Raw genomic sequence first — 121,896 nt, 5'->3', positions numbered from 1 at the left:
ACCTTGTAGGAAAGAAAAGGGGTCAGTGAGGTAAGGGGAATATGACAGTTCCGCTGTCAAGGCCTGTGGGCAGTTTTTGAGAACTTATGCTTTGAATGAAAAGGGGACCCAATCTAGGATAAAGAAGGGCTGAGAACGTTTCAGAGTACTACTCTGGCTTCTCAACCAGGGATGAGTTATAACAAGAAGAACAGAAGGCAAGAGGCACGCCAACAATCTGAGAGAACCACGAGAACACGGGGCAGGGCTCAAACAGTGTAAACTCGGAGAAGTGGCTGCATTTTAGGTTATGTTGAAGGGAGAGCAAACAGCATTTCCTGGTGGGTTGGGCTGTGAGAACAAAAAAATCAATGGTGACAAAACTGTTTTGGCTTACGCAGCTGGAAGAATTATGCTGCCACCAACTGATGAGAGGACAGACAATGGAAGGTTAGTTCAGTGTTGGCTATGGGTTAAGGTACTATCTAGGGCAGTGACATGTGGGTTTCATGGTTGAAGTTGGCGTGGTCGGGGGGGCTGGTCCCAGATGGGGCATATAAAATGAAAAGGTCACTCACTACACGTGAATGGAACCTAAAGGAAACACAGAGAACAGAAGCAATACCTGTCAGTGGATAAAGGATTTTCCAAGGGAATGGACAGTATAGAAATGGAAAGAATCTCAGGTGCTTCTCAGGAAATTAAATGGCCTGAAGTGGGGAAAATAAAATTGGCAGGTATTACTTTGTGAAAGACAGATTAAAAACAAGCAAATTATAAACATAATTTAAAGATAGAATTTATTCTCTGATGGTTTAGTCATGCAAACTGTACATAAAAGAAAATAGTACAGTTTGTGTAACATTGCAAATATAAGGACTCAAAATGCTAGGTACAGAAGTAGTGTGACATCCTGGAATTCAAAATGTACTTTTGTGTGTGTGTGTGTGTTTATACAACTAATAATGATTTTTATTTGCTGAGTACAGACTGATTTACAACGAGAGCTTTGTCAATCATGGTAAGTTCGTTAACCGTTACATGACTTCTCACATCTATGTACTTCTACTTTACAGTTACAAGAATCTGTTACCAAAGAACCAAAGCTTACACAAATTGGAAGATGAAAAAAAAAAGTCAAGAGGGTGCAGAAAGTGAGACATGGAGGCTTCGACCAACCTTATCCATCTACAACAAAAAGAGCTTGTTTGGAGAATTCATGTTTTGTGCCTTTGAGACCAACTCCTTAGCATAACTATGACAAAAGCATGATTAAAACTGATTACTTTAAGTATGAGATCAGGTCAAAGTAATAGACACAAGTAGAATCAGCAACCAAAATGCACTCATTTTTAATAAGCCAAGTAATAAAATTCCTCTTATCTTCATACTTAAAAAGTCCTGAAGTGTCATTTATATAATTTGCATGTTTCCTCGTCTGGAACTGAGGCGGGTGGGATGGGCATGCCCCTGAACTCTGAAGGGGACTCCGCACAGGCTTTGGAAATGTCAGTCTCATTAACGATGGCGCTGAGACCATGGCAATAGTGCAGCATGGATGCAGAACAGACTACACGGCTTACTATACACACGGCACAGGTATTTACAGAGTGGAACCCTGCTGCAACGCCAGAAGTTGCTACTGGGTAGGACTCATGACTATTTTACAAAGTTTTCTTACACACAGCTACTACTTTTTAAATTTTTATGTTTAACAATTTAGTCTATTTAAAATATTGTACTGTATTTTTAACATAACTGCAGAATAAAAATAGATAATGGCACATGAGAAAAGTCAGTATTCCACAGATGACTGGATCATGAGCAAAGTGTGACTACAATCATCTCATCAGGACAGCTACATCACGGAATGTTAGTTATCCAAGCCTGCACAGTAATGGCATCTGAAACTGCAATCATCTACTGCCAGCATCACACTGAAGGCATCGTTAAACATTCAAGCAAGTATCATCGCTGGCATAAACTAGTGGAAGATGCACACATACGCACACTCATTCTCACTCACATTCCCACACTATAATTACATTGTTCTAAAGATAGATACTGATTTTTTCCACGAGAAACATTATCAAAATTGGCTACTAAAAGATGACAGTGCTTTCACAAGAATAAGTACACGTTAGCTCGCAAGTACAACAATGGGGAAACAGTCTTAAAATTTCTAAGTCATAATTTTAGGCTTTTCTGGCAACCACATTACACTTCATTATGCATAAACTTCTCACTTTGTTACCTGAAATCTGCAAAACAAAACAAAACAAAACAAAAACTACATGTAACAACAGAAACCCAAACAAAACAAACCCCAAATGACAAGAGCAAATCTAAAAAATTACTAGTCTGATAACCCTGTATCATACATCATATAATTTCATAGTTTTCAGTCTCAAGAACACAGGTTTAAAATACTGAATTTAAGACTTAAAAAATCAAGTCATTTTTGAAATGCTCAAGATTCCAAAATTTTTGTTTACATAATCTTAAAAACATTGTAGGGCGCTGAATGACCTTGATTACTCTAAAAATGTGCACACAGCACAAAATGTCTTACCATACTTTTACTCACTTAAAAAAAAGTGTTTCTAATATTCTTCCTTTTGCATAATGTGCAAAATAAAAGGCAAAAAGATTAAAAGGAACTTTCTTTCTCTTCCCTAGTGCCTTACAACTTTGTTCCTATTACAAAGTCAATAGGGATTCTGCAGAACTTTGGTATAAATGATAACAAGACTACCACCACAGCTCAGGTTGAAGGGTGGGCAAAGAAATGAAGTGGGAAGAGTGATTCAGTTAACACCCCCATTCATTAAACACCACTAAATCAAAGTGAAATAAACCACAATGAATTATGATACAATTTACACATTGAGCACAGAAAAAAAAAATCAATAAATCTAACAATATATATATATAAAAAGCAAAATCAGTCTTCCAGAGACTAAAAACTTATTCAGTCTGATCATCAACTGCTGCTATACCAACTCTAGAACAAAATTTAACTTCAAGTACAAAAAAAAAAAAAAAAAAGAAAGAAAATTACAACCACAGATTTCGCATAAATGCAAACTGGTCTTTCCTTGATTTCCCTTTGAAGTCACTAATAAGTATCTAAAGCTGTTGCGCACTTCAGGTCTTTAATCAACTTCCTGAGGGCTGTGACTGGGAGGAAGGAGCCATGACGATCTGTGAAAGTGCAGGCTCCGTGCTCTGGTCTGCCATCTGGGTGAGGACTGAAGTGGCCACAGCTTCTGCCTTTGGCGCTGAACTGACCCCATTGGATGTGCTGACGGAGCTGTGCTGGATCGCTTCTGTGTGCGGGCTGCTTGGCACGGAAAGGTCTTCTGAACTGTCATCTTTATCAGCAGCTGAGTGGTAAAAAGAAAACTACAAGTATTGACAAAGAAGCATTATTGAGTCCACACACACAGCTGGAGGGTATTTTATGGTATTGGTTATCCAGGACAAGCTGCACAACTGAAATAACTGAATAGTGCCTGCAGTCAGGACGGAGGCAACTGCGTCAGCCAACAGGTTAAGTGAAGGCAGAGCTGCATATCATGAGACCATCATGTTCATACTTGTTAAATAGGGTCAAAGAAAATGAATCAGAGCCACGTGTGCTGGTATATGCATTTAATTTCTGCACTCAGGAGGTAGAAGCAGGCAGATCTCTGAGTTCAAGACCAACCTGCGCTATATAATGAGACCTGCCAAAAAACTAACAAACATACAAATCAACCTATAAAAAAAGAGGCAGGATGAGGTGGTGGTATATATCTATAATCTTAGAACTCTCCAGAGGCAGACACAAAAGGATTGCAAGTTTGAGGATAACCTGGGCTACACAGTAAGACTTTGTCTTAGTACAACAAGAAAGTGAGGTAGGCCTTTGGAATATAGCTGCTCCGAGACAAAATCAAGCATGGGCTGAGCAACACCTTTAACAAAGTAGTCTACTCCTTTACCCGCTGCCCTGATTAAAAGATAAAAACAATTCTTAACCACACAGATAAATAAAATGACTCTTACATACAAACTGTATTTTCAATACTTTCCTCTGCATTTACCAGAATTATATTTTTTCTTCCTGAATTTTCATCTATTGCAATAATGGATGATTACAACACCTCATTCTAATGATGCGCACACATGAGAATAAGTAATGGTTAAAGACTAGCGGTCACTGCTGTTAGAACTATACAAATTAACTGCAATTCAAATACATCTTCATACAGAACTTAAGATACTGAAGCTGAAGACATTCAGGAAAGAGCATTCTAATTATTTGTGGAAACAAATCTGCAATATTTAGATCTGAACAACAAATCTCTTACATCTTTATTTTAGTAGACTAGAGTTTTATTTGGTGAAAAATCTGAAATTCAACAAAGATAAATATTTGCCAAATTTGCAAGTTCTAGGTACAAGGAAGACATGCTCAGTGTGGTCCCAGCCCTCTTTTCCATTGAGAACATTGTCAATGACACCATCCTTCCCTTTTTCACAGGTGGTCACTCTTCAGACATCTCTTTAATCTGCTCCTTATGTTTTTGGATTTATCACAGTGGCATATAATCCCTAAATGATACAGCTTAGTTTTGTCTGCAGCTACATAGCAAAAAATACCATCATACTAGATACATTCTTCTCATTGTTCCTTCCTTCTTTTAGGTTTTTAAAACAGGGTCTTATTGTGTAGCTCAGGATGGCCTTAAACTCATGGCCAATCATCTTGCCTCAGCCTCCTAGGTGCTGGGATTACAGGTGTATGATGACACGCCCAATTTGAATGTTTTCTTTTCCATGACTTGTTTTACTTGCATTAAAAGTAAGTTTTAGGGGCTGGGGAGATGGCTAACAGCACTGGCTGCTTTTCCAAAGGACCTGGGTTCAATTCCCAGCACCCAGATGGCAGCTTCCAACTTTCTATAACTCCAATTTCAGGGGATCTGACACCCTTATACAAATGCAGATAAAATAAAAAAATAAAAAAACTAAAACTAAGTTTTAGTTAAGTGTTTACAAAGTCTGCAGGCTTCCTAGTAGATGTGAGAATGCAGGCCAGAGTACTTACTGATGGCCAAATGGACCGTATAGGACAAGCAGCCCATGACTTGCTATGTAAGGGTAGACAGTGAATGCCTTGTGCAGTGAGAAATACTCGGTAAGTATAATGAATATAAATAAAATTCCTCATTTTGAGGATTTTCTCAACTACAGTAATTCTTGTAGGATTTATACACCAGCCTCACATCCAGGTACTTTTGAAAAGCAGATTTTAAAATATATTAGTGAGAAGAAATCCTATCTTTTCCATAATGTGCTGTAAGTGCAAAAATGTTTCCCTGAATCAAATCTGATCTCAAATTACAATTAAAAATCTCAATCCGAACTCTTAAAAGAATGTATGAATCAGAATACTGTAAACAACAATGGGTACTGTAAATACTTATAATTTTATTTTTCTGCCAATCTAGCAGTCACATTTAAACAAAATACTGGCAATGACAGTTCAAATGGAGAGAATACTAAAGAGCTGTTATCTATTTCACTACTATTCTTCAGCAAAACAACAGGCTAACCTTTGTCTGAATGCTAGGTTCTAGAAAAACATCACCTCTCAAAGACAAGGAGGCTGACTGGTAATATAAGAAAAAAAATATGAGAAAATGACTCAAAATGAAACAGTAAAGGAGCACTTATCAAAGACCCAAAGAATTGGCTAAGGTACATCTTTAGGCAGTATAAAGAACTATAGTTAAAAATAGGTAATTATAATTTGTGTATATAAAATACTTTTGCAATGAATTATACCTACACCTATGTCTCGCTCTAGGAGCTGAGGGGAGAAAAAGACCAGAATAATCAAAACAGTAGAAAAGACACAAGCTGAACTCAGAGAACCACTTTCACCTTAAAGCACATCAGAGGTTTGAAAATTCAAGTGCTCTCCCCCTCTGATGTGTCTGAGTTCAAGTGTGTGTGTGGAGGCCAGAGGACACTTTCTGGGAGTTGGTTCTCTTCCCAGCTTGTAAACATGGGGTGTCCTTTCTTGTTTGTTATGTCAACTACAGACGAGCAGGCTGTAGCTTCCAGATGGCTCTTCTGTCTCCTTCTCCAGAGGCTTAATAACTGCATCCCACTTTTTTATGTGGCTCCAGCGACAGAACTCAGGTCATCAGGTTTGGACAGCACATGCTTTGCCTGCTCAGCCATCTCGTAAGGCTGGTAATCCAAAGCTTTATAAAGTTCTTTACCTATGTTTATGCATATTTTCAACACTAAGCTTTCCTTCCTTTCACAATTATATAGCGAACAACACAATTTTAATTATATATGCTCATATAAAAAGAATATGAATTCATGACGATGAGATCATGAACTTATGTATTGAAAGTGCATTGTGATATTTTTTCAATCAGGTTTCATATTATTTAACAATCAGGGTGGTTTATACTCAGTTTTCCATAACTGACAGGTTTCCTGGGGTACAGTACAGAACCTTCAGTACTGAATCTCTAGGCAATGTTTCAACTGAGACCTTGCGACTGTCAGTACTGCCACTTTTACCTAAGAGATTTGTAGTAACTTTAAAGTTTCATTAAATTGAGCTTTCTTTCACAAATATTTTAAAAGATTTAGCTAGCCGGCAGTGCAGCTTACCAGCACTGATTCTGTGTGCTACACTCAGAGTTACAAATTTGTTGTTCAAAATTTATTTGCTTAATATCTACTAGTACCTTGACTAGCGACAAAAATCAGATTATTTCAAAATTTAAAATAGAATTTTGAGATGGACATGGTGGTGCACATCTTGTCTCAGCATTCTGGATAGGTGAATCTCTAAGTTCAAGGATAGCCTGGTATACAACAGAGTTCCGGAATAGCCAGGGCTACACAGAGAAGCCCCATCTCAGAAACAAAACAAAACAAAACCCAATAAATAAAGCTGAAATTTAAATTCTCAACTAATTAGATCATCTGAATTACTAATTAGTAGCAAACCTAACTACCTTCTAAGCAAAAATCTCTCTTTCATTTTCACAAGTGAAGAGAGTGTTTGTTTACTAAGAATTTATGAACGGAGGTTTTCAGTCATTTTACTCAACAACAGGTAGATACACTGACAGTTCTGATGGTTAAAATTGTGTAAAACAATCATTAATCATTGGTTTGCATATATTGCCTGCATAATAATTAAAATAGTAACAAATAGTAAATATAAAAGTAATAAATGATTTAAAAACTTAGAATATTTTCAATTACATATAATGTAAGAGTTAATTTCCTTCTAATTCCATAAAATCATTCATATATTTCCCTTTACACTATCAAAATCTAAGGCAGCTTTCTTGTTGTATAAAATCATACATGCATAATGTTGACTTCAGCAGCAACTATAGGAAATTAAGCTGTTAAACCAGATGGAAACCGAAATGGTCTCATCCCTACAGCAATTGCTGTTATTATAGGTCCCAACCATATTTCTACATGGTTCCAATTTACTCCGCAATGTGTTTCACTGTCCTGTCAAAATGACTAGATATCAAATAACAGAGATTTATATGCTCAAAATGGACAAAAATCAGTATTCTAAATATATATGGCAATTGAGAGTAGCTATGTCTACTGAATCTTTCAAATTAAAAAATATTGCTCATTTTGATGAAACTGCTTACAATTGACTACAAGTAAAGATGGTAGCCATTAAGTTTTATTGTAAGTACCTGAGGAACTGTTTACATCCAACACAAAATGTTTTCTTCTTTTGAATTACTGACATTGGCAAATTAAAATGAAGTGGATACATATGGTTGAAACAATCTTCACATTTACAACTTTCCTGAAATAGCACTAAATCATAAAAACAAAAGGCTGTGGGTTATGTATTATGAATGTTGCCTAATGTGTGCCTAGCTCTGTTATTTGTTAAAAATTTGTGTGTGACGGACAAAATTGGCCATTTTCTCCAGAGTAACAGCTGGTTCCCACACTGAGCGTCTTGTCAAGAAGGACATCAGAGAAAGGAAAATGCACAATTAACCTCTACAGAGCTGGGTACACAAGAATCTCATTTTAGGAGGGGAAAACATTTGGAAGGAAATTTATAAATACATAATTTCAATACACTTCTGTTTTTGCACTTTCATGACTAACGTGACAGGACACATTAATGCTCACAACCATACAAATACCATCCAATGCTGACATTACCTAAGGAAGAATAACAGGATATGATACCATAATTGGATACGATATGGTTTGATGAAGACAGGTGATTAAAAAAATCTCATTGTTACAAAACAGGACAGTAAAGGAAAAACTGTTCGGCTCTGTCAACCCAAGACAAAGTGTGCCGTCCTGTGACTATAAATGACTGCTGACAGTACAAAGCACACTTAGACAGGCTGGTTAACCAACTGTGAGCCACACTAATGCCTGCAAGAAAAGCTCAACATAGGAAAATTCTTCCCACCCCAGGCTATAATAATCTTGCAGAAATTCTGATATTTAATCCTAAGTACTCGAACTGCAACCTTCATCCCTGTTTGTTTTCCTGTCAGCTCTGCTCGCTCTGGCAGCCTACAGCTGGAGGTAATGGAACATTACTCACTATGATAGCCAGACTTCTTCTGCATGGCGGTTACAGGGCAATCTTTATGAGCCAGAAGAAGCTGTTTCAGCTGTGCCACTTCATTTCTCAGCAGGGTGACTTCGCTCTGAAGAAGAAACAACTCATATGCCTTACCAGCATCAGATAAAACATATTTTACTATTTAAAGAGAGTGAGGCTTGGCTTAAGGTATAATAAGTGGATCTTCTTGGCAGAACAATAAGGGACATATGCTGTTTATATAAATTTAATCAGTATATACCAGTTTTATGTTTTAGCATTCATATAGGTCTTTTAGCTTAAAAAGCTAAAATCATATAAACTTTATAATTGGTTAGCCTAGCTCACTATTTGCCATGGAAATTCCTATGCATTACAGGTTACTCACTGAAGGTCATTATTGCAAATATGTTACATGCTTTTTTGATTATTTGAAAACTTGAAAATGTCAACAATCAATGAATTTTCATTGATTACATTCATCTTTTCTTTTTTTAATTTATTACAATTTATTCACTTTGTAGCCCAGCTGTAGCCCCTCCCTCATCCCTTCCCAGTCCCGCCCTCCCTCGTTCTGTTCCTTCCATGCCCCTCCCCCAGTTCACTGATAGGTGAGGTCCTCCTCTCCTTCCTTCTGACCCTAGCCCATCAGGTCTCATCAGGGCTGGCTGCATTGTCTTCCTCTATGGCCTGGTAGGGCTGCCCCCCCTCCCCTCAGGAGGAGATGATCAAAGAGCAGGCCACTGAGTTCATGTCAGACAGTCCCTGTTCCCCTTACTAAGGCACCCACTTGGGCACTGAGCTGCCATGGGCTACATCTGTGTGGGGGTTTTAGGTTATCTCCATGCATGGTTCTTGGCTAGAGTATCAGTCTCAGAAAAGACCCCTGTGCCCAGATTTTTTTGGTTCTGTTGCTCTCCTTGTGGAGCTCCTGTCCCCTCCAGGTCTTACTATCTTTCCCTTCTTTCATAAAATTCCCTGTACTCTGCCGAAAATTTGGCTCTGAGCCTCAGCATCTGCTTTGATACCCTCTGTGGTAGGCTCCTGTCCTACTCCCTGTTTTCTCCCTCTTCCGATGTCCATCCCGTTTGCCTTTCTGATACATTCGCCTTTTAAAAATGAAAAATTCATCCTGGAAATGCAATTAAGCAAGTTTATAGTTTAGGAACATTTATTCAAGAATCATGGCTCGTTATACTTTTAAGGGGGGAATGTTCCCAGCCCCTTTGTTTTGTTTTGCCTTTTTGAGACAGGGTTTCTCTGTGTTGCCCTGGCTGTCCTGGACTCACTTTGTAGACCAGACTGGCCTCAAACTCACAGAGACCTGCCTGCCTCTGCCTGTCCCAGTGCTGGGATTACAGGCGTGAGCCACCCTTGGATCTTTATACTCATTGCTGAGTACTATGCTGGGCACCAGAACCAATGAAAGTGAATGTACTGTTAAACAGATTTGTTGCCTGTGACATACACATCTAAATTTAAATGTTATTTCAGTGGTGTCTCCTTTATTTCTTACAGCAGAATGAGTACATCAGCCTTTGTTTAGGATGCATTAATTTACTAAGTTCCACACCAAAGTTTCAAATTGAACAAATCTACCTAATTACTTTGGTTTAGCCCTATATACTAAAAAGTAGAAACTAGTGATAATTACCAACACTCATGAGTTAGAAATATTATGGGTTTAATAAATTAGTAACATTAAAAAAATCATTATACATGTTTCTTTTCATTTGGACTTTGATTAACTAACCATGAATCTCAAAGTATTAATAATAACCAGAAAGCTGAATATAAACTATTTTTAGTGGATTACTCTTTAGGCCTTCCTAAGTGACTGACAACAGAAACAAAACCATGAGAACAAAAGTCAAACAATCTGGGGCTGGTAAAATGGCTCAGTGGTTAAGAGCACTGGCTTCTCTTCCAGAGGCCCTGAGCTCAATTCTCATCAACCACATGGTGGCTCATGACCATTAACAGAAACTGATGCCCTCTTCTGGCATGCATGTGTACATGCAGACAGAGTAGGCATACATTAAAAAAAAAAATCGTCAAGCAATCTGAAAAGCAAGTGTGTGGAAGTAGTTTTCCACACCCCAACAACACTGGCAACATATTAAAGCACAAAACACAACTTTATACTAGTATAACCCTAAACAGTAAAAGGTTAGAGTACACTTAGAATATTGTATTTCAGAATAGGTGGTGGGACTGGAGAGATGGCTGAACCAATTAAGAGCACTGGCTGTTCTTCCAGAGGACCAGGGTTCAATTTCCACCATCTACATGGCAGCTCCAATTGGAGGGAAAAAACGAGGAGAGAGAAATATAAATAAATTATAATCTCAAATATTTTTAAAAAGGGTTTATTAAAAACAACAAAAAGATACACTTAAGTCACTTTGTTAATATAAATATCTGAAAATGTAAGCAATATCCTAACAGGTTTGGCAAAGAACAGTTTTTGTGGTTTACATGTAAATGTATGTATCAATGTTTCTTTCTCTCTCTCATTCTCCCCCTCCCCCCCAAGACAGAGTTTCTCCATATAGCCTAGGCTGTCCTAGACTCACTTTGTATACCAGGCTGGCCTCGAACTCACAGAGTCCATTTGCCTCTGACTCCCTGAATGCTGGGATTACTGGCGTTTGCCACTGCACCTGGCATATAATATATCATTTTACTTAAAAGAGAAAATAGGGTGCTGGAGAAATGGCTCAGAGGATAAGAGCACTGATTGCTCTTCCCAAAGGTCCTGAGTTCAATCCCCAGCAACCACATGGTGGCTCACAACCATTTAAACATGAAATCTGGTTCCCTCTTCTGGCGTGCAGGTGTACATGCTAACACACATTGCATAAGTAATAAATAAATAAATCTTTAAAAAAAAAAGAAAAAAAAAAGAGAAAATAAATGTTATTCTAAGAAGCCATGGAAGTTTCTGAGTAAATTCATTTGTCAGGATGATAATAATACTTCTTACTATATCCTAGTATACATTTGGAGTTTTGGAGTTTGTCCTTTAGTTAAGTCTTGATCAGTTTTTTTCAAATTACTGGTTAGATGGTTAAAAATAAGTTTTATAAAAGACAATCTATTTGCCCTAAAATAACCAAATCAACAAGCAAAATGCAAGAAGGGCTAACGGATGTCTGTCTCATATATGAAAGCTTGCTATAAAATTTAGCTTGGGTAAGTGCTGTACAGGATGATTTTCTAAGCATTTAAACAGTTACATTTGATTGATTTAAGCAGCAGGTATCGTGCCCTCTTACTCATATAGGAAGATTCACTTAAAACTGTGAATGGATACTCAACAGACTGATCTAATCACACATTCACAACGTCAGCTACTTGAAAAGCTGAGGCAGGAAGATCTTGAGTTTGAAGCAAATCAGAGTAATTTAGCTACCCAAGCTAAAGTTCCAAAATAATAAAGGGGGTACTAGTGGTAGAGTAGTGAGGCCCCAACTTCAATATCTAGTCCTGTTTAAAAAACAAACAAACAAAAAAGCAAAACCACCTATATTAATAAACTACAATTTATTAATATTAATTTCTAATTAATTGTTAGTTCAAAAGATAGTAATGGAGAATATACACAACGTCAAAAGCGAAATGATGAAAACAGGAAAGAAAGAAAAAGGAATAAAAACAAAGAATGAAAGAAAGGAAGCAGGAAATAGAAGAGAAGGAAAGAAACACATCTGGTGCTACCTGATATATCACATGAAGTCCTAAGAAATATATCTGAGGCACATCGGCAGGGCAATATGAACTCATATATTCTGCCACTGGCCAAATTGTACCTGTTCTGTGGATAATTAGAATCCTTCAGTTTTTAAAGCTGTCTATTTGAAAACTGCCACTGAAACAACTTTATGGATAATATAAACCAAACCAAAAGCCCCACAAAGTCCCCAAAATGGTGATATTTTCAAATTTTCTGAACTTTATAAAGTTCAAGCAAGGTAATTATGGTGTTTGTGTACCACACAAACAGTTAGACATAAAATTTCTTCATTGTGCCAGTACTGAAAGTTTGGTATTGCTTCAATGTCAGCATTTACAAGGTTTAGGAAACCAGTTTACTAATGAGTCCACATGCAGTAAAGATCATGTCCTAAAGTCTTTGATATTCATCTTGAGAGAAATGGAAAAACCATGCTCCTAGCCAGGTGGTGCTAGCACACACCTTTAACCCCTAGCACTCAGAAGGCAGAGGTAGGTGGATCTCTTTGTGTTTGAGGCCATCCTGGTCTTCAGAGTGAGCTCCAAGAGACAGCCGGAGCTATACAGAGAAATCCTGTCTCGAAAAACCACATGCACGCATGCACACATGCACGAAACAACAACTGAACACACAAAAAACGGTTCCTAACTAATAAATAGAAGTAAACTGTGTTTATTCCCATACCTGCAGCTGGCCATTTAGTGAACTCAAGTCTTCTGCTTTCTTTTCTAAGGACTGAACCCAGACTTTTCTTTTTTGTCTGCATCTTGAAGCTGCTGCTCTATTTCGTTCTAGAAATTTCCTCCTTTTCTCATCAGGATCTTCATTAGCTGCTCTTCTTCGACGGCCACTTGTGTTTTGGGTCTGTGGAGTTGTGTGAGCTGGAGAAGCCTGTGACAACATGGAGATAAGCTTGTCACATGAGTGTGTCGTGAGTGAATTAACACGGGCAAAGCACAGTGTAACAAGGAGTGTTGCTAGGTCGACGCTGGGCACCTTGATGGCATCGGCACTCTGGAACAAGATGAAAAGCACCTTGTGGCTGAATCCCTTTCAAATAACTACGGCAACCTACAGTGAGTGTCTTTCTCATGGTCTGTGTATTTTTTTACTGTCCTGTTAAAGGAATTCTGCTATATTCATACATCCATACCTTGCTCAGTCAGAGAAGATTCCTTCTGTAGGAGATTGGGGAACAAATACTGAAACCCACAGCTGCACAGTAAAACTTTGATAAACTATGTTCTTTTTAAACAGATTACATGTCATTCAATTCTTTGAAAACTACTCACTATAAGTTTATAACTTTTTTCAATTGTTTTGAAATAAATTTATTAATTATGCCAGTTTCACTAAAAGTTATTTTTACAATACTAGTTATTTTTTTTCAGGTAAGGAAAACCCACAGAAGCCTTGATTTTCACTAATGGGCCAGCTTGGCTATCTCTGTTCAGCCCAGGACATGAATGAGACCATATAGTGTACAGGACTGATGTTAGGTTATGTTAGGTACCTGTCTTAAAAATCCCAAATGGTGCCACACAATATGGCAGTGTGGGAGACAAAAAAAAAAAAGTTCTGAGGGACGAGAACTTCTGACCAGTAGCATATGACCCAAAAACATAACCCTGAAAAATTATTACCTATTATTATGTATATGGCATGATCAAATACATGTGTTTTTACAAATACAAGCTCAAGATGGGCTCTACAGGCAAATCATCCAAGTATTTCTTTCCCTTAAAATACAAAATAATCATTTAGCCCCTTTGTTCAAATACTCAGTACTAAGAATTTATACAGCATTAGGACTGGATATGGCTCAGCAGGAGAGATAATCTATCTTGTTTGAAGTACTGGATCCAATTTTTATCAACACAAAACAATTGTCAAATTAAGATATATTTATAGTATATTCACAAGCTTACAGACTAAGTATACAAAGAAGTCACATAAGCTTTATTTTCCCTTTAAGGATAACCAGAGTGGTAAATGAGGAAGGCAGCACACATACCGGAGTTTCTGTAGTGGAGGTGGCTGGCTGCTGCAAGGACTGTGGGCGAGATTCTTCTGGCTGCGTCCTAAGCAACCCACTGCTATGACCTTTTACAGTATCACCGTTGGTAACTGGAGGGTGTTGCTGGGTCAAAGCAGCTTTCAATCTCTGAAATGCAAATACCACTTTTAAAAAAAATGGTTCCTGTGTTACACACTAATCCTACTCTTAGCATACTTTTTGACTAACACAAAAGACAGTGTTTATCAAGGAACACACGAATACATTGGGCTTTTAAATTTGCTTTCATTTATTTTACTTCACTGGATTACAATGAATATCAACATGACAAACTGGGACTTTGAAAAGTTTCTCCGACACTCTGTCCGGCAGAACAACAGGACTTTACCCTATGCCCATACCCCTATCAGGCTATGCCCAGATTCTAAGATTTAATTCTCTTCTTTTCCAGACTTGGATCTATCTGATCTCTGCTTTTAGGCTTTTAGTGTTAGCTAGGATGATAACCTGATGTTCCATTCTAAAATGTATTTTTTTTTGTGTGTGCGGTATACACTCAGAAGTCAACTTTTGAGAGTAGGTTCTTTCCTTCCACCATGGATTCCAAAAGTCAAACTTTAAACTGAGAGCTATCATAGAGATCTGATGTTGCATTTTTTTTAGGGCAGTAAAAGAATATGTCATACTAAAGAACTCAAAATGTAAATCTATGGTCCTCTCCCTCCTTAGTAGAAAGACCACCTCCTCCTTCACCTTTTAGGATTTACTTATATGTATGTTTGAGTGCCTACATGTATGTATGTACATAGTGTTATATGCCTGGTACCCATAAAAGACAGAAGAGGGTATTGAATGACCTAGAATGGAGCTACAGGTGGCAGGCTGTGAGCTGCCATGTAGGTGATGGAAGCTAATCCAGGTCCTCTGCCACAGAAGCAAGTGCTCTTAAGCACTAAGCCATCTCCCCAGCCTGATGAGATCTATTTATTCTTCTTTATTTTGCCAGTAACTGAATTAGACCCCAGGAACTTTGATCATATGACAGATCCAGTGTTGGAATAATGCCTTAGGTATTATTGATACATTTCTTTATGAAGATACAGTTTGAGCACACCTTTAAAAACTATCCCTGGGGAGATGAAGAGAGCTCAAGACCAGCCTGTTCTTCACAGGGGGTTCCAGGTCAGCCAGAGCTACACAGTGACACCCTTTCTTTCCTTCTTTCTCTTTCTCCCTCCTCCACACACCAAGAGAAAAGACTGAATGAACAAGACAAGTTTATTCTGTAATTAGTTGCATGCAATTTATCTTATCTACCAATCAGATAATAAGCTCTTTAAGAGCAGAGGTTGTCTTATATATTTCTCTGTATTTTTTTTAGCAACTAGTTCATTGATTAATAGAAACATGATTAATGAGGGAACTTCAGTGACCTAAAAGACCTGAAGCCATTATCACTGACATTGCTCTTACTAAAACTCAGATGTAGGCCTTAAGCCCCAAATATCTGAGTCAGAGATACTTTTATCTATCCACCCACCCTTCTAAGTACTACAAAATGAATTTAGGGCTTTGTGAATGCTATGCAACCATTCTAACATTGAGGCATACCTCGGCCTCTACATTTTCTTATAAGACTTAGGTATGTATCTGGAGAAAAAAGTTATCTATACATGTGTGGCTCTGTTGGTGTGCAAGAGTCATATTGTAGTTGATCTAGTGCTTTTTCCAAACTTGCTGGTTGTAAATATAACTGCATGGAATGTGAAATGCTAAACAGATCACTGGTAATTATTACTTGCTGCTTTCTCTGAGGATCTAAGGATCTCAAGAAGAGCTTTTGAAAAGGTTACTACATAATTCTAAAATTCCTTTCACTTATTCCAATGAACACAATTTAAAAAATCTAAAAATACTGAAATATTATGGACCACAATACATGGTCCATATCCATAAAAACTGATATATAAAAATGTGACCAGAATTCACCTCAGATCATTATTACATCTGTTTTAGTGGAGTTTTCCTCTTTAAATGGATAAGTCACACTTTATAGATTAGATAACCAACCATCATTTGACTCAAGGTCATATATAGCCATTAAGCTAACACAAATACCAGGTCTGAACAGACCTAATTTCAAAGTATACACTCTGCCAGGATACCACGCTGTATATACTGTCCTTAGTATTACTAGAAAATACAGAGAACAGAAAAGAACATCTGAGACTACATGGTTTAATTATTCAAATAAAAACCACTGGGGACTAACTGAGAATGACAAGCTTTAACCCTGCCAACTGCTAAATCACATCATCCAGATCAAGTGTCTTCCTTTCTCCTTTCTGGCTGATTTTATGAATGACAAAAGCACAGTGTTCTAGCATCTTCACTGGTCAGCACACACAATTTATTATTAAGCCTTATACAACTAAGACACAAACTTAGATTTAACTCTCTCAAACTACAACTTTGAACAAATCATCAGTTGTATCTTAATTTAGAAAATTAGTGATATACTTCCTCTTTATGTGCCTCTAATATGTGGATAAGCCTAGAATTGAGATCATTTTCCTACACAGATGTAGCCCATGGCAGCTCAGTATCCAAGTGGGTTTCCTAGTAAGGGGAACAGGGACTGTCTCTGACATGAACTCAGTGGCTGGCTCTTTGATTACTTCTCCCTGATGGGGGAGCAGCCTTACCAGGCCACAAAGAAAGACAATGCTGCTAGTCCTGATGAGACCTGAGAGGCTAGGGTCAGATGGAAGGGGATGAGGACCTCCCCTATCAGTGGACTTGGAAAGGGGCATGGGAGGAGATAAGGGAGGGGGCTACAGCTAGGATGCAAAGTGAATAAACTGTAATTACTATAAAAAAATGAAAAATTTTAAGAAAGAAAATTAGAGATAAATTACAAGTAAAAATTAAATATAACATGCCAAACTAACTAACCTATATATAAAGGGATTTCTCAGATGATCATTTCTTTATTTTAAATCTATTTTTTAAAAGTTTACTTATTTTGTGTGTATGCACATATACACCATGGGAGCACGGGTGGAGGTCAGAAGACAACTTGTGGGAGTTGGTTCTGTCTTTCAAACTCAAATGGTCAGGTTTAGCGTCAGGTGCCTTTATCCACTGAGCCACCTCACTAGCAGGTTTCCTTCCTTCCTTAAAAACTGTGTTTTTGGTATTTACTTATTTATATACATTGATGTTTTGCCTGCGTATGTATGTATGTATGTATGTATGTATGTATGTATGTACATCAATGTTTTGCTTGCATGAATGAGAGTCAGATCCCCTGGAATAGGAGTTACAGACAGTTGTGAGCTACAGTGTGGGTACTAGGAACTGAACCTGGTCCCCTGGTAGATCAACCAGCATTCTTAACCTCAGAGCCACCTCTCCAGGCCCCTCATTTAAGAGGGGGGAAAAAAAAGCTATAGAAGCCTGCAGGTTTTTAGCATAGGAGCAAAGACTCAGGAGAGTTTAGTTTATACAAATTTTTATTTTCCAAATACACTTGGGGATCATCTGAAGCACTGGTGTGGTTCAACAGTCCATAAATAAATGATGTGCAAGACCACGGAGTGCAGATGTGACTACTGGTTCCTCCTTTTTCCCTTTTTTAATCAATTTGTAACAAATACACATACAAAAAAAGAGTAACAACAGACAGGATGATGCTGAATGGATGGATTAAAACAAATTAGATGACTAACCAAATTAGTAACTGACTAGAATCGGAAAAATTTAGGAAATTTTTAAGAACTGAAGGCAGAAAGATAAAAGCTAGAAAACAGCATTGTAGGTCACGTCATATAAACAGAGGAGAGAGTCTGGAGAGGTGGTCAAGCTTCACATTTATGCCTTTCATCATCAGAATGTTAGACATCAAAACACAAAGAACAATTCCAATTAATTGATGCTGGAGTTTCATTTCTAGACATTAAATGTACAATGTATTCAAAGGTTGAGCTTAGTAAATTTTGTGTTGGCAAAACATTTTTTAACTCCTTAGGCAGAAAACATCGTAGAATTTAAAAGCATTTAGTTTTATCGTCAAGAGCTTAACTCAGAATTAATGAAATACAGTAACTGCACGTAGGGGAGTCAGAAGCACATAAACATCACTCTCTTGAATAATCTTTAGTAGGGCAAGTCACTACCACACAGAGCACTCACAGCATCAGTGCTCATTTGTTCTCCCCCTTGAGTACCCTCAGGGATACAATATCATCCAGTGAGGAAGCACAAACGTTTGTTCCGTGCTCTTACACTGATGACAATGGGTCTGACTTATAAAATGGGCCACTGGGTATAAACTAAAAAAGATTAAACAATGTGATCAAAGTAGTCAGTAGGGGCTGGAGAGATGGCTAAACAGTTAAGAGCACTGGTTGCTCTTCAAGAGGAACTGGGTTCAATTTCCATCACCCACATGACAGCTCACACCTGTCTGTAACTCCAGCAGGCAAAACACCAATGAACATAAAATAAAAATAAATTATAAATTCAAAAAGAAGTCAGTAAACCTTCACAAAACTGATACAAGGATATCTAAGATTCACTCATCCTCACTTATTATGATATTTTAAAGGCCAAAAGAATTAATGCAAAACTAAATATAATGGACAGCCGTTTTACAAATAGACCTTTGGGACAAGCAGATAGACAGAAATCAATCACCATGTTACAAGTGAAGAAACTTCTTGAAGACTGAGGTTTCTTCTTAATATCACAGAATGAATTAAGATAGAGATAAAAGAAGGAATTCTATTGGCTGGCAGTCCAGTATTTTAAACAACAGTTCAGCAAAAAAGTTTTAGCCTGGTATTAAGTATTCTAAGTACATCTTCAATTAATTACATATCATATGCTGCTAATTCCATACTAAGATCAACATTTCTCTCAAAAGAGAAGCTTAATATAAGTAAATAAAAAGTGAGTATCTAGAGGAATAAAGGTTAAGCACTTAGATAAGACTTAAAGGGGCTATAATGTGCAGTAAAATCGGCATAGTTTTAACTTTAGGGTAAAGGCATTCATTGTTTCAAAGAATAAAACATATTTCTAAGCAACAAACAAATGTGTTTGTGTTTAGAATTAACTTTTCATGATATAAATTTCAATTGCTATACTGAAAGGGTTTTTTTTTTTTTTAAGAGAGACTATGCCAAATAGTTAAAGGAGGAATAGTTTGTTGCACTGACCCATCTTATACACTCATTCTTCAGAGGTGTTTGCTTTAAAAAGTGTTATTTATATTCTATGTTTATGCAGCACCTGAAAATAAATGTTATCACATCTGTCAGAACTCGGTAGGAACAAACTACTCCATCATAGTTCAAAGAAAAAGATAATGTGCTCTTGGAGCAATTTATGAGCAAGTCAGATCCATATTTCATATGTGCCACAGAAGCTCATCAGAGTGATAACCCTCCTTCTCCTGGGTGTTAGTCTACCATCTGCTGCTGTATTACTTATCTTTATTTTGCAACTAATTAACAGCATAATCTTCTAAATTCAGCAAGTTAATTATCATTATTGTGGTCTTTGCAGTATCATCAGTCCTCATGAAGTCTTGTCTTCCTCCCCTAGAGAACACATGAAAATGAAGTCGGCAGGGAGAGGGTCTGTTTCTTTGGTGTGGGCTCATTAGGTGTTTGCTGATTAGTTCGGCATGCAGAGACAGGTCAGAAGAATTCTGCTGAACACGAGGTTCCATGCAGGGCCCAGCTAAGTTAACGTAGGTTTCTGAACACTTGCCAAGATGCCCTCTGCCAGCTTTCAGTAGAAACCCCCTGCAGAAGAACTGCTGGCTGCCCACTGTGTGCAAAGCCATTTTCTGGTTTGTCACACAAGTCTTAAGGAAGTCGCTCTAAGGGAACTCACTTTATTAAACCTGAAACTGAACTCCAAGGCAATTAACATCTTACTCAAAGGAGTGGTTTTTTTTTTTTTTTGCTTTTTAAATTATATATATTCAGAAGTGACATTACTAAAGGAGTAATATAAAAAATAAATATATATGGTTTATGGACTTAATGATAAATCCCTTAAGCCTAAATTTCATGAGACTTAGTGTAAGTTTACAGAAATTCACAGATCCTGGTAATTCTTCTATAGCATTAACAAGTACTACTTGTGAATTTCTACTTATTCCTGTATCAAAGGAATAATTCCAAAGACTTGAAAGTTCCTTAAAATTTTTTAAAAGCTTGAGCTGCAAATTTCAGTAGAAAAACAAATGATCTAAATTTTATATTTGAGGTAGACAAAAACACATACTATCTACCTGCAGGCACTGAGTATCTGAAAATTAGAAAAATTAAAACATATGTGGCCATCCTTAGATTCAAAGTCAAGTTTCTCAACTGTAGTTTACCTGGATTTCAAACCTGTCATTGCTCTTCAACTATATTTTAGTAACAATTAGCCATGTCATACCATAGCAGAACCAAAACTGTTAACTATATAGTTAGTAACAGATTAAAAACCAATGCAGTAAAGTAAGTTCTTGCAATGAAGTAAAATAAGAGAGATATGAAACTCAAACAGGATGCTTCAAAAAGTTCAGATGGAGGGGCCTGGAGAGATGGCTCAGTGGTTAAGATCACTGACTGCTCTTCCAGAGGACTTGAGTTCAATTCCTAGCATGCACATGGCAGCTCACAGCTGTCTGTAACTCCAGCTCCAGGGATCCAACATCCTCACATAAATGTACATACAGTCAAACACCAATGCACATAAAAATAAATAAATTTAAAAAAAAGTTCAGCCAGGGGGATGGAAAGATGCTTTGGCATGAAAGAGCACTGGCTGTTTTCTTAGAGGAGCAGAATTCAGTTCCCAGCACCTACAAAGCTGGCACACAGAGTCTGTCACTCTGGGTCCAAGGATCCCATATCCTCTTCCAGTTCACTGCGCACTGCACACATGTGGTACATAAACACTCATGCAGCAAAACACCTATGCACATAAAATACAAATACATAAGTAAAGTAAGCAAGCTTAAAAGTTGATGTTCAGCGCCAGATGTGTGGCATACACTTCTAATCCCAGAACTTGCAGGGCAGAGGCAGGCAGAGCTCTGAGTTTGAGGCCGCCCTGGTCTACAAACTGAGATCCAGGATAGCTAGGACTAAACAGAAAACCCCTATCCTCATAAAACCAAAAAGAAAAAGAAAAAAATGTTCAAATGGTTCAAAGCTAGTATCACTACTGTAGTGAGAATTCTAGAGTTTTGGTTTTTTAAAAAAACACAAAAATATTCTGTTTCTGTCTTAATCAGGGGATATGGGACTGCTTCACAGGTGACATAATTTGCCTCGAATTTTAGCAGGGGTGTGATTTTGCCAGCTGCTGATAGTTTCTGTGATTTTGTGATGTTTGGAATTCTGTATATTTTTCAGAGGGTATGTAAATGCTAGAGCCCTGAGAGGCAGGGTGGGTTGCTGCTTGGTGGTTGGATGCTGCTGGTCATAGTCATGTACAAAAAAAGGAGAAAAAGAAATTAGATGTCCTCATAGCGAAGATCAAACTTGATGCCCCTAATCAGTAGGACACAGTCTAATGATAACGTTGCCCTTTCCCCCTCTATCCATTTTCCTCTCCTGTCTAGTGCTAGGGGGTTGAAATGGTGCGAAAAGGGTGGAGAAGAGTAGAAGAAAGAAGAACCCACAAAACAGCAAAGTCTGGTTACAACTACCAAACAACAAAGCAAAATCCAACTACAGTAATGAAAGGAAAATTGAATTTGAGTAGGAGCTACAGACAGGTAGAGTCAGGATAATTTAAACATTACACAGATGGAGGCAAGAGAGCTGGAACTCACACATGTGAAAAACATACATGGGGAGTTTAGCCTCTGATGCAGGACATCATTTATTTGACAATTAAGATGCTGCTGTACACTTGGATAGGAACTCAGTAGCAACCTTATTCAGAAGCTGGACATTGAAATTTATGTTTTTCAAATATTTTTATTACATTTATTTATTTACTTATGTATTGTGTTTGCATGAACACATGCATGTGTGGTGGTCAGAGCTGGTTCTGTCCTCTACCATGTAGGTCTCAGGGATCAAACTCAGGTCATCAGATTTGATGACAAACACTTCATCTGCTGAGTCACTGGCCTCTCTGGTCCTTGAAAAGTTCATTTCAACAAGGCTTGGTTGCCTTTAATCCCAGCACCAGTGAGGCAGGGGCAGGATCATCTCTTGAGTTTCAAGGCCATCCTGGTCTACGGAGTAAGTTCCAGGACAGGGCTATACAAGAAAATCCTGTCTGGAAAAACCAAACCAAACAAATTAATTTTAAATATGTAAATTGTACTTATTTGGGAACATTGAGAACCAGTCTATTGAATTTCTTATCTTTCTTTCTCTTTTTTTTTTTTTTTTTTTTGGTGATAGAGTCTTGCTAAATTGCCCAGTTAGCCCTGAACTCACAATCCTTCAGACTTAGCCTCTCAGTTCTGGGGTAAAAGGCCACAGTGTTTGGTTACTCTTGGATTTCTGGTTAAATTGCTTAGATTTACAGACTAAACAATTTAGTTGTATGATCTTACCGTAAGCATTAAGATAATTTTAACTAAGCTTTTAAATGACTGATATTAGGATATTTCAGAAAATCAAGCCGTACTATGTTGATCAACTATTAAAGAACTTAGGAAAGTTTCTTAGACAACTAAGAAAAAAATATATTGAGTTTACAAAAGTACAGCAAGTTTTAAATTTCCATCTTGAGTCTTTAAAAAGCAATTGTTATAGAACTGTGCTTACAAGTTACTTTGAAAACTATTCAGAACTATTTTAAACCTGTAACTTTAATAGATATAAACTATTTTTATTATATTTTAGTGTAAAGTGTTTGCTTGTTTATTTATTTATATAGTATTCTGCCTGCATGTGTGTGTGCACGCCAGAAGAGGGCACCAGATCTCATTATAGATGGTATTGAGCCACCATGTGGTTGCTGGGAAATGAACTCAGGACCTTTGGAAGAACAACTAGTGCTCTTAACCTGTGAGCCATCTCTCCAGCCCTGTAAATTGTTTTTAAAAGTAATCTCTGAATCGTATTTATGCATAAAAGTCATCATGAGCCTGGTAACAGTGGTGGTGCATCATTTAGTCCCAGCACTCTGGAGGCAGAGGTAGAAAGATCTCTAAGTTCGAGGCCAGCCTAGTCTACAGAACGAGTTCCAGGACAGCCAGAGCTACACAGTGAAACTCTGTCTTGAAAAAAACAAAAGCAATCCTCATGAATAACATTAATATAACAAAACAATGAAACCGAAATATCTCATTCATAGGATACAATCCTACTGCTCTGGGCGTTGAAAACAAATCAACAATTCCATTCTAGAAAATAAAACTCTTGACTATCTCATTATAACTAAAAAGATACAGAAGAGATTGCTTGATTAATGTCTTAGGACACATGAAATTTTTGTTAAATAAATAGCAAGGGACAGAAATAGCTGTAAATCAAATATCTGAAGATCACCAATGATGGCAAGTTCTCACATGATTAGAATAGAAATCAGTAAGAAACAAGTTGAAGGTCCCCAAATATTTGAAAATTATATAATACATTTCTAAATAACTCACTTGCCAAAGAAATCACAGCGAAAATTAGATTCATCATGATGAAAATTGAGTACATCAAAATTGGTGAATATAAGAAAATTTACAGCTATAAATTTACAGCTATATAATAAAAAGTAAAAAAAAAAAAATTCCAATAAATGGTGTAGGCTTCTATTGTAAGAAGATAAAAGATTAGGAGAAAGAAAAACTTTAAACTTAAAAAATACAAATACAGCCTTATTAAATGTGAAAGTGACCTGAGCATGGTAGCTCATACCTGTAATTCCAGCACTTTGGAGGCCGAAGTAGGCAGACTGCTTCAAATTTGATGTCAACTTGAGTATTAGGCCAGCCTGGGTTACAGGGTGAGAACTTGTCTCTAAAATTCAAGTTGTAAATTTAAGAAAAAAAAAAATTAAAATAGATGGGATGTAGTTCAATTGACAGGATGATTGCTTCACATGCACAAAGTTCTGGGTTTGATTTCTGGCACTATATAAAGTACATACCTATAATTCTAGTATTTAGGTAGTGGAGGCAAGAGGATTAGAAAGACAAGGTCATCCTTAACTATACAATAAGCTTGAGGCCAGCCTGGCTACAAATAAAAAAGGTTAAATGTATATCTGACTTAGCAATTGTGTTCTTCAGGTATTTGTTCAAGGAAATACAAACAATCATGTCCACAAAGAGACACACAAGAAGATCTGCAGTAGCTGAGACTGTGAGTGTTGCTTAGTGGCAGTGACCCTGCTGAGCATCTGTGAGGCCCTGGATTCAGTCTCCATCACCGCAGAGATGAGACAAGACAAGAGAATAACAAAATTCCTTGGTGGCTTTACTTATAATAGCTCAATACTAGAAACTAAGTGTCTGTCACTGAGAAAATGGACAAAAAATTGTAGTATGCTAATACAATGAAATACTCTGTACTAAAATGAAGTTACAATATACTCATCTACATGGATGACTCAGAAATATATGCTGAGCTACATACAAAACAGTATATAATGAGTCTATTTATACTAAACTAAAATTTATGGTGCCAAACCACAAAACTAATTAGAAAACTTTATGGGTGTATGTTAATGGTCTACTTGATAACAACAGCACACATTACATGAAGAGACATATTTACCAGAACTTTATAGAGCTCATTTCAATACATATAAAATTTACATTAAAATCTATGAAACAATAAATGGATGTTAGGTTCAGCTAAAATCTGAACGACAGCGTATCAATTATTAACAAATGAAGCTGGATGATAGGTACATGGTAGTCTCATATTATTTTGTTTACTTTTATGTATAAAAGTACATATAAACAATTTCCATCATTAAAAACTTAAAAGTCAGGCTGGAGATATGGCTCAGCAAGCAAGAACACCCAAATGGATTCTCAGCACCCATTTCAGGTGCTTCACAAGCATCTGTAACTCCAGCTCCATCTGGTGCCTCCGACTCCAGAGGCACCTGCACTCATGTACACATATTCAAAAATATACAAGTAGATACATGCACATAATTAAAAACAAAATAAATGTTAAAAAGTTAAAACAAGAGGAGGTATGGAAGGCACTAACCCCACACTTCAGGGGTAAAGTGTTTGCATGTGCCTGTAACTCCAGTGCTGGGGGCTGTGGAGATAGGTGGATCCCAGAGGCTTGCTGGCTAGTCAGTCTAGCTCAGACCCTGAACTCCAGATCCAGTGAGGGCTCTGTCGGAAACAAAGTGTGATGGAGAGACACGGCACCCTCTCTGTCTTCCATACATGCATGCACAGGTGCACACATCCACTTACAAAATTTGAAAAGTAATTTTTATTTAATCAAAATTAAGAAAATCATATTTTTCCTCTAACTAAAATTCTAATAAGAAATTGAACTGGGTTGTTAAATTTAAATGGGTCATTCTGACTTCCCTAGTTTTCAACTAATGATTCACTGGTAACTTGAACAGATGCTAGGATTATGGTTCTTATAACCAAAAGAATTTCCTTTAGTGTCTGTTCCTCTTGGGTCAGTTTGTAGGATAAAAACCACACTGAGTATGTGAAAGTGTCCAGACACATTTACCTCAATAGTCTCGCATTCCTACTCTACTCAGCTTTTATTTTCTGCATGCATGTCAAATTAACCCCTCCCCCTTAATACCATATTTAAATATAACACATATAACAGATCACATCTCCAATGAAGGTCTCTGGTCATTAAAAAAAAAGATTCAACTCAATATTAAACAGGATTGACCTGAATGTGGTAAAAATACGAAAAGTTTTCCTGTTCAGCGTTTGCATTTTTCTCTCAGCACAATCAGTAACTAGATCATTTATGAACCTCAGTCATTCTTTATCCAGGTGAAAGACAAGTTTTACACTAAAGTTATCATGTGCAAATTTCAGATTGATTATTTGAATGAATAAACGGTAGTTTTAAAAAGTCTAAGCTGTATTACAAGCAATATTCTTATGTGTGCAAATTTGTATTACCATAGTGCTTAATAAAGAACTGAAGCAAATAAGAATCTAGCAATGCTAAACTATTATTTACTAAAATAATAAACTATCATTTTATCATTAATAGGCCACAGAGATACTATTACACTGATTTTGATAAATATGAGAAATTTCATGCCTCTGTCAAAAAAGTTAAGACAGGTCATGGGATATGAATTAAAAAAAAAAAGACTCTAGGAATGAAAGCTTAATCCTTTTAACTTTATAGATAAGAAATCTTAGAAAAATTAAAGCCAAGGGGCCTAGCAATACAGACCCCTAATCCTGGTACTATAAAAGCTGAGGGAAAAGGATCTCAAGTTCAACAAGGCAACAGAGTGAGGTCAAAGCCAGCCCGGGCAATTTAGTGAGACCTTATCTCAAAATAAAACAAAAAATGGGAGGTGAAGATCTACCTCAGTAGCCGAGTGCTTGCCTAGCCTATATGAAGGGAAAAACCCAAAGGATGGCAAATACAGAGTCAGGAGCTTATCTCCTGATTCCTATGTAATCTATAGCTCATCTTTAAAAAAAACTTTTCAATGATTTATTTTTATTTTATATGCATTGGTGTTTTGTCTGGATGTATCTCCGTATGAAGGTATTGGATACTCTGGAACTGGAACTATAGACAGTTGTGAGCCACCATGTGGGCGCTGAGAGCCGAACCTGGGTCCTCAGGAAGAACAGGCAGTGCTCTTAACTGGTGAGCCATCTTTCCAAACCCTTTGGCTTATCTTTTAAAATAGTAAAAGTACTTTAATGTAGAAAGCACATTCCCTTTTAATCACATGCAATGTTTTCTAACCGACACCCTAGCTAGAGAAACTTGTTTAACTGTTCAGTACTGCTGTCAGAGCTTCTACTTCATTTCAGCTGTAGGATTCAGAGCCTCCACAAGGAGGAGTTTAATGCACAGTCCGAATCAGACAGATTACAAGCAACACTACAATTTTATTCTCTAAATAAGTGAGTATATACCATGTGTGTCTTTCTCCTTCTGGGATACCTCACTTAGAATGACGTTTCTAGATCCCACGATATGCATGCAAATTTCATGATTTCCTTGTTTTTAATTGCTGAGTAGTATTCCATTGTGTAAAAATACCACAATTTCTATATCCATTCCTCCGCTGATGGATATCTGGGTTGTTTCCAGGTTCTGGCTATCACAAATAAAGCTGCTACAAACATGGTTGAGTAAATGTCCTTGTTGTGTACTTGAGCAACTTTTGGATATATGCCTAGGAGTGGTATAGCTGGGTCTCGAGGAAGCACTATTCCTAATTGTCTGTGAAAGGGCCAGATTGATTTCCAAAGTGGTTGTACCAGTTTACATTCCCACCAGCAATGGAGGAAGGTTCCTTTTCTCCACATCCTCTCCAGCATGTGTTGTCACTTGAGTTTTTGATTTTAGCCATTTTGATGGGTGTAAGGTGAAATCTCAGGGTCATTTTGATTTGCATCTCTCTGATGGCTAAAGAGGTTGAGCATCTCTTTAAGTGTTTCTCTGCCATTCTATATTCCTCTAAGAGAATTCTCTGTTTAACTCTGTACCCCATTTTTTAATTGGATTGCTTGAGTTATTGCTTTTTAACTTCTTTAGTTCTTTATTTACAACCTATAAGATATGATAAACATAATGAAATCTAAACACCTAAAGAAGATAAACAAGAAAGAAGACCCAGGGTAAGATGATCAATCTTCACTTAGAAAGACAAATGAGATGGACATTGGATGTAGGAGAAAACAGCAAGAGGACAGGAGCCTACCACAGAGGGCCTCTTAAAGACTCTACCTAGGAGTGTATCAAAGCAGATACTGAGACTCATAACCAAATCTTTGGCAGAGTGCAGGGAATCATGAAAGAAGGGGGAGTTAATATGACCTGGAGAGAGGATAGCAACTCCACAAGGACCAAATATATCTGGGCACAGGAGTCTTTCTCCAACCAAGGACCATGTATGGATATAACCGAGAACCTCTGCTTGGATGTAGCCCATAGTAGCTCAGTATCCAAGTGTATTTTCCTAGTAAGGGGAACAGGGACTATTTCTGACATGAACTCAATGGTGGGCTCTTTGACCTCCCCACTCCCCAAGGAAGGAGCAGCCCTGCCAGGCCACAGAGGAGGACTCTGTAGCCAGTCCTGAAGATACCTGATAATACAGGGTCAGATGAAAGGGGAGGAGGTCCTCCCCTATCAGTGGACTTGGAAAGGGGCAGGGAGGAGATGAGGGAAGAAGGGTAGGATTGGGAGGTAATGAGGGAGCAGGATACAAAGTTTAATAAAATGTTAACTAATAATAAATAAATAAGCCAAAAAAAAAAGAGCCAAAAATTTATTCTCAGCTCACCTTTTATATTTAAAGTGTCATTGCCAAGTCACTACACTAATGGAAGCCCTTTTCCCCCCAAAATTTCTGGTTATTCTATAGTATAATACAACCCACAACTTTATAAGATGTTGGCCTTAATGGAAAATAAATTAAGAGATTCAATAAATGTTCAAGACAAAACAAACTTTGCTTACCATTTTTGCCTCTGACTGCACTGGCTGAGGGGAGGAAGGGCCTGGAATTCCTGGAACACTAGGCACCATGGTAACTGGCCGAACAAGCTGTGTAAAAGATATTGAAAATAACTTCAACTCAGTATTTACAAAATGTGCATTTTTTATTACACATGATTATAATTTATACCTTTGGATTTAGAAAATTATAAATGTTAGCTACAGATGATTATATGTTTGCACTGAAATCGGATGAACTGTACCACCTGGTTTATCTTTCAAAAGTTGTCAATTTCTCTGAAATACTAATCTCCATGTTTTAGCCTTTCTCAAAGGGCTGTATTCACCCTCCCAATTCACCTCCCAGGATTATATCAAAGGCCTTCCTTGTGCTTTTGAGGCAAGTGCTCTATTATAAAGCTGTATCACTAGCCATCATTTTACTTTTGCTTTTTAGAGACAGGATTTATAAGGTTATTTTGGACGGCTTTGAACCAACTTTGTAGTCCAGGGTAGGTTTGAATTTGCATTCTTTTTCTCTCAGCCTTCTAAGTAGCTGGGCTAACAGGCCTGTGTCAGTTGGCCTGGCTTTAACTGTTCTTTCTTATAAATGCATAACATTCAGGGCTGGAGAGATGGCTCAACGATTAAGAGCACTGACTATTATTCCTGAGGACTTGGGTTCAATTCCTAGCACCCACATATCAGCTTACAACTGTCCATACTTCCTGTTCCAGGGGATCCGACACCCCCACATAGACATGCATGCAGTCAAAACATCAATGTATATAAAATAAAAATAGATTAAAAAAACTGAAAAACTGACTGATGCAAAAATTTGTAGGTTATCTCTTAAATTCCAATTTTGCATTTAAAATTTTGCATTTGACATGTTAACATATTGTATAATAAAACAGAAGCTGGTGTCCCTGACAAGTCAGAAAATACTTTAACAGGCTTTGCCACTTTTGCTTTTCACTTAGCAATTGTTATGTGAACAGTGTTAATCTTTCATTGCAAATTGCTTTCAATAAAGGCACATTTAAATGGATAACCATTTTATCCCAAATAAAAAGATTGTTTCTTGCTTTAAAAATATCTTCAAAAAAGACAAAACAAACCTTATACCTTAGTCTTCACTAAGTCTTTTAAGTAAAGCATTTTGAGTAACAAGGTTCTATTTAAAGAAGACAAAATATTTTGGAATTGCCTCAATCAATAGTAATTTTGGATGTTTAGAGTGCTTAAAATTCCCAGCACTCAGGTGGATTTCTGAGAGTGCAAGGGCAGCCTGGTCTACATAGTTCCAGATCAGCCAGTGGGATCCTGCTTCAATAGGAAGGAAAGGAAGGAAGGAAGGGAGGGAGGGAGGGAGGGAGGGAGGGAGGGAGGGAGGGAGGAAGGTTGGAAGGTTTTAAAATAAAGTTAATACGCAATATGCTACTAATATTGCTGAGAATACCCAAACCACAAAGTTTAGAGTGTTGCTACAAGTAGCCTTTTAAAAATAATATCAAAAAACTATATAGTAAAGGATTATACCACATGAATCAACACTATGTATCCATGTAATAACAGAATAAAACAAACTTTTTACATGTATTTATTTTGTATCTATGTTCCCACACTCATGCTATGGCACACATATGGAGGTTAGAGGACAATTTGTTGGAATTGGCTCGCTCCTTCCACCATGTGGGATATGGGGATTGGAACACAGGCTGTCAAATATGGTGACCAGTGTCTTTATCCACTGAGTCATGTCACCAGTCCCAGAAAACAAAACTAAACCAAATCTATTTAATTATATGAATGACTAGGACTTGAAGTATTCTTTATAGGAAATTATTTAAGAAAAATTCAAAACATGCTGTATCATAAATTATGGAAAATGAAAATAGTATGTTTTGGACAACTTTGCTTGACATGTAACAGTGCTCTTTAGGATGAAAATGTAAATGTACAAGACTCATTTGAAAATATGCTATTTGTGAAATATGAGGATAGGAAAAATAGCAATTTTTCATCATTTCAAATAACTGTGCTTTTAAATGAAAACTTCATTTTTCACTTATGTGCATGTGTGCTTATCTGTGTGTGCAGATGCCCACAGAGGCCAAAATTGATGGATCCTCTAGAGCTGGAGTTATAGTCAGTTATGAACGACCCAAAATGGGTGCTGGGAACTAAATTCAGGTCTTTTGCAAGAGCTATTCAAGCTCTTAAGCAAACATCTTCAACAATGTTTTTCAATGTTTACTAGACAACTCAATATAGTTAATTACCTTGTCTACATTTTCCAAAATTTGTATATTTAACATGTGCCTCATAAAACTTCTTTTGGATTTTCTCATAACAAAGTAGCCCAGGCTAGCCTCAAGTTATTATATAACTCAGGCTAGCTTTGAACTTTTCATCCTACCTCTGCCTATTGAATATGGGGATTACCGGCATGTGTCACCAGGCCTAAATCTGTATGTCTAGACCTTAATATGCTTGGGTCACCAAAGGAGTTCTACAACTTCATGTAATCACAAAGGACAAGTGTTCTTGTGAAGAATTTTTATAACTACATATACCATAGCTATGACAGCATCCCAATACAAATATCTTAAAATAAGAAGTTGGAATATTTAAGTTCTACAAATCTAGTCAAACTGAAATGAGTCGAATCCAGAAATAGTACAAAAAAACAAACAAACAAAAAAAACCCAGAAAACAATGGGGAGAAGAGGAAAATGTTTTCTATCCAATCATGTTTGCCTGGATAGTATAGTTGATTATAGGTATCGATGAATAAATATTACTCCCCATTAATAAGCATTTTGATAGATTATATTTAGTAAGCCAATCAAGCAGTTCAACTATATTTTCTGGTTATTTTATCAAGACCAGTTTTGACACAAAGACTTAAATGGTCTAACTTTCCAACTTACTGGGACTGCAGCTGGAACATGCACATTAGAACTTGTGATTGATGCAGGAATAGCAACGGGCATGGTTTGTCCATTAGGAAGATGTAATAGAAGAGGAAATGGGCCTGGTACAGGACTAAGAAAAACAAAACAAGGGAAAATGTAAAGATCTATAGCAACCACCACCCCTGGAAAATTAACAGTTTTTGTCTTTCCAGTACTTAAAAATCAGTTTTCTAACTTCCAAAAGGCAAATTCCAAAACTTAGGTATTTTTAATTGCATCTTAAATGCATAAACATGTATAAGTGTTAAAAAAAAAACTTGGTTAAAAAAATTATGGATTTCCAATTTAAATGCATAAACATATATGAGTGTTTAAGAAAAAAAAACTGGTTGAAAAAAATCATGGATTTCCAATTTGTGAAATGAAAAAAATTCTCATCAGAAAGTTCTTGGGATTTACTTTTAAGAACTGAGACAAATGTCATCTTGAAATGGAGTAACTATGTTTTGTGTCAAACAGCATAAAAATAAGACCATCTTAACTTATAGTCTATGTTCACTGTTGTTTCTTGACTAAGATTTAGATATTTATTTTCCAATGTGTTAGATAATATTATTTTTAAAAGAATATTAAAAGTTTCCAAAAACCAAGACAGGCAGATCATACACACACATACACACACTCATACAAACACACGATATAATTCAAGTAATTAAATATCCTAGGAAAAACCATAGTAAGAAAACCCTAACAACTCACAAACAGTCAGTGGCTGACTGGAATCACTTACACAATTGGCCTGTTAGAGGATGGTGCCTGGGTGATTACAGTACTTGAGGTTGGTGAAGGGACTGCTTGTTGAATAATGACACTTGAGTCAGAGCTTGTGAGCAGCACATTGGGAACCTGTAAGGATGCTGGACGAACGATAGCTGATGTGGGCTGTGCAGTTTGTGCCAATGGTACTTCCTATTTAATTTTAAGATAAATAAAGGGTGGTATTTAAAAATGCAAGTTAATTCATGTACCTCAGTGAACAGAATGTAACACATTTCTGAAAGCAACAACTAGATAATACTTAATGCTCCTCCAAGTAAATTAATATCTAAAGTTAACTGAAAATATCTAAAATGCAGTTAAGTTCAAATGCAATTCTCAATTGTTAAGTTCAAATGCAATTCTCAAAATTAAAAAAAAATCTGTGTTTTTTTTTTTTGTTAAGTGTGTTTTTCTAGCAATCTAAAATAAACTAGGCTGGGCTACTTAGCAATGATTCTGTGAGAATTTCAGTAAGAAATATAAATAAAATACATTGTCAATAAGCAGAAAACAAAATACTGAAAGAAATGCCCTCTCCTATTTGCTTGTTGTATTGCCTAAGCAAGAAACTGATCCAGCAAGGTAGTGCTATGACTTAAACAGATTTGGTGTTTAGAAATGTTTTAAGATACATGCTGGCACATGCCTTTAATCACAGCACTCAAAGGGGCAGAGGCAGGTGAATCTCTTGAATTTGAGGCCAGCTTGGTCTACATAGTCAGTTCCAGGACAGCCAGGGCTACAGAGAAACCCTGTCTCAAAAAACAAAACAAAAAAGGAATGCTTTAAATTAAAAGAAATGTTTGCTAGTCTCAGGTAGTTTTTCATGGTGTAACAATTTTTTAGTATCAAACGACCAAATAATGATATTATAAATTACACAAAATTAGTAACTATTGCCAAGAACTTGCCAAACTGAAGGGAAATAGAATTTGTGCATTAGTCAGGATGATTCTTAAAATATTTCCCCTTAGTTTTACAGATAAGAAGAGAGATGAGGGCCTTATCCTGAACTCCTTGACTAGTGTGTTTTTTTGAACTGGTCTTTATACTGCTTACAGCTGAAGTCTTATTAAAATACTAGAAAGAGAAATCGGTAACAGTGTAACTACAGTTTTTAGCACAGTTGAAAACTTAAGAACTAGTGAGCAGAGTGACAAATGGGTAAAAAAGTCAAGGGAACTTTGGACTAAAGTAGATGTTAAATGTTCAGCAATAATGTAAGACATTTAACAGAGGATAAGGTAGAGCTGGACACTGTAATAGTGAGGGAAGAAAAACTTGCAAAAGAAATCTGATCTGATATTGAAAGAATCAAGAGGAGGACATGCTATGGAGAAGGAAGTAATGCTAGGTAGGAAAAAAACCTTGGCATATTCAATGAACAAAGAGAGTAGCGTGAGGCGAAGATGGATGGGTAGATGAGTCAAGATCAAAGAGGCTTTTCCTAAGGAATGAATATAAATTCTCTTCAACAGCAAATCAATGAGGAACTTTCATCAGGTATAAGAATGACTCAATGATTTATTATTATTTACTTTTATATACATGAGTATTTTGTCTGTATGGTAGGTCTGTTGGGCTGGAGAGTTACAGACAGTTCGGAGATGCCGTGTGTGTGCTGGGAATTGAACCTAGACCCACTGGGAAAGCAGTCAGTGCTCTTAATAGTTGACCATCTCTCCAGCACCGAATCAACGAATTTTTAAGTTCTCACACTCAGAACTAAGAAAAGCATTTCAGACATAGAAGCAGGTTAGGTTAGTCTACATGGTAGCATCCATCCATACACAGTCCCAACAACTTGGGAAACTGACATTACTAATATTAATTATTATTATGAAACTAGTTTAGGGAATATGAAGAAACCTTGTGATTTACAACAAAAATAAAGGGATGAGGACAGCTGTTCAGTAGTCTAGAATACATGCTTGGGGCCCTCAATTCCATTCTCAGCACTGGAGGTAGGGAGAAAGAGAAGTAGGAGTGTTGGTAAACTGAAAGATGATAGCTAAGACAGCAACAGTGAACACAAAACAGTAAGATTCAAAACATACTTGGTAAGTAAACATACTAAGATTTGCTACTAGTTTCCAAGTCAAGTTAGAAAAGAAAGAAAGGTGATGCCTAAAGGCTTCGCTTAAATAAGTAGATGGATAGATTTTTCTTTCTTTTTGTTGAGGGATGGTGCAGGGAGGGGGTTGGGAGGGAGAGACAGGGGCTTGCTACATTGCCCAGGATGGTTAAAATTTGTTTAGTAGCACAGGCTAGCCTTGACTTTGCAGTAGTCCTGACACTAGCTTTCTCGTGCAGGAATTACAAGAACTATACCATGCATGGCTGGAGAAAATTTTCTCAGAGGAGAAAACAGGAAAGATTTAAGGACTTTGTTTTAGACATACTGATATGCTAACACAGACTTGTATCTACAAGTCTGGCAATCAGGAGAGATTCCTGGGCTGATAAAAATTTGGGAGTTATGAGTTTATAGTTTCTAAAATTAGAAGTCTTGATGGAATTGCCTAAAAGAAAATTAGAGAAGGTCCAGAACTGATTTACACAACTTAGCGAGACTATGTACAACCTACAAGGAACTGATGACTAAGGAATGCAGAAGGAGCAACCCTAGAAAAAGACAAAGTAGCCACAAAAAAAGAAAACTAGAAAACATAAAGGGAAAGGAATGCTCTGCAGGGAAATAAGACTGTTCTCAGGATCCATAATAACTATAATAAATGTGGAAATGACCATATGTTAAGAAAGAAGAGAGTAATTAGATATATCAAGATAATGATAAAGTATAACCATTAAAATTATGATTTTGGGAAATCTAATGAAAGGGAGTATGTGCTTAGCTTCAAGAATTCTAAGGTTAGGGAATGTAGCTGTGGCAGGGTGAATGCCTACGCGGAATACATTCAGTTCCCAGTACTGGGGATGGAGTAGTATAGAATAAGAAAATAAATAAAGTATTACTGCACACCTATACCATCTGTTTGCCATTCAATGTAAATGTTATTAGGCAAAAAAAAAAAAAAAAAATTAAATGAAGAACTTTATAAAAATTACAGTAAGTCAGGTTAATTTATTATTGAAACTGAAAAGATACATTTAGTACAGTCTACATATAGTGTTTATAACACCTACAGCAGTATAAAGTAATGTTCTAGGCCTTCCTTCACATTCACTTGACACTCACTCACTTAGTCCTGCAGTGTCAACTCCACTCTGGAAGCTTTACTCATGGTAACTGCTCTATAGAGTGTTCCCTTTATAATTTTTTATACTGGTGGTTTCTGTGTGTGTTGATACAAGTATAGGTGTATGTGTACATGTTTGTGTGTGGGGATGCAGGCATGCACACTTAGAGGACAGAGGACAACTTTTGGGTGAGCTCTTTCTATCTTGTTTGACACAAGTTTGTCTACTACTGTATAAACTAGGTGGCAGGCCTGAGTTTCTGGAAGTTTCCCATCTCCTCCTCTCACCTCCCTTCAAGGGAATGAGGGACTACTGGTGCCTGTGCTACTGCATCGATAGCACAATGTGGGCTCTGGAGAGCAAAACTCAGGTTCTCAGGCTTATGAAGCAAGTTTAACTCACTGAACCATCTCCCCATTCTCCATTTTTAACTGTGCCTTTCTATATTTAAATACAAATAGTAGTATAATTACCTACATAATCAATACAGTAATATCAAGTAGTACAGGTTTATAACCTGGGAATGACACGCTGTAACACATAAGTATGTAGGAAGCTATATTGTATACATTAGTGTAAATATACTATGTTTTGGACAGAATGATGAAATTGCTTTATGACATTTAAGGACATATCCCTGCCAGTGATACATGACTATATTCTCATGGTAGAAATTTATTCACATTATAATTTTACGAAAACATTTTTAAAAGGAACAGTCATCGTTCCTTTATGTGTAGGCACAGTGCTCCTAAATAAAAATGCTTATGTGTTTTCCACATGAAAAAGTACATATCATAATGTAGGTCAACACATCACTATAGCCCAGAAAGCCCAACTTACTAATTCACTTAAGAAAATATCACTCATTGTTAATATCAAATATATACTGTGGAGTAATAATTACTCACTCTTGAATATCCTGCTCAAATAGTTTCAGATGTAAAGATTTCTCATATCTTCAAATAACACCCGTTTTTCTAAATGGGTTGCTATTCTCTCTCTTCATTGTTTAGTAAAGATGATGCTCTATGAAGATGGAATTTTCCTAAGGTATTCACACAAGATTTTATACATAAAACCTACAATCTAACACTGAATTATGTAAAACTTAACACATTAATGTTTTAAAGAGATTAAAGATAATCAAGTTTGAGAACAGTGAGCTAATAAATTGATGAAGGTGCTTTCCACCAAGCCTGAAAATCTGAGCAATACCTCAGACCTATATAGTGTACGAAGAGAGTTGATACCTACAAGTTGTCCTCTGACCTCCACATGCCATGCACACCCACAAATATAAACAATAAACGGCATGTAAAAAATTAAATTTTATTTAACGTAATCTTTCCCACGGTTCTAACCTTTTCATCACTGGTAGTAGACTCAGGGTGAGGTAAAGGGCTATCCTGGTGAGTTGTTTCTACAACAGAAGGTTCCTCAATTTTGCTTCTTATGATGGGTGTTGCAAGAGGGGACAAATCTAGAGGCATCTAATGCAAACAATAAAGAAAACTTTGTAAAGTTAAAAAACAGCCAATCAAAATGCTTAAATTGATTGAGAAACTAGGAAGTGAAAACCATCATTACTTTTTCATCAAAAGTATTATTCTTATAATTTCATGGTTAACAACATACTTTTTTAATGTCATCTTCTGAAGCCTTCTTGAATTCATTCTCAAATGGACTTGCCAACTCATTAAATAAACCCACTTCTTCACAGTTTTTTAGGAATCTTGTTGGTGTTGGAGTCTGATCTGAAATAAATGTCAAGAAGTAAGCACACAAATATGAATGATCATGTTAAGATTATAAAATGCTGCTAGCAAACTAACAAATCAGTAGGTATGGCTCAGTCAAATGTTACTGCTCTTTGAAGAGATGTCTTTCTTTAAAACAAAACGTGGTTAAGCTCTATTCTATATCAAGATATTTTGCCAATGGCATAAAAATTCTTTTAGGCTTAGTGTACTACTCTGAGTAAAGTGACATAAACATATTTGGGAGAAATAATTACTATTATCTAACAAAGTAATAAGAATTTTTAAAAGTTATAGCATTAAAAATTATGATGTTAAACGCATACAATTTAGAGAAAACTAAGAGAGCAAATACATGTTTTAACTTGGCATGTTTACTAGCTGCTCAAAAAGTATTATAAAGTCAAACTTAATGTACAATTCCACACCAAAATACTGAAAGGGAAAAAAGTTAAAGCAAAAGTCCCCCCCCCCAAATGAAACCCTTCATACTACTATGCAAACTCAACTTTCTTATAACCTGAACTATTTCAAGTATATTTGAATATGTACTCTTAATACGTATACTAATATATATTCTGAGTATTAATGTATTGTATGTAGAACAAATGAATGAACAACACAAAATTTACCAGTCTTTCCAACTTAATTTTATTATTTTGAGGGATATTTGTTTAGAGTTGGTAGTACATTAAAATTTTATTCACAGTTTATGCATTTTAGGACAACAATTTTAGAGGTTATACACAGACTCTAGTCTACTTAGTACAGTATTGGTTTAAGATAAGATCTTTTTAGCTGAAGGTCAGGTATTTGTTAATTAGTGAGTTTCTAAGTAGGTATTACAACTTTATCTTTGCCCCTCACATGTATTTCATATAAATATTTTTAACAAAAACAATACACTAATCACACAGGTTAGACGTAGGGCAGGCTTGTCTTAGACAGTGTAAACAATATCAAGATTACTCCAGGGGTCCTCTTCAGTCATAATCTTACTCATATTTAATCTTTAAAATATACTCTGGATTTTAACCCCAAAAGCCTCCAAAATAATATTTTAATGAGGTTTTTACGCATATATATCAGCTTAAGTTTATTTTAATTCAAATCAACCAATATAAATTTGATTACTGTTCACACCCGAAGGATTTGTCTAAGCTGATTGGTATGAACACAAAGAGGAAGCTGTCTAGAAAATGCACAAGCTACATCACTTTTACTGATGATTCTTTATTGGTACCATCGACTTAAGGAAAGTCACCAAAGACACAACTGGCTAACATGGAAATTGCTTAAGGCTATTTGATATCATCATCAATCATCACGCTCTATTCGCAATTATGTTAAATTCTTTATCTCACTGTTAGTAAAAATACTGTGACTAAACATGTTCTATTTTTATATTGTATTGAATGTAAAGTAACTTCTAGGAACCAAATTAGGAACATTCTTGAGTTGAAAGTTTACAGAGAATGTCTAAGACAGTAAATGTCAAGGAAACAAAGACCTTCATACCCAGAAAAACCCTTTCTAGGAAGTTTTTGAATTTTGTTTATTTACTGTTCTTTAACTTTTGTTGTGGTCCTACTTATTATTTACACATTCCAAAGAAGTGCATGCCTCTTTCTGTTCTGTGTTTTTACTTGCAGTAATAAAGACTGTCAAAATTTCCCCTCCTTCAGTTGGTGTTAATAAATCACCATCTTTTTGCTATCTCTCATTTATTCATTACAAAAAAACATAGTACTGAAAGCAGAGGAAGAACCAGCTGATACTGCCCTCACATCTTTCCAAAACACTGTATATGGTGTTTTGAGTTCTAGACCAAGTTATAATTTAAGAATACTATTTCTATTCAGTATTCAAGTTAATTCTAGAACCATATAGACTGAACTTCACAAAACAAAGAATTCTAGACTCTATATTTATGATATGCATATCTCCAGGTCTGATAGTGAAGAGCTAAAATATATGTGAAATGTGACACAAAACTTATCACAATATTTATTTAGAAGAGAAGCAAATGTACTGAAATTATGCATAATATGTATTATACAAATATATAGCTATGTGTATACATAAAAAACATCAAAGAAAACAGCTAATGTAAGATAGAGTGACAATAAGCTAATGCATGAATTGGGTTTCTCTTTTTACAAATGAAAAATAATGATGTGTTTAGGATGATACTATATGATTATAAGTTGACATACACACACACACACACACACACACACCACACACACACACAAATACTAACTGAACTTGGGTTTCCTTTATGAAGAACACTTTATTTTGCAGTGCTGGGGATTAAAACCTGAGCCTTGTGAATGCCAGGAAAGCACTATACTACTCATCTACAACCCAGCTTCAGAGTACTTCATTAATAAAACATTTCATAGGAAACATTTTTAAACAAAATTTTAATGACCAAGTTTAGGAAGTATTTGATCATTTACTATCTTCTCAAAGTTTTGAAAACCAGGTGCATTGACAATTAAAAGAAACACTAAAGACCAATGAGTTCGGTTATCAGTTAAATATACACTTTGTAAAAAGCATGAATGTTCCACAGTTTCTAATTAACTTCCATTAAACTGACTGCAAATGGGTATTTGAAAAGCACACACAAAAAAAATGAAATGATCAAAAGAATATATAGAAAAGTAATGGGTAAATATATGTTGCCAACATTTATTGGAAATTAAGCAAATGGAATACTACCAGACTATAGTATTTACACAGAATACACAAAAATTGTGCACATTCTGGGTGAAATAATATATAAGCCATTAATAAAAACATATACTAACCAGCCACAATGACACTGTCATTACGTGCTGGACCAAATTTCAGTGTCATCTCATGTTTATGTTTATGGACAGCCAAATGATCCTCGTTGGTAAAACGCTGTGGCGAAAAGTGTTAAAATATAGTTAAGATTTTCAATTTGATCAAAGAAAACTGATAAGGATATCAATTTCCACAACATGTGAAACCACCGTAAACAGTGAAATACCAGCTTATATACTAAAGACGATCAATCTACTGTTAGCACACAAAGACATTGTAGATTTCAAATAATCATAGAAATCCATTACTGGAGAACAAGAAACAACAGTATATAACTCATTTGAGAGATTTAAAACCTGTGGCAAAAAAATAAAATAAGATGGACCACTATTCTTTTATTATATCAAAGAAATATGTATTTCACAGTTCAAAGACTTTAAGATATTATATTTACTTAGATGTAAGATTACTTACCACTTCCTAACAGAAAATATTCTAAAAATGACTCCTGTGAAAAATTAAGAAATAAATCTGAGGCCAGGTGTGGTGGTGCACAACATTAATCCCAGCACTAGGGAGGCAGAGCTCTATAAATTTGAGGCTAGCCTGATCTACATAGAAAGAGTTCCAGGTCAGCCAAGGCTAAGACAGGGTAAAACCCAATCTCAATTAAAAAAAAAGAAAAGAAAAGAAGAAAAAAAAAGAGAGAGAGAGAAATCTGACTTTATATTATAATTTACAGGGTGTACAATAAAGATTCAGGGTCCCGTTTATAAATTGATAATTTCTTCACAGTAATAACAGAAGAGGATTATATTGAGAACAAAGTCTTTCTAAGAAGGTAACGTCTTTGACAAAAACCTTGAATCTGATTATTTCTACCAAAATTGCCTAAGATTTTTAGTCTTAATGACATGACTGTAATCACATATTTTTAATTTTTATTTTTTATATTAATTACTGTTTATTCACTTTGTATCCCAGTTGTAGCCTCCTCCCTACCTCATTTCTTCCCATTCCAAGTCCACTGACAGGGGAGGTACTCCTCTCCTTCCATCTGATGCTAGCTGATCAGACCTCATCAGGACCGGCTGCATTGTCCTCCTCTGTGGCCTGACAAGGCTGCTCCTCCCTCGTGGGTGTGTGTGTGTCAAAGAGCCCACTATCAAGAGGCCATGTCAGAGACAGTCCCTGTTCCCCTCACTAGGGTGTCCTTAGTATAACTGTTAAGACGCTAGTATCTATTACCGGTGTCCTAAGTCCAGCACACAAACCTCAGGTTCAATTTGTAAAAAAGATTTATTTTCTTTTTATTTATGTTCATGTACGTGTCTATGGATGCTTGTAAAAGCAAGAATAATGTATTCCACAAGGCTGTGATGTGCATGCTGGGAACCAAACTCCTTTCCTCTGACAGAGCTTAAGCACTCAACTACTGAGCCCTCTCCAGCCCTCCAGCTTCAAGTTAAAAGCTCCCATTAGTCCGGCTGTGCTCTGAACTTTTATTATTGGGTCTATCACATAAGACTTATCTTCATGTCTACCCTTCTAAGTAAGCTGAACACTTCCTATGACCTCCAAATCTGCCACAAGCATTACAGAAATGCTAATGGAAAAAAGTGAACTCCTTAAAATACAGTTGATTCTTAAATCTGAAAAAGGCAGAAGAGAATCAAACCTTATTTACTTAGAAAATTAGCCCATTTTATAAGACTATTGCTTCTTCAGAACCTCTCTGTTCCATATTGAAGGAACCCTTCTATGCTTCTGTCCCTTGTTTTCTCCATTCGTTAACTACACACTCACTGGGAGAACAATCCAACTCGTCTCTGCTCAGGCTATCTTCCTATTTATCCTTTAAAAAAAAAAATCTTCCCACAGTTGGTGAAATGAGTGATGATGTGTCTGACAAGCACTTCAGAAACAAAGATCCCCAGACAAAGAGCACATTGAAGAGCTTCTTGACACTGTTGTTTTTATCCTTATATTAAAATTGTCCATGTTGTACTTTACATTCCACATTAAATCTTCATGTAAGATTCATTTTAGTTTCACAGAACCAACCAATGTGACTTTTCTATAGAAGGCAATCACTAAAGCATTTGTGTATAAGCTATCTTGTTGTAAGTGCCACATTTAAAAAACTGTGAAGTTGTCAAAATTAAAAGGTAAAAACTCAGGAAATTTCACCTATAATTTTTATTCAACTACTGCCCTCCGCTTGGGTTAGTTTGGCCATAAATGTCAGAGCTGGAGGTATAGTCTGTTGGTAAAGTGCTTGTATGAAGTTAGCCTTACTGGATAGTCAGCAGGCACAGCAATAATCACAATCAAAGAATCTTAACCAAATGACCTAGAACATCACATTGCCTGCTGTGTAATGTGACAACAAAAGGAAACTCTGTCTTAAGAGAAAGAGTGACTACATGAAACTATAAGGCTCATGTATTTATAAATTCTCATACAAGATTCAAAGCTCAAACTAACTCTTAGTTACAAAGACAGCAACATTTTTTAATGTGAAGGACAAACTACACTCAAATTGGTATCTAATACAGGTGAATCTGACCTTGGAAAATCATTCCAGATAATTTGTATTTAACAAAAAGCTTAGAGAATAAGAGTTAAAAAAAACAAAAACAAACAAACAAACAAAACCAAATATGGTTCAAGTGAGAAAAAAGTTATATATATAAAGGATTCGGATTCTTTTTAAATACACACTTATACAGTAACTATTAAATGCAGAGATAAAATTTATTTATAGAATTTATGTGACCTGTTTCCTGTTTCCCAGACAAACTAGAGTTTTAGCATGCTCGATGGATTAGGCCACCTGTAACTCCAGCTCCAAAGAAGCCAATGGAGTTTTTTGCTTCCATGAGAACTGCAGTAATAGAGTCCCCTCACTCACACACCTAATTTAATTAAAAGTAATAGTTTATTTTTTTAAAATTGTGTATATTAAGAAGGGATCACACACAAAATAGCAGTAATAATTCTAGTTTACACATAAAAAAGTTAGGGCTTATTTGAGACCAAGTTTCCAAGAATGACTTCTAGAACAATACAGCAAAACCAGTTACTTTCAAAAAACTTCTAGAAACAATGCATTATCTGTTGTTGTGATTTAGAGCTCCAATATCCCTCAAAAATCCAAAGGTTTCTTTCCAGGGTGGCAGCGTTGGGGATGGTGAAGTCTGAGCCGTATGTGGGCCTTGAAGAGGTCCTTAGGCCATTGGGATGTACCCTTGGAGGGGACTGGGTGCCTCTTCATTACTTGGATTGTGACTTCAGTGGTAAGTTTTGCCCTTGCTTCTGCCTTCCCCTGGTATATTGCCTTGTTACAGGCTCTAAGCAACAGGGTTAACTGACCGTGGAGTAAAAACCTTTAAAAGTCTTTGCTGCCAAGCCTGACATCCAGAGTTCTATACAAGAACCCATGTGGTGGGAGAGGCTTACAAGTGGTCCTCTGACCTCCACATGTGCAGACAGGTGCCCACCTCCACGTACATACATATAAGTTGACCTACGTAGTTCTCTTACTTAACTTGGTACCAAATCCAAAAATAAAATTAAATCTGGTTTATCAGAGAGTTAGTGGAAACTAAAGTCATATTTTAAATTTCATTTCAAAGAATTTAAGAAAATACTTTTTACTTTTACTTAACTTTATAAAAATGTGTGTAAACTATAGCTCTAAATTAGATTTTAAGTCTACTTTTCCATCTGTTCCCCCAGTCCATCTTCCTTCCACCTTGACCACCATCATCTTCTCATTTCCTTGCTTCATAGTGCTCTGTCAATAGATGCATGTACCTCGTCATGTGTTTTCTATCTCTCTGATCTCTTTAGTGCTCCTCATTGGTCATTATACACTTCAGCCACAAAACACACAGGCAAGTTTCTTCCATATTTTCTACATAGTCCCAGTTGTCCAATGTGATCCAACTGTCACCTTACCAGAAACACATTTCCTCACCAATCTACTTTAAATGGCATCTGGGCAGGAGAGCTAGATAGCTCATTGTATAAAGGCATTTGCTCTGAAAGCCTGTGGAATTCCATCTCCAGAAAGCACATACAGGTAGAAAGAGATATCAAGTCCTTATGTCACAATTTCCACACACTAAGGGACACATGTACCTCCCACCATAATGATAAATAAAAGGTAAAGTTAGAGGGCAGAAAATATCTCAGTGATTAGTAACACTTGCTGCTCTTCCAGAGACTCCAGGTTCTGCTCTTGGCAGGCACTGGGTGACAACTGTCGAAAACGTCAGTTTCCGCAGGAACCCAGCTTCTGCCTTCCTGCTCTCCTCTGCAAGCGCTGGGTACAAGCATGGTGCAGACTTATATGTAGGCAAAACAGCCACAGACAGAACACAAAAATTCAAGACAAATGGAAATACTTCCATTTCACAGCACCCTTTCTGATAGTCCTAGGGACTACATGAATGTCATGCTAGGTTCCCAACTCAGACAACTCAATTCTTGAAAACAGATAAAAGAGTTGGTAAAACTTCGACTATTAATAAAGACATACAAAGGACTGATAAACACATCTTATAAAAGTGGTTATCTTTTCACTAGTCATCAAAGAAATGAGACAATACAACCTATGCACAAAAGGATGAGCCAAACTTGAAAGAAAGCACTAAATGTTACCAAGAATATGGCATAATTAAACATTAAATTACTGAAGAAAATATAAAGTCTTCCATTTATTTTAGAAAACAATCTTTAATTTCCTAAAATGATAGAGGAATCTATCACATGTCTCTACCATTACACTTCTGGGCAGTAATCTAACAGCATTCGTACAGATAAAGACTCTTATGCAAATTTCACTTATTTTATCTGTGATAACTAAATTTGGAAATAAGCCAGATGCTGGATGAACTGTGAATAAATTTATTCAAATGAAGAAAAGAGGGTTATTTAGCTCAGTACAATAGAGGCTGAGAGGTCAAAAATTATGGGATTCCAAACACTTCACAAAGGCCATACCTCTAAGTATGTTTAGCATATGACTTTAGTGGTTAAGTTTTCAATACATAAATTTCAGGGGGTCCAATTAAATAACAGAATCCCTGTTACATAACCATTAACCATTTTCTTTATAAACTGTTCAATGCATAACCTGTAGTATTAGTTAGTAGTCATAGAAACTAGACAAAGACAATTGAGAAATCCTGTATTTGTTATAAAAGAATTGAGAAAAATCAACAATCTCTATGAATCCATGAATATACAATCTGGAGAGTTCAGATAAGCTTACAGCAATGGAAGGCGGGTCAGAAGTTGACAACAGTGAGAGAACTTACAAATGGATACAGGGAACTTTTGGGGTGAGGAGTTATGTTCACGTCATGACTGTGTTTCCAGTGCTATGAGCACAAATACAGATGATAAATTATAACTCAGTTAAGTGATATACCTCAGCAGATAAAAGTGCTTACTTCCAAGCCTAATGACCAGAGCTTCATCTCCCCAAATGCATCAGGTACGGAGAGAGAACTGACTCCTGCACGTTGTTCTGACCACCAGACAACTGCTGTGCCATGTGTGTGCTCACACCCAAACATACAAAACACGTACAGGTGAACAAAATCAATAACTAAAAACAAAACAAAAAAACCTCCAAAGCACCAAACTTTGAAATACAGTGCAGTTTACTGTATGTCAATTATATTTCAATTTAAAATACCAAATAAAAATAAATAAAAACGAATGAAGTACTTTAATGGCTCTGAATTATACTCTCTATGTGAGTATTCTAAGCTTACTACACATTAAAAATAGATGTTTCAGCCAGGTGCAGTGGCACCATGCCTGTAATCCCAGCACTAGGGGAGGCAGAGGCAGGGGGATCTCTGTGAGTTCATGGAAGCTTGGTCTACAAAGCGAGTCCAGGATAGCCAAGGCTACACAGGAAAACCCTGTCTTGAAAACAAAACAACAAAAAAATCATCCTTCCCCCCAAAAAAATTAAAAACAAACAAAACAAAATTGATTCTTTAGTGTCTGTAATTAAAAAAGTAGGATAATGGCAAAAAGTAAGTAATAGCAATAGATTAATAATTTAATGTTTTATTAAAAATTAAAATATCATTTCCTAAATATGCTTCTACACATGCTTTGAATTAAAGATGTTAGACTTCAAAACATTAATAGATTAGTGATTCTATCTGAGGTAGGTATTAGGTAGTTTTGAGTTCAAATAAATAAAACAATTTCTATATACAGCAATACCGTTTTTATTTCCAATCAGGTAGTTTACCAATGATTTTCAATGAATATAAATCAAATGATATACTACAAATAATATAAATCCTGGGTTTTTGCCTATGGTTCTGACCTTTATTATAAGAGGAACTACTTCCACTTTCTAGAACTAGAATAGATTAAAAAAAATAATTTGTGAATGTTATGTTTTTATCTTAATTCTAATCTTAAAAAAAATCACTGCAGCAACACCTTAATGACAGTATCTCTTAGCAATGAGTTAATGAAAAAAGCATAGAAGATTATTCCAAGCAATGGACAGAGTACCTGGCCACACCCAGGGGCAGTGCATAGAAAGGGTTTGTCATCACTCATATTCCACAGGTCGTCGTACTACCTGCAACAAATCGAGAACAAATGAAATGCTGTATGGCATGTTCTGAGTGAAACACAATTTCAAATATAAATCTCAAGATCAGATTTCCACCAAAGTTGCTAACTTTTCTTTGAATGTGAAATAACACATTCTGCTGACATTTAACCCTGTCTTCCATGGGAGCCCATGTAAGGAAGCTTGAACTTACTATGAACTATTATGGGCAGAGAGAACTGTAAAAATACGAGACCACATGTGAAAGCTCAGATGTGGAGGGGAAGCCCTGGCACACCCACATCATCTCTGTGGAAAAGGCAAAGGCCGGGGAGAAACAGTCCTGGTTCCTTCATATGCCCAAAGATGGTGAGACATGACACCAGGTGGATTCCCCCGCAGTACTCGTTTTTGCTTAACCTAACTGTTAAGTCCCCTCATGCTTTCTTCTCTTTAATAATAAAAATGAGAGGTGTTTTGTTTGCACTATTCTTGAGCTCAAACAACTCAGGTCCCTCTGGCTCCCCACAGGAACATTTTTGGCATATCCTTGATCTACAGAGCCTTAGCTTCACAGGATACAGGATGGGTCAACCATCTTCCACCTTTACTGTGACGGTAGATACATGTAACATGCAAAATCTGTGCTATAGAAAATGGACATTGCCTTCAGATTGGCCAAGATCAACAAAACAAATGACAGCTCACACTGATATGGAGAAAGGGGGAACACTCTTCCAATGCTGGTAGGAGTGCAAACTTACACAGCCTCTATGAAAGTCAGTGTGGCAGTTCCTCGGGAAGCCGAAATCAATCTAGCACAAGACCCAGCTCTACCCTTCTTGGGCATATCCCTAAAGAACTCTACACTCTACTACAGAGACTTGCAGAGAAGAAGTAGTAGTAGAATGAGAGACAAAAATTAAGACCTCAGCATATCATATTCAAAATGTAAGAAAATTAAGAAAAAATTATAATTAATATCTGAATCTTGCCAGGTGTGTTGGTGCACATTTAATCCCAGCACATGGGAGGCAGAAGCAAGTGTATCTCTTAGCATATTTCAAGACAGCCAAGGCTACACAGAGAAACCCTGTCTCAGAAAAAAAGGAAAGAAAAAATATCTTGGAGGCTGGCAAAAACTGAAAGAAAAATAAAAGAGGTAAATATTGATGGTCTAAAAAATATTTCTTAGCCAGTCACTGATAGCACACGCCTTTAATCCCAGCATTTGGGAAGCAAAGGCAGGTGGATCTTCAAGTTTGAGGCGAACCTGGTCTACAATTTGAGTTCTAGGACAGCCAGGATTATACAAAGAAACCTGTCTCAAAAACCAAGAGTATTTCTTTTGTTTCTTCCTTTCCAAATAGATTTATGACTTCACAGTAATATATTTTCTTGGAACAATTTGGTACATAAAAGAATCTTAACAAACAATAAATATTCATTTTCTCAATCTGTACTTTTTACTATAGTACCCCACAAAACAAATCCTGAAGGACACACAAAACTTGTTTATGATATATAAATCCCAAAGAGAGCATGAAATGAGGATCATAAAGAAACTGTCATTAAATGATTTCCTCCTAGTTCTGAAAAGACTTTCTCCTTAGTAATAAAATGTTGACAGGCCAAACAAGTACTGTTTGAAAAATTATGGCTTTGCATAGTAAACAACTCAATTATACAATACAATTTTAGTTCACCAAACATCTTCTTTTTAAAGTTGTTAAAATATGACTGCATATTCTTTGCAGCTCTGCTCCATCAAGAGTTTATGTTGCTTCCCTTGAACTAGGCGGGTTTATAATTACTTCAACTTACAGTAGTGTGGAGGTGACAAGGGGTTGGGTCCATGTGTGTGCCACTGGGCCTGGCTTAGATCACAAGTCTTCTTAAAACATCTGCCTTGATCATGTATACACCTTGCTTGTTCTTCAAACACTACTGCCCAGGTCACTCTAGATTAGCATCTTATCATCATGATGAAAGAAGCTATTCAAACCTGCCATGTAAAGGCTTACTCTTCAAGAAACAGAGACAAATCATCTTACTGTACCATGTTGACTTCTTGACCGATTCAATCTGTGGGGATTGTTTCGTTACAACTAGGTTTGGAACATTTCTGTGTATTTATTACTCAGTAACACATAGTTTTAGAGCTTTAAAAATTTTTACAAACTGCAGCTAGAAATAAAGTAAAGCAAAAAAGGTAACTTTTAAATTTATTTTTGCAAGTCTAATGTCTGGCTCAAAAGAATAAGATGGCTGGATTCTCATATTTACTTTTTATATTCAGCCTATTATGATTCATACTCAGGCAGCTTAAGGAGAAATTCCGACTTATATGCTCTCGAGAAAGCAAAAAAAGGTGAACAACAAATTAATATTTATTATGACAATGGCTCTTACTGAAGACTCCAGAAAGGACATTTGGGATCCACACAGGACCTTGAACAACTTTATAGGAATTGATGGTACAGTTTATTACTAAAAATCACTCTCAGAAAGAAGATGTGCCAAATTTTTAGAAACACACCGTTAAGAAAGTTTCCTTTGTTGCTACATGGTAGTGGGTGGAGGAAACCCAGCGGCCCATCTGCAGACAAGCCATGCCATGCTGCAAGAATGGAAGACACCCAGAAGCTAACTTGCTACCACACGGCAGAAGACACCCAGAGGCCTACCAGCAGCCACGACATAGAGCAGGTTGGAGGAAGACACCCAAAGGCCCGGCCGTTGCATGGCCTGCCAGCAGCAGGAGCCACTGCCATGTACAAGTATGTGGTGAGCAGATGGGAGAGAAAGAGAAGAACATTTGAGCATTATCAAGAGAGGCAGAAGAGAAGTAGCCTGAGGTTAGCAGCCTGCCCTACCACCATAGTGGAGGCCATAGTGAAGTCCCAGCCTGTGATGCCGCTGAGGGCCTTGTCTGGTTCCATGGCCGTGCATGGACACATCAGGGGTCTGTGTCTATGTCTGTGGCTCATATTATCACTAAAGACCATGGGGACATCCCTGATCTGAGTTGTTGCTCATCACTGGCTATGGTACTCTGGAGAACCCCACCTCTTACTGGCTGCAGCTGCACCTTGTCTGGGCAGCATAGAGCAGGCTCTACTAATGTGGGTGTGGATGAACTGGCCCAAGGGCAGGAGATCTGACCTTGCAGGCTGCAGCACTGAGTGAGCTAGTCTGGGCAGTGCTGGAGAACTCCTCCTGGTGGTGTGGGTGCCATGGTAGTACAGGAACAAAAGAGGTGGCAGGCTGACCTCAGCTACCACCCTGATCCAGAACAAGGGCTTTGAGTTGGCTCACCCCAACATCTACCTCATCTATGAACTGCTGGAGCACATGAAAGGATCTCCATGACACAGGGCAACAAGATATCAGAGAGGAGTCCTGGTGAAGATCCACTGACAGTGGAGCAGAAGCAGGGCTCTCAGACCAGACCAATGACTCACTACCATGAACATTTCCAAGTAAAGAGGCGGACAAAAGGGTGTACTGTGGGACACACTCTGACACACGACAGCTTCAAGGTCAAGATGTTTTTTATGTTTTATATTTCTGTTTTATTTTTCTTTTAGGGGTATTTCAAGGACAGAAGGCAGATATGAAGGGACGGGAGATAGTGGAACTGGGGTGCATGATGTGAAATTCACAAAGAATCAATAAAAAGTTAAAAAAGAAAGTTTCCCCATCAAAGACCATGTGGAAGTCCATGATCCATGTTCCTGCTGCCAGTAAAGGGCAACAAAGCTCCTCTGCCATGATACTGATGGCTGCAGGCTCATTGTTGAGGAAAGACACAGAAGGCCTATGTGACAACTGCTACCACCACACAACAAAAAAGTAAAAGCCTGGACAGAGAGCCATGGAAGGGCATTCTTTAAGACTGTGGTAAAGATGCTGAAGTGTAGCCCCCACAACTGACGGCTTCTGGCGGGGATGCAGGTGAGGAAGGTCTCAGGTTTCCGTCAGCGGCTGGCCCCCAGGAGTTTGACCACGTTCCAGTAAGTAAACGGGCAACATAAATTGTACCTTTTTTCTCTCTTTTTAATTATTGGAGGAGGAGACAAGGGTGGGGATAGACATGGGAAGTGAGTGTGATTGGGGTTTATAATATGAAATTCCCAAATAATCAATAAAAGTATTATGAAAAAAAAAGTTTCCCACAATATCTACTATTCTAGAAATTTTTGTTTTATTTTGTTTTGGAACAATGTCTCATGTAGACCAGGCAGGAAGCTTCGAGTGCCTGATGTTGACAGCTTCTTTTATTTATTTTCTTAGTGTGTTTTTCTTTCTTTGAGACAGGGTATCACTATGTAGACCAGCGTGGCCTGGAACTCATAATTCTGCCTGCCCCTCACATGTTGAGATTAAAAGTGTGTGTTATCATACATGACCCTTATGTTTATTTTAATTTGATGGGTTTTTTTTTAAGAATTCAAACACAAATAATGTATTTACATCACCCATCCCACACTCGCCTCCAAATACTCCTGTATCCCCTGTTCAAACGTATTTATTTTTAATGTGGTCAATCACGCTAAGTGATTCTCACTTGATAAACAGATCAACTAGAATGTTTGGAGCAATCCTATCTTGGAGATAACACATGTCCTGATTTTATTTGCTAATACTGTATTTGGGAATTGTTTAACATTTATGTTCATTAGAAATAAGCTTACAATGTGTTATTTTGTAGTGGCTTTATAATTAAAGCTGGGATGTGTTAATTCTTTTTAACTTTTTAAAAGAATCTGTGTAAAAGCTGGTATTAGGGCTGGAGAGTTGGTTTAGTGGTTAAGAGCACTTGCTATTCTCCCAGAGGACCCAGGTTCAATTCCCAATACCCACATGCTTACAGCATCTGTAACTCCAGGCAAAAGAGTATGATGCCCTCTTCTGACTTCTGCAGGCACGCCAGTCAAAACACTCATATACATAAATAATAAAGAAATCTTTAGGAAAATAGCATGTATTAATTCTTCCTTAAATATCTGAAAGAACTCACCAGTGAAGTTATCTGAGCCTGGAATTTTCTCTGTGAAGAGGTTTCAAGTCATAAATGCAGTATCTTTAAATAGATTAAAAACTAAAACACTTATACAGTGTTCTCCCTGCATGTACACCTGCACACCAGAAGAGGGCATTTGGGCACCAGATCTCATCTTAGATGGTTGTGAGCCACCATGTGGTTGCTGGGAATTGAACTCAGGACCTTTGGAAGAGCAGCCAGGGCTCTTAAACTCTGAGCCATCTCTTCAGCCCCAATATTATAAGTTCTTAATAATTATAAGATAAGGTGACTAAGCTGGGAGTGGTAGTGCATGCCTTTAATCCCAGAACTTTGGGAGGCAGAGGCAGGAGGATTGCTATGAGTTCAAGGTCAGCCTGGTCTACAATGTGAGTCCAGGATAGCCAAGGCTACACAGAGAAACCCTGCCTTGGAAAACAAAACAAGATAGGGTGGTTATCAGCCAAACATGGTCAGTATATAATGCAATGGAAAAAACTGAGTCCAGAAGTAGATGTACACATACAATCATGAGATTTGTAAAAAGGCTTTACTCTTGACTACATTTCAGTGGGAGAAGAAATAATCTTTTCCAAATTTGCTTCTAGTTGCAGAATAGTAGGTATAGAATATACCCTTTACAACTCTTGCTAATTAACCTTCTAGATAAATGTTTCCAAAAGTATACACTACAAGAGTATTAGTAGTTATGTGGACTTCATTTTCTAAGTCCTTTGAGAGTCATTAAAGTTCTGTTAAATCAAGAAAAAACTAAAATCCTACCTTTTGCCATCTCACATCACACAAATCAAATCACGTTGTAGAGGTGACAGTTGAAAGAATATGGTAAAAAATCTTCATAATTTTAATGTAGGAAAGAGTTTATATTTTTTAGACTCATTTTTACTTTACATTTGTGAGTGTTTTGCCTGCATGTGTGTGTACTGTGTGTGTATAATGCTTACAGAGACCAAAAGATAACACCAAATCCCCTGGAGTTAGACACAGTTATGAGAGGCCATTTAGGTGCTGTAAACAAAACCTGGATCCTCTGGAGGAACAGTAAATACTCTTAAGTACTTAGTCATCTCTCTAGTTCCAAAAGTTTCTTTAAAAGAATACAAAAGGCAATGTTCAGAAAGAGTGACAAAACAAAACTTTACAAAATGCACTCTGTTCTATCTAATTTATACTGCACTACCAAGCAAAACCAAAATAGCTCATCTAAGAAATAAGACAAAAACAATACAGGTAATTTCATCCACATGTGTGTTCCAGAAAAAAGCTTTTAAATCTGAGATGGTTACATACCAACAAAGAATCATTTATTTAAAAATCACTAGATAGAGGGCTGGAGAGATGGCTCAGTGGTTAAGAGCACTTCCAGGGGACCGAGGTTCGATTTCCAGCACCTGTGTGTGGCAGTTCACAACTGTCTGTAATTCCTGTATCTGACACCCTTACACAGACACACATGTAGGCAAAACAACGATGTACATTAAAAACAAACAAATAATAAAAAAAAAACCACTAAGCAAAGGAAGCAAATTCAAATAAAGCCAGCTAGAACTACATGGTAAGACCCTGTCTCAACCCCCTACCACCACATTACTAGAAGAGAGATGATGGGATTTGACAAAAGCACATCAGGTGAACAACAAAGCTGAAATAAAATACTTTTGCAGAAGATAAAGAGGGCTATCAGAGCTGACTCTAGTAAATTTCTTTATCCCAAGGACAAGAATACACAAGACATATAAAACATATCTAACAATACCATCAGCCAGCAATAAGCCCAAGCCAATACATGCAAACATCTATTAAGATACCATCCAGTCTCTTCAAAAAGTGAACTCATGAGGAATGAGGAATAGCAGAGGGAGGGACTTTTATTTTAATAACCTATAGTTTTATTAAGTCAAAAAGTGACAGTATGGTATGAAGTTTAAATTTAAACAAAAGTTTTCATATACATCTAACACATGCTTAAAAAGATCCTGCAATGTAAAAGCCTTTTTCTATGCAAAGACTTCTAACGTAAAGAAGTCTTTTTTGGTAAAGACTTTTTCTATATACAGACTTTCTAGATGCAGGTCTAGACAATACTGAAAATTGATGGCTCTCATGATTTAAGACGGTATTTTGGACATCACTTAATCTGAAGGATCTTGCATTCTCAAGTGAATCTCTACCCTAATATGAAAGTTAACCTCCTGAATCCAGGGCTTGTGAAATCATTTAACCCTTGAATTGACTCAATGAAATTTGTGCTGCTGGTAACTGCACCCACCACAAACAGTTTCAGGGTTCAAAGATGGAAAAACACACACCATCATCACCATCATCATTTCCAAAAGTTTTCATCCTAAGAGCACAGTACTTCCTCTCCCATCTCCCATAAGCCTGCCTGCAATAGGTGAGCCAGTGGCTTGGATGGACAAACTGATATTACTTTGCAATTGGAAAAAGGTTTTTTTTCCCTCCAGTATCAGGAATCATCACAGACTGGTCTGCCTGTTTATACTGAGGGAGGAACTTTTTACGCTTAAATAAAGATCTAACCAACAATTTTGATATTGATTCAAATACAACTATAAAGACATTTATTTCTGAGTCAAGTTTATTTTCCTACTTCAGAATTTCTACTTAGAGATCCAAATTAATCCTTTCAACACTTGCAGCTTGCCTTTTTTAAAGCAGGACACTGGTGTGACCTCATGATGCTAGTACCTGGGAAGCTGAATCAAGAGAACTTGAGTACAAGGCATTTTGTAACAGTTGCCATTTGAACACTTTCCTCACATCTTATATAATCAAGAACTCATTTAGAAGACATTAAGACCATAAACATATACTTGAATGACTTTTTTCATTGGTTTGCTTTGTTGTTTTGAGACAGGGTATTGCTATGCAGCACAGGCCTTGATCTTGTGGTCCAGTCTCTGTAATGGAATTAAGGACCTGTGCCACTACACCAGTTATTTTAATATTCTTTACTTGATAATTTAGAAACAAGTACCAACTGAAAATCAAACTAATAAGAGACTTCAAATTTAGGAGAAAAGCATTGAAATATATAATATTAACTATTGTATCATGCACTTACCTGGCAGAATTCACATGTAAATTGAATTTCATTAAGTTAAATAGCTTATCATGTCCTCTGATTCATGGCAAAGACACTGAAAAACAAAATGGTTTGACACTGTTACAAACAGCACTAAAGCTCTTCCTGAAATGCATCGCTTTTTGCAAATGAAAAAAAAAAACCAAAACACACTCAATTACTACATTATTTCACCAAAACTCAAGAATCTTTATAATGATACTGTACTTCTGAAATATAAAATTTCACATAAATGCTTTAATTAGAGGTATAAATCCAATCAACTCCATCAAAATGTTAAGAAAGGAAGAAGTGGTGCTGGAGAGATGGCTCAGAGGTTAAGGGTACAGGCTGTTCTTCCAAAGGTCCCGAGTTCAATTCCCAGCAACCACATGGTGGTTCACAACCATATATAATGAGATTTGGTGCCCTCTTCTGACCTCCTGGCTCACATGAAGGCAGAATACTATGTAAATAATAAAGAAATAAAAACAAGATGATTCTTTTTTAAAAAAGGAAGAATTATTTAATTTAGCTCTGGTAAGCCAGCAGCTATTATGTCAGTCATTTTTTTTTTCTTTTTACCTTTGAAGTCTCACAAGGAAAAGCCAAAAGTAAACCAGGCTTCGCCGTACATGCCTAAAATCCCCACTTAAGGAAGGCTGAGGCAAGATTATCATAGCCAGCCCTGGGTTATACAGGGATATCTTGTCACAAAACAACCCCGCCCCCTCTACTTCAAAATTCCCCTTAAAAAAAAAAAAAGACTTGTGATCAGGTTCTCAGCAGAATTTATCAAAATATATTTGTTCTTAAATATAATTGATCTCTATAAAGTTTTCTTTTTTAATTTATTTTTATTAATTACAGTTTATTCACTTTGTATTCTAGTGTAGCCCCCTCCCCCATAAAGTTTTCTTTATATATATAACTTTACCATTTACTTATTTAATGTTAGCTTAAATATAAGCAAATCATATTGAAACTAGTAAGGTTAATGGCCTATTAAAAAATATGCCAACTCTTGAGCCAGGAATGGTGGTACATGCCTTTAATCCTAGCACTCAAGGAGAGAGAAGCAGGCAGATCTCTTTGAGTTTGAGGCCAGACTGGTCTATAAAGGAAGTCCCAGGACAGCCCACCTTTTCGTCTCCTACCCAGCTATAGGCTGTTCAGCTCTTTATTTGACCAATCAATCTTTATGAGGATCACATGTGATCTCTGTTGCAGATTTGACAATATCTTCTCCATCCCTAGCCATTTAAAATTATGATTATTTTCTTAGTTTGTCTTAGAATTATAGTTTATAACCTTAGGGAAAGGTCAGATGAGTGGGTGAGAACAAAATCTGAGGTTTTTTTTCCAGTGTTTTAAAATTTATTTTTATTTTATGTGCATTGATGTTTTTCTTGCATATTTGACTATGTGAGGGTGTTGGATCCTGGAATTACAGACAGTTGTAAACTGCCATGTGGGTATTGGGTCTTCTAGAAGAACAGTTAGTGATCTTAACCACTGAGCCATCTTTCCAGCACCTCTTTGTTTAGTTTTGAACACCCTCAGCATTTGCTTATTCTGTCTTATGTTGCTTCACTTAATCTGAAATACCACGCATCTTAGATTATCAGTGTATTGATGTACATGTGTGCAAATGGGCACACATGTTCCTAAGTGTGAACACATATGCTACCACCTGCATGTGACGGTCAGAGGGCAACCTCAATTGTTAGGCCTAGCCTTTTACCTTGAGATAGGTGCTCATCCCACCCCACTTCTGTGAATGAAGGGACTAGTTTGCCTGAGAGTTTCTGGGGCTACTCATGCATCTGTTTGATTGTGGCTCAATATGTTACCTCCTGTAAAATGTAGCTGTATGGTTTTTCTATGTCTGCCCTTGCTCTGACTTTCATATTTATTGAAAGCTTCATGAACTATATACTGTCTTGGAACTTGCTCTGTAGACCAGGCTGGCCTCAAACTCACAAGTGATACACCTGCCTCTGCCTCTCCAGAGAGTGCCAGGATTAAAGGCATGCACCACCACTGTTTGGCTGGTTTCCTTTTAAAATTAATCTAATTAATTTCAATTTCTCCATAATTTGGAAAGTAAAAATTTTTATAAACTGTCCATTTATGCAATTACTCTGATTTGAACCTCAAGACTCAAGAAGAAACTCATAGATCAATTTATGCATCTTCATATATCAGACAATATCTATCATTAGCTTACAATGTCTAGAGAGATTCTACCAACCAGGCTGCCTGTATTAAATTGCTATTTTCCTTCCATTTTTAGGAACTACATAGTAAATAGCTTGCATACAAAAATCACCACAGTTCATTCCTCTAACACTGTAGCTGGCATGTACAGTTCAAAAAGGAGTAAGTGACAACCTACGTAACTTCAACCTGATGTTAGCTAGCAACACTCATGGTCTAAGCTTCAATCATTCCAAAAGCAAATAGGTTTACATGGCTTATAAGTAAGATTTTTGCCCCAATAATTCTATAACCCACAAAGCACTTCCTAGGACTTTCATATTTGGACTCTTTGCTAAAAAGCTAAGTAAGTTTAAAAACTTTTAGATTAAGAAAAACTAAAAGAATTTAAGTCTTCAGTGTGTTTTCACATGCTAATACACATCCTATTTCCAAAAGGCCATTTCTAAATTTGCTAACCCTCCTGACCTCCACCCTGTTTATACCGAACACTATCAATACAGGATACTAGTGTTTGAGAACCACTGCACAGAAACAACTGTTATTTTCACTAGAGACCAACCGTTATATGTGAAAAGCAGAGAGATGGCACAGTTGGCGAAGTGCTCTCTGTATAGATCTGAAGAGAGCCTCAGAACTCATGGAGAGGGAAAAAAAGAAAAAGCTAGCACTAAGGAGGAAGAACCACGAGAGACCTGGTCTTGCTGACCAGTCAGTCTAGTTAAATCAGTAAATTCCAGGTTTACTGAGAGACTCTGTGTGAAAAAGGTGGTGGTGACCCACGTCTTTAATCCCAGCACTTGGTAGGCAGAAGCAGGTGAATCTCTGAGTTCGAGGTCAGCCTGGTCTGACCTCTGTGCCCGGCTGCACAGAGAGATCCTGTCTCAGAAAAAATAAAAAAGAAATGAGAAAGACATTGACCTCTGGCTTCAAGATGTATCTGTACTTATGATATATGTCTCTCTCTCTCTCTCTCTCTCTCTCTCCTGGGCAGGAGGAAGGAGCTCAAATTCTCTTACCTTGGTAGCTGGTGGGCCATGAGCTTTGCTTTGTTGACAGGGCTCTCGAAGCTCTTGCTAAGAAAGCAGCACTTCCCAAGTTGCCATCTAGTGCCTCTAGAGAAAAGGACAGAAGAAGAGAATAAGCTTATTACACTATTTGATAAACAGTTTATATTTACATTTTGTCTACTATTTATCTTATTCTATAAACGTTTCTTCCAAAATATCAAATGTTTCAGAAAGATGTTTACCATACAGCCCCCCAAATTAGAACATATTATTATCACTTACTAGATATAAAATAACTTTAAGAATGAAGGAAAGGCAATAGAACCATGGCAGGTAGAAACAAGGAGGGAAAGCAGTTCTACAACTGCACAGCAACAACTTGAGTGATCTTGCAAGTGGATTCTTCCCCAGTGACTGCAAACTGCATATAACACCGTCAATACATTGATTTTGGCTTTAAGATTCTAAGCATACAATGAAATCCAGTCATCTGTGACATGACCAGAACTAGAGATTATTAAGTTTACATTAAGTGAAATAAACCAAACAAATGCTGCATTCTCTTACCCATGTGTAAACAAAACACATTTAACACACACATGCACTCATTCTTAAAAAAAAGAGAATGAAAGCAATGGTGATTAGCAGTCTACACAAAGTCAGAAGGTGAGGAAAGCTGATCTCGGAGTTATAAGTTACACATGAATAGAAGAAGCTACTCCAAATAACGTTATGGACTTTTCTCTATAAAAGCTAGAAAAAGGATTTTGAATGCTTCACTATGGAGAAGTGAGAGGACTATGGAGAGATTTTTAACCTGTTTTAAAACACTACATAATCTACACATATATTGAAACAACACACAGAACTTTATTATTAAATATACTTCCAATGGTTTCATGATTCAATTAAAGTGGAGGGCTTCCAGAGGACCCAACAAGCCATCTAGACTCCCTGACCTACAAAAATAACAGTTTGTACTCCTATGTAGCTGGTGTCTGCTGCTTTGTGGGTTCCTTTTTCTCTCTTCCACCTGTCTTAAGCCCCTAACACTAGAAAAGAGCGGAAAAAAGATTGAGGAAAAGGGTAAAGTTATCATTAGACTACTTCCTACAATTAGCAGGGTTGAATTCCTTAGGTCAAGTTTGATCTTTACCATCAGGATATCTAATTTCTTCTTATTTCTTTATGCAAGACTACTTGACAAACAGCAACCAAGAGCATCCAACAACCAACCAGCCAACAACAGCCACCCTACCTCTTACGGCCCTAGCGTTTATACAGCCTCTGAAAAGTTCCCAGAATTCCAAATGTCACACACTCACAGAAACTATCTGCAGCTGGCAAAACCATGGTGCTGCTAGAGCATGGCAAATCAAAGTCACATGCTGTGAAGCAGCCTCTTATCCCCACAACTGGTATTATATATATATATTAGCAGTCCACACAAAGTCAGAAGGTGAGGAAAGCTGATATAAAAAACACAGAAATGTTTTTAAGAATAAGAAACCAAAATTACAAAATTCTCACTAGAGTCTTAACTGTAAGGTAAGTGTATGGTAAGTGTATTGTAAGTCAGTAATAAAAAATCTTTATAGTGGACAAAAACATTAGGGTGCCAGGATAGGCTTGTGCTCTATCTCAAGGTCATTCAAGGGCAGCAGAACCATATAAATAGGCAGGGACTTTTCTGTGTCATAATTTCCTTGTGACTTCACAAGTACCACAAAGTACAAGATAATCTTAGAACTACCCTGGGAACAGCAAAATATCTTAACAAATTAAGTCCATGAAGTCTAAAAACCTATAGCCATAACCTAAAAACAATTTATTTCCCATTTAATGTTAAAGTATGTTTGGGTTTCTTTTAAAGTATGTTTACATTTTCTTAGAAAATGTAAATACTATGATTTCACTATGATTTTCACATGTACTTGATGGACACAAAAAAGAATTAAGAAAATATTGTGTAAAATACAGACTAGGGCATGAACTCAAACAGTATTAAGTTCATGTAACAGTTACACTGCATTTTACTTTGACTTTAAATGTACATTTTCCTAATACTAAATCAAACTTCTTTATTTTTATGGCTAGGAACTGAACATTACACATTTAATGCCAAAATCTGCTGTGAGAATAAAGCTAATCTTTAGTCTGTGGATTTGGTATTATCCTTGTATATACTGGATATGAAATGCTTAGTTTATCAATGGGGAAAAATAAAACTCCTCAAAATTGAGAAATGTTTTCCCAACCTCAATGAGGAAAGCAGTAGTTTTAAATTTTTTCTCTCCTCACAACATTCAACAGATGTTTCCCAGGCATATCATTACCAAAAATATACTGAAGCTTTGATCTCAAAGTTGATGAGATGCAAAAGAACACAAGAATGAGTATATAAATAGTGCAATTGCCCAATATCACAAAAGTTGTCCTTAATAAAAAGAAAGAAAGAAAGAAAGAAAGAAAGAAGGAAATACTGGACACAATGTCTTTAATCCCAGCAGTCAGGAGGCTCAGAAAGGTGGATCTCTGGGAGAAAAAAGCTAACCTGGCTTACACAGTCAACTCCAGGCAGAGCTACACAGTCAGACCCTATCGCAAAAGAAAAAACAAAACACAAAACAAATTAGTTTACTTTTAAAGTTAAACTTTATTTTAAATTATTCCCAGGCCACTGATCCTGGCGTTAAATAGGCAGAATTCATAGACTAAAAGAGACAAATATGAAAAATAGAGGAAGTTTTACTAATAATAACTTGGTTTTAGATTTGGTAATTGAGTAAGTTATATAAAGTTTACAATAATGTTTTGCTCAAAACGTGTGAATAATAAATATACTTACTACCTTCCCCTTACTAAATTTTAGGTTTTAAATATAAAAAATTTGGGGGTCAGGTATAATACATATACCTTCAGTCTCAGCACTTGGGAGGCAAAGGAAAGAGATTCTCTCTAGTGAGTTCCAGGCAAGCCAAGGTTGTTTTTGTTTTGGGAGGTAAAATCTCAAGTGACCAAGGCTAGCAAGGAACGTGCAATGCAGCCAAGGGCAACCTTAAACCTCAGCTCTTCTTGCCTATATTTTCCCACTGCTGAGATTACATAGCTGGGCTACTACTATGTGTAGTTTATGGTGCGCTAGAGATCACATTTTATGTATGAGAAATTGAAAATCACACCTCAATTATAATCATTTGGGGCTGGAAAAATTAAAAGTGGGTAAAGTTATTTTTTTGTGCAAGCATGCAGACCTGAGTTCAAATTTCCAAGACTCATGAAAAAAGCAAGAAGTTGCAGCTTATGATGAAGATGATAAAACTTTAAAAATAAGGTAGAGACTAACCCAGACAAACACTCAAACTTTTGCTAGGCCTCCATATGTGTGCACAGATGTAAATGAACAACCCTACTAACATGCACACACCCTCATGGATGTGCAGGTACATAACACACATTTTTAAAAATCAGCCAATAAACATCAGTAGTAAGAACTCACTAATCATTACAAAGAGGAAAAATACAGATTACATATAATTCCCATTATATAACAGCAGTAAGTTCACTTCTTTTGCTCTTTCTGAAGGTATGTTGACGTTCAAGAAAATGAAAGGAAAAAATCTCAGTCGAATATCCATATTTCAACATTAAAACATACCTGATAAATTACAAAAGATGGCAGCAGCTTTTTAAAAAAATTTAATGACTTTTTTGTTTTTTTATAATTTAATTTTTATTTTATGTGCATTTGTTGTGATGGTGTCAGATCCCTTGAAATTGGCATCACAAACAGTTGTGAACTGCCATGTGGGTGCTAGGAATTGAACCCTGGTCCTTTGGAAGAACAGACAGCACTCTTAACCACTGAGCCATCTCTCCAGCCCCGACACCAGCAGCTTTTAACATGGTAATTGAGAATTGATGGTAAACTATGTTAGCTGTATTCTTTGTAAAGACTTCAAAAGAGAAATATTAGAACTGTGGCACTTTAACTTCATGAGAGATGGTATGAAAGATCTCACTAAAATGACAGTGGACTTAGTGGAAACTATGTAATCAATTTTTACAATCTCAAAATATGTATATGCTACACTAATACACGAAGGGAAAAAGGGTGCATAGGGAACAAAATGATATTCTGGAATGGGTTTATGGGAATTCTAAAATAGTAGATTCTACAACAAATTATAGATTCTGAAAAATCCAAATTTGTTGCCAAAGCTACCAAATAAATGTCTATTGTACTGTCTTCAAATCACATCATAAGCACACCTGGAGGGACTATAGGAAATGAGAATTTCTGAATGAACTGACAGCGATCACCATGACATGCGCTGAGTACCAGCAAGCCCCTGACACAGCTGTGAGCACAGATACACATTATTCAAATATGTACAAGCCTTAGTGTTGGTCTCCTTAAAAACATCTCAGCTACCTGGCAGTGGTGGCTACACCTTTAAACCCACCACTTGGGAGACAGAGGCAGGCAGGCGAATCTCTGAATTTGAGGATAGTCTGATTTACAGAGTGAGTTCCAGCAGAGGCAGAGAAATCCTGTTGATAGATGATAGACAGACAGACAGACAGACAGGTAGAGGAGGGCTGGGCAGTGGGGGCCAGGCCTTTAATCCCAGTGCTCAGGAGGCATGTATCTCTGTGAATCTGAGGCCAGCCTCATTTACAGCATGAGTTCCAGGACACGCAAAGCTATATGTCTTGAAAAACAAACAAACAAACAAAAAAGCAAACTGAGGCACAGAAAACAAATGATTTGCCTAAACATAACACAGCTCACAATTTGGGTGCTAACAACTACCCTAAAACTACATTCATTGTGCCAAAGAATGTATGATAGAAAATTTAATATGAAATCTATGATCAGAAAATAGTTCAATGTGCAAAATGCTCATAATCTAAGCAATGTTATCAGTCTGTCATAAGTTGTCGTAAGTTCCGGGAAACTAAGAGAAACAAGCAGGGATGTGGAAGAGAATACAGATACTTTTCCTAGTACATCGATTAACTATATAGTTTTTAACTAGTAAGCAATAACTTATTTCCAGTAACAACCCCCAATCAAGTAACCACATCATAACAACAAAGTTAGCAAAATGATATAAAGCTAGCACACTTTCACTAAAATGCCAGTGTGAGCCTGCCAACTCCACAAACATTTATAACCTTCTAGGTAATTCCATTGAGTTTATTATTTTATGTAACCAAGGGAAGAAAAAGGTAGCAAATACTACAAAGTTTAAACAATAGAAATAGAAAAATATAGGGCTACACAGTGAAACCTTGTCTCAAACAAAAATATGCTCATTAATTCAATGTTTAAAATAAAAGTAGAGCATAGCCAGCCCACTTTACAGAGTGAGTTCCAGGGCAGCCAGTGCCACAAAATGAGATCTTGTCTTCAAAATTAAGCAAGTAAACTTACTAAATATTAGCTGGACAGGGTGGCTGATGACTGGACTCGGGAGGCTGATGCAGGAGGACTGCACGGGTCTGAGACACAGTGAGCTCCAGGCCAGCCTGGACTACAGAGTGACAACCTATCTCAAATAAATAGCAAAAACTAAAAGCATTTTTTTTTTCCATTCAGACATTTAATACCAAGAAGTTTATAAAGTGGCTTAAGTGACTTGGTTAACTGTACATAATCATCAAACATCACAAAATTTATATAATGGAAAACTACAATGCTTGGAAAGGTAAAACTAAATGAGTAAAAGTCAAAAACTGGAATGCAAAAGTTTAGAAACCATTAGATAAAATGAAAACATTTTAGAAAACATACTTAAAAATTGAAAGTGGCACATGCCTTAAATCCCAGAACTTGAAAAGCAGAGGCAACAGATCTCTGAGTCTAAGCCAGCCTGCTCTACAAAGTGAGTTCCAGGAAAACCAAGGCTACACAGAGAAACCCTGACTCAAAAACAACAAAAAGACCAAATAAATAAATAAATAAAAATTAAAAAAAAAAAAAGCAAATGGTACAGATGAAGGTAAACATATACTACTGAAATAACTCAACTACATTTTCCAATTTGTCAAGTACAATTATTCTGTTTCTCTAAGAACCTTGTCAAGGATCTCACGGTAACAAGCCACTCACTACTGTATTTCAAGTGTTTAATTCTTAGGTATTAATGGAGATAAAGATTGAGAATTACCAAAAACAAAACAAAACAAAACAAAACAAAACAAACAAACAAACAAAAAACAGGAAGAGGAGGAGGAGAAGAAATATAAATATTTATAATTTTAGGGGCAGTGAGATGGCTCAACCAGCAAAGCACTTGCTATGTGAACTTGGCAACCTGAGTTCAATACCCATAACCCATGGAAAGTGGAAGAAAAAACTGCCTCCATACAGTTGTTCTGATTGCCACACCCAAGCCGTAACAATATACAAACAATACAAACACATTATACACATAAACTGACAAAATGAAAGTTTAAATCCCTTAAAAAAATGATAACCAGCAGGGTGAGATGGCCCAAGCGCACAATTCCAGCAACCTGGGAGGCAAAGACGGGTGGATCACTGTGAATTGGAGGCCAGCCTGGTCTACGAGGACAGCCAAGGCTACACAGAGAAACCCTGACTCAAAAAAAAAAAAAAAAAAAAACACAAAAGATTATCATAATGACAAAAAGAACAAAGTAAACATCATAGAGCCTATCTTAAAATGAAAATATCAGTTTGTCAACAAAATAAATGAGAAGACATATATATCACATACATGTTTATAATTGTACATTTCATATCTGTGTAACATAAAACACATAATTACAATTATCAATGGCCTTAAAGACTTATGACATTCTTCCATTTTCTATGAAATGATACATTAATGTTTTAATTTTTGAGAAACATCACAAAGAAAGTGCCTTTCTAGGATTTTTCCCCACAGACAAAAAATAGTGATGTCTGTGGCTGGAGAGATGGCTCAGTGATTAAGAGCACTGACTGCTCTTCCAGAGGTCCTAAGTTCAATTCCCAGCAACCATATGGTGGCTCACAACCATCTATAATGTGATCTGATGCCCTCTTCTGGCATGCAGGTGTGCATGCAGATAGAGCATTCGTATACATAAAACAAATAAATCTTAAAAAGAAGTGATGTTGACCACTATTTCTTCAACACCAGAGTTACAAACAGGGCTAATGAGATGGCTCAGTAGGTAAATCACTTGCCACCAAGCCTGAGGACCAGGGATCCATCCTCAAAATCAATAGAACAAATACTCTTTAAAGTTGACCTTTAACCCCCATACATATGCCAATCCCTACACAGACAAGAAGGCAGACAAGCAGACAGACATATACACATAAACATAGAAACAAACCAAATCATAGAGAGGTTTTTGTACATATAGACAGATATACAACTCAATAAAAAGGAGCTGCCCACTTTCCAGCAGGGCAGTGGTGGCACATTCCTTTAATGCCAGCACTCAGGAGGAGAGTGGCAGGCAGAGCTCTGTGAGTTTGAGGCTAGCCTGTCCTGTTCCAGGACTGCCAAGCTACATAGAGAAACAATGTCTGGAAAAACCAAAATAAAAAGAGATTTCCTAGCATGCATGGGAAAAAAAAAAAAAAAGGCTCGCGAGTTAGTTAAGAGTACCTACTGTTCTTGAAGAGAAGCTAAAACAGGTTCTCAGCACCCACATGATGGCTCACAACAATCCTTAACTCTAGTTTTGGGAATTCAGGATTTAAGATGTCCTCTATGCACATAAATAGTGCATATATGTATTTGCAAGCAAAACACACACCCACATGGTGGCTCACACATGTGTAATGGAATCTGATTTCCTCTTCTGGTGTGTGTAAAAACAGATCACTCATATACATAAAATGAATAAATAACTCTTAAAAAATACACAGAACAAACTGCATCTCAGGGAAATTTTCAGTCTAAAGAAATAGATGTGAATATAAGATAAACACAAAATGTTGAACTACTTACTGACTATATAACAATGCTAGGTGGTTTTTGTAGGCTACTAGTTAATACAGGGAGTAAAGTACTATATGTAGTAATTTTCATAGAGGCCAACTGAATTATCCAATTACTTTCATTGAATTCTAATCAAGGAGGGTTCCAGTAAAAAATGTGCTTTAAATATGAAAAATTTAATAACCTTTCTAAAGGCACTTCAATAAGAGTAACAGAGAAAGTAATACCAGTTCACAGAAGCACATATCACATTGGAAGAGCCCAAAGGCAAGAATGAGTGGAAACAGCATATTTGGTAAAGCAGATTTAGCAATATAATTAATTAGGAGACTACAGATAAATAATTAAAACTAAAGTTTTCAAGATTTAAAAATTTTTAAAATGTAGATTTCTTGATTTAATGTTGGCCATGATTTTAGTGGATAGTATCATTTCAAAATAATACAGCTTTAAAATTTTAATACAAATAAAAGCACCCCTCCAATTATTGTTAAAGGGCTGACATAACTATTTCTACCACCATCTTTAAGAGTGCTCCTCCAAATAAAAAATAAATGCCAGAATTTCTAAGTAATGTATTTGATAATATAATGCTCCAAATACAAAATAAAGAGTCTAGTAGAGTTAAAGAGATTTCTATGTAATCTACAGGAGTATTTTGATACCTTGTATCAAAAATAAAATAGACAATGTCCTTGAAAGCTCTTCTCTAAAATTTAAGATATCAAAGAACTGCCAGGTATAATGCCTTAGACCTTTAATCCCATCACTCACTCGGGAAGCAGAGGCAGGTTGTGAGTTCAAGGCCAGCCTGGTCTACGAAGAGTTCCAACACAGCCAGCGCTGCACAGAGAAAACCTGTTTCAAAAGAACAAAGACTGAAAAACACCTTAGGAGGGTAAAATACACACTACAAATTTGAAAAAAAAAATTGTTTTAATTATTTTTAATACCTAGAAGCTTAATTATCACTTAACTATTGATGGCCTTAAAGATCCATGAACTTAGTTTTCTTGACTTATACAGAGATGTTCTTAAAATACTCTACAAAATATTTCTATACTTTTGAAAAAAGTTTATTGCAGGGATTCTTCCAATAGGTTCCTACTGCGTCTCTATTTCAGGAAATCACATAGAATTAATTGTCTTAAAATAAGCTTTTCTAAAGTCTGACCTTTACAATTTTGGTGCAATAGACCCAGGCCATTCCTGGAATGGCTATTACTTGACAATGGCAAGTGCAGGGGTTAAGAATTTCTTCAAAGAAGACAAAATGAACTCAGAGAACAGTGTTTGGTCTGATATCAAATACAGCATTACATGCTTGGTATGAATGAATGTCTCCATAATTTATAATCCCTGAGAAACTTCCACAAGGTAATCTAGGTGTTGGTCAACAAGCCTAAAGGTCTATCATGAGTAATCCCTTTTACTCCCTTATAGTGACAGTTATTTTACTCGACCTCCTCGGTTCTAAGGCTCCCATTAATATGAGACAATTTTATATTATCTAGGTGCATAAAAATAGTTCACAGCTCCTCCTAGGTCTGGTTCATTGAGCGAACACTACGGGGAGACACACACACCTACCTCTCTCCCTTGTCCTTAGGGTATTAATAAAAGGCACATATTATTTCCCTACAAAAGCTCTGCAGAACACCCGTCGAGGTAAACGGGAGGGGGGGAGGGGGAACAGCAGAATCAACCTGCACCCACACCTCAGCCCCGCCCCACCTGGAAAAAGTGGGGGGTGGCGGGAAGTGTGCGGGTGGCAGAAAGGACGGAAAGGGCCGAGACCCCCAGCTCCCAGCTCCTCCATACCATTGGCTCCATCACGCTCCACCGTAGCCGGAGACCCCGGCCAGATTGTCAGCCACGCTCTCCAATCCTTGTGCACCGCACCATCCCAAACCCCGCGGTCCTCGATCGCCTGAGTCCTGGGTGGGGGGCCCAGCGTGGGCCCTCTCGCGGCCCGACCAAGGGCTTGCGGCGGGGGTCTCCCCGTCAGCTGGGCGGATCCGAAGGACGCCCCGGGGACCTCTGGAGGATGATAAATCGGAGGGAGGGGTCTGAGAGGAGCCGTTATTCCTTTTCGCTCAGCCTCGGGAAAGCGCGCGAGGGAGGGGCCGCAGCCGCAGCCGCGTTACCTAACGGTCCGCTCGGTCCGCCAGGCCGGAGGCGGCGGCGCGGCCACTGCCGTCCCGAGGGTTGGGGTCCACAGCAGGGGCGCCAAAGGGGGGGAAGGCGGGGGGTGGGGACTACAGGCAGCGACGTCGCCATGTTAGCCCCTTCTTCCTCTGCATCCCTGCAGCCTCCAAGCCGGTGGCCCTTCCAACCATTACTCACCTCTCCAGGTCACTAATTCATGGTCCCTTCAGCCACCCGGGAGCCCGGAGCCCAGCCGTGTTTACAAACTAGCCCCGGAGGAGAGGGCTGAATCGCACTTTAAAGGCCACGGGCTCCCACAGGCTTCCGTCCTCTCTCGCGAGATCCGACTGACAGGCTTTCTCCCCGCCCCACTCCCGGCATCCCCCGCCGCTTTCTTCTCGCGCCCCGCCCCTTCACGCTCACGCCCCTTCCTGGTTTCCTCCGAGGGCGCGCCTGCAGGTCAGGTGACTCCGCCGCGCAGGAGAAAGGGGGCGGGTTTTCAGGAGGGCGGGGACGGGGGGGCGGGAACCAAGGAATACTCGGACGCTGCTGATTGGGCGAAGGCCACGAAAGGCGGGAAGCTGCTCCGGGGGGGCGTGGCCGAGGCGCCCAGGGACCGTTGTTTCGGTAACCAGGGAACTGCGAAAAGCTGTGATTGGCAGCCATCGAGAGGCGGGCAAGGGGGGCGGGCACCGGCGCTGGGGCGCGCGCGCAGGTGGCGGTGGGGCGAGCGGAGAGGGCGTGGGCGGTGTGAGAGGAGGAAGGTGAGGAACCCAGCCCCGAGCTCTGCGTCGGTTTCCGGTCTCGCCAGAAAGGTGGGCGCGAGAACGGACACCCGCTCCTGGACCACCCTCAGGGTACCCGGAAGCCGGAGCTGGGCGGATGCGCTTAAGGTTTGGGAGGGTCGGGGTTTGCCAGTCATCATCCCCGCACCCCACGTGCGGACTGAAGCAAAGTCAGGCGGCCCTGCATCGAAGAGAGGAGCCTTTTTTCAGAGACGTCTTTGTTCCGAACTGAGCTAAGCTAGACCTGGATCTTGATCCTTCGCCACCAACCCCCATCAAGTACATGGTCTGTTACATGAGTATGTTCAAAGGGAATACAGCGCCTTTCACCATGTCACCATATTTTAAAACAATGCAACTCTCTGTTCCTGGGGAAAAAAATTACTGGAATCGTGGTGTGTACCCTTTTATCAAATGTCCATTACATATTTATAGTTACATATAAAAATATTAATTTCTATAGGATCATCTCAAGCTTTCGAAGCATAAGAAAACTATATTAACGTTTTAGAGAGCACTAAAGGACACCAATGAGGACACAGCATAGCAGTGGCATTCTTCCCGCAATATTTTCCTTTTGCTTTGTAAATTGTAGTGGCAAAGAAAGGCCTGTTAATGTTTGAAAGTGGCTTTTTTAACTGGGGGAGGGGGAGGACCTGGAGAGCTGGCAGTGGTGAGGAACGCTGGAAGCTCTTGCAGAGGACCCAGGCTTAGTTTCCCATCACCCATATGGCTGCTCACTAACAGGTGCATCCAACAACCTCTTCCGGCCTTTGTGTGCATGTGGTGCACATGCGTTCACGCACCGAAGAAATTCATATTCATCGGGTAATAAGACCTTAATACTGAAGCAAGAAGAAAGATTGATTCGTAAAAGAGGCGAAACTTTACTACTCTAGAGCTGGTTCAGGTACACCCCTAAAAACAGCATAAGGTGCAAAACATACCTGTTCCTAATGAAGATTTTTAGGGATATTGGTTGTCCAGTAAATAAGAAGAGCCGTGTGCGATGGTGCTTAATTTTAATCCCAGCAACCCAGGAGGCAGAGGCAGAGGCAGGCGGATCTCTTGTGAGTTCGAGGCCAGCCTGGTCAACAAAGTGAGTCCACGATAGCCAAAGCTACACAGAGAAATCCTGTCTCGAAAAAAAAAGAACAAGTTGAAAATGTGACTAAGGGTCCAGTGAAGTCTTGCATTATTTAAAAAAGTCTTTATTTTTGGTATGCTTTTCCATTTGTTAAATGCATGTTTCTAATCTAGATTTATGAATACAAATTTATGTATTTATATAAAATACACTCAATTTTTCCACTCCAAGTAAAATTAAAATTTTAAGTTTTTCAGGAATAGTGTCTGAGAATTAATGAGCCGCAGTATAATAACGATGGCTAGCATGAAAGTGAAGTTGTAATGTCACTGGACCTTTTAATAGTTTCCTGGCCTATATACATGTATGTGAGCCAACTCAATCTTCCTTTAAAACTAGTTTTAATTACGTGAGAAACCTGAAAAAAACCAGATTATTAACACTGTCAGTTCTGAAATTAAAATGAAAGTACCATCCTGTAATATTAGTAACACTGCATTAATGTTAGTATATTTTAACACTAATTATATCAACAAAATGTCAGCTGTTCAGATTAACAGCTGAAATTATGATAGACAAAAATGTAGGACTGCCAAATCATAAAATGCTAGGTCTAGAAACTGTCACTAAAATGTTGCTTTCCTCTAGCTGACAGAATGTCTAATGTGAGGAAACAAAATTAAAACTAAAAATGTTAAGACATTTCAGAAAAAAACTTTAAGTCAATTAAATTTGAGTTTTTTGTTACTGTTTTGGTTGGTTGGTTTTTTGCTTTTTTGTTTGTTTGTTTGTTTTTGTTTTTTAGTTTTTTGAGACTTCTCTTGTACCCCTGGCTGTCCTGAACTCACTTTATAGACCAGGCTGGCCTGAAACTCACAGGGATCCATCTGCCTCAACCTCCCAAGTGCTGGATTAAAGGTATATGCCACCACCACCTGGCTAAACATTGAAATTCTTGTCTTCAGATTGATTAATTTTTATCTCAAGTGGCAATAGCATTGGTATTAAATTTTCTGCTACCAAGTAGTTATTAATCCTTCCCTCAGCAACCCTTTCCTATATAATCTGGCCAAACTCTTTCACCGGTAAGGACTGAGGGATCCTGGGTGCCAGGTTTTATTTTGATATGTTACATAGACAGCTCAGCTAGCCATTTGTCTGACCTTGTATAGCGGTGTGAGGAAACAATTCCATTAACTGTCTTTCATGATTCCCTACAACTCTATCTGTTAACCTAAGGCCTACATAAACAAAACCACGGGTTCCTTATGCCACAAAAACTGAGAGAAGTCTTTCTGTCCATACTGACCCATTAGATTAATATGCTTTTCATTCCAGGGCCTTCTTATCTTGGACACAACCCTTTAGATCAAGTGTTAGCCAAATGCCCTAGCTCTTTTATTTGTAAAGCATCAATACTTCTCAAGCATAAACATTCTAGGCACTGACTATAATTCTAGGAGAAACTACCTTAATAATACTCTTGTGTGGAGGCATACTAAATAATTTATGGGTTTTTTGTTTGTCTTCTGAGACAAGGTCTCTGTGGTGGTTTGAATGAAAAAGGCCACCACATGCTCACAGGGAATGACACTACTAGGAGGTGTGGGAGAGTCTCACTGGAGGTGGGATTTGAGGTCTCAGATGCTGAAGCCAGGCCCAGTGTCACTCTCTCTTCCTGCTGCCTGCAGATCCATATGTAAAACTCAGCTCCTCTCCAGCACCATGTCTACCTTCATGCCACTGAGCTTCCCACCATGATGGCAATAACCTAAACTGTAAGCCAGCTCCAGTTAAATGTTTCTTTTATAAGAGTTGGTATCTCTTCACAGCAATAGAAATCCTAACTAAGACAGCTCTCTACAGAGCTCTGGCTGTTCTGTAACTCACTATGTATACCAGGCTATCCTCGAACATGCAGATTTACCCACCAAATGCTGGGATAAAAGGCTTGCACCAACACTTCAGTAAGTAAGATTTGTTTTCCCAGTACAATAACTTAAATGAAGTTACATACTATAGTGCAAATAGAGGTGTGATAATATTCAGTGTTACAAACTTGCTGTTTTTGTACAATTTCAGAAAGCTTGAGAGTAGCAGATACTTTAAGTATCTCTTGAGAGATGGGAAAATCTGCCAATTCTCTGCTAAATACAAGACTTGAGGGAATAATATTGAGTTGTTTAGAAGCCAAGAGACTCAGCCAATCTTGTGTAGCTGTTTGAGGAAGGAGTTCTTGAGATTCAAATGCAAGAAATCATGGTCGGAAGGTGCCTACTAAACGCCAGTGTTGAAAATCTGCCAACATCAGCAGAATGCAAGCTCACGCTAACAGGAAGAACAACTAAGAATCTTTGGGTTATGGGTCCCTCTTGATCTTAGGTCATTTCTTCAGTATTGAATCTTCCTGGAGGGGAAAAAAAAATCTCAGTTACTAAATATCTCAGATACATCATTTATGACATTAGGTGGAAAAAAATCTAAATTCCTGCCAGGCAGCAGGACCAAGTTTTAGGGGTTATAAACAGACTGATAGTTGAAAGAATGTGACCTAGAGAGAGAGAGCAACAAATTTTACCAAACTGAGTTGTACAAAGGCTAAGAGACTCAGCCAATCTTATGTACCTCTCTATAGAGTTCTAAGCAAAATGTAAATGAAATGTCTATAAAGTAGAGAGTGAAATATTAGAATCTGTTTCTCACTGCCATATTAGTGGTTTTCTGTGGTTTTGGTTTGAGGTCTTTGAAAGCATAATAATATACAACATAAATAACAGTTTTGAAAAACTATATTTCCCACAAACAAAAATGGAATTAAAATTTCTCTCCCACCCAGACCCTCTCTTGTTTATTTATTTGTTTGTTTGAGGCTGGCCTAGAACTCTGCATGTAGACCAAAGTGGCCTGGAACTTATAGAGTTATGCCTGCTTCTACTTATGGGCCCCCACACCTGGCACATTTTCATGTTTATTATGTCATGCTTAATAAGAGGCAGCAGGATTCTTATATCTGTTTCTATGATGTCATCTGTGACATTTCGAAGTATATAATGAAAACTTGGTCTCACAGGGCAAGTGAAAAGGGGCATAGCTCATGATCTTCTGAGAGGTGCAGATGACTTCAGGTCAGACCACACTTTGAGCATCACTGGGTTAGGAATACATCCCAATGCAGGGAGAACAAAATCTGCAGTGAACCAGTCGACGATGTTGACAGCTTTGAAGTCTGAGTCATGGCATGGAGAGAAGTGGAATACTGCAATGTAGTGCTATTTGACGTTTAATGTGTCTAAAAATCCTCTGTGCTCCTTGTTTAAATGCAAATTCGGATTCAGCTGACCTGGAGCGAGGCTCTAAAATTGGCATTTCTAGCAAGCTGTTGGGGGATTCTGATGCTCTTCCCCTTGGTTAACAAACTCTAGTATATTACGAAAAACACATCAGTGGAAAGGCTACAGTGGTACGCACAGGTAAGCCTGGGGCTCGGGGAGGATTGGGTGAGAAGAGTACAAATATCTCCATGCTCTTGGTCATTAAAATAAAAATAGCCAGGTAGTGGTGGTTCACACCTTTAATTCCAGCACTTGGGAGGCAGAGGCAGGCAGCTCTCCCAAGTTTGAAGCCAGCCTAGTCTACAGAGTGAGTTCCAGGACAGCCAGGGCTACACAGAAAAACTGTGTCTTGAAAAACCAAGAAGAAAAAGAAGAAGAGGAGGAGGAGGAAGAAGCAGCAGCAGCTCATAAAATGATATATTTTAAAAATCACAAATCACAACAAGTTTGACCTTTTATAACTATCTCGAAAATCATGGAAAGCCAGAGCATAATGTTGTTATTGGCAAAGACAAATTCAGCCACCATTTTTGTTGAGGCAGAGGGCCATAATATTATCAGTAGAATAATAATATCATGATATTACTAAATTGATGTGCTCATTATGTCTAAGAATTTGATAGATTTATAATTTCTCATATAGAAATAACATTATTTTTAAAGGCTTTACAAATGCTAATAACATGACAATATTGTTTCCTCTATCAAACACCTAAGACCTACACTAAAACATATTTACCAAAATATAGAACTTTCAGTAGAGTTTTTTCTCAAGTGTTATTTCCTGTTTTTTAAAATGATCATTTCTTATAATTAACTTCAATGAGATGTATTTATAACCAAATTTAGCCACTCAACAACTTGACTACAAATTTTGGAAGTACTTTTGGGTGTGTAGGCCAGAGGTTGGTGTCAAGGGTTTTTTGTTTTTGTTTTTTGTTTTTGTCACTCTCCAGCTTACTGTTACAGGGAGAGACAGGATATCTCCCTGGACTTGGGAGTTTATGGGTATAGCTAGATTGGGTAACTAGCAAGCCCTGAGACCCTTCCTGTCTATGTCTCCACTTCCTCTGCAGTGGACTTACAGGCAGGTAACCATGCCAGGCTTTTTCTGTAGCTACGAGGGTCCTTTGCTGGTGAGTTGTTTGTTGTTGTTGTTTGTTTGTCTTTTGTCCATTTTACACTTGCTGGAGTTATCTAGGAAGACAGAATGTCAGTTAAGGCATTGCCTCTATCAGATTGGCCTAAGGACATTTTTTGATAAAGATTGATGTGGTAGACGGTCTATCTCGCTGTGATTCTATCACTCCTAGAAAGGGGGTCTGGGTTATATCAAAAAGCAAGCTGAAGAAGTTGTGAAGAGCAAGCCAATAAACAGCATCCCTCCATTGTCTCTGCTTCCATTCCTGTATCCAGGTTCCTGCTCTAACTCCCCTGGATCCTCCCCACATTCCCACCTACTCAACTTCTTTTTTCTCTTTAAACAAACAATACCCCCCCCCCAAAAAAAACCCAAAAGTGGAAACCTAAATATACAAATAAAAGACAAAGCAGATTAAAAAAAAAAAAAACCCAAACAAAGCTATGAGACAAATAGTGTCTGAAAACACCACTGAGGGAGCTGGGGAGATGGTTCAGAGGTTAAGAGAACTGGCTGCTCTTCCAGAGGTCTTGAGTTCAATTCCCAGCAACCACATGGTGGCTCATGACCATCTGTAATGAGATCTCATGCTGTTCTCTTCTGGTACGCAGGTGTACATGCAGACAGAACATTGTACACATAATAAATAAAACTTAAAAAAAGAAAAAGAAAACACTGTTGAGTTAGTTTGTGTTGGCCTGGGCATGGGCCTAACTTAAGTGTGGTTAATACACCGAGTATATTTATGATGAACCACAAAGGTAAGCTGAAATAAACCTTTCCTCTCCAAGTTGCATTTTGGTCATATTTTTATCACAGCAATGTAAACCAGACTAGGACATTTCCTCATGCTTACAAAGCAGGCATTTCGTTCACGTTGGGCTATCTACATAACCCAAACCCACAAATTTTGATCATTTACCAAATCTATGTCATGTCTTAAGATTTTAACTGCTAAGTTTCTTGGTTCTTGAGATGGTTCTTGAATCTTTCTGAGGCCACAGGCTGTAGAGCTGTTACAATTTGTCTCTCTCGTGCTTTTCACTTGCTCCTCACCCTATTCACTTTACAGGGTATTCTGTTAACTCATGTGTCAGCTCATTTTCTGTCTGCAGCTCCCTTGACTTTTTTATTTCTTTTAAGATTAGTTAATTAATTAACATTTAATGTGCATTGGTGTTTTATCTGTATGTCTGTGTGAGGGTATTGCATGCCCTGGAACTGGAGTTACAGACAGCTGTGAGCTGCCATGCAGGTGCTGGGAATTGAATTCAGGTCTTCTGGAAGAGCTGCTCCTGCTCTTAACCGCTGAGTTTTGCCATTTATTTTGCTAGTGATCATCTTCTCTGCTCTTCCTATCAATTAACAAGTTTTGCAACAATGTTGCAATTTATAAAACTAGGGTAATTCAGTTTGCTACAAATTTGTTACCACCTTCTGTTGTTACCTACCTGCAGTAGATTCTGCTGTTTGAATTTTTTTCTTTTCATTTTCTTTCCTTTCCCTTCCTTCCTTCCTTTCTTCCTTCCTTCCTTGCTTTTCTTTCTTCCTTTCCTTCCTTCCTTCCTTGCTTTTCTTTCTTTCTTTCCTTGCTTTTCTTTCTTCCCTTCCTCCCTTCCTTCCTCTCTTCCTCCCTTCCTCCCTTCCTCCCTCCTTCCTCTCCCCTTTCTTTCTTTCTGGCGGTCCGGGATTAGAGAAGGCTGACCTCAAGCTCATGGAAATCCACCTGCTTTTGCCTCCCCAAACGCTGGGATTACAGGCGTGTGCCACCTGCTGGCTTGTTTTAAAATTTTTATGCCAGGTGTAGTGGCAAGCAGATCTCTTGCGTTTGAGGCTAGCCAAGTTTCAGGTCTGATAGGGTTACATACTAACACCCTCCCAAGTCTTAAAAAGAAAAAATATGGTAGCCAGGTACGGTGGCCCACGATTGTAATCCCAGCACTTGGGGAGTCAGGGGCTGGTGTATCTGAGTTCAAGGCTAGCATGTCTACAAAGTGAGCTCCAGGACAGCCAGGGCTACAGAGAGAATTATGTGATACATACACACAATTTACACATTAAATACATATATGTGTGTGTGCGCGCGTGTGTTTTATGCATGTGAATACAGTGCCCATAGAGACCTCCATTTCTAGAGGTGGAGTTAGAAGCAGTTGTGAGCAGCCTCATGCAGGTACTGGGAATTGAATTTAGGTCTTCTGAATGAACACCCCCACCCCATGCACACACGCGCACACCACCCTGTGAAACAATATGCTTTCAATGTTTTTCAATTAAAAAAAAACAACCCTTTATCCAAATCAGTGGTTCTCAACCTTTTTAATGCTGTAACCCTTTAATACATGTTGTGGTGATGCCAAACATGAAAATATTTTTGTTGCTACTTCATAACAGTAATTTTCTTCTGTTATGGGTCATAATGTAACTATCTGATATGCAGATCTGATATGTGATCCCTATGAACAGGTTGTTTAGCCCCCAAAGCGGTTGTGATGCCCATTTAAGAACCAGTGATCTAAACTATGAAAAAGTGTTCAGCTAGTGTTCCAATTATTTTATTATTGAACGAGTTCTGTAATAAAAATCTGAGAAATTTCAATTCTACTACACCTTTCCTGTATTTAAAACAAACAAATCTTGCCAGACGATTTGATCCCAGCATTTGATCCCAGCACTTGTAGGCGGAGACAAACAGGCAGATCTCGTGAGTTTGAGGCCAGCATGGTCTACAAAATACAGAGAACTCCTATCTCAAAAAATGAAAACCAAAAATAAAAAAATCTTTATTTGATTAAAAACTGTATATTTTTTTAAATAGACAAGGTTTCATTGTATAATCCTGGTTGACCTGGTATTCCTAGAGATCTACATGCCTCTGCCTCCCAAGTGCTGAAATTATAAGTGTGTGCCGCTCAGCCTAGCCCTCCATACTTAGTTTTCTGTAGAACAATATAGTTTACACATTAAATAATATATTTTCACATTTTCTTTGGACAAATCAATATTGGCTTCGAATCCAAGTCACAATGAGCTAACCCTTCTAAAGAATCTTTACAGGCAATGCTGTTTGGGAGCAGTATGACTCAAAAGAAGCTTGGCTGAACAAATACCAAGGAAGATGTTATAAAATATAACTCCTAAAACTATTGCAAATGAGAGTCAACATCCTTTTCTCAAATGATGTGCTTCGCTCTACCCTCTCTAGTCTATTTTAACAATTCTATCCCAACAGATAAATCTCAATTAGCCAGGACAATGAAGACATCAAAAGTGCAAGCGGATTTTTTACTATCCTTATTTCTAATAGTCATTCATTGCACCAGTTCCCTCAAGAGCCACATGTGGAATCGCTTGTTAGCTGAGCAATACATTCTTAATGGAGCCACTTCTCAGATGCTTTCTCTCAACTTTTATTTGGTGATTAGGCACATTGTATCAGTCCTCTCTACAGGACCAAGTCCACCTGTAAGATTCTATTTCATATTCAAAATTATACAAAAATCAAAATTCTTACTTAGCCAAATCAATTTCTCCTTGGAATCCCTAATACAACCACGTGCTCTGAAATTAAGAAAGGTATGAATCTGGATCCTAGCACTACCAAACAATGTCTCTACAATTTGGGAAGTGAGTTGAGTTGATTTTTCCTAATTCTGCAGGCTCGTTTTGAGTGTTGGCAGTCCATACATGAAGCCTGTCTCATCAGGAATAGCACTCGGGAAACAGGGAATGGAGACACTTGCCTTTCCTGATTGGCCCTAGAGATCTAGGTAAGCCTCAATACTTCTTTTGGAGCCTGGTATGTCAGAAGAGGGCTTCAGAGCCCCTGGAACTGGACTTATGAGTTATGAGCCGCCATGTAGGGGTTGGAAATAGAACCCCTGTCCTCTGCAGCAGTGATACATGCCCTTAACCACAGAGCCATCTCTCCAGTTCTTTGAAGATTCTTTAAAACTATCATGGCCACAATCCCAGACTAAGCCCTCTGTTTCCTTAGAGATTGAAACATTCCACCCTGCAGGGAAGCACGAAGGCAAACAACTCAAAACCTGCAGTGCGTTCCACATCCCCAGTTCTGTGAGCTGTCATGCATGATAGGATGGGCTTTGGTGATGTAGCTGTCTTTCAGTCATTTCTGCTACTGTAAGTAATCCCTCACACATATTCTTGTAAGTAATCCCAAAAACCTCATTGGTTTACAAGTTGGACTTAGGTTATAGCCATACCTTGGTCTGTCACGGGCCCCCTATCTGGAGTGTAGGTAGATGTGTGCACATCTCCCCAGGAAAAAGTCTTGTCATACAACATCCTCAACTTACCACTAGCAGATCTGTTATCGTAACCACTGGTACTGCTGACCAAGCCATCACACTGGTCTGTTTTTGTTTTTAAGACAGGGTTTCCTGGCTATCCTGGAACTTGCTCTGTAAACAGGCTGGCCTGAACTCAGAGCTCCGACTGCCTCTGCCTCCCAAGTTCTGGGACTAAAGGTTGACACTATTGCTCAGCCTTGGTCTCTTTTTAACTCTAACTTACACTATTTCCAGTCCTTTTCTGTTTCATCTTCCCTGAGCTATCCACTAGGCAACAGACTTTCCTCTTCTGTACTGTCCTCATTATTATTCAAGGATTAGACTAAGGTGCAGTGTTTTTCAAGTGATCTCTTCACTGGAAAATGACTCCTACCCTTCCATACAGCTCACCTCTTACGTCACTTATATGAAATTCACCTGTTTCAATCAACTACAGAGTTTATGACTAGATAACAGCTTTTCCATTAGTTCAAAGTTCATTTCATACGCAAACTAGTACTGAGTCAATTACCAAAATATTAAAAAATACCATATTTCAAGACAATGGTGTACTCAGCAGCGGAGTGCCTAATAGACACAGGGCCAGGTTTGGTTCCCAGTCCTGAAAATCACCCACCCCTTCTCTATTAAACACAATACCAAATAAAAGGCAATTAAAAACCTGCAGTGCACCATTCTGAGTAAATGAGTTGAACTGGCATTCTAGTGCTCTGAGGCTCTCCTGACTGCGGGGAGTTTTAAAAATAAGCCTGGTGTTCTCAACAGAGAAAACGCTTCATTTCTTGTTTGGTTGGTATGAAAGTTACATCTCTATTAGTCCCATTCAGATACTAAGTTATTAAGAAGTCTTTCACATCAGTATTTGTTTCAGCTCACAAAGGGAGCTGGCACTTGTAACCCAAGTGGTGCAGAGTTAATGTAGCTTCGTGTTGGGACTTGTAGCACATGCAAAGGTTCAAGCCCCAGCACCACAGAAGGGAAGCACAGGGCACACACCTGTGAGCCCATCATTGGGAAGCAGAGGCAGCACTGGCTTCCTTTGTCTTAAACAGCAAAATGCTACACAGTAACTATTTCTCCAGACACAGAATTTGATGTATTTTTCCCATCTAGGTAAAGAGCCAGTAGTATAAGTCAGTTTCTAACTTTTGCTCAGTGAACTGAAGCCTGTGCACCTATTGCAGAGATTTATTTTATGCTTGTGTCCCCCTCACAATCGCCCCCTTCCCAGAGGCAGCTCTTCCCCCTCCAGTGTTTGACTCTTCTTTGATTATCAACCAGCACCACGAATAAGTCTTTACCAAGGCTGACTTTATTTAAAATGAACTTGGAACAGATTAGTTCATCTAAATTTTCTCTATGATTTAAAAAAAATGTTAGGACTTTACTGTGTGCTTTGCTACGTAGTACAGGAACTTATTGTTTGCTACATCAAGCACTTCCGTGTACAGTTTGATGACTTGGCACCTTACATTGTTCAACCATTTGATGCCAGAACATTTTCAATTACCCAAAATGAAACTCCACAGCCAATAGGCAGCTCCCCAAGTCTCCTTGTTCCTAGAGTTCCCAGTAACTTTGTTTCTGGAGACGGGTTTCTCTGTGTAGCCTTGACTGTCTTGGACTCGATTTGTGGACCAGGCTAGCCACAGAAATCCGCCTTCCAGAGTGTTGGGATTACAGGAGTGTGCCACAGCTCCCAATAACTTCTACGTGGTTTAGTTTCTACAGACTTACCTATTTATAAAAACAGATACACACACTTGTGGTTTGTGTCTGGCTCCCCTCAGTGCTTACCATGCGCCTCAACCTCCCAACCGGAGTGATTGCCACCATTAGCTACAGAGTTGCTTTCGTTCCTTTCAGAGGTTGAAACTGTTCTTCCAGGAATTTTGTATCTGATAGGCCAGGTGAACAGTTAAAAACAATCACAGCTTCTGCTCTTTTGTTTTTTAATAAGGCAAACTATGTCTAAGTAGTGATTTTCCAACGCTATGGTACAAAACTACCTGGGAAACCTGTTTTAGAATACAAATCGTTAAGTCTCAGGGTGAAGATTCTTATTATAGGCCAAGAGCAAGCGATTAATTTAAGCAAGCACCTAGGTAATACAAACAGAAAAGCTTCCCACTATGCTTTAAGAAAAATTCAGGCGCTTTTTCTCAGCTGAAACCAATTTAAAAAATATAAAATTCTGAAACTTATCTTTAGAATTTTGTTTAGTTAGCATATAAAGTAATGGGTTTAATTACAGAATTTCATACATTTGTACCATTCTAGTTTGTCCTTTTCATTCTCCCACATTCTACTATCTTCTATCCTAAACCAGAAACTTGGGTGTCAAGCTGATGGTAGTTTATCTGCTAAGGCAGGAACAAAGAACAGTCTTTCTTTGGTGGTACCACTTCCTTTAAGTAGAAAAGTCTGAGCAAGGAGCAACATGCAGTCCTGGGGACAAGCACTTGCTTGTCCATCATTCCCAAGACTTCCACTACAAATGGCAGCAGCAGGGTTTCAGGAGAATTACATAAATGTAGCCAATTAACTTCACTTTCAGCAACTGCTTTATAAGAGGCTGGCTCAAATTAGAAGCTGGCTGCCAGGCTGAGTGGGTCCTACCTCAGAAGATTGCTGGTTACTTACTGCAGACACAGATCTGCTTAGTGTGAGGCTATGGAGAAACAAAAAGCCCATTCCCTCCTGGTTACTGCTTCCAAGTCCCAGGAAGGTGACATTCTTTTTTACAGCCAGCAATGTAAGGGCAGCCACATCCAAGTGGAAGGTGATTATGTTTCTGTGTTCTAATTCATGATAATCTTTAAAAACACAAAACTATTTTTGCATTAATCATGTTGCAAAGCAGCTCACAGGATTAAAATATTTCTCCTTTACATTAAGAAACAAAAGTCTCCCAAATTATAATCTACGGAACACTACGTAGAGAATTCCCATAAAAAATAACATGCGGTGCTTTTTCAAAACCAGGGTAACTGCTAGACTTTTCTTTGCCTCAATGCATCATCTTCTTTATGATGATCCAAATTTACATAAGTACAAAGCACAGCAAAAATTAAAGTTTTCATCTTTAATGAAATGACTTTGGAAATAACGTACATTTCCATGACACCAGTGCTACAGTTTTTGGAGTCACAGCAAGAGACACAGAATTACATCCATAATTACTATGAATGCCAACATTTCAGGCAGTAATTTCTGTTACATGGCAAACAAGATCAAGAAAGCAACCATCAAACAAAAGAGACCCATAGCTTCAGACAAGGCAAATCCCAGGATAGCATATGAGAACAGCTGCTGCTTCAGTGAAGGGTTTCTACGAGAGACAACACAGGTGACAGTTACTTCAAATAATCATGCCAACACATTTGGTACATGGTAAAGAATCAGATAACTAGCGTGCCAACCTTTTCAACCTCAAAGCTCCCATGGAGGCGCTATCCCTCCCACACCAGTTTGCTTTCGTCTCTCAAATTCTTTTTTACTCCTAATCATGTGACATAAAGGCAGTGAGCTACCTCTGCAAACAAATATGAATGCTTAGTCTACACCCATTTTCAGGGATTCTGATCTGCTTGCCCTTCTCTCCTGATTGGTTGGGTTACAGGCTCGTGCCCTAGGCCCTGTCCCTGTCTTTATCTCTTTGAGTAAGTGAATAACCCACACAGCTCACAACATATAATGCGAGACTTGTTGCAGGCACTTCATTCAAAGGAGCTACTATCACTCCACTGCTTCCCTACTCCATCACAGCTCCCATTGTTTCTTTAACTTACTCTGGGACAGAAGCGATTACCTGGCATAACCAATGATAAGACTGCCAAAGACTGTTCCAATACCAGCACCAGACCCAGCAACTCCTACTGTTGCAGCACCCGCACCAATGAACTTGGCAGCAGTATCAATGTCTCTGCTGATTACACTGGTCTGAAACTCCCTTCGGATCAGCTGACACACACCATTCTGGGCTCCATTAAATACTGTAGAGCCCTGGAAACAGAAAATAAGGCAAAAGGTCAATTCAATAATCACATCAATTTTAACTACTGTAAGTGCCAAAATGGTAACCTCTTCATACTGTCTATACTGTTGCTCAGTATGAGTAACTATATGGCACGATGAAAGAGAAAATCAGGAGCTTGGAGTGATTCTTATCTCGTGTACGACAGTCAGCAATACAATAATGCGCTTTTCAACAAAGCAGGCTCTTTTTGATAACCACGACTATTTTAATCTTAAATACAAATAATTCAAAACTCTGGGCGTAAATATGAGCACTGACTAAAACATTTGCTAAGTGCAGGAAGCTGCGTTGACCATCCCTTCACTATATCAGAACTATGAGTTATTTGGCAGTATTTCCTAATTGCTATTATTACTACTTACCTCTCCAGTCCTAGTCTCTGGTCGAGATAACACTGATGCAGAAATTGGTCTATATGCAAGTCTGGATCCAGCTCGGATCTATTAATGAAAGGAAAGTAAAAACTTCACGTATTAAGAATACAGACTACAGTCGTCAGTGACCTTTCTTGTAACTATAAATTCTAAAGGAGAACACAGAAGAGAATGAGCAGAGATTCATTTATCTGTGCATTTAGCTTGGCTGTTTGGTCATTCTGAATACACGAAGCCAAGCTAACAACACTTCATGCTAATGAATTGTAAAACGTGCTACCTAATCTATTTGTAAACTAAAATCCTAAGAATACTTAGTTACAAAGTGACTGAGTTGCTGTGGAAGTTTCAATAATTGTAGCAAGTTAACGTGGGCCGACAAGAATGTTAGGAGTGTCAGTATAAATGCTGTCATTTACAACAGCCCAGCAGTCAAGAGGGTTCCCGCTTTTTCCAAGGTATTCCTAAGTTTCCATTAATTGCAAGTTTACTACAGTCTAAGCAGTTCTATGGCAGCTTAAGTGAAACGCTCTCACGATAAGGACATCTTGTAGCCTGGCTTCTCTGCCCTTGAGTGTCCACGACAGTAAGGTCACGGAAGATCCCCTCAGAACCAGGACCTGATTCTTTAGGACAAATCCTTTAGACCCAGACTTCACTTAAGGCCTCCAAAAAGCAAGCTTCAGGGCTCCCCTACCACCTTCCTCCGCCCACACAAGGAAGCAAAGTCCCTCCCTCTGCAGCGGCGAGTTTGACCTACAGACAAGCACGGGAAGCGCGGCTGCGGAGGCAACTAGGCCTCAGGGGCACCCTCCTAACCTCCCTGCACCCCGACCTACGCGTCCACCCCAACTCCACAGGGACCGAGAAGTGGGGGAGGGGCGCGCTCAAGGAGCAAGCAAGGAGGCTGTGACCTCCGCCGAGTGGGCCTGACAGGCCTCGGGAGACGCATGGCGGGGGAGCTGTCTGCGGGCCGCAGGGTTGGGAGGGAGAGAGGGGAGGACATCGGGGCAAGGGTGAAGGAGAGCCAGTCCCTCGGCATGGACTCTGGGCCGAGGCCCAGGTTACGCACCAGAGCGGGGGTGCGGGCGAGCTTGGCGCAGGCGAACATCTTTCCTCCTGGCGGCGTGGCGTGGATTTAGGTGACAGGCGACGTGGGCTCCTCTCCCGCTTCCTCTCTGCGGAGCGGAAAGAGGCTTAAGGTCAAGCGTCCCCCCTGGGGCCTGCCCTTCCCACCCTGGCCCCGAGGGCCCCCGCGCAGGCCGCCGGCGTGGCCGCGTGCCCGGGAAGCACAAGCCCGCCCGGTGGATGGGGCTCGGCGGCCCGCTCCGCCCCGGCCCTTACCTCCGCTTACCTTCCGAGGCGGCGTCGGCGGCAGCGGCGGCAGAGGTCGAAGCAGTGGGGCTGGGCGCGCAGGCGCGGTGCGGCTCTTATCCCCGCCGCAGCACCCGGATGGAGAAGGCGGGGGGAAGACGCTCAAGGTCACTTTGTAACAACTTTATTGGTAACCAGCAGAGGAAGACAGGGACAGGCACTCGGGAACAGGCTGGAAGGGCGGTGAGATGGAAAGGGGCACGCTGCAGACTACCGCTGGTGGTGTTAGTGTCATTAACGCCGAAGATAATTGTTCATTTTTGTCGCTATTGCGGGCTGAGCCTCTCAGGAGTTCTTACCACCGAGCTACAAGCCAATCCTCTTTTCACTTTTATTTCAGACAGGGGGAGCAGCTCAGGCTGGCCTTCAGCTCAGTGTGTGGCCGAGTGGGGCCTTGAACCTGTGATGGTCCTGTTTCAAGCCTTCCAGGTAGCTAGGATTACCACCAGGTCCAGCAGGATTAACCTAAAAAAGGGTTTTTAACGACGGCTAATTTTTTCTTTAGAAAGCAGGACAGACAAGAAATATTGGCATAAACAAAGGAGCGTTCAGGAACTTTGGAACTTTGTAGATCAGGCTGGCCTCCAGCGCGGAAATCCTCATGCCCCTCGCGTCCAAGAACTGGGATTAAAGGCATGTGCTGCTGTGATTGGCTTTATTCCACCATTATAGTTAGAGGAATCAAGAGATAATAATGTATCATAATTTTGGACTAAAAAGTCACTGAATATTTTTTCAAAATCTTTTCAGCACCTATTTTTGGTAACTTCGAATAAACCATATGAATGCAGAAATGTCTCCGGTAAATGGCTGTTGTTGAACTTCTGGTCTTGTTAATAGATTTTTAAAAATATGTTTTGAGATAAAAGAATTACACAAATTCACCTCTGTTTTAGAGTTTTATTGCTGTGAAGAGACATCACGACCAGGGCATCTCTTATAAAGGAAAATGCTTAATTGGAGCTGGCTTACATTTTCAGAGGTTTAGTCAGTTATCATGGCAGGAAGCATGGCAGTGTGCAAGCAGACATGGCGCTGGAGGAGCTGAGAGTTCTACACCTGGATCCACAGGCAGCAGGAAGAGACTGTGAGCCACTATTTAAGCTTCTGATAGCTTAAAGCCTGGTCCCCTCCCACTTCCACCAAGAAGGCCACACCTCCTGATAGTGACCTCCCTATGGGCCTATGGGGGCCATTTTTTAGTCAAACTGAATATAGGTATATGTTTACATGTATATTTCTCAATATAAAAATATGAATTGTTCAGTCTGTATAATGTTTTAACTATGGTGTTTTCCACAGCCCTCTCTCCAGCCCCAGAAAAATGACCATTCTTTCTGTTTTTCTGAACTTGACTACTTTACTTCATATAACTCATACATTATCTTTTTGTAACTGGCTGTTGTTTCTTTTAATTTTTAGAAACTTTTTATTCTTTGTGAGTTTCACATCATGCATCCCAGCCCCCCTCACCTCCCTATTACCTCATATCCACCCTTTGCCCTCGCAATCTCCCCTCCCAAATAAAACACACAAATAAAGCAAAACAAAGCATGGAAAACATCTCATCATGGAAGCTGTAGTATGTCACAGTGTGTCACAGTCTATCCCTCTGTCCACACATCTTCACTTGCAAATGTTCATTGCAATGAGTCATTGTTCTGGTTTGTGGTCTCTGGCTTCTGTGACACCATCAATATTGTATCCTCGCTGGGACTCCTCCCCATTATCCTATTGTTGCCCTGTGTCATGGAGATCCTGCAGCTTTGGATCAATGGGACTAGTCCTTTCAGGAGTCCTAACCACCGGCAGAGGATACGATTTGGGGGTGAGCCTGGGTGGTAGCTGAGCTGGTGAGCACACTGGCTCTCCCTTATCCACACCACCAGGGCGAGTTCTGCAGCACTGCTCGCTAGGCCACCTAATGCCGGCATTTGCTGGAGGCAAGGACAGCTCTGTGACCTTGTGGGTGGCTTAGCTGCACCGGCGCTTCCAGATTCCCAGTCAAGGTGCAGGGTCTAGTCTCCCAGGTGCTGCAGCCTGCAAAGGGCTCTTCTGAGTGAGGGGGAAGGGCTAGCTCACGTGTCTCAAACCCTCGGGGTCAGCTCTCCGGATTGCCACAAATTCCTAGGTACAAGGGTGGGCATCACCCTTGTATCCACAACACCTCACGGCAGACAAGTGGTGGGACCAACTCTTCCCATCTCATGACCTTAGGACCAGCAATCCTGCCTGCCTGCCACAGGTGCAGGAGTGGGCATCACCTCTGCACCCACAGTTCCTCATAATAGATTGGGAGGGCAGCTCTCCTATACTCTAGCCACTGGGGCTGGCTCATCTGTGCCCCCACTACCAGGGTCAGCTCCGCTGTGCTGTCCAGGCAAGATTGCAAGGACTCCTCTCCCAAGTGCTGCAGCTGGTGAGGGGCAGGGCTAGCTCTCTTGTGGACTGCCAGGAGTGACAAGGGCTGGGATGGGGGTGGGTGGTGGCAGTTACCTTTGAGCGCATGCCACCCCACGGTGGACGAGTGGAAGAGTCAGCCTCCCCACACTCACAACCTCAAGCCAGCTCACCCACATCACTGCCAGCAAGGCCAGCTTCATTCTGCTGCCTGGGTGAGGTGCAGGGCCAGCTTTCACTCTCCATAGTGTTGCCAGCTCTCCATAGCATCCCAGTCAGTGAGGGGTGGGGCCAGTTCTGTACAGCCTCTGGACATCTACGTGGTTCGTGGCAGCTGCCCCGACCAGGGATGTCCCCATGTTTTCTAGTGGTAATATGGTCTGTGAACATTGACACTGAACCCTGCTGCTGTGTGGCCATGGACCCAGTGGCAGATCGGGCTGGGCCTCACCATGGCTGGAGGTGGCGGGGCCGGCCACTCATAACAGGCTACTTACTCCTCTCCACCCTCAAGTCTCCAGTTCCATCTCTTTTCATGATGCCCAAGCTGCTCCACTTCCTCTCGCCCTTTTGACCACAGCACATTTGCATACTGTGGTGGCACAGAAGCAGGTTGACCATGTGGCTGGTGGGCCCCTGGATGACATTCTCTGGTTTTCATGGTGTGGTGCAGTTGGGTGTCTATGGCCCACCTGTGCTGAGTGCCAGAGGGCACGTCTCCCCGGCTTGGCGGTCTGCAGGTTTGTCGTTCTACTCCCTTGTTACACTGTGTGGTGGAAGGCAGGGCTCTGAGTGTCTATGGTCTGCCCTTGCCATGGTGGAGGGGGGACAGGTCTGTGGGCACCGTGGTGGGTGGGGCTCTGAGTGTCTATGGTCTGCCCTTGCCATGGCGGAGGGGGACAGGTCTGTGGGCATCTTTGCTGCCCCTGGGAGACGTGGCTGAATGCAGGTCTCTGTCTGTCTTCTTACTCTCCTGGATTTGATTTGGTTTTTTTATGCATCCTAGGCATAAAACAGCTTTGGCCACCAAGCCGGGCACCCAGCTAGGATGGACAAAGGTCTGCCATCTGCTCTGCCACTGACTGATATAAGACCACCACCACCACCACCAAGGTGTCTCTTTGCCCGTTCTTCCTGAGAGGGTCTCATGTATCCTAGCCTGGCTTTGAACTTGCTATGTGGTCAAAAAAATCACTATGAATTGCTGGGAGGTTCATAGTTATCTATGAGGGAAACAGCAGGTTGGAGGAAAGAGCAGAAACTAAGCTTTGTTGTTGAGACAAGGTCTCTACATAGTTCTAACTATCTTGGAACTCACTATGTAGACCAGGCTGGTCTTGAACTTAGAAATCTGTCTGCCTCTGTGTCCTGAGTGCTGGGATTAAAGGTGTTTGCCACCACCACCTAGCTGTCTTAAAACACACACACACACACACACACACACACACACACACACACACACCTTTTATTTATTTATTTTTTAAATAGTTATTTTATCTGTATGAGTGTTTTGCTTGAATATGTATATGTGTATACCTAGTAGATCAGAAAAAGATATCAGATTCCCTGGAACTGGAGTTGCAGATGGTAGTGAGCCATTATGTGGGTATTGGGAACCAAACTTTGGTCTTCCGTGAAAGCAGTAAATTCACTTACTTAACCACTAATCTTCCTATTTAAAAATTTGTCTTTTATTGATGTGTCTTTATATATGCCTGGGTGAATTCTGCCATGTGTGTGAGGGTACTCGTGGAGGCCATGGTAGGATACTGGAGTCCCTCGTGCAGGTGGTTATGAGCCAATTGACATGAGTGCTAGGAACCAAAATTTGGTCTGCTACAAGAGCAGAAAGGACTCTAAAGCCCGGAGTCATCTCTCCAGCCCCCTTTTCTTCAGCTTTTATTTACTGCTTGCTTTTTGGTTCTCACAGAACCAAAGGACAGAGGATTGTTGGGTTTGTTGCTATATCTACACAGTTTAGAGAATGGTTGGCTTACTAATTAACTGATTAATTTGGGCAGTCAGTAATTATTGAGCAATGAGGTTGAAAAATAATACAGAAATTGTTAATCTTTTATTTCCATGTGTCTGTATTATTTGATATGTTACAGTAAAAATGGATTACTTAATATGTAAAAATCAGTACTTTAGCGATGTTTTAATAATTCACAGTCATCATAAAATAATACCTTCTCTATTGTACTTTTATTAATGGAAACAAAGGTTAGTCTGACTAAATGAATACTAAATTTCAGCTCCTGGTATGGAATTGGATCTACTTTAGACAGTAACCCTACTCAATATTCTTCAACTTATATTCAAGCTCTTATGTATGTAGGGGTAAGCTACCCCTGTTTGAAAATATCATGTGCCTGTATTTATGGCTTTGTATCTTTGTGTTGACTAGGATTATTTTGTATACAGAAAGGTTTTACATGAGTTTCAGTGGGTTTGTTTGGTTCTGTTTTGTTTTTTGAAAATCAACTGTTAGCATAAGTCCCCATTTTCCCTCGAGAAATCAATACAATCTATTTTTTAGAAGACTTAGGTATTTAGCATATGCTTAAGAGATGAGAATTTTTTTTAACACTAACAAAATATCTGAGAGAGTTCTTTCTTTTTTAAGATTATTATTATTTGTTTTTTTTTTTTTTCCAAGACAGGGTTTCTTTGTGTATCCTTGGCTATCCTGGACTCACTTTGAAGACCAGGCTGGCCTCAAACTCACAGAGATCCACCTGCCTCTGTCTCCCTGAGTGCTGGGATCATAGGTGTGCAACACCGTGCCAGGCATCTTTGATTTTTTTTTTTTTGCTTTAAAAATAATTTTTAAATTACGTGTGTGAGTGTGTTTGTTTGTGTATGCATGTCTGAGGAGGCTCCAAACATGGGATTTCCTGGAGCTGCCTAATATGGGTGTTAGGGAGTGAATTCTGATCCTCTGGAAGAGCCTTTCTTCACCTTTTCCTCCACCATTGTCTATATTGAGGGTATAAGAATCTCAGCTCTAGGTATATAAGGGTATTTGTTGCTAGACCTTGCTTTTTCTTTTCTGAAATTTCTTTAGATGGGTTTTTGGAGAGCTTTTGTTTTGTGTTTTTTAACGACATGAGCTCATATAGTCCACGCTGGCCTAGAACTCACTGTGTAGTCAAGGTTGACTCCAAGCTCTCAATTCCCTTGCCCCCACATCCTCTATCCTGGGATCACAGGATGAGCCACCTTGTCTGGCATGGAGGGTCCTTTTGGTAGGTGGAACACTGCTTCAGTCTGTCTCCTCCATAAGATGTTTATGCCCTAGTCCTCAGAGCCTGTGAATGTGTTGCCTCACATGGTCAAAAGGGATCTCCCAAATGAGATGAAGTTAAGGAGATTGAGATGAGGAAATTATCTTGTATTTGGATGAGTACAATGTAATCGCAGAGTTTTTTATAAGTGAAGCAGAGGCGAGTCAGGGGATATGGTGATGGAAGCAGAGAATGCTTTTCAAAGGAAGTGGCCACTTGTCAAGAATTGTGGGTAGTTTCCAGGATCTAGGAAGGGCTCAGAATAGATTCCCTGTACAGCTGTCAGAAGAAGCACAGAGCTTCCAACACATGGAGTTTAGTTTACTGAGACCCAGGTAAGACTTCTGAACTCCAAAACTATGAGACAGTAAATCTGTGTTGTTGCAAGTCACTAAGTCTGTGACAGTCTGTTATAGCAGCTGTCAAACACTGTCAAAGTCTTGTCAGATCCCATGTATGGTCCATGAATACGAAAGCACAAGTCAAGGGGGTGGAGCTGAAGCTGTGATTTGGAATCCAGGCTGCTGAGTTCCCCATTGTCATGAGAGTAGGCCATTTGTTATGGGTCTTATATTTGTACAATGGCAAAGATATGAACAACAGTAGCAGGCAAGTGAGGACATGATCTCAGAGAGAGCAGCCAGACCAGGTTTATTCAGGGCTCCTAAACATACTTTGTAACTGTGTCTGCTTTGCTGAGTAACATTCACAGCGAACTCAGGGTCTTTAGTTGCCAAGTGCAGACACAATCCAAATATGTGTGGCCAGAAGGAAGCTGCAGAGTAAAAACCAAAATCTACAGAGTTAGGGTGTGTGGGTGCGGTGTTGATGCCCACTGCTGTAGCAGCAAGCGAGTATAGCAGGATAAAGACAAACTCAGACTGAACTCCTTGGCTGTGGCCAGACTATCTAGACAACCAGCATTACCCTTGAGATCTTCCGAATTCCTTCTAGAGATCTCTTGCCTCAGCGTTTTTATTTAATTTGGAGCATTAGCCTGCCAAAAGACTGATTCTCATCCTCCTTGGCACATGCTTTGATATCTGACCAACTTCTTTTTTAGAAAAGCAAAATGATCTTTTAAAAATCATATGGAACTTATGCCTGATGTTGAGGTTTTTGTTAGGTTGTCTTTGGCACTTGGTGAGAGCATTATCAGTCCAGATGAGAAAATTTCATTTAAATTTTGAGTCTGTCCGTCCATGCATCCATCCATCCATCCATCCATATATTCATACATGACTTACCTGCCTCATGGTTTTTTTAAGATAGATAGTTAGTAGTATGATTCCGTATGCCTTTAAAGACATTTTAATTATTTTACTTTCCTCTCTTCTTCTGTATTCATCTCCCCCATCTTCTCTGCTTCTTTAATTAGAGCCTCCATCTTCCCATTCCCATCACTTATGCTTTGCTCTTCCCCTTTCTGTCCACCCCCCAACTTTAACAATGGTTCTTTTTAACTTTCTTGGTTTCTGCAATTACTCCAGGATATGTACTATATAAAGATTTTGAGCTAGGAGTCTCAGATGAGAAAGAACACATGACATTTGTCTCCAGGTGCCCTCTTGAGTTGCTGGTCAGAGTTGCCCAAATTATACCTTTTTTGTCTTTGTCATTGGTTGCCCCAGAGGTGAAAGGTGTACCTACTTCTGATAACACCATGCCCTTCAGACACAGGACACAAGAAAATATTTTCAACAAAATCATTGGAAAAAATTTCCTCAATTAAAAAAAAAGATACCTATAAGCATACAAGAGGTCTACACAATATCTAATAGATTAGACCAGAAATGAAAATCCTACCGCCACATAATAACCAAAACACTAAAAATACAGAACAACAACAACAAAATACTAAAAGCTGCAAGGGAAAAAGGTCAAGTAACATATAATGGCAAACCCATCAGAATCACACCTGACTTCTCAACAGAGACTATAAAAGCCAGGAGAGCCTGGGCGATATCATGCAGATCCTAAAAGAACACAGATGTCAGCCCAGACTACTATACCCAGCAAAATTCTCAATCATCATAGATGGAGGAAACAATATATTCTATGAAAAAACAAATTCAAACAGTGCAGACCCACAAATCCAGCCCTACAGAAGATACTGAAAAATACAACCCAAAGAAGGCTAACTACACCCAGGAAAACACAGGAAATAAATAACTTCACTACAGCCAAACTAAAAGTGGACAAGCAAAACAAACCAAGATCAAAATAAAAGGAACTAACAGTTACTGGTCATTAATCTCTCTCAACATCAATGGACTCAACTCTCCAATAAAAGAACATAGACTAGCAGAATGGATGCATAAATAGGACACAACATTCTGCTGCATACATAAGACACACTTCAGCTACAAAGATAGACTTTACTTGAGAGTAGAGGGCTGAAAGAAGGTTTTCCAAGCAAATGGACCCAAGAAACAAGCTGGAGTAGTCATTCTAATATCTAATAAAATAGGTTTTCAACCAAAATTATTAAAAGAGATGATATACTCATCAAAGGAAAATTTCACCAAGAAGACATCTCAACTTTGAACATATATGCTCCAAATACAAAGGCACCCACATTTGTAAAAGAAACATTAATAAAGCTTAAACCACACATAGATCCCTAGACATTAGTACTGGGAGACTTCAACACCCCACTCTCACCAAAGGACAGGTCAACGAAACAGAAACTAAACAGAGAAACAATGATACTAACAGATGTCATAAATCAAATGGACCTAACAGACATCTACAGAACTTTTCACCCAATCACAAAAGAATATACCTTCTCAGCACTTTGTGGAACCTTCTCCAAAATAGACTATATAGTTGGCCACAAAACAAGCCTCAACAGATACAAGGAGATTGAAATACTCTTTTGTATCCTATCTGACCACCATGGACTAAAACTGGACCTCAACAACAACAGAAATAGCAAAAAGCCTACACACGCATGGAAACTGAACAACTCTCTACTCAACAACAGATGGGTCAGGGAAGAAATCAAAAAAGAAATTAAAGACTTCCTAGAATTCAATGAAAATGAAGGCATAACATACCCAAACTTATGGGACACAATGAAAGCAGTGCTAAGAGGAAAGTTCATAACACTAAGTGCCTTCAAAAAGAAATCCGAAACATCTCATGCATGCAACTTAATGGCACAGCTGAAAGCCCTAGGGGGAAAAAAAAGAAGCAGATACATCCAAGAGGAGTAGAAAGCTGGAAATAATCAAACTCAGTGCTGAAATCAATAAACTAGAAACAAAGAGAACAAAGAATCAACAAATCCAAGAGCTGGTTCTTTGAGAAATCAACAAGACAGACAAACCCTTAGCCATAGTAACTAAAAGGCAGAGGAACACTAACCAAATTAACAAAATCAGAAATGAAAAGGGGGACATAATGACAGACACTGAGGAAATTCAAAGAATCATTAGAATTCTTCAAAAGCTTATTTGCCACAAAATTTGAAAATCTAAATGAAATGGACAATTTTCTTGATAGATTCCACTTACCAAAGCTGAATCAGGATCAGGTAAATAAATTAAATAGTCCTATATCTCCTAAGGAAATAGAAATAGTCATCAAAAGTCTCTCATCCCAAAAAAGCCCAGGACCAGATGATTTTAGCACAGAATTCTACCAGATCTTCAAAGAAGAGCTAATACCAATATTCTTCAAAGTATTCCACAAAACGGAAACTGAAGGAACACTACAAAACTCATTCTATGAGGCCACAGTCACCTTAATACCTAAACCTCACAAAGACTCAACAAAGAAAACATTTCAGACCAATTTTCCTTATGAACATTGATGCAAAAATACTCAATAAAATGCTCACAAACTGAATCCAAAAACACATCAAAGATATCATCCACTATGACCAAATAGGCTTCATCCCAAGCATACTGGGGTGGTTCAATATATGGAAATCCATCAATGCAATACACCATCTAAACAAACTGAAGGAAAAAAAAACATGACAATCTCCTTAGATGCTGAAAAATCATTCGATAAAAATATAACATCTGTTCATGCTTAAAGTCTTGGAGAGATCAGGGATACAAAGCACATACCTAAACTTAGTAACGGCATATACAGCAAGCCTATAGCCAACATCAAACTAAATTGAGAGAAACTTAAATCAATCCCACTGAAATCAGGGACAAGGCAAGGCTGCCCACTATCTCTGTATCTCTTCAACATAGTACTTGAAGTCCTAGCTAGAGCAATAAGACAACTAAAAAAGATCAAGGGGATACAAATAGGAAAGGAAGAAGTCAAAGTATCACTATTCACAGATGATATGATAATATACATGACTGACACCAAAATTTCTACTGAGCAATCTTAGAGCTGATAAAAACCTTCAGCAAAGTGGCTGGATACAAAATTAACTAAAAAAAAAAAAAAAAAATCAGTAGCCTCCTGTATAAAAAAGACAAATGGGCTGAGAAAGAAATTAGGGAAACAGCACCCTTCCCAATAGCCACAAAACACATAAAGTGTCTTGGTGTAACTCTAACCAAGCAAGTGAAAGACTTGTATGAAAAAATCCTTCAAGTCTCTGAAGAAAGAAATTAAAGAATATATCAGAATATGGAAAGATCTTCCATGTTCATGGCTCAGTAGGATTAACATAGTAAAAATGGCCATCTTACCAAAAGCAATCTACAGATTCAATGCAATTCCCATCAAATTACCAACACAATTCTTTACAGACACTGAAAGAAAAATTCTACAATTCACATGGAAAAACAAAAAACTCAGAATAGCTAAAACAGTCCTGTACAATAAAAGATCTTCTTGAGGTATCTCCATTCCTGATTCCAGCTGAACTATAAAGCAACAGTAATAAAAGTTCCAGAGTGGTTGTACAAGTTTACATTCCCACCAGCAGTGGAGAAGGGTTCCAGAGAGAACAGGAGCTCTACAAGGAGACCAACAGACCCAACAAATCTGGGCCCCAGGAGGGCTGAGTAGATTTATGCACCCAGCAAGGACCATGCATGGATTGTACCCCTCTGCTCAGACGTAGCCCATGGGCGGCTCAATCTCCATGTGGGTTCCCGGGTAAGAGGAGCAGGGACTGTGTCTGACATGAACTTGTTTGCCTGCTTTTTTGACCACCCTCTGGCGGTGTGGCCTTACCAGGCCACAGAGGAAGAGGATCCAGGCAGTCCTGATAAGACTTGATAGGGTAGGGTCAGATAGTAGGGGAGGAGGATTCCCCCTTTCAGTGGACTAGGGGAAGGGGATAGGGGGAAGAGGGAGGGAGGGAGGACAGGGAGGAGATGAGGGAGAGGGCCACAGCTGCGTACAAAGTGAATAAATTGCAATATATATATGAATGGAGGCATCTTGCAAATGTATAACGTGGCCAGAACATCGCATGCCATTGCCAAAGCCTTCGGGTGCCCACCAGAACTGATATAATCTCCAGCTGCTGAAGACACCGCACCTTTCTGTAACAGCCAACAGATTTCCGGCTGGGTTTGAGCCCTGCTCCCCAGGAGGAAACTGGTGCCTGGTTCTGGTACCTGACCGAAAGCGCATGGCTGAGAACGCCATAGGCCCCAAGAAAGGCATGCCCTACCAGTGTTTAGACAAAACTCATGCTGTCAAGCTGCTCCCCAAACACCCTCATTCACACCCACAGGCTGATTACCGCTGCTCTCACCCTCCAGTGTTCCTTCATTTTGCCATGGCTACTTATCGCGGACACTCAGGAGCTGGTCCAAGTGTTGAGCATAAGTGACTTTTGCTTGACCCCCTACGTGGGCCATCTATATCATACCCTCCACGTCTCAGGGAATGTCACAGAAGAGGGGTGGCCACCAGCCTCCCATCGGGCCCCTCCCTTTCCTGAGGACCCAGTGGCAGTTAATGGCTCTCCAGCAAAAGGTGATGGAGCCACAGATTAAGTGTTCCATGCTCCAGTAACTTCCTCCTCTAGCTATGCTCATGCAAGTAATGCTAATTAAACTCAATAGGACATTTAGAATATATGGCAATAATTTCCTAATATCAGTATGCAGCTGATATTCACATCTCTTATTGTTTCACGACACACACACACACACACACACACATATTTAACGTTCATTGGTGTTTTGCCTGCATGTATGTCTGTGTGGGAGTGTCAGATCTTTAAGTTACAGACAGTTGTGAGCTGTCATGTGGGTGCTGGGAATTGAACCCAGGTCCTTTGGAGAGCAGAGCAGGGCTTTTAACTGCTGAGCCATTTCCCCAGCCCCCTCCGGCTTTATTTTTAAAACAAATTTGTTGAACTTAAGAACCTGGCCAGGCATCATAGTGCACAACTGTGCTCCCAGCATTCAAAAGGCTGAGACGGGAGGAGTGCGAGTTCCAGGCCAGGCCGGGCATAAGGAGACCCTGTCTCGAAAACCAGCAAGCAAACAGGTTGTGAACGTGTTTACATTCTGCAGTTTGTTGCACATCATTTCTTCTGATCTTCAGATTCATCCTCCCTCTTTCAAGTTTAGTAACTGAAGGAGCTGTGGTCATATGGTTGCCCACATCCTGAATCTTGACCATTTATCTTCCTGACATTCCTTAACATGCTCATCAGAACCCATCCTTCCTGTACCTTGGTGGACTGAGCTGCAGGCATGCTCAGAGTGGAATTTTTTTGAGGATTTATTTATTTATTATTCATACAGCATTCTGCCTGCATGTGTACCTGCACACCAGATCTTATTATAGATGGTCATGAGCCACCATGTGGTTGCTGGGAATTGAACTCAGGACCATTAGGAAGAACAGCCAGTGTTCTCAACCTCTGAGCCATCTCTCCAGCCCCAAATTGGATTTTTTATTAAAATAGCCTTTCCATATGCACTGGTTAAGAGACACATTATATCTGCATGTCTTTGTTCTGATGGTAAAATTGGCCAGTGAGGCCAGCTTGGCTTTCTTCACTGTCGAGTTTGCCACCAGCTTTTCACCTAGTGACTCTAGTGTCCATTGGTGATAGTGCCTAGATGCAACCGTTCATTAGAACTGAAAAACGATAGTGCTCCTTTCTCTCATCTCTTTCATTTAATAGCTGGAATCATTCTGCAAAGATTGTTTTCCTCCCTGACAACCATTTTTGTTGTGTTACCTTATAATAGTTAGAACAGAGAAGATAAGAAGAACTGCCAGTTCTTTCTCTTTCTTACAAGTTCCCTGAATGAAAAAAAAAGTGTGTGGTTTTAGGCTTTAGAAAATATTTATTTACTTAATCTTATGTGTGTGTGTGTTTGTGTGTTCCTGACTGTATGTGTACACCATGTGTGTGCAGAAGATCATGGGAGGGCAGAAGAGCACATTGGATGCCCTGGAACTTGGAGCTCCAGGGGTTGTGAGGTGCTGGGTTGGTGGTGGGGTGTGTTGGGAACTCTAAACCACTGAGCCTTCACTCTAGCCCTGCCACATGAAATGCTATTTAAAATGTCAGAAAATGAGTCAGGAGTGGTTACCCTCACAGTTTAGCAGCAGCCGACAGATGCTGAAGTAGACTTATTGGTGATTTTCTGTGTTTCAAAGAAACTGAGGCACAGCCAGGGCTATTACACAGAGAAACTCTGTCTCGCAAAACAAAACAAAACAGCACAAAAAAGAAACTGAGGCAAGATGCTGTGTAAGGCATGTCACAGACCAGCACTTATGAGCTCTTAGAGCATGTACATTTTTTTTCATGCAAGGAAAGAACTTATGGCTTAACTCTCAACTTTTAAAAGAATTAGTTAATATACTCAGTATTCTTTAGAGACACCAGACATTAGACAACATTCTTCTTTAGATATTACCAAAATATGTAACATACTTTCTTTGCCAATGATCTGTAATAATTTTTTTGAATTTATTGCAAAATTCTAGCTAGTTAGGATGACTTCAATTCCTCTTACTCCTTTACATTTCTTTTATAACACATTTTTTTAGTTATTCTATGGAGTAAAACATTAATTTTTCAAATATTTATTAAGTATGGCATAGGATATTGGACTTAAGGCCTTGTGCATACTAGGGTAATCATTCAATGGCTGAACTTACACTCAACCCAAATAAACAAATTCTTTTTTCAATACTGGGGTTTGAGCCCAGAACCTTGAGTGTGCCAGTCAAGCTCTCTCTACTACCAACACACACCCTTGGCCACGTAGTTTACTTAATTTCTAAGTTTAGAATTTGAAATTTTCTATTTTGTTTTGTTTTTATTGAGGCAAGGTTCTCTGTGTAGCCTTGCCTGTCCTGGACTTGTTTTGTAGATCAAGCTGGCTTCAGACTCTCAGAGATCTGCCTGCCCCTGCCTCCCTGAGTGCTGGGATTATAGGTATGTTTCACTGCGCCCGGCTGTGGTCAGCTTTTTACATGGATGCTGGGATCTGAACTCAGGTCCTCAAGCTTGGGTAGCAAACACTCCATCTCTGAGCCATCTCCTTAACTCTGTGCTTTTAACTTTTAGATATTTTTCTCTCTCTCCCCCACCCCACATCCTACACATCCACACATATGGCACTGTCCATATGTGCAGACAGTTCTGTAACTATAAGAAGATTATCTCCTATTTTTAAATATTTATTTATTTATTTATATTTAATGTTTATGTACATTGGTGTTTTACCTTCATGTATGATGGTGTTGGATCACCTGGAATAGGCATTACAAACAGTTGTGACGTACCTTGTGGGTACTGGGAATTGAACCCAGGTCCTATGGAAGAACAGCCAGTGCACTTAACCACTGAGCAATCTCTTCAGCCTAACTCTCTCATATTTTATTATTTTTTTGACTCAATATGGAAATAAGCATTATGCCCATTGGTGTTTCTGCTTATGTTTTCTGAGAACCAGAAGATTCCCTTACATAACCAGAGTACTGCATCAAATTCAGGGACTATCAGGAAATAGTGATACAAAACTTTTATCTATTCTACAGTCCATATTTCAATTCTTCAACCAGACACTTTATGGAATTATCCGCTTCTAATGCAGGGATTGTACAAAATTATGTTTAGTTGTTGTGTCTCTTTATTCTGTTATAATTTATAACATTTCTTCGTTATCTCATGATGGGCACAATTTTGAAGAATGTACGTCAACCTCATCATTTTTCACTTCTATAATCATATCAATTGCTCAATTCTTAATCGTAAATCATAGACGTTGCCTCTGGATGATTAAAGAAAAGAGTTTATTAAAAAAAGTATCCAGAAGTTCCTATAACGCTAGTATATAGGTATATCTCAATTCATAGATATTATTTTCAGTGTATGCTAAATATAACAATATTGTTAATAACTTTAGTATTAATACATACAATACAAATATAAAATGATATTTCTTAAGCGATATTTCTTAATGTGCTAGGCTCTGTCCTATTATATGTACTATCCTATATCATGTATAACTCTATGAGGTGAATTCAGTTTTTTTTTTTTTTCATGTTTCTACACAGGGTTTCTCTGTGTAGCCTTGGCTGTCCTGGACTTTCTTAGTAGACCAGGCTGGCCTCAAATTCATACAGATCCGCTGCCTCTGCCTCCTCAATCGAGTGCTAGGATTTCAGGTGTGTGCCACTGTGCCCAGCTGGTAAATCCATTTTTAGGCACTCCTAACATCATGTTAAAAATGAGGCAAACATGATTGTCAAGGTTAAGTGGTTGCTCAAGTTCACTTAAGACATAACTTGAAAAACCTTCCTTTAAGGTATTTGCTAGAGCCACTCCAAGACCTGGATCAGAAAGAAGGAGAAGTCCTCCCCTATCAGTGGACTGGGGGGAGGAGCATGGTTGGAGAAGGAGGAGGGAGAGTGGGATTGGTAGGGGAGGAGGGAAGAGCTACAGGGGGGTACAAAGTGAATAAATGGTAATTAATAAAAACTAAAAAAGATATTTGCCAGAAAAATAAATGTTCTATGATAACCTGGAATATTACATTAAATATCCATTTAGTTGTTATTACAAGACACTGAGAGATGTATGCTGAAAAACATACACTTTCTAAACTTTTCCCTGTGTCTGATAGCATCTTACATACCTGAGCTTATAGTAATAGCATTGCCCAGGAATTCTGAAGTGTGCACCTCAGAGAGTACCCACTTGGGGGCACCCACAATGCAGCTTTTCTCTCTGTTCTGCTGCCTAGAAGCATCCAGCCCTGCAGCGCTGGAAGGAAGCCAGCAGACAAGCTCAGTCTGTTCTAGAAGGCTCAGATAGCCAGATCTGATGTCTCCAAAAACGGCTTCCTTCCCCTTCAACTCCAGGGAGTATCTTGGTTTGTTACCCACACATAAACCATTATGTGCTGCTTAAAACATTAATCATTAGTACATTTGCTACAAGCCAAATGTGCTATATATAATATGAGGGTTTAAAACCAAAGCCTAAAAATAATTTGCTGATAAAAAAGATATATTTGTGTAATATTTTCTAAATTTATGCCACGTCAGAATTAAGGACACAATAATTTAGTATCAGGGTTAAGAAAGGTCAAGCTAAATATACTTTTTTTTTGAGACAAGGTTTTATGTAGTCCAGGTTGGCCTCAAACTAGCTATGTAGTCTAGGATAGGTGAGTATTGCGATTACAGGCTTGTACCACAGTGTTTGTGGAAGCAGGGATGGAACCAAGGGTCCCAAGAAGAGAGTAGAGAGAGAGAGAGAGAGAGAGAGAGAGAGAGAGTGATTGAACTGTCTAGGCAAGTTCTGTATCTACTGAGCCGCAGCCTCAGCCCCCTAAGCTAGGTGTTTTAAATTGCTTCTGTATTGTATTCTCACCTTACTGGCTCTCCAATAAGACTCCCTTCCCAGAGCAAGGGAGGCTTCTTGAAATGTTGCTGCAATGGCCTGGCCAGTCATTTGGTGTTCAGCTCCACCAATAGCTGAGGTTTTGATGAGATAAACTGATACCACAGATGTGTCCGGCTCGGATGTGGCTGCTGTGACTACACATAGGAAGGGGTTGTTTCTCTAGAGCATACAGTGATAAGGTGTGGAGAGTGAGATTGCCCTAGATGTGGCTCTAGGACAACTAAAGGGCCACTCGAGGGTAACTATTTTTTGGGTGTCATGTAAGTCTGGCTTTCACATGACTGACTGGAGTAAGAGGATCCAAAATATAAACCAGAGAGTAACTGATGAGGTGGCATGATTCAAAAGACTATATTAAAAGAACAAATTGAACTAATCATTGGATCATTTATGAGAATCTGATTTGGGAAACAGATTATATGGTGGGTAATAGCAGGGGTAGACATAGAAGGCTGTATAAAAGGGTGGCACCACACACTAGAGGCCCAGAGCAAAGCCAAGCCATGAGGAAGGCACAGTTAGAAGAAAGTTAAGATGCCAATTAAGCCAGCTGTGGGAAAAAACAGGTAAGAAAGAGGGATCTAGTTTCAGGGGGAACTGTCCAACAAGACAGGTGAAAAGAGGAGTGTGTACGTGTGTGTATGTGTGTGTGTGTGTGTGTGTGTGTGTGTGTGTGTGTGGGGTGCTGGTCTGGGTTCCTGGTGGAGCCCTTTGCAGAAGGTTCAGCTCTCACTCCTGAGCATCTGTTTCTGTTCTTGCTCTGGTCCCTGCTCACTGAATGCCCCGAGCTCCCAGTTTTTACCCTAAGTCTTAGAAAGAAATGACTTGGAGAAATGACAGTGAATTCTTTGCTCTTATAGGCAAGGTAATTTGCTAAAAGACATAGGAGGGCCTTTGATATGTCATTGACTACTTATAATTTGCCAGTGGTTGTCCTGTATCTTCAATAGTAGATTTAGGAAGCTGTGACAATAGGGCCAGTGAGATGGCTCAGTGGATAGACACTTGCTGCAAACCTGGCAACCTGGGTTCAACCCCCAGCATCCATGAAAAGATGGCTATAGAGAAATGAGTCCATAAAGTTGTCCTCTGACGGCCAGCACTCCTTCGTGGCTTCTGCTACAGTTCCTCACTCCAGGTTCCTTCCCTGAGTTCCTGCCCTGGCTTTCCCCAGTAATGGGCTTACAAGCTGTAAGGTGAAATGAACCCCGTTCCCCTCAGAGTGCTTTCAGTCATGGTGTTTTATCACAGCTATAGAAACCCTAACTAAGACAAAAGACATAGGCTGGAGAGATGGCTCAGAGGTTAACAACACCGGCTGTTCTTCCAAAGGTCCTGAGTTCAATTTCCAGCTCCCACATGGTGGCTTATAACCATCTATAATGAGATCTGGTGCCCTCTTTCTGACCTGCTGGCACACATGCAGGCAGAATACTGTATATATAATAAATAAATAAATCTTAAAAAAAAGACAAAACTGAAGCTTTATGGGACAAAAGCATAAAGGATTGTTCTAACCAGTGGCTAAGAGATCTGAACCAAATCACAAAATTCAAATTAAGATTTTCATTAAGGTGGGCAGAAGACACCACCCAGAGGCCTACCCTCTACATGGGCTCACCTGCAGCCAAAGACACTATGCTGTGCAAGTATGTGCTGGGCAGATGGGAGAGAAAGAGAAGCAGAACGGTTTGAGCTGGAAATGTGAGGGTGTCAAGGAATAGTCTGAGGTGAGTAGCCTGCCTTGCGACCTGAGGCCATGATAAAGTCCTGGCCTGTGCTGCCACTGAGGCCATGTCTGGGTTTGTGGCCTTGCAGCAGCAGCAGCAGCAGCAGCAGCAGCAAAGATCTGTGTCAATGTCTGTGGCCCATATTGCCACCAAAGGCCATGCAGATTCACCTAGTTTGGGCTATCACCTGGGGCCATGTTGATGTTCAAGGACTGTGCAGAGCTGGCCCTGCGCCTCACTGGCTGTGGCACTCTGAAGAGCTGGCCCCACCAATTTCTGGCTGTAGTGCTCTGGAGAACGAGACCTGGACCTCACCTGGGCAGCACAGTAGAGAGAGCCCTGGTGGCGCAGGAGCAGGTGAGCCTCAGGTCGCAACAACAACAACAAACAATGAATGAATGAATGAATGAATGAATGAGTACCACACCTCTGGTTATACTCTGGGGCTCAATTAATCCTCCATGTTCCCCATAGCTCTTATTCCCAAGCTCCCATTTGGGGATGTTACTTACATCCCAGTCATGTCTAAGAGTCGTGGCTTGTGTTGACTTTGCTCTACCTATGGTGTTCTTGCCATTTTAACTAACGCCGTCTTGTGCATTTCAGGAAATCTGGCAGCACTAGCTAAAAGCTTTTCTTTTCTTTATAAAAACATTTTATTTTCTGTTCGTGTATGTGCACACGTGTGTGGGCGCTCTTGGAGCCTACAGAGGGGTGGGGGCTTCAGCTCCTGTGGCGCTGGAGTTATAAGCAGCGGTGAGCAGCATAATGTGGGCACCGGGAGCCACGCCCCAGTTCTCTGCAAGCACAGCCAGTGTCCCTCGCTCCTGAGACACCTCTCTGGTCGTAACCTTATTTTGAAAAATTTCTCAAATGATTCTGTGCACTGGGAACCTTCGTGGTTTAGAGCGGCGGCTCACACACCAGCTGCACCGCGGTTATCTAGTGGGCTGGATTTATCACACGCGGCTGGGTCTTTCCCAGAGTTCCTGCTTCATTAAGTTAGGGTAGAGCCCGAGAAGTCACGTGTCCACCAACTTCCCTGACGCCGCTGGTGCTGCTGTTCCGGGAAACCCGCTGACACGAAGACTGATTTACATATTTACGAATTCTATTTGAAAACGCAGAAGTTGTCTGTTTTTATTTTATTTTATTTATTTATTTCCCTGCTAGGCAGCCTAAGCGGTTGCAACATCCTTGGAAAGGAATCTAACCACAGTTGTGAACTCATTGCACACACTGATTCTCTGGCAGGGTTACATTCAGGCCCATCTGTTAGGCTGGCAGCGTGCCCACCGAGGATGTGCTCTGCCAACTGCAGCAGGGCATAGGTGCTAACCAAACACGGTTTTAGAGGGGCGGCTTTCATCACACAGCAAGTGCCGTTTCTTGGGCCAGGCAATCCTGCTGTTTGCAAACAGCTTCAGTCTGAGGCCACACGCTTCCTTACATCTGTAGGTGCTTGAGGACATGATTAAAGAATAAATAATCAACAAATGGTTGATTATCTTCCTCCCTCCCTCTGCCTCGGCGTCGTGATCTGGCCTGTGGAGAAGCGCCCTCCCGTCAGCGAGCTGGAAGCCGTTCTAAAGGACTGCACACGTGTGGTACTGGGATGCCGGAGGCTTGGGCAGCTGCGTTGCTCCTTTGAAGATGCTGTTAGCCCTTTGTTTTGGCCTTTTTAAAGTTTTGACTCTGGTCCTGATCTAGATTTTTCTTCCCTGTAGGTTTATGGCCAGTACTTGAAAAACCTTCTCTAATTTGGCTCTAATAGGCAAAAATTGTTTTATATGCTTTGAATAGATTCTTTGTACCAAGAGAAGGAACAGAGCTTTCTCATATATGTCCTGATGCCCATGTATGCTGCCAGTGTCCCCCACCACCGTGGCACATTCATCACAATTGACGGCCCTACACTGACAAATCTTTATCATCCAAAGCATAGTTTACATTATATACGTTTGCTGTCCTGTGAGTTTACACAAATGCACGGTAACATATACTCACCATGACCGTGGTGCTTCGTCCACCGAGTTCTTTCTAATCCCCTGCAGCCAGGAGCCTACTGTCTCCATGACCTTGCCTTTTCCATGATGCTGTGTGAGTGAACTGTAGCTGGCAGATTATTTATTTCTTTATTTGGTGGCTTTCATTTGGTAACACACATTTCATTTCTTCCATGTCTTTTTCATGGCTTGATGGCTCATTTCTTTTTAGTGATAAATAAGATTCTGTCACCTGGTTATTTGGATGCATCTGTACACATTAGAGTTTATGCATTCATTCATCTCTTACATGACTTTAGGTTGTTCCCAAGACTTAGCAATAAAGAACGAAGGTGCTAAACACACACAGGGGTCCATGTGAACATGCTCTTCCAGCTGCTTCGGGTAAACACCAAGGAACACAACTGCTGAGCTATTTAGCTTTGCAAAACTGCCTTCTAAATGGCTCTGGCTTTTCACAATCCTGCCAGCAGTGGGTGAGAGCTGTGATGCCCATAACCTCATTAGCGCTGACCATAAGCTAACAAGGACTTGGCATTTTTCTGTGGTCTGGATTTGGGCTAGATGTGTAATGGTTACCTCATTGTTTTAACTTACATTATCCTGAGAGTGTATGATAGGGAATTCCTTCTCATTTGCCTATCCAAGAAAATGGAATATTACCCAGCACGCTCATATCCATTTTACAGGTGTACATTACTCAAGCCTCTTACATTCTGCATTGGAACCTGTTTTAGAATACAGAATCATGAAGCTGGGATGCAGGGTCAGATTTCTGCTACAGAATTCCAATTATGTTATAAGCCAATTACATTGATTCTAAATCAAAGCATACATATTGTTTTATCTTTCTCATCATCAAAATTGGCTTAGGAGGGCTTTGGTCTATTTTGACATCAAAGCATTCATTGAGATTTTTTTTGTGCATTTTAGCATTTTTCTTGAAACACTCTCTCTGTGTAGCTTAGGCTGGCTGGGAATCATTACAGAAACCAGATTGGCCTCAAAGTCAAGTAGATCCATTTGCTTCTGTCTCCCAAGTGCTGGAATTAAAAGTGTGAACCAACCATGTCTTGTCATTTGCACATATTAAAATAAATAAACAAAATCACAGCATACAATAAACGATGCACTGTTTAAAAGAATGAAACCATTGAATTATAAGACTTGAAAAAGAAATAATTAAAAAATAAGGTTGTAGTTCTGGAACTACATAGCTAAATGAGCGTAGGGAGAAAAGAAAAACAAGAAGAAAGACCATTTCCTTGGCAATGGAAGAATTTAATACTGGGTTAGGTGAGATTACAAGGAGGTCTGGAGGTCTAAAGCACTATATACCCCAAATCCTAGAAAGGGTGCCCTTGCTGTAATGCCTACAAAGCAAAAAATCATTATAACTTAAGATACTTTTTATCAAGTATCTTCACTTGGCTGCATTATACTTAAAAATGGATTTAGAAAGGATAGAAAGAGAATTAGCCAAGATTCTTTATTAGCCTCAGAATCCCTTGAAAGTGACTAGAAGTTTTTAGGATTTCCATAAATACCCTCAACTGACCATCACCCCAGCTTCTATGTATAAATACTTTTTGTGAAGAGCAAGGTTTGGAGTTAATTTTTAAAAAAACCTGAGTAATTAAATTTTTATTAGTTAAAAATGATTTATCTTAATTTTTTTTCATTCCTTTTTATTTCAAGTTTGGATTTGTAGCTCTCCTAAAACAGGCTTTGGGTGACCAGCCTGTGGAGTCTAGCATGAGTTATGTAAACTGTTTCATAAATTATAATCCAAAAGCGGAATACATGGCTTAGAAATGGACAAAGAGCTTGGGAAGCAACTGCCTAAAGAGTCGGGAAACACCGTGCAGGGGTTCCTCGCACAGCAAAGGACTGAGGAGTACCGGACTCCAGGTTCTCTTTTCACGACCTCACCAACCGAGGCAGTAGGCCGTTCACAGACTGTTTCCAGTCCACTGCAAGTCAGGACACCATTCTCCTGGAACAGTTATTAATCTTAGTTGGCTATCTGTATCTGTGGTGTCTGCATAGAGGATTGAGCTGGAGATGAAAGATCACTAGAAACAAAATTCACCTCTGCTGAAGACGTACAGACTTTTGGTCCCCATTTCCTCAAACAGTACTGTATAACAGTTATTTATATAACACTCACCAAGTTAGGTGTTTTAATTCATCTGCAGATGAAAAGGAAGGTCCTTGTCCCTGTTAATGGTGCCAGGCATGAGTTCTGTTCTGTAGAATGGGCCTCTGGTCCAAGCAGAAGGTGATTGTTTGCTCCCATTACATTTATGCCACGGTTATCCCAGTGGGCGTATCTTGTTAGGCTGATTACTGTTGCAGCTCACAGGTTCACAGCTGGGTAAGACTGATGGTTCTTTTTCTCTCCGGTAGCATGCACAGAACCTTTTAGGACTACTAAAGCTAGCCAGAGGAGAGCCTAGGCTGGCACCAGCGTGATCTCTCCATGTTCTATGCCTTAAGCTTGTGGTATCTTCATCAGCTAGCTTTCTTTCACAGCTCAGGTCCACCTCTCTGGGGATGGCTGCCCTCAGTGGGCTGGACATGCCCAAATCAGCCATCAATCAAGACAATCTCTTCCAGGTACTTCTCAGGCTAATAGGACTGGAGCTGGGGTTACATGTGGTTGCTGGGAACTGAACATAGGTCATCTGGATGAGCTCTAACTGCTCTTAATTGCCGTTTCTCCAGCCCCAGAAAATGGTTCTTTAAAAAAAATAATTTGTTTTGTTTTATTTGAATGTGTGTTTTGCTTACACGTATGTCTGTGCACCGCTTGCATGCCTGGTAGCCATGGAAGCCAGAGGAGGGCATCAGATCCCCTGGAATTATAGTTACAGATGCTTGTTAACTGCCATGTGGGTGCTGGCAACTGAACCAGGGTTTACTACTAGCTAATTTCAAACCATTTTCATGAGGCTGAAATTAGGCAGTAGTGATAATTGTACAACCCTGTGAGTGCCTGAGAAACCGCGGGAGGACAGACTTTAAACAGGCGAACTATATGGCAGGTGAATTGTAGCACAATAAAGCTACTGAAGAAGGTTTTAAAACTTTGTTTGTTTTTTGGTGGCTGCTTCTACTTTCAGTTCTGTTGAATTCAGTTCTGTTGAGGGGAGTCTTATACTTGCTGTGCTTGGAAGTTTCTTTCCATCTTCTCTACCTGGGAAAATTCTACTCATCTTCAAAATTCAGCTTGCATATCACCCCTTTTGTGAGGCTTTGGTCATCCAAGAAAAGCACTCATTTCTCTCCGTTGCTTCTTGACTTGGGTCGTGCACGCTCGCTGTGTGGATACTTCTTGATTGTTTTTTCTCTTCTGCCTCCCCTCTGTACTGTGCTTTGTTCCCTGCCCAGGGTAAGAACCAAGTCTCACTACTTTGGCATTTATCCCTAGTGTTCGCTCTAGTCCCTGGCACATAAGTAGGCACTTGGTAATACTTGCTAAACAGAATCAAAAAGAATTTGAAAGCATATGGGACAAAATTCAGGAGCAAGTGGCAAAGGATTATCTAAGGTTGTGGTTGACGCAGGATTTCCTGACTGGGCTGCTGAGAATGGGGTAACAACAGGGCCTTTCAGGAACCAGAGTTATAAAAGTTCTCAAGTCTGTTATTCCAGCTCAACTTCCCAAAGCCAGCTAGCGTCTAGCTTTCATCCTTTCTGACCTTCTTCTCTGCCTCTCTCCATAATTTTCCTCCTTTTTATACTAAGTCAAAAGATACGTACTTGCTTCTGTTAAAAAATAGCTTTCTATAGAAACTGAAATAATTTTAGGTTGCTTAAAAACTATGAAGATAAAAAAAAATTCTCTTATGTCCTTCAGTCAGGTCCCTAAATGTTAACATGTGATGCAACAACAACAAAAATTGGTATTTATACAATGTTATTATCTGACCTAATTGGTTGTCCCACTGAGGATGTTTGAAGGAGCGCTTGGCATGTCTTGCATGGAAAGACTTGAGGTGGTCCATTTTTCTGCTCCAGGATGGCACGGCTTCTTGAACTTCTTTACAACAATTTACTGGTACAGTGTCTCAGGCTTTCCGTGACCACAGAGCTTTTACGGAATGTAACACATTTGTTTTGAATGATGTTCCTCAAACCCTGCTTGCTAAGGAACACAAACCCCTCAGTGTCTGTAGTCACTGTGTTCCGCTGGGGTGGTCCGGTTGAGGTTCAAACTGTGTTCCTAGAGACTTGATTTTATCATGCAGAGGAAGAGAGATACACTAGCACGTAACTACGACCTACTGCACTGTGAACGTACTGCCCTAAGGACAAATTCTAAATCCAGAGAGGGCATTTGAAGGGACAACTGGCCTGTCTTGTGTGGAAAGACTTGAAGAGATGACATCTAAACCGAGACAGAAACATGAGGTGGGGCAAACTGGAAAGTGGGCAGAAAGTGTGAGGGCCAGAGAGAACATTCCAAGCAGAATTTAATCCATCAAGCAGAGTGGAATACCGCAGTCATTTGAAGAAATAACCTAAATACTCCTTGTAAAATCTTTATAATCGGGACCACATTTAAACATGCTGAAGAAATCTGCTCTGACCTTTTCCGTCTTGTCAGAATTCATCTAAAAACCCGTGGCATTCTGACATTCATCCTTGTACTATGGCAATTTCGGAAGTTCTGTTGATAAAATTGACTTTAAGAAGCACAATAAATGTGAAGCTAGGGAAGAAAAAAAAGATTTTTTTTTATTGAGGTGAATTAATACAAGTAAATTTTGAAGTATATGAGCCTCTGAGCAAAATGATTAAGGGTGTTATTAAAGGAGATTAATTTATCAGAGGGACTCTGGCCTTGGTCATTGCCAAAAAGCAATCACATAAATGTCATCATAAAGTTAGACAAAATCATTCAATTATGTAACCTTTTTGTATTGTGTAATATCCAACAAGAACAGACCTTCTTTAGACAAAGACTTGCATAATAAGGAGCTGGCCAGACTCATGTAAACACGGGCACTCATAGGGTGAGCCACAAACCGGATGTTTCCATTGCCTGGATGCAACGTACTCAGTTAGGAAACTGAAGAAGGTTCTTGACTGTGGGGCAGTCAGTGAACTGTAAATCCCAGCTTGGTTATTTTTTCTTTTTTTTCCCTTCCTTCCTTCCTTTCTTCCTTCCTTCCTTCCTTCCTTCCTTCCTTCCTTCCTTCCTTCCTTCCTTTCTTTCTTTCTTCCTTTCTTTCTTTCCTTCTTTCTTTCTCTGCTTGACTTTTGATAACAGCCTAGCCTACCCCACCTGCCTGAACTTGATGGATCATAATCTGTTATGCCTTTTGCCAGTGTGACTGGCTTGAAGACTGATAGCAAGTCTTCAGAAGAGCCAGCTGAAGATGTTCTTCTGGGATACTTCAAACTAAATCTGGGAAGAAAAGCCCCATTTTTAGTTGGTTAGAGTAGCCAACTAGCAATGCATCTCCACTTTACTGAAAAAGATCTGCAGGAGACATGTGAGACAAGCAGAAACATGGTTGAAGAAGAGCTCTTACCACACTGGCTCCAACCATCTTTTAACTTGTTCTTTATTTTCAGCAGCTTTGCTGGATATATAATTCACTTAGTATACAGAGAGCACAAGTAAGAATTTTCCATCACATTAATTATGCTGGGATATTAGGGGGGTTTGAAGTTCATTGAGGATGAAAGCCCTCCTTCACACCTAGCAATGTCAATGATAACTGTCAGCTTGACAGAGTCTAGAATCAGATGGGCCTCTTGGTATGCTTATAGCAGATTGTCTTGATCGCCTTAATTGGGGTGGGGAAAAGTGGGTCACCATTCTCTGGCCTGGGTCATGGGCTGTACAAAAAGGAGAGAGGCAAATGGGGAAAGAAGAAAACGAGGTAAGGATGAGCATGCATTCACTGCTCTTTGTTCATGCGTGTGGATGCAGTGTAAACCAGCTGCTTCAGGCCCCTGCCGCCTTTGCTCTACAGCTGGGACTGTCTGTGCTCTTCAGCTGGAATAAACCTTTTCTTTCTTACGCCGCTGTCCTTAGTACAGCAACAGGAAATGTAACTGTCCTAGTTAGGGTTTCTATTGCTGAGATGAAACACCGTGATCCAAAAAGTGTGCGTGGGTGGGGGCAGGGTTTATTTGACTTACACTTCTGTATTGCTGTTCATCATTGGAGGAAGTCAGGACGGGGACTCAAACAGGGCAGGAACCTGGAGGCAGGAGCTCATGCAGAGGCCACGGAGGGTGCTGCATACTGGCTTGCTCCTCATGGATTGCTCAGCCTAATTTTCTTGTAGAATCCAGGCCCACCAGCCTAGGGTTGGCACCACCCACAGTGGGCTGGGCTCTCCTGCATCAATCACTAATTAAGAAAATGCCTTACATCTGGATTGTATGGCAGCGTTGTTTTTTTTCTCAATTGAAGATCCCCCCTTTCCAGTGGCTCTAGCTTGTGTCAAGTTGACCTAAGACCAGCTAGCGTAGTAACTAAAACAAGCATCTGTGGGATTCTGAATACTGGTAAAATGAATAGTGTCTAAGTCCTGTCTTTGATCCTGGCAGGGGATATGATGCTTTGGATGTTTGTGGAAGGCCATAAGATTACTCTCTATTCACAGACCTTCTGGCAGGGAACCATGACATTTCATTGTCTCCTGTAAATGGGGGACTGTCTTCTCCAAAGACTTTAGAAATACCATAAAGCCTAGCAAAAGTCAAGGTTGTCACAATGGTCCTCTTGGCCATAGTCAACTCTTAGGCCTCCAGAGGGCTTACTCCACAATACCTCCTATTTATCTTCCATCACGTTGTGTGTGTTTACTCTGAATTCTTTGGAGGAGATCACAACCACCTGGGGGCCAAGGGAAGGCTAGAGTTCAGTGTAGCCATCAGCATAGTTAGATTTTAAAATATTTTTACAACCCATAGAGGAAATTCCTAACAATGAGCAGTGTGGTTCCTACCTAACTTCCCCAGTCCTAGGCAGCCACTGGTCTAGTTTGTTTTTATATAGATCTGCCTGTCCCTGACATTGAACGTAAGCGGTATCATATACTATTCAGTCTTTATTTTATTTCGAAACAGGCCTAACTATGTAGTCATGTCTGACTTAAAACTTGCTACACAGACCAGGCTGGCCTTGAACTCAGAGATTTGCCTGCTTCTGCTCCCTGGTGCTGTTATTAAAAAGACGTGCGCCCTCATGCCCAGATCCAGGAGGTCTTTTGGGACTTGGCTTCTTTTGCTTAGCATAATGTTTTCAAAATTCTTCTACCTTGTGCCATCCATCAGGACGGCATTTTTGTTACGAGTCAATATTTTATATCAGAAAGGACAATTTAATTGGTTTGTGAGTTTTGGAGAATAGGGTCGTGAACATTTGTCTGTAACATTTGTGTTTACCTAGAAGTGTTTGAATTGTTTGGAAACAGACCTTGTAGTGGAATTTTTCAAAGTGACTACACCTCTTTTCATTCTTACCTGTAACATATGTTTCTCCAACAGATGCTTTTTTAAAAGGTAAACTGGGGCTGGAGAGATGGCTCAGTGGTTAAGAGCACTGTCTGCTCTTCCAGAGCTCCTGAGTTCAATTCCCAGCAACCACAAGGTGACTCACAATCTTCTATAATGTGATCTGATGCCCTCTTCTGGCACGCAGCTGTATATGCAGATAGAACACTCATATGTAAAATAAATAAATAAATCTTAAAAAAAGATAAATTGTTCTCATGAGTATGGCTGTCTGAGCCCCCTCCCCCTCTCCCTCCCCTTCCCCTTCTCTCTCTTTAGACAGGGTCTCCTAGTATAATGCAGGCTGGCCTTGAGCTTACAATTCAGTCTTGGCCTCCCCAAACTGGGGTTATAGGTGTGTTCTACTAAACCTGGCTCTGCACCGTGGTTTCAGTTTGCATGTCTTTGGGTAATGCTGTTAAACATCTTTTCAGTATGTCTCTAGAAAAATGTACCATTCAGATATTTGTTCTTTTTAAAATATGGTTTGTCCCTCTGTGGTAGGCTTCTGTCCTGTTCCCTGTTTTCTCCCTCTTCCGATGTCCATCCCATTTGCCTTTCTGAGTGAGGATTGATTATCTTACCCAGAGTCCTCCTTCTTGCTTATCTTCTTTAGGTGTACAGATTTTACTATGTTTATCCAATATTATATGTCTAATATCCACTTATAAGTGAGTATATATCATGTGTGTCTTTCTACTTCTGGAATACCTCACTCAGGATCACTTTTTAAACTCCCACCATTTGCCTGCAAATTTCATGATTTCTTTGTTTGTAATAGCTGAGTAGTATTTTCCATTGTGTAAATGTACCACAACTTCTGTATTCATTCCTCAATTGAGGGACATTTTGGTTGTTCTGGCAATTACAAATAAAGCTGCTACAAACATGGTTGGGCAAATGTTGAGGATATTTTGGATATATGCTTAGGAGTAGTATAACTTGATCTTGAGGTAGCATTATTCCTAATTGTCTGTGGGAACCAACAACAGAGGGCCTCTGAAAGACTCTACCCAGCAGGGTATTAAAGCAGATGCTGAGACTGATGGCCAAACTTTGGGCAGAGTTCAGGGAATCTTATGAAAGAAGGGGGAGATAGAAAGACCTGGAGGGGACAGGAGCTCCACAAGGAAAGCAATAGAACAAAAAAATCTGGGTACAGGGGTCTTTTCTGAGACTGATACTCCAACCAAGGACCATGCATGGAGATAACCTACAACCCCTGATCAGATGTAACCCATGGCAGTTCAGTCTCCAAGTGGGTTCCCTTGGAATGGGAACAGGAACTGTCTCTTACATGAACTCAGTGGCTGGCTCTTTGATCACTTCCCCCTAAGGGGGGAGAAGCCTTACCAGGCCACAGAGGAAGACAATGCAGCCAGTCCTGATGAGACCTGATAGGCTAGGGTCAGATGGAAGGGAAGAGGACCTTCCCTATCAGTGGATTTGGGGAGGGGCATGGGAGGAGAAGTAGGAGGGAGGGTGAGATTGGGAGGGGATGAGGGAGAGGGCTGCAGCAGGGATACAAAGTGAATAAACTGCAATTAATAAAAAATAAATTAATTAAAAATGTGGTTTGTCTGTTTAAAATGAATGACAGCTTTAGGTTTTTAGAAAATTGTGCTTTCTGTTATTTTATTGAGTTGTTGGATTTTTTATAGAGACTAAATACTAGTTATCATCATATATGATTGAGAAAATTTCCTTCCCATTTTGTAGGTTATATTCGCTTTTTGATGATTTCCCTTGAAGTATTTTTATGTTGTCATCTTTAGTTTCTCTATATTTCCCATTGTTACTTTTGCTTTTGTATAGCCCAAAATCACGAAGATTTAATTCTATATTTTCTTCTAGGAAACTTATAGCTTTGGCTTTTATTTAAGATTAATTTTTGTGCACATCATAAGAAAGGGGACCATTTTGAGGGGCACAACAATGTTCTAGCATCGTTTGTTTTAAAAAAAGCAATTCCTTTCCATGGACATATAACTCAGGCGGCAGAGTACTCACTCTCAGGTCCTCAGCACCACATGAACCCCATGGTAGTACGTACTTAGACTCTCAGGAGAGGAATGTTGGAAAATCAAGCTTATCTAAGCTTATCTTCAGCTAGCCTGGGATAGATGGGAAACTATCTCCAAAAAAAAAAAAAAAAAAAAAAAAAAAAAAAAAATTCAAGTGGCCATATAACGAATGTCTGGATCTTCAATTTAATTATATTTTATTGATACATTTATATTTCGGTGTATTTCCTTTTGTATACTGTTTTTCTCTTCTGTTGGTTTGGAACTGATACATCTGTTTCTATTGGTTATTACAGACATTTTATTATACATTTTTATCTGACTCTAAATTTACACTTATGATATTTTAAGTCTTCTTTGAAGAAAACAAGTGAACAGAACTCCTCTACTTGAATTAGACCCTCTCTACTCTGACTTACATTATCAAATGTCTTAGCTGTTCTTTTCTGTTCCTAACAGAAATTAGGAATTGCTGTTATTTCCATCCACATAGAGAGCAACTGTGGGCATTGTTTCCACTTTATTTCCTCACTGTTCCATTTCACATTTCAGACAATCATTCTGGAGTAATTTTAATTGTTTCTGAGATATTTTACTCTTTGTTTCCCAATGCCGAGAATTAAATCTGGGCCTTGGGCATGCTAGGCTGGTGTTCTGCCAGTGAACCACACCTGCAACCCTTCATTCTCGTCCCTAAAATATAATATTGAAAAAATTGAAAATTGAAAATAGATTTTCCACAATATACTCTGATTATGGTTGCCTCTCCTTCAACTCCCCATCTACCCAAATCCACACTCTTTCTCTCTTTCATTAGAATACACACAAGCATCTAAAAAATAGTGAAGTAAAATAAGATGAAACAAATAAAAACAAACAAACCATAATAGGGTGAAACAAACAGAAAAAAAAAATAACCAAACTGGGACACACACACACACACACACACACACACGAAACACACATAGATGCAGAGACACAAGCATTCACCCACACAGAGATCCCATAGAAACACAATGCTGGAAACCATAATATATATATGCCATATATATGTACATATATGTATGTAATGTATATGTACATTATATATGACCTACAAGGGTAAAAAGTAATGCTCAGATGAAACATTGTGAAACATGGAACCTCCAAAAATGACGCTGAATTTGTTTTGTGCTGAGCACCTACTGCTGGGCATGAGGGGTCCTTAAGAGGGGTTTGTATACTCAATGGGACTCTTGTTAGTTATTGCTGTGAAGAGACACTATGACCATGGCAACTCTTCTAAAGGAAACATTTAATTGGAGCTGGCTTACAGTTCAGAGGTTTAGTCCGTTGTTATCATGGTGGGGAGCATGGCAGTGTGCAGGCAGACATGGTGCTGGAGAAAGAGCTGACAGGTCTATATTTAGACCCTCGTGCAGAAAGAAGACCTACACTGGACCTGGTCTGAGCATCTGAAACCTCAAAGCTCACCTCCAGTGACACACTTCCTCCAACAACGCCACACTTCCTAATAGTGCCACTCCCTATGAGCCTAGGGGGGCACTTTGATCCAAACCACCACGACTCTGTTGGAGAAAACTAATTTTTGTAAAAATAACTTTTACTAACCTGATGCAATTGTTGTCTCAAGGTTTACTGCCACTGCTAATCTAGACCTAGTCCTGGAAGCTTCTAGCCTCTGTATGAACTTATCTAGGCCTCTGTTTTCAGCCTCTGAAACTTATGGCTGAATAAGCTCACCCTTTTTAGTTCTTTCTGAACTCTGGCTGGCTGGTTCAGCTCAGCTGTTCTGGGGCAAACTCCTCTTCAAACTGACTGTTTCAAACTGGCCTCCCTCAGCTTCATGACTGAGTTGCTCTTCTTGGCCTCAAACTAACTCTAGCAATCTCTTCTAATCTTCTGGCTCCTTCTCATTGTCTGGCTTGTCTTTGTCTGCCTTCACTTGTGTCTAGCTCGTTCTCTCTACAACCTGTCTCTGTACAACTGTCCTGGTAAAACTGCCTCCTCCTTCCCTCTCTGCTGCCCTCTTAGGTCACCTCTCTTTCCTCTTTGTTCTTGTGAGAGTTGGGCATATCCTATGCTGTCAAATCTTTCTCTGATTAGTCACTGTTTCTGCCACTCAATTAGACGTCACTTTCAAACATGGGTGCTTCCTTCCACAAACTAACTTTACGTTCATCGTGTACGGAGGGCATGTCTGCATTCCAGCCAGATCACACAGACCTAGAAGGTCTTTGGATGTGAGACATCTTCTAGGTTAAGGATGGGCACTTGTGTCCATTTCTCCTCTCAGTGCCGTGTCCTCATCTGTCTTAGACCTGTGCAAGCCCTGTACATACTGCCACAATCTTTGTGGGTACATCTGTGTGTCAATTGGGCTGTTTTTGAAATGCCTTGTTTCCTTGTTCTCCACTCCCTCTGGCTCTTACGCTCTTTCTGCCTCCTCTTCTGCACGGTTCCCTGGGCCCCGAGGAAAGGGATTTGATGGAGACATCCCTTTTCGGACTGAGTGTTCCAAGTTCTCCCACTCTCTGCATATTGTACTGTTGTTGGTCTCTGGTTTTGTTTCCATCTGCTGCAGGACGAAGCTTCTCTGGTGAGGGCTGAGAAAGCCACTGGTCTGATTTTTATGCCAGTGTTGTCACCAGGGTTCTAGGCATAGAATGGTACACAGTTTTTAATTGAGATTTTTCTCTCTTTCTTTGTATTTGGGAGAAATAGAATTGTCTGGCTTTCATTATTGACATTGAAAAATATAGGGCCAGTGAGATGACGGAGCTGGTAAAAGGTGCTTAGACAACATGAATTTGATCCCCGGAATGCACATGGCAGAAGGAGAGAACCAACTTCTGCAGGATGCTTCTGACATCCACACTTGGCATGTGCATGCTCCCTGCCCCCAAATAAACAATGCCACTTTGTTATTTGTCTGTGTGAACACCCTCTTCTCCTCCTTTACTGGTTCTAAGTTTCTTGTCTGCTGCTTTGCATGTGTCTGAGCACAGATTTCTTTTTTTTTTTACCTACACTTTTTTTTACAGAAAAATCCTAGCTACAGTTTTTCTAAAATGTCTTTTTTGATTTTCTCTAATCTTCCCTTCTGAGACTTCAATTAAACACCGAAACATCTCTTGCATGATGTTGAAAAATAGTTTGAAGTAAGACTTTAATATGAAAGGTAATTAAAAAATTTAAGAGGCTATTTTTCTGATATAAGGAAAAAGGGGAATTTTTTGAACGAAATGCAATGAAGCACAAACTTAAGGGAAAATATTAATGAATTGATTATATTGAGGTAAAAACAGGATAAAAATAGAACACGATTTAGACTTAGACTTATTGAAAGCTTTTGCTTGGTGTCACACAAAGTTATAAATTGTGTAAGTATAAGTTGAGTTTAAGCTTAATTCTCCTTTTAAAAATATTTTGTTTTACTTTTAAACATGTGAGCCAGGCATGGTGACACATGCCTGTAGTCCCAGTACTCGAAGAGGGAGAGGCAGGCAGATCTCTGTGAGTTTGAGGCCAGCCTGGTCCACAAAGTGAGTCCAGGATAGACAAGGCTACACAGAGAAACCCTGTCTTGAAACAAACAAACAAACAACCCAACCTTCCCCCAAACAACGTGTCTCTATTGGCACGTGCAGAGGCCAGAAGGTGCTGGATCTCCTGAAGCTGGGTTAAAAGCTGTTGTGAACCGCCCAGCACGGGTGCTGAGACCTGAACCGGGGTCCTCGAGAAGAGCATGAAGTGCTCTTAGCTTCCGAGCCTTCGCTTCTGCCTCAAGTCCTTGTTCTCACCTTCCTCCTCCTCTATGTTCAGATTACCTTGCATCTGGCCTGTGCAGATGTTTGCAGTTGGCTCTTGAACCCTGCCTATGTATTCTCCCGGTATCCACAGCCTCCTTGTTTCTGGTTAAAACCTGTACTTTTCCTGTTAGAGATTATGGCACAGAAATCATTCAAGAATCCTTAGTTTGTTTAATGAAAAATACTGTGTGGAGCCCACGATGGGGCCCCTTTGTAGTATTGTAAGGAACCAATGTATTATTCTGAAAACTGTCAAGGGAAAACAGCATTTATCCTGCTATCCTAAATATCTTCAGCTCACTAGGGGAAGGCTTTTTAGAATGTGTTTTTTTTTTTAATTTTTAAATTTTTAAATTTTTTTATTATTGTTTTTTATAATTTATTAACTTTATATCTCTATTGTAGGTTTCTCCCTTGTCTCCTCCCTATCTCATCCTCCCTCTCTTTCTCCCCTAGACCACAGAGAGGGGGAATCCTCCTCCCCTACTATCTGATCCTAGCTTATCAAGACTCACCAGAACTGCTTGGGTCATCTTTCTCTGTGACCAGGTAAGGCCACCCAGCCAGGGGAAAGTCTTCGAAGAGAAGGTAACCAAGTCCATGTCAGAGACAGTCCCAGATCCCCTTCCTAGGGGACCCACATGAAGACTGAGCTGCCCATCAGCTACATCTCAGCAGAGGGTCTAGGTCCTCTCCATGCATGGTCCTTGGTTGGAGCATCAGTCTCTGCAAACACCCTGGGCCCAGATTTGTTGGTTCTGTTGGTCTCCTTGTGGAGTTCCTGTCCCCTCCAGGTCCTTCTATCCCCACCACTCTACCGTAAGACTCCCTATGCTCTGCCCAAAATTTTGGCTATGAGTCTCAGCATCTGCTTCAAATCCCTGTTGGGTGGAGTCTTTCATAGGACATCTGTGTTAGGCTCCTGTCCTGTTCCCTCTCTTCAACCATTCTGGTGTCTATTCTATTTGTCCTTCTGATCCTCCCTAGGGTCCTCCTTGTTCCTTAGCTTTTTTAGGTCTATGAATTGTAGTATGGGTATCCTGTATTGTATGGCTAATATCCGCTTACAAGTGAGAATATATCATGTGTTCCTTTCTACTTCTGGGTTACCTCACTCAGAATGATCTTTTCTAGTTCCATCCATTTGCCTGAAAATTTCATGATTTCCTTGTTTTTAATAGCTGAGTAGTATTCCATTGTGTACAATTTCTTTATCCATTCTTCAGTTGAGGGGCATCTAGGTTGTTTCCAGGTTCTGGCTATTACAAATAAAGCTGCTGTGAACATGGTTGAACAAATGTTCTTGTTGTATGGATGAGAAGCTTTCGGGTATATGCCCAGGAGTGGTATAGCTGAGTCTTAGGGTAGCGCTATTCCCAATTTTCTGAGAAAGCTCCAGATTGAGTTCCAAAGTGGTTGTACAAATTTTCACTCTCACCAGCAAAGAAGGAGTGCTCCCCTTTCTCCACAACCACTCCAGAATGTGCTGTCACTTGAGTTTTTGATCTTAGCCATTCTGATGTGTGAGAGATGGACTCTCAGATTCGAATTCATTTGCATTTCCCAGATGCCTAAGGACATTGAACATCTCTTTAAATGTTTCTCCACCATTTGATATTCCTTTGTTGAGAATTCTTTGTTTAGCTTTGTACCTCATTTTAAAATTGGATTATTTGGTTTGTTGGTGTTTAACTTCTTGAGTTCTTAATATATTCTGGATATTACTTCTCTGTCAGATATACGGTTGGTGAAAATCTTTTCCCAGTCTGTATGCTGTCGTTGTGTTCTGTTGACAGTGTCCTTTGCTTTACAGAAGCTTTTTAGTTTCATGAGGTCCTATTTATTGATTGTTGATCTTAGAGCCTGTGCTGTTGGTGCTCTGTTCAGATGTTCTGTCTCCTGTGCCAATGAGTTCCCCACTTTTTCTTCTAACATATTTAGTGTGTCTGGTTTTATGTTGAGGTCTTTGATCCATTTCTTTACAGACCTTGAAAGAACAATTCTCAAATTTATATGAAAAAACAGAAAACCCAGAATAGCTAAAACAATCTTGTATAATAAAACATCTTCTGAGGGTATCTCCATTCCTGATTTCAAGCTGTACTACAGCAAGAGTAATAAAAGCTGCATGGTACTGGCATAGAAACAGACTGGTGGATCAATGGAATTGAATCAAAGACCCAGAAATAAACCCACACACCTTACAGACACCTGATTTTTGACAAAGAAGCCAAAACCATACAATGGAAAAAAGATAGCATCTTCAACAAATGGTGCTGGTCTAACTGGATGTCTACATGCAGAGAAACACAAATAGATACATATTATCACCCTGCACCAAACTAAAGAATGTGTTTTTCATATAAGTATTTCAGCTGACAAATGGAAGTAGGGTTATACCTTAGAATATTACTTTTAGGGGGCTAGCAAGGTGGCTCAGTGGGTAAAAGTTCTTGCCACCAAGATGGTGGCCTGAGTTCCATCCTTAGGAGCCACATGGTGAGAACAGAGAATGGACTCCTGACCCCCACATGTGTACTGTGGCACACATACATACATATGCATGCATACACAGAGAAAGCATAATTAAGAAATGTAAAAAAATATTTTGAAAAGTCACCATTTTGTAACCTCAGAGAACTAAATACGTGGACCCAAGCAACAATCATCAGAAACCATCTAGCAACTCATAAAAAGAGACCCTTTAATGAAATTACACTTATACCACTGATAACATAATTTTCTAATTCACTTTATATTGAGTCTGTTAAAGTGTTTCAGTGCAAGTACTAGTGTATGGAAAATACCAAAAAACAGAGAAGCATACAGCACTATATAACACAGATTCAACCAGTGAAATTCCAGCCTTATGGATGAAACAAGAAAGAACAAAACCAAACAAACAAAACCCCCAACAAAACCTGGCTGCTTCACAACAATGAAAGCATTTCCAAAAACTGACAGTAGTGGGAAGCAGGAAGTTGTTATGGCTATTGATATTTACTGATGAATATTGATAGTTATTGGTTATTTGATTTTTGAATCAGACTATGAAAACACTTAACAAATCTTCCTCATCTCTCCACCACACATTCTTCCATCATAGCGGCACCTGCGGTGTGTGCCTGGGTGTCTTTCTTCCCGCCTCCCCGGGGCCAGCAGGACCAGGCAGGCTTGTGTGGCATTAGTTGCTTTAACAGCATATTATTAAGTTGATAATGCTCTCATAGCCCTGGTTTTAGAAGTTGTTACGTTCAGAGATTTATACTGAAATATCTACCTAGAAAATAACACA

At 39.3% G+C, this 121,896-nt stretch overlaps 2 protein-coding genes and 1 long non-coding RNA gene across 5 annotated transcripts; all 3 read right to left on the bottom strand.

Annotated features, from left to right (window-relative positions):
- Positions 1-762: 762 nt before the first annotated feature.
- Atf2 (activating transcription factor 2) lies at positions 763-68,920 on the bottom strand. 3 transcript variants are annotated; one of them, XM_021650428.2, is made up of 14 exons: positions 68,756-68,919; positions 58,449-58,544; positions 55,210-55,285; positions 47,035-47,104; positions 40,500-40,596; positions 37,562-37,680; positions 37,288-37,416; positions 32,694-32,872; positions 31,919-32,033; positions 29,004-29,090; positions 14,365-14,514; positions 13,035-13,241; positions 8,615-8,720; positions 763-3,365 (listed from the first exon to the last, which is right to left on the bottom strand). In XM_021650428.2, the coding sequence occupies exons 4-14, from the start codon at positions 47,080-47,082 to the stop codon at positions 3,139-3,141; spliced, it is 1,464 nt and encodes a 487-aa protein (XP_021506103.1). In that variant the 5' UTR covers positions 47,083-47,104; positions 55,210-55,285; positions 58,449-58,544; positions 68,756-68,919; the 3' UTR covers positions 763-3,138. The 3 variants fall into 3 exon arrangements, with proteins under 3 accessions (XP_021506103.1, XP_021506104.1, XP_021506105.1); XM_021650429.2 differs by lacking the exon at positions 40,500-40,596; XM_021650430.2 differs by lacking the exons at positions 31,919-32,033; positions 32,694-32,872 and having other exon boundaries at positions 68,756-68,920.
- On the bottom strand, positions 22,342-24,996 carry LOC132655940 (uncharacterized). Its single transcript, XR_009593910.1, has 2 exons — positions 24,252-24,996; positions 22,342-22,668 (listed from the first exon to the last, which is right to left on the bottom strand). It is a non-coding gene; the product is annotated as an uncharacterized LOC132655940 (long non-coding RNA).
- A 13,365-nt stretch (positions 68,921-82,285) lies between the features above and the next one.
- On the bottom strand, positions 82,286-85,024 carry Atp5mc3 (ATP synthase membrane subunit c locus 3). The gene is made up of 5 exons (XM_021650431.2): positions 84,983-85,024; positions 84,701-84,806; positions 83,617-83,694; positions 83,027-83,220; positions 82,286-82,546 (listed from the first exon to the last, which is right to left on the bottom strand). The coding sequence occupies exons 2-5, from the start codon at positions 84,737-84,739 to the stop codon at positions 82,432-82,434; spliced, it is 426 nt and encodes a 141-aa protein (XP_021506106.1). The 5' UTR covers positions 84,740-84,806; positions 84,983-85,024; the 3' UTR covers positions 82,286-82,431.
- Between the last annotated feature and the right edge of the window lie 36,872 nt (positions 85,025-121,896).

This window comes from Meriones unguiculatus, chromosome 8 (assembly GCF_030254825.1).
Source record: "Meriones unguiculatus strain TT.TT164.6M chromosome 8, Bangor_MerUng_6.1, whole genome shotgun sequence".
Taxonomy (NCBI): Eukaryota; Metazoa; Chordata; class Mammalia; order Rodentia; family Muridae; genus Meriones; species Meriones unguiculatus.
This window is presented reverse-complemented; position numbering and strand designations above follow the sequence as displayed.

Excerpts from the sequence above, each read along its gene's own strand:
- Atf2 (XM_021650428.2), bottom strand. The coding sequence starts at position 47,082 with ATGAGTGATGACAAACCCTTTCTATGCACTGCCCCTGGGTGTGGCCAG. Across the intron at positions 37,681-40,499 it reads TGACAGTGTCATTGTGGCTG|ATCAGACTCCAACACCAACA; the intron begins GTTAGTATATGT and ends CATTTATTTCAG. Across the intron at positions 32,873-37,287 it reads CTACTACCAGTGATGAAAAG|GAAGTACCATTGGCACAAAC; the intron begins GTTAGAACCGTG and ends AAAATTAAATAG.
- Atp5mc3 (XM_021650431.2), bottom strand. The coding sequence starts at position 84,739 with ATGTTCGCCTGCGCCAAGCTCGCCCGCACCCCCGCTCTG. Across the intron at positions 83,695-84,700 it reads TCGCCCGCACCCCCGCTCTG|ATCCGAGCTGGATCCAGACT; the intron begins GTGCGTAACCTG and ends TTTCATTAATAG. Across the intron at positions 82,547-83,026 it reads CTTATCATTGGTTATGCCAG|AAACCCTTCACTGAAGCAGC; the intron begins GTAATCGCTTCT and ends TGTCTCTCGTAG.